Raw genomic sequence first — 108,605 nt, 5'->3', positions numbered from 1 at the left:
CCCCTCGATTCTTTTTCTCTCCTTCACATTATTGTATGTACACATGTGCAAATTGCTTTTATATCCTGTAACATGAATTTTTGTTTTCATTGTAATTTGTATAAAGATTATTTCAATATATTTCTGCTTTCAAAGTTGTGATTTGTGCATTTTTGTCTCGGTTAAGTAGGGTTATGGCCCCCGTTGCACAAAACTTACCATTTATGGTAACTTTGCCAACAATGGTAACTACCATGGAAACCTTGATTCTGATTGGCTGTTGAGCCCTGTTACCATGGTAGTTGCCATTGATGGCAAAGTTACCATCAATGGTAAGTTTTATGCAACGGGGCCCTGAAGTGAGTAGAAAAATCAAATGACTTTTCAGGTCATCAACATTTTTATCATAATTTTAAAAGTGTTTATTCAAATTCCATTTTTGGGACCACCCTGCCTAACGTCCCAACTTTAATTTTTTCATCATATTGAATTGCATAGTCATACAAAAGAAAGAACACTGTACAGCAATGAAATTCATTTTAGGACATTTTAATAGCCGATATCTTCTGTTTGATATTAATGATTATGGAAAGAAGGCTGATGATACATTAGAATACATGTATAATAGGATAAAGCTTTAACTTAATTCAAGAAAATACTTATATCAGCATTATTTAAATAGCAAAAACCAGTTAACCTGGTGCAATATATATATATTTTTCACTTTTAAAAGAGAAAATAGTACTTATTTATATACAAATTCTTACTGACTTACAAATGAGCTGTTACAGCAAATACAAAAAAGTAATCTTATACTGGACAAGACAATTCACATGAATACAAAAACAGATCAAAAGGCATTCCTTATTATTTGCCCCAAAATACATTCTTTCATAAACATACCCTTGGGGAAGAAGGCCAAATTGTTAAATAAAGACCCTGTTAAACCCACTTTTGGTATAATGTTCCTTTTAACAATAAATTAAACATTAACAATAATCATGTACTACCGACTAACACTCGTCAATAACATATCACTGACTATTATCTTCTAAAACCCCACTAATGCCTATTACAATTGCCCCAGAAACCTTTTCATGGGAAGTCGCTTCACAATTCTCTAAGTTCATTACAACAAAAAGTTATCTTGGAATAAACCATGTACAACTTTGGTCAAAATTTGGAGAGGAAAAAAAATACTTGATGACATGCACTAATCCACACAAATTTTTAAAGAACAGAATTCTCCGTCAGAATGAATGGAAACAAAAATATGATGATTCTATGAATTTCTACACCAAATGGCATGCAGTAATTACTATTGGCCTTAATCATGGATATCTATTATATGGAAACACTACATGAAGAATGGAATAATAATAAACTGGGATGTATTTGTGTGAGAATGCCTAAGGTACATAAGAACAGTCACAACACAAAATACCAGTTACTGTTAACAAAACCCCGATACTGACAAAGAAATACCTTAAAACCCAAATGAATTTATAGCTGGTACAGACTGGTAGCTCGTCGTAGCTTCGCAGTATGTCTGTACTTTCAGCCACCACATATATATATAAGTTAAGTAATAGTGCATTGGAAATCTAATATGAATGGAGATCTAATATGAATGGAGAATAATGTATCGTTGAACAGAAGGAACAATTTGACATCTGTTCAATTTCATATTACATTTTGAATACATCCCTGCTGCTGTCCTGTGAAAGAACCGAGAGCTCAAGAATACAGATTTCAAATTTCAATTTATTAATATTTTGATGAAAATTTAACAAGTTCAGATCAAATGCTGTGCGACTTATTTTCTTCTGTACAAAAATGAATACAGAATTATTTTAGGACTGAAAAATTGCAATAAGTATTTTTTACCAAGACATGATTAAAGATTTCAGCTACCATACATTTTGTAAGAGATGCTTCCATGAAACATTAATCACTTTCTACTTTTCTCTTACATTTGTGAAACGGTTTATCAATGCCGACAATAGTTCTTTTTCTTCTGAAAGGATTAACAAAATTTTCTAGAAAATGCAGTACAAAATATTTCATATGATTTACATGTATACACCTCTTTAAAACACAGCAAAATCAAAATGAATACATTCATCTACAGCAGTCGAGTTTGCATGAAATTTACATTTAACTTTGGAAAAATGCAAACTATCATTGTAGTCCAGTTTCAGCTTGTATTTTCACAGAGCATAATTTCCTCAAAGGGAAAGAACAAATACATTGAACATTTCTAATTGCAATGTCATGATTTGGTCAGAGCATTTCTTGTTCCAAATATACAAACTATTTTCTTGTTGCAAAGAGAAGGCATCTAATGGGTGAATATGAAGGGTAGGCTTCCATACTTCTGTATTTCTGAATAAGTAGACATGCACATTAGTTCAAATACATAAAATAGTAATTTTTCAAACTCTTAGCTCCAACTTACAAATATTGCAAGTTAGGAAATACAAAACAACTTAATACATTTGCAATGTATGGCACTTCTTTCTATACAGCAACACTAAATTTAAATAGTGTTCTGTCCAAAAGCCAACAGAGATATGACACAGATATATCAAAGTAGCTAATGACTTTAGTGTATATATGCAGGTATATGAAAGACAGATATAATTTTTGTGTGTGTCAAGATTCAGGTATCTTTCTGGTATCGATGCATTGATCACAAACTATATGGGTCTTTAAGAAGATTTTTATGACTGAAAGACCAAAGTATCTTGCTACTTTAGCAGCCTTAAATCCATCCCTCTTCACACTTGTGCATTTCTCTCTTGACACATTATCAGCCTTTCACGACGTCTCTGTAATAAGTTTATCTGCAGATGAAGGCAGCTTTGGATCTCTACGTATGAGACTAGTCCAGCTAGTTTGAGATCCATCTGCCTCATGCACGTGATGAGAATTTAAGTAGTGACCATACCACACACGAAGAAAAAATAAGAAATACAGTTCGGAATCCAGAGTCTCTTGCTTATTTCAGCATTTCTCTTATTTTTAGACTTGCCTTGAATCCTATTTGCAAGTGTTGCTTTACGTCGGCCTCCAGAAAGTTTGCTCTTCAGCATAGATAATAAACAAAGGTCCACACGTCCATGAAATAATTTTACACTAAAACCATTTCTCAGATAGCCATTCATTTCGTTTCAGTTTTCAAAACTTTTCCAAGCATTAAAGCTTGATGCGCCCTCTCCTTGTATGAACCAAACACATTAACTGCTGTTCCTATATTTTTAAGTACAGTTCTTTATGTTCCAAAGGCTCCAAGGGTTCAACATCTCTCACAGTCGTCAAGGTGTGTTCTTCTGAAACCCATAACAGTCACATAGGATTGCAGCATAAAAGTCAGATCAGCGTGACCCTAGAGGGGTCATCATCAGCAGTACGAACTCGTTGCATTGGAGTTCAGCTGCTCCGGACCACCGATCCCATTGGATGATGACGACGTCGCAGCCTCCTCCTTGAAACCATGGGAAACATTCCCGTTGGTGTCCCTGCTGCTTCCGCTGTCCGAGCTCAAGCTCATTTGCTTGAGGCTCTCACCAAGCGCTTCCAGCTGCTCCTCGCCGAGCTTGACCTTGTCTTCGAGCTCTTGCCCCATGATGAGATGCCTGGGAAGCATCTGGATGTAGTAGGTGAAGTTGTCGTGCTGGTCATTGGAGATTTTGTTGAGGAGCATGGAGCTAATGGTGGAGTGACGGCCGGTGATGCTCTCCTTCAGCATCTTGGCATCCTGGTATTTAGAGTTGACGGTCACCTTCAGCTTCTCAAGGTTCACCTAGAAAACAAAAAGAAGATGAAAAGTTCACCAAATGAAGTCTATGCTTTTTGAAACACTAGACTGTAAAAATTTGAATATAGCCTCACAAGTCGATGTGAGGAGTATTTTGATTGAAATGTGGAAAATGCATACCGGTAACCAAATTTAAAACAATTTAAAGCAAATAACGTGTGACAACTTGTTCTTTATGCTGAAAATTTACAAGAAAAACAGAGTATATTTGAGGATGGATCTTATAGCTGGTCAATCTCCTGCAGAGTTCCAAACAGCACCTGACTTAACATTCTTAAAAGATTTGATTTTGATTTTGATTTTTAAAGGGTTGGTTAAACATCAGTTAGTCTGGTATCTTACCTTTTCCTCTTCCTCGCTATTCTCTATGCTACCCAGCACACTCTCCACCTTATTGAGCCTACGGGACAGAGAGAGGAGTAGCTTAGTGACCCTCTCGATGTCTGCGATGTACATGTTGCACTTGTTGTATTCACTGGCCTTGCAGGTTGCCTTCACGCTATCCATCACTTGCCTATTGAGAAAAGAAAAGAATATGAAAGATGTTAATTGCATAAAAAAAAAGAGCAGAATACAAGCCCTTACTCTTGGCATCCTCACCCGAACTTTAAATGGCACCTTTCAAACAATTCTTGTGAACTTTTAAAGAAAACTGCTTCATTCCATTTTATAAGGAGAATACAGCCAAAAGAATTTTATCAGATATGACCACTAAAATAAACACCCCCTCACCCCCCCCCCCCAAAAAAAAAGTTAATGGTACATAACAATTGTAACAGCCAATAAGAAGAGAAGAGTAAGGACAACTTCCATCTGACTTTAATTTCTACAATAGACCTACAAAGATCTAATAGACTTCTATTTGATTTAGAGGGACGGACGCACTTACCTGCCCATATCTTCAAGATTTGACATCTCCTCTGCTACCTCCTTCTGAAGATCCTTGATGTCTTCCACCTTCTTACCGATGCGATCCACAAGCTCCTCCTGTTAACGCGATGAAAGAGATAAACATTGTTACAGATTCAATACATAATCACAATGCAAACCAAACAACATGTCAGCAAAGTGTAGTGAATATATATTCATTAAAAGTTACTTGATGGTTTGAAGTAATTGTTAAAGGTAAAGACCAGTATTGGAAACGCCCCAATTTCAAAAAATGAAATGGAAGCTCTCATTACCAATCATGTGAAAGAATATGTTTTGACTAATACATGATGATAAAAAATTTGCCGGGAAACCGCCTACTAATTGATATATTTGGTAAATTTGTTTCTCTCATGGTCTGTGAGAGATATAGGGTAGTCCCATATACATCTTTCTGTGTATAGTGCTTGTAACTTTACGAAGAATGGGCCAAATTTCTTATCATTTTGATGATTCCAGAACCTTGCAGATGCTAGATGCGAGATGATCAACCTTTTCTGATCGATTCCACAACGTTTCTTTCACAATGCAATCGCATGACCATAACTGGTCTTTACCTTTAATAAATACAAGAATGATATCCATTAAAAAAATATTGCTGATTTATAAATAGAATTTTAATACATGCAACATAAAATGCAGTCATATTCTAATCAAATGTGAGGCTTCATGTCCTTGGGTTAACAGGTGGTTATCTCATCAAATCAAATAAGAAAAAGGGGACCATGGGGTACCAACGGTCACCAATTAGGCATTGTTTGCTATATAGAGGGCGCAAGTAGCTTTAAGTAGTGAAGTGGGGCTTTAAAAGAAACTTGATTCTAAGAAGTGGCATCCATCTTTACCTGTGTTTTCCTGAGCTCTGTGTTGTTATTGCCCAGATCATCGCTCTTGTTCATGGTCTGAGCTCTCTGGAGGATGATGGCCTTGGCCGGTGAGATCCGGAGATACCTGGAGCTTGACAGGACCAGGTTCACACACTCGCTAGGACTACTCTGCTCCATCACCATCTCACTCTCACTCCTGATCAGGGCAACAAAGAGAACGGATGGTTAGAATAAAAGTGGCAGAGATATAACATTAGATATAACATCTCTATGTGCTTCCAAAGGACTGGATAAAACAGGGCTTCTTTATTTGAAAACATGTATAAAAAACAAGATTTTGTGATGCTATCTTCAAGTAGGTTCTATAATATTTTTCATAAAATATAACTCTCACAAATCATGATGCATATAAAGGCTTTTTAAAAACCAAAAGAAATTAAACTCCTCTTGGGTCAAATGTTTTGGAAACAGATGAAAATTTGTGAGAATTAAAGGCAGGTACTTAAAATTGTTCCATTTTGATTATCAACTGAAACTTTCATAAGAACCTCAACAAAATTTGTAATCATAAACAATTATCAATAAACTTTATATTCTGAAACTCACTTTGTGGGTGTGGTTACATCCATGGTCATCGTGTCTGACCGACTCGTCTTGGACCTGGGTAGAGGAAAGAGGTCAGATAGGACCGTGTCGCTTGGCGTCAGGGCCTGCAGGACCCACTTCAGCACTGGATTGGAGACCTCTCGAAGCTCCTTGTCTGTCTTCTCCTGCTCTCTGGTGAAGATGTTGCTGCCACTGTCGCAGATGTTGCTGCCACCGTCGCAGGCGTCAAAGGCCTCTTCCTCCGCAACGTCCAGAGGCTCTGGTTCTGCTTGGCTGCAACGGGTGGGCGAGTCCAAGAGCGTCGCAGGACGGATGAGGACTGGGGAGTCCTTGCGGTCAGTGAAGGCGATGTTCTCTTGGACGCTTTGCAGTCGGGGGACCTGCTGCGGGGATGTGGCAGGCTCGACGTCGTGATTGTCCGGTGATGATCGCCCTGAGATGATCGAGTTGGGTGATATCGAGGGTGTCGTCTCTTCTCCTTTGGCTGAGGGTACTTGGTCGACCTGGACATGAATTAGTGAAGGAGCTCTGTGGAAGATGAAAGAGAAAAATCAATTAAACTCCAAAGTCTAGTATTCTACTTAAACCATTTACTGTCTCGTTTTTCAACATCAAGTGAACAATATTTCACAATACAGAACATATGGAAATGGACACAGAGATAAAAAGAAAATAAACTTGAAATGCTACATGTACGCAATTCATACTTTGTGAACGCAGTTTGCAAAGCTGAAGTAGGCATCCTGTTTATGCTCTCCTGATGATAATATAATTCTGAATGGCAAGAACATTGATTTTCCCTTCCCTTTATATACACGATGCAGCGATGAACATGATACATGTCTCGCAATGACTGTAGATAAACTGATGCCATCTGCTAATTATATCAGCATAGGAAGTATGACATGGCTCGTTAAGATTGCGAAACACTATAGCGCTACACAATAACACATAGGCCTCGTTGGATCATTAAAAGATACTTGATTAAGTTTGAAGCATCTCCGGAAGCTACGGATGAAGATCGGTTTACAGAGAGGGGCAGTAACCCGAGATGAAGACCGGTGAATGATCTCATCTCTGCCTTCTTAATCACACTAGACACATTGGCACAGACAGGGAGGATGTGGCATGAGTGGTATGTGATTCAGTTGAGAAAACTCTTAGCTATCTGGAGCTTGCTTGCTATCACTTACAGGTAAACACTCATTCTATTGATATAGACTACAGTGATAGTGAAGAGGATGTGAGAGTGATGACTAAGCTTAATTAGTAAGAGATGAAGAGAGATGGAACTTGGAAGAGGGGGAAGGTAGGGGATGCAGACGAAGAGAAAAAGGGGATCATTTGTCCCTCACAAATTACATCAATGATCAATGTAGGTACCGGTATGTACAAAATAAACACTTTGGAAATGTAACATGACTACTTGACTTATATTTCCTTTTCTTGCAATAACGACAATATAAAAAATACGAAGCTTTAATTAAAAATAATGAGTTGGAAGCCTCAGGTATATCCCTCATGGAATTATTTTCAAGATGCATCATCCAATTGACACCTAAAAAAAAGTATCAATTTCCAGTTGCACAGAAATATTGGACTAATAATGACACCAAGAAACTTGCTAAACTAGGACACCAATTCTGAGACCTTTGAACATTTCCACGTTAGGAATGTTGTCATCCTTCTCACAGAAACTCCTTACATGGGGGGGGGGGGGGGGGGGTCAGGATGTTTACTGTGAATATTACACAAAGTTAACTCTCTTTGGCTTTCTTTGGAGACTTTCACAAAATTTCTTTGAAGATGGAGGAATCTTTCAGGTTTTTGAAGACCTCTCCTTGAACCCATTTCTTCTTGCTAACCAGAACTCTGATGACAATCAGATCTGTCACCGTGGTGATGGCCTGATGATGGAATGTTCTAGTTGGCTTTAATGGATGAGGGGCAAAACAGGTCCATTCCATTACTGATGACCTAATTGATCTGAAGCAGGTCCATAGATCGAATCTAGGGGTTCTGGGTACATTCTCCCCCCTAAACAAAGCAAAGAATAAGTGTAATGTACTGGACACCTTTGACCCAAATGCCCAGATAAAAAAGAGAAGAAATATGCCTGTTTAGCCCATCACAACCCCCTTCATCGTAGTCCCATATATTCAACTCGAGAGCTTCTTGCTCTGTAACTGCTTGATCTAACAGAGATGGAATGTGGCCAAAGGGGGGCGTTAAGAGATTGGTGTTGCGAGCAGCAGGAAATATACCAGGGAGAAGTGACACCAGGCATGTCGGCCTCGGGTCACGATCCCTTTGAACTAGACCGTGAGGGGTAGTGGCCATTTCCCTAATGGTGAAAGACGAGTTGAAAGAATTCTTGCTTTATTTTCTCTTTGCCTCTTTCGAGGATGTGGCAGCAAGTTGCTTAGAATTGTTAATCAGCTCACACTATTTATGGAAATGCTGATTAGTGTTTTTACCTTCAAGAAACACCACTTTCTCAGAAGAGGTTAGTGTTTTCACCTCTTTTACACCTTAACATCAACATTCTATAAGTCACAAAACTGAAAATAAAAGAGGCCTCCAAAATTTAGAGGGTAAGCTACTGTAATTGCTGGAAGTACTAGTTAGTTCAAATTTTGAAAATTTAGACTCTTCAACAGCACAATGATCATGACTTTATTCTAACAATAAAAGTACAGACCCTTACTGTTCCTTACAATAAATTCACCCTCAGTAATATAATAAACCAGCCCACACACATGACCAGATGTGGTCTTTCTAGCACCCTAAATCCTTCAGTATTTCCCCTACAAATTACCCCAGACCATCAAACACAGATGCCCCTTGTGAAAATAGTTCCTCTAGTGACCCCTTCCGAATCATCCCCAAGGAGTGCCATAAATCTCCTGATGAATAACTTCTTCAGTCATCCATCTCACCCAGCACTGGTACTTCCTAAACTGGAGTGATCCCACAGAGCTACCAGGTTCCTTGTTCCATCCCGCTACAAAAACATCCCCTCCACCTAAATAAGCCCAAAGTGACCTCCCTTCTCTACACTTTCAAGATTTTTCCTTGGGGGGGGGGGGGGGGGGGGGGGTTATGACAATGAAACTGCCAAATAAATGTTCAGCTGTTCAAACAGGAAGAGAACTTGTTTCATATCACATTTACTGCCCTAAAAATGATGTGGGCGGATATGTGATTCTTGTTATCGCCATGGGAGTGAAAGAGTGGTGCTGCCCACTCTGCATATCGCACTATAGCATCTTTTTTTTTTTTACTTTCTATAATCCGCTAGGGCACTATGAACAATATCAAACCAAATACTGTTGTTTGAGAATGTCAAATTGTATGCCTTGTTGTAAACTAGCATAATGTCATACATAGTCTGGGAGTGTCCTGAAAGTTGAAACAGTCATCCACCTGTTTGTTCAATAGGCTGAATGCAAGTAGCACATGATAGCTGTTGCTTTGTTAGGCAAACTTCAGTAGAGGGATCACTATTCACTAGACACCATTGTACTAGGGCCCTGACTTGAATTTGAATAAATTCCTGGACTGATCAGGTGAATTTGAATACATCCCTGAACTGTTCTATTGAATTAGAGATAAGGTGTATTGTGTTTTAGGGTTCACAGGTTCAACTGAAGATTGATATTCGAATATGGGTATTCAGCTGATGAATGTTTATGCATGAATTCAACCAGACAAACCTCTGGGGTGGTGACTTGAGCTTGATTTACCAACTGTGCAAAATTGAACATATTTTCTGGTAGGTATATAACTGGGAGCATTGATGAGTGTTCAACTAGAGGCAGTGAGCGCAACAAGGCCAGTGTACAGTAACGCATGTAACCATCTTGTTTACAAGTGATGATGTCATCATCATTTGTATAACACAAGTGATGATGTCATCATCACATACATCACACACTACTCTACAACATAATACTTTTCCAACACACCCTAACCCTAAAGCTGTATGCTGGCCTCGTTTATTTTCATATTTATGTCAGCACTTTTCTGCTGGCATAAATCTGGTAATGCTATTTGGGCTGCGTTTTCGTCTCGAAAGCAATTTATGTTAATTAATGTCAACACACATTTATACCCATCACAGGTAGGGGAGAAATGTGCAGAGGAAAAATCCTACAGGGAATTTATTTAAAAAAAAATTAACACTATGGATATATTACCAATTCAGCCAATTGGACGAGCTGATTAACAACTTTGTCTGATTTTTGTGTATCATGAGTTGAGGGGACATGGGATATTAGTAGACACATCAATAAAACCTTTTTGCCTGAATACACACCTCAGAAAGGGTGAAGTTTGTGCTCAACAATTCTAAAAATAGTGTCTGATAAGAACAAAATATTGATAAACAAATGCTATAAATTATCTCTTGAATCCCATTTTTCTTTTCTTGATGGTTGTTACTTATGAGATTTTATTTTAGACACAAAGTTACATCTTAATAAAGTCTGAATACTAAGACTGCCAAGGGAGGATTCAGATACCACAGACTACCTTGTGACCTCAGGTGACCTTACCCTCAGGCTATGATGACCTCATCTTACAAACAGAAATGGGGAGACACCAATGCAGTATAGATAATAGATAATTTAGTACAAATCCATGTAACAGAGCTACATTACTGTTTCAGCTAGGTTACAAAGAGAAAATTCTATACATCATGCTATAATTCAACTCAACAGATGGAATGAAACATATGGCCCTCTTTTCTTGACAAGACCATATTTCATATTCTTGAGTCTGAAGCATTTCAGGCTCACTTCAAACATTTGTCTATAACAAATTTCTATGTGTGCTTTCCAAAATTGAATGCCATTTCATTTTTATCAATGTCTACATGGCTCCTTATTGTAAAGTTCGATCACCAAAAATGAACCCTTTTTGGAGGGGGGGGGGGGGGGGTTAAATTTATTTAAAGAGTAGCATGTAAATGAACTTGAATGCCCTTTATTTCCCTCCAGAAGGATTCAATTTCACACTTGATTTACTTTTCCCAATTTAGCACTCTCTTACAACAGTAAATTGAGCCCGAAGTTGTTAACAATAGGGCAACTTGGCACAAAACCTCAATAACCAACATAAACTGGGGAAGAAAAAAAAAAGGTGCTATAAATTTAAGTGGAGAGAATCAAAATGCCAAGTTCACAATTTCTGACCTTTTCAAAGTGCAGAGGCTCAATCAAGGATTTGGAGTGCTAGTCCAAGAAATAAGAGCCGTAATCTGTAAAACGACACTAATCACTTGTCGAGACCTATGGGCACACCAAGAATGGGAGAAGCTAAATCATTGAGGGTTTTTATACAAAAGCAGCTCGACTGAACCATTCAAGTAAATGAGACATGGTTGGAAGAAAAACCTCTACAGAAACCTTCAGAATCGAGTCTCAATGTTGCTTTGACCGCAATGGCAGGTACATCATTGGTTTCATAATGATTTGATCATTCACTACGGATAGTTTGTATTGTAATTTTGAGCTATTGTGAAAGGAAATGTTCTTGACTGGATTTTTGTAGTTTAACAAAATAAGGTCATTCCCTCCCTGAATGAACCCTTGCAAGATCTGAATGAATAGGGTATCAATGAAATGTTCATAGTAAACAGAATCCAGCCAAAGTTCCATATATTAAAAGAGAAGGTTGAGACCCAGTAAAGGTGAAAATTTGTGAGCATTCTCATTCTTATTTCACATGATTACTCTTGAAGAGCTCTCACACTCCTCATAATGAAATAAATGAATGGAAATAGCTGTGTGAACTCCCATATACCCATATCTGTGTGCAGAGCACTGCATATGAATCTCAGCAACAGTAAATCAAGTATCATTTTGACGATTCCAAAACCTCACAGTTATCAACATAATCAACCTTTGTCAGTAACTTCTCGACAATTCCTTGCACAAGTCAACTTCATCTTTCAAAAATGGCCTCCCACAATAATAACTATTCCCCAAAATATTTTTATTGAGTGATTGAGGAATTTCAAATAATTTCAATTAAACAATAACCATATTTCACACTAACATAAATAAATCCCTTTCGATTGGTTTGGTTAACGTACTTACCAAAATCTGTCAAAATCACAGACGAGCAATAATATCTAGGCCTGGAGCTTATAACACCTGTAATAACTGACCAAACCACACCACTTTATAAGCTGCTGTCTATCTCTCTCTTCAAACATGTGATCCTCATTAGGGTTAGATCTCGACTAAGGTGCCCGAGATGAAAAGGAACTGGGACAATGCAAATCGCTTGACCATCACTGGCCGCTGCTATCGGTCAGTTATCAATGTGTGCTCATCCTATAATCACACATTAGTTACATCACTGGCTGGAAATGTTGGGGCCAAAAGGGGAAAAATGAGTTGAGACCCAGCGTAAAGAAAGATTGCAGCCACTAACCAGACTTTAAAAAAAGTATCTTATTCCAAGACTTGGTAACAAAAATTGATCTAAAAGTAAATAGCAGATTGGAATGCTTAGAATTCAAACTATTCTACGATAGAGCCGAGTTGTGATAACTGGAAAAAAATGTATAAGAGGGAAATACATGATACATGAAGGAAAGAAAAAAAAAAAGCTATTTATGGCTAAAAGGGACATGGAGTGGGGCATTTTAAACATCAAAACACGGAGAAAGGGAGCAATGGGGGGGGGGGGGGGGGGGGTTGGAGCAAGAGAAAATTGCCAAGAAAAAAAAACTAAATATAAAGAAGTACAATGACGACATATAAATGCAACTGCACAAGCTTTATAATCCTACATTTTAGAAACAGCCTTCACTTGATTTATTCAAATCATAAGCTGCTTTTAATAATTCTCAGCTAAAATCCTCTCCATAATGGGGACTATCAAACAAAAACAACAAAGGTTTTTTTTTGTAAAAAAGTTACCCAAAGTTAGGTGTACAATAAGACTCACAATTTTGTTGGGAGGAATGCCTAAGTTGTAAATGGTATGTTTGTAGCTAGTCAATAAATAGGGTATTAACTGTCCATTTTCTATCCTTTTCAAATACAGTGGACTCACCTTTTGGAGTGGGGGAAATTTAGAGACTTCAACCTGGGAAAGGGGTAAGAAATTCCATTCTAATTGCACAGCAAATTTACTTGGTCTAATTCAGCAGATTAAGACCTGGTGCAACAAGCAATTTTCAGTCAGTTTCAAAGAATGGAAAACGCAGTAATCTATCCCATACAGAAGTAGTTTATTCTAACTGTATACGGAAGTAGTTTATTGCTATGATTCGATGAATATAGTTAAGAGAAAAAGAACATTCTCCCCATACCTCCCTATTGTTACCTTTCCAGATAACTGCTACAGAAGCTAGTATTTAGAAATAGCTACCAAATAAAAATCTTCCTAAAATTTGGGGTGCTTTCCCCGTTACGTGGCAATATTTGGTGGTGAGGAGAGGGGGGGGGGGGGGGGGGGGGGGGGGGGGAGGGGCAACTACCAAATTTGTAACAGCTTTATGCTATTAAAGAGAGCATCACAATACTATATGATCCAAACTCTACTAGAAAATTGGTAACAGATCTTTCTTTTGATGTGATTTGATAATAAAATCAATGATACCCAACAATGCACAATCTAAATAATCACATAAAAAATACACTGCCACCACTTTTTCATGATAATTGGCCTTCCAATGCCAATCATAAACAGAGCAAGAATAAAGAATGATCAATTCTTTTGGCATAGGTATGTAGGCCACCAGCATGTAAGAAAGTTCTGTCCTGTCGTAAATTTCAGCGATGGCCTTTTTTTCCCTCTTGACTTTACACCCCTCTGCCATTACGGAGTTGGGAAGTTCGCGTATTCGAAGGTTATTCAACTTGGCAACTGGAGTTTATTGCCCATTCCTAGGCACACCCACTTGAGATTCAGTGTTCCATGGTTAGAGCAGGGACTTGATAGAGTGGAAAGACAGAACTCTAAGGGGGGAGTTCATGGGAAGGGGTACAGAGCTAGAACTAAAATTTTGGGACCCATGTGTACAGGTTGATTGTTAATATATTAAGCCTTGATTTCGACAAAGGAAATATCTCCACAATATGCAGGCTCAACACCAATACTTTATACACTCCATGTTAAAATGTCAACAAAACAAAGGCCTCATGATGGACACCCCTAATAATTTACTCCAGTCATCTCAGGTTAAGACTGAGTATGGAACAATCTTCATTTTGTTAAGGCTAAAAGTTAGCTCTATGCCCCTCCCCGAAGACAGCCTATTGGCTCTACTCCTTGTATATACTTCATTTTCACATGAATGCTCTTTTTTTAAAATGTTGCAACATAATTATTTTAAGCTTGGATCAGTACCTTGATAGATTTGAAACCACTCCTTGGAAGTCAAAAGAGAGATCATTATTTGTAAGAGGAAGAAGTCTGTAAGTGCCATCCTTAGAGGTAGTAATGAGTGAAAACTACACCATCCCAAGGTTCCTTTAAACATACCACCCTCATTAAAGAGGATTTTTAGGGGAGGGATTAGTTCTGGCTTGTAGTTTGCTACAAAACCCATGGTGATCTGCTCAGTATTTAAAGTGGGGAACCAACAACTTAAAATTAAGCCACTCTTTTGGGTACAGATTTGAAAATGATCTTAGGCCTGTCATAGGGCTTCTCATGCAACTTTCACTCAAGAATCTCTTCTTAACCCCTTGCCTACTGGAACCAGGAGATCCCTGTATTAAGTCTATGGGGATTAAGGAATTCAGTAACCATCTGGTTAAGAATTTGTTAATCTTTTGTAAATCATGTAGAGCTTGTCAAAGGGTTTTGCATGCAACTTTCCCTCAGACTTTGTTGACTTCCATCTTTCTTTTTCGGCATTCTTCAAACAAAGTAGACCTTAAAAATTGCTATTCATTCTTGCGTTCCCATTCCAGGACATTGCAAAATTGCAGGGGACATTTACTGAACAACAAAATGAACCAATCAAGTTGTTTACAAACCCTTTTACGAGTGTCTGGAGATATCAGAAAATGGCAGCAATAAAACATTTAAAATTCTTTACAGAAGGATAATCCACACACCAATTTAGTAGACGGAATGGCATAAGAATGACCAACCTGCCTCAGAAACAAGCCCACAATGAGTTAAATGAAGCATGGTTTCTGTTTTCAGTTCAAAAGAATTCACCATGCTGTCAATCTGGGTTTGTTATAAAACACAATGTTTCAAAACCATTTAAACTTTTCACTGAAAGTTGTTTATTTCAACCGACTACATGTATACAAGGCATCAGAACGAAAGAGGCACATTGGTGGAAATTCCTGAAAATCTCTCAAGCATGGCTGCAGAACACCCAACACAAGTGGCTAAGATCCAATTTTATGCCGAAATTATTGACAATACATGAAAGGGCTGTATGCATAATAGCAAACAAGTGCTTTTGACATGTTGTGGAGCTAAATCATAATTTCTAGCTCCATTACAAATGTTAGTATGTCAGGGAGAAGGAAAACAATGTCAAGAAGAATGTGATATGGGGTGTTTTCGAGATTCAGGGTATATTCCTAAAAGTGGTCTATTTCTTTAAAATCATATCACTGACTAACTACTTGGACAGACCAATTTCAACAATACTGATATATAAAAAAAAAATCCCCTATTAAAAGAAAGACACAACTGGACTGACAAGGGTTTGTGCCTTCACTACCCAAAAGGACAGGAAGATCACCTTTAATCTGGAACCACATCCATGAGTCATCACACCACAAAGACCCTTTACATCCTCCCATGTCTCCCCAAGAAACATTCCAATAGCTTGCACAAGACAAGGAGCTTTGGTAAAGGGAAACTCCTCCATCAAAAGACCAATAAACAAAAAGCTTGGGGTATTCCCACCCAACCACAGGATAAGGAACACTATTATTTATCAATCCACTTCCCTCAAATGTTAACTATGATAAGCAATGCCTAGATGGAATGATAACTTTATGGAATTCATAACTGGAGTTGTCTAAAGAAAGGGGCCACTGGGCCAAGGTGATTTCCGAGACTCCTCCCTAAACAATGGACTCAAAGTATATTTTACAAAGAAGAGCATGTTTGTCTGTCATTGTGTTTTGTTTGTTAAAGCGCTTAGAGACTTTGGTGGAAAGCGCTTTATAGGCACCATTCTATTATTATTATTATTATATTTTGGGAAATGATGGTCTTGGCAAGCATTAATATGATCAAATATGACCCCCAAAATTGTTTAGATTTTTCTGTAGCACTTATTTTCTGTTAGGTTACTATTTTCTAAAAGGTTAGTGCACTTTGCAGGTATCACATATGCAATTCTATAGGCTAGGCTTACAAATTCAGAGAAAAAGTCCAACATTTTTTTGAAAGAACCCTGACTATTCATCTCAACCTGTAAGGTTTCTTTTACAGAAGTTGATGCAAGGCTAGTATATAGGAACATAACAAATATGCTAATTATTATGTATTTGGATAGATTATCGTGGGTGTTACTAAGAAATGAAGCATTTATTTTCGAGATGTGGCTTGGATAAAGATCAAAGAAATGATTGTTAAATGTTAACATGTACGAAGCCTTGATCATGGGTGCTTATCTCTGAATCACCAATGCACGTTACATACAATGGAATAAAATGGATACCATTATTGAAGCTATAGTATCATGAATGACTAAAAAATCGGCATTTCATATTCACTATGACAAGCACATAGGCCTCTGGTAACATCCTAGCTTCCCCCAATCTTCCACTTTGGGAAGGAAAAGCTGTCTTCAAATGCAATATGCATAATGGACCATTTTCATTTAATATTCACACCTATGGCTCAGATTAGTACAAAAAGGCCCCTGATTCCTTTGTTTCACACTTTCACTGATGTCAAACTGCAGAAAATTCAGGCAATAGGTATTCAAGCCCCTAGCGGAAGCAAAATTGGCCGGCTATCAAATTCAGGCAGCTGAGTCCATTAACAGGGAACTGCTAATGAGAGACAAGCATGAACCTGATAGGCAAATCATACGTGATTTGATGGGTTTGCTTAGGGGGTGCTTAGGAGCATCCATTGTTCCAACATCTTACACAATAGCGTGGGACTACTGATGAGTCATAAGTGCAAGACCACAATCTGTCTGTCAAACACGCATTTGCTTAGGACCATCTCCAAACATAAAGAGCCTGAAAAATATTGACTAACCCTGACCGTGGACAGAGTCTTTGATTCAAGTTTACATTCCAAGATGGCCTTTGATCCACAAAGTACACAAAACTAATTCCCATTTGGCCATTTATTGGCCAAATTGAAAATCCCACACAAAAATGAGAAATACATAAAAACTTATGTCTCCTAATATGGATTTAGTGAGTTACTGAATTTGCATCTGCTTGGTAATGTGATCTGAAGATAAGAAACTGAGGTGGTAAGAATAAGTATAAATATTATCTAAATGATAACAAAAGTTTGACAAAACATGGTTGTTACTTCTTCAATCTCTTGAGCCTGAGGTCTAGGTTCACATAGATTTATATGCCATTATTTGAGAATGAAATAAAAAGAAATTGCAATGTTTCTAAAATGCATGCCATCTCTGGTGTGTAAAATGAATAAACTAAACATATTCATTGCACTTCCATTATTGTTTTGATTTATTGGAGAGAAGTACAAAGTATTGGCTACAAAGTAATGGCTAAATAGTTATGGGTACATGATGATGAATGGCATAGATTGATAGAAAAATCTTTAAAAGAAAATAAGAATAACATTTAACAAGAGGGGAAAGTTCAGGCTCAAACTTGTTTTAAAAAATGTTAGAACATGACATTACATGTATGGCAGTTTACAAACAGTTGCAGCTAACTTATTGCCCAACGCCCATCATACTAATAACTGATAATCAAATATAGTAGTACAATAATCAGTATACATGCACAATACCATTGAAAATGAATTGTACATTATTTCAATGAAAAGATGATGGTATCGGAAGTTCGGAACTATATACATGTAAACAAAGAAGGAAAGGGAAAATGAATGCTCATGCAAAATAGATAGTACCTTAATATGGCTGCCAAAGATGGAAACTTCTTGCAGATAAACAGCAAATGATTTCTGGTGCAAAGTAGGTGAAATTGATTATTACAGAACTCCTTCCTTTATAGAAACCACAAAAATCAGTGCAGCATATAGGTAGATGATCTGTCCCGAATGCATTCACTACTACAAGTGGGTGCTCTGCGAAGCTATGAATGGGCCCCCAAGTGGTGGTGGGAGATTCCATTATGTGGTGGAGGGGGATTAGGCTTTCTAACATAGAGGGACAGGGCTGAAGATGGGATCAGATTTGAAATACCGTTATTATGATTGACTCGGGCTGGTCTATGGGAATTGTTTCAGGTCTTGGAATGTTATCAATTTCATGGTAGGATTCGAGAGCTCCATTTCACAATGTTACCTCTTGAAATTGAAACTCTGTATGCCAGAAATGTGATATATTGTTTTTATCAACTTAATAAAATACATAGGATAAAAGAATGGCTCTTGGAAAGAGTCAGAACTGCGTATGAATATAAGAAAACTTCTTGGTCTAAAGCTATAAAATCTAAGAGAGGGGTATAGAGAGAACAAAAAATGGGATGAGGTTATTACAGAGAGAGAGAAAGAGAAAGAGAGGTGGAGAGAGGGGATCAGATACAAAAGGAGAAACAGAAATAAAGATATATATTGAGAGAAAGAGAGAGAGAGAGAGAGAGAGAGAGAGAGAGAGCACCTCTGAGAATGAAAGAAAGATGGGAGAAATAGAGAGAGATATATAGATACAGATGCAGGAAAAGGGACAGATAAACACATGTAGAAAGAAGGATAGCAACAAGAGAACAAGAATAAAAAGAGAGATAGATAGAAAGAGAAAAATATTCTAGAAAACAGAGGGGAAAGAAAGAAATAGAGAGAAGGTACTAGAAGAGCTTGTTGAACATGTAGAAGTCGATAGAAATTACCCACAAATAAACTCTAAGCACTCCCCTATGATTTCCACCCTAAATGAAGCATCCGTTTCATTTCCTGCCATTCAAGTATTTTTCCAATTACGTTTCATGATTTGCGGCCTGATCAAAACCCAGAGGCATTCCAGAAATGATATATTTCAACTACAACTCTGAATAAGTGGGGTATAACAACGACCCTCTTCATATCAGATTGGTACTATTGTAGCTTTACAGAATAAGCAGACAGACTACATAAAGGAGAAGGGGAACTTATGATTATAACCTGTCTAGCAATAAAACAAATATTTAGAAAAAACTTAATTGGTAAAAGGAGGTAACATTCAGAAAAGTATACAAGCCAAAGTACAAGTGGTAAGCGCTTTATAAGCATCGTTTTTATTATTATTAAGCCAGAGGGGAAAAGAGGAAGCATTTGTAAAAAAAAAAAAAATTATAATGGTGGAGCAAAGAACAAACTGGGCTCCATATCAAAATGAAAATGGCATATTTTGAGGCTGAGATTTTAGGAGACTTTGGAATGAATAGTATTGCTTAGGATATTGGATTATTTCATTTTCAAATAAAAAAAATCTGGTTCCTCTTTGTATGGAATACAGGGCAATAATTCTGGGCAATTTTCTGGATGAGCTGCATTCAGAGCACGACAATGAGATTCATTAGACAGCGGATCAAAGATCAATTTTTGGACTCAAGAAGTCTGTCTGTTCTTGATTGTTATTTTACAATTACATGTAAATGAGAGGCAAACAGGCAGAAAATTTGCTGTTTATTTCATCACAAGTTTTTCACAGAGGTAGAACCACATTGTTACGATATGGCGCTGGTAAAAACAAGTACTATACCTTGCAGCCCAGATTTGTAGCTTAATTATAAATAAAATTCCATTCAGATATATGCCAAATAAGTACCAACATCACAAATTTTTTACGCCTTTTGAATTCTGGACCCGTCGTCGTTTCATGACACCAGATTTCACAGTCTAAGCTTCCTTAATTTGACTTGTATTATTCATGACAGCCTAGTGTCCACAGGCCAGCGATAGAACCACACCAGCCTCGTTCTGATCTGATAATAGTAGCAAGTTAGCAACCTAACCTTGCATCCATCTTTCAATCAAACTGAACAGACACTCACTAATCCCACCAAAAATGTCAGATACTTATCTGCCATTATCCTGCACGATAACCCTCTTTTATTTCTTGGATAATGCGATAATATGATTATGAAACAACGAGGTGTTTTGGATTGGTAAGAGCTTGTTGACTGCATAGGTAAAAACAAGAGTGGTTTTTGTTCGAGGGTGTATACAAGGGGGGCGTTTCACAAAACTTGTCATCAGTGACAAATGACAGTTTTTGTTATAAGCTACTGAAATCCTTGCTTCTGATTGGTTATCAGCAGATCTGTCACTGATTTTTGTCATTTGTCATTGAAAAAAAGCTTTGTGAAACAGGTCCCAGGTTGTAAAAATGATCCCCAGACTAGAGCAGAAAAAGACAGTGGCTATGTTCACATGACATGGGGTTGTCATAGTTTTAAACTTTAAGTTTTTGAAACGTGGAGGTTATTATAAACAACCATCCACTTTAAAGTTTAAACCACAACAAGCAGGACTGAAACAAGCATTCAAAGTTTAAAACTACAACAAAGTACAAGCCGGTTAAGCAGTCATTTTAAGACCCTCTACTGCTTAAAAGTTATAGAGCTAACCTTAAAAGGACTTGGTAACATTATTCAGATGTGGCTTATAAATTAAGGTTTAGTAACCTCGAGTGCATCAGCATAGTCCCTACTATAACATAACTTTGTAGTTTCAACCACAACTTAAATCTAAGGTGAACCGACTGTCGTGTAAACCTCACTGATGCATCAACCACCGGCCTACTTCTTTGTACATCTTTGTCCTTGACAATGATAATTTCTCCTAACAGACACAAAACAATATGGTTCAAAAGCATACTTTCATACACTTTTCATCATAACTCTCTTTTTTTATATTCCAAAGTCCTCGCTATAGAAACTGGCAATGTTTGGGAGTGTCCCACTCAAAAAGTACAAATAGAAACTGAAGAGCTGTTCGAGGATTTTGAACCATACATGAACTATTTAAAAAGCAATTTCCTCTCCTCAGGAATAGCCTCGGAGGAGCCATATGCCATATGAAGTACATGAAGATGACAAGCAATAAAAGTTTCGGTTCCCCATAATGAATAACAACATAGAAATGAGTTTGTTTTAGTAATAAATCATAAAAGGTTTTATGACACTCCCATATTTCTATTTTCCCCTTCTGGGGGATGTGTAGAAACTAGGGCTAGGTTCATACCATTTTTGTGACCTATTATTATAGACCTATTGCATCATCAAAAGGAATTTACAAATTCCCTAAATCTTGCATCGGGACTAATTAACAAGGTAGCAGCACCGAATAAAACTCCCTGGAACTATTCGGCCAAAATGATAACTATAGCATCCTTTGTGGAATTACAAGCTGATAGCTGGAGAGGCAAGCGGATTTGGTTGTCTCAGCGCAAAAGATATCGCAATCATTCCTTTATTCAGAGAAGTCTATCATTTTTTATCTTAATCCATTTGACCCTTAGCAGGGAGCAGAAACTTGAAAGGTTTCAATTCCATTAAGAGCTATTCCTGTACTTTGTTGATATTGAAACTATGATAAAATAAGATATTGGGTGATTATTTGGGGCTATTTTTAAGATACCTGGATGTACATGTAAACAGTACACACTGACGGGTGTGATTGTAAATATCTGTTTAGATTAACCCATCGGCTATGGGAACCGGGTGGCCCCTGTATTAAGCCTATGGTAATTAGAGAATTCAGGATTTAATGGGTTAAATTAGAGCTCAACTCATGTTAAGCTAAGAATGATGCTAAACTTAGCTAAAGCCGACCCAAGGAAGTATTTTAATATGTATGTTGTGATAACACGAGTGCAGAAAATAAACCCCTCCTCCCTGGATGTTTTGTAAAGAACACACATTCCATTTGCTGATAGCTAGAAGGATGTTAATTCATAATCATTGACATAACGTCTTTCTTGATCTAAGTAGACAATGTTGTGTATGGAACGACCAGTAAGTAAAGGTATTACGAAATAGATTGCTTGAATCAGGATTCAGAAGAGGCAACCTCAAGTTAGGGAGGAAAGAAAATTGAAGACACAGAATTAAAAGATATTGATATGAGCGACATTACATTCATAGACTAAAGAGAAAAGGGAAACCCCTTGTAATACATCCACAAACAAAACCTCTCGAAACAACCACAGACATTGTATGCCCTTCATGCAGACAGATAATGAAAGTATGAACTCACTGTTGAAGCTGCTCTGCAAAGCTGGGTGTGATTCTTTCTGGGCTGGTTAGTGGCATGCTGCCCCCTTGTGTTGCCTGCCTTACAGTCTGTTCACTGGGTTCTTGCTTAGGGCTGCTCCTCTTCGTGTTGGATGCAGGCGCCAGCTCCGGAGGGGGAGGGGGGAACTCCATGTTACCCCTGCCATCAAGAGGGGATAGGGGCGTGGGTGGTGGAGGGGGGCTGAGTTCCAGTTCTTGGTATGAGGGGTCCATGGACAAGCTTTTGACCGGAGGGTGAACTGTTGATGATTTGGGCGATGTTCTCTGACCACCAGAGCTGCTGATTGATAAAATAATGTACCAACACATATTCAATTAGCAGGTGACAATAATAATTGACAGACTTTTCAGAATATTCTTAAACCACAGATAATATACATTATTAAGGTATAAAGCTTATGCTGTATGGACTTCAGAATTAAGCAAAGCTTTTTCTCATAAATCCTCTCGTTTTGCTGAAGTTTTGCTTCAGAGCAAAAATATTTGGGAAACAAATGAGGTAATTAAAAATCACCATGTAGACTCTCATCAATGGACTTCACATCAAAACACAAATACCTTAGACCTTATTCCATCTGCTTTGAGTAATGTCTAAATCAGATCACTACTAAGGCAAGCATCGTATAGCATTGATTTTGTTGTTTTAAAAGAAGACAGGAACACAATCGCACAAACTTTCATAAAACAACCCAACGGCAATTTCAACAGCATCTTGCATAACCTACTGAAACATGCCAACGTTACAATGTCATAATCTAGACATGGTTTCTATAGGCTATACTACACAAAATTGAAATTTCCCTTGAGTGGAATTCTTGAAAGTCGTTGTGATTGTATATGAGGTACTTCAGTCTCTCACCTGGTTTGGTCTGACCTGGGAGGGTACCTAAAGACTCGGTGGTTCACCTCCGTCTCTGTTCGCTCGGATTGAAGCGATTCGTAGAAAACGGTGCCCTCTTTGTTGCTCTCTTCCTCTTTAAGGCTAGATATCGATACTCGTTCTGCCACATGTACCTATAGAGGTGAATTGCAAAAATATACCTTTACTCCTCTTAAAATCTTACAGAATTTTCGATAAATCAAGAATTTAATTCATAAACCCCCCCCCCCAATGCTTATTTCCTTAAAATTTAAGATCTAAAAGGTCCTTCTGAATAATTCTTCATACATTGGCAACAAAACTTCCACATCTTCTGCTAAGAACCAGAAGGGGGAAGTTAATACCATTTGACATAGAGTTGATTTCTATCCCTCACCAGACAATATGTGACAGGAAAATTTGTAGACAAATTCACCATTATCCATTTCTGGTCTTTTTAAAAGTAATACATGGTTTTAATGAGATATTTGGAATACTCCTTCATTGGAACAATGGCATCTAAAATATCAAATTTTATCAAACACATTTCTCGAAATTAACTGTTACACAACAAGAACAAATTCCTGCTCTGTCATCAAGTATCGCAATCTACCGCTCGATTTTTTTAAATTCTTAAATAAGGAACTACATCTTCAATTACTTACATTGTACGATGGTGAAGGTGATATCTGTCGAGTTGGTGAGAATTCAAATTTGTCTTGGGGTGACCGGTTCGGCCTCATCTTCTCCTGTTGGTTCCGAGAATTGGGAAGGTTTATAGAGTCTAGAGACATCCTGGAGGTAAGGTGCTTGGTCTGGTGTGGTGGTCTTTGAACCTGGTGACTTCTCCTTCGCTCATTGGTAGTCTGCTGGTACTGCGGACCTGAAGATGACATGGAGGAAGAATGAGCGATGGAGGCAGCAATGCGGACATCCTTTGGAGAGACCACGCCCGTTTGGGATGGGGAGTGCGGGCCACGGACTTGCGATATGTCGCTGTTTGACCCGAAGCCTGAATCCTGTGGCTGATGCAGAGGGTGGGAAAAGGAGGAGCCAATGCTTGACAAAGAATCTTGAGGATAATGCCTGCTGCTGGAGTAGCCACTGGCAAGAGAACTGGTGGAGTGATACATGTCACTGCGATACAGGGACTGCTCGGAGCCAGACATGCTTGGTGGACGAGAGCTGGCGGGACTAGTGCCTGGTGGAGAACGTCTGTTATGCACGAACCCCTTGAGGGCATCCCAGATCTGTTGCCTGTTCTCGGGATCCGATGTCTTCCTGACATTTTGGGGTTTGTTGATAGGATCGGACATCTTCTTCTTTTGCTGATCTGCTTTAGGATGTTGATCAGAATCCGATTTCGACTTCTTGTGTTCAGAAAAGGAGCTTTCACGGGAGACTGGATTTCCCCTCCGCTCAAAACTTTCATGCCTCCTTGGAGGGTTGCGGTTATATGTGTCTATGGAATGTGTGCGTTGATGTGATGATGGTACTGGTGCTGTTCTCATAAGGCGTGGATCTCCCGCATTCCCCCTTGAATCATGTGTGAAAGACCCAGATTTGTAGTGATTACTCTTTGGTCTGTGATCCTGCTTGAAGGCATCCTCTGAGAGACCTAGATTTCGAAGGTCTCTCTTCGTATCTGGCATAGTCTTCCTTGCAGATGTCTCATTGCCCTCTGACCTTTGTGGGTCAAGGTTCACATTGTTCTTGAAAGAGCCTTCCCTTTCTAATCTCCTAAGAATTGAGTTTTCAGAGAGATTACCATCCGGTTGGAGTTTCTCAAGCTGGCAATCATCATTCTGATCAAATATGCCGGATTTGCGACTATCCCTGCTCTCCTGGCGATTCACAGTCCTCTCCACCTTCTCAGTGAAAGTCTTCTGCTCTGGCTCCTGCTCCATTCTGAAGGTTTCTTCCATCAGAGAAGGGCTAATTGGTGTGCGCTTCCTTGGGGCATTAGGATTGTCCAAATCACTGGATTGCCGTGAATGACTGGAAATCCTGGGCTCCACAGGTTGTTGCTGCTGGGGCTGTTGAGGATGCCCTGTCAGTTGCGGATGCAAGTCAGATGTTGTTGACTCACGACTTTCACTTGGGTTGCGCCAGGTTCTTGCAGGGTTCTGTCCCAGATTTTTCTTGTTTAGATCAAACTCAGAAAAATTCAATGAATCCTCTGAAGACAGCGACGAGCGCTTCCTCTGTTTCTTCTTCTCCTGGTACCACGAGTTCCGTGTAGAAGACTCCCTTGCTGGCTGCGTTTGTGCCATCGGTGAACTTTCTTCTTGTTGAGTTGCTTTACTAAAATCATGAGTTCTCGTAAAAAGCTCCCTTTTGTTCTTGCTTTCCGGCACACTATTAACAGGCTGAATAGACTTCAGGTTCTCCTGCTGCTGTTCTGTCTTTTCCAAGAAAGAGCGATAGTCCAGGATCAAGTGATCAGATGTGTTAAACCTGTCGTCAGAACTCCTAGTCGTTTTGCTTTGTTTTGGTTTGTAATTTCCATTTTCATTGTCTCGCACTGGAGGGGATGGAGGCCTCGTGTTTGTATTTAATGTATTGTCGCTACTAAGCATTTTACTGTCCTCAAAGTTAAATTCATGTTCACTGGCATCATCAATCCATATTCGTTTGGCCTGGACGATATGTTGGTCTGTACTATTTGAATTCTGATTTGGATTGGATTGTGTTACAGAGTGTGTGGGTGACTTCTGCAATTTCTCTGTCTTTGTCAGTTTTACAGGAGGCAAGTCACTTGGGAGTATTGTTGGACACACTGTCAAGGTACAAGTGGTCTCTGAACTGATTGTGGACACTGGCCATGATGATGACTTCACGTGATCGCTATACGCCTGGGTCTTGGTCTTAGAGTCTTCTCTCTTTGGTATAGCTGGTGGCACCTTCCTTATTTCTCCATGATGAGTGGCAAAACTACTTGAATGTGGGTTGGAACCGAAAGTTGACTGAACGTAACTTGTCTGAGGATTCCCCGACAGATTGCTGTGCGCCTGCGCATAATTCCTTGTGACAGATGAATCTGCCGAACTGGCAATCTGCCTCTCCGGCATCTGGACAGCGTAGATGTTGACATCCTGTGCACCACCGTACTTCTGACCTGTCTGGTCACTGCTGTCCGGTACTCTTCCCAGGACAGCCTTTGACTGGACACTGTGTATGTGCGTAGCCACAACGACCTTAGGATAAGTCTCTGCAGGTTCAAGATCGTGGCGGATATTCCGTAACTTGGGATTCACACCTTGCGTTATTGCCTCCTTTCCTTTGGAATACCTCTTACTATACACATCCCCATATTGGTCTTCAGTGTTAATCTTATCCGTGCTCTGCGACATAATTGTCCTTTCAAATGCTTCCCTTTTCTTCTGCACGTGCCCTGGTAAGGGTTCTATCGTGTCCTCAGCACTGTTATTATTAATGTTCCCTGTGGACCTGCCATGCTGGTGGTAGCCAGTCTTCTCCTCGTAGCTGGACATCATGAAGGACGAATCCGAAGAGCTGTGGAACTTGTTGTACTGCGTTGGCGGAGGGTTCCTGTATCGTGGCTGGGTCTGCTCCCCGTGTCGTTGCCGGCTGTGTTGGGGCATCCTGGACAGGTCTGGTTGGCTCAGGGTTCTAACGTCGGTGTGCCAAGATTTGGGCCTCGGTGAACCGGGCTGGGATCTGCAGAGAGGGATGAAAAAGTAACGTTGCAGTCATGAATCAACAGAAGATCAATTAATTACAGTAAGAAATATAGATCTCAATATAACTTGAATCATACAGAATCATACTGAAACCTATTTTGACAAGATTATATAAAGGAAAATTTTGTAAGGTACCTTTTAAATTATGTTTTGCTATTAATTCTTTTCATCATGTTATATCACCCTCATATCCGTAGCAACCGAGTACAATCAGGGATTTATTTTGCATGACAAATAAATTTTATATACAGTTAATTTCCTGCATGAATGTCAGGTAGCTTTAAACGGCAAAGTTGTAGCATCAATTTATCAAAAGAATTGACTGGAATAACAAGATGAGTATTTTTTTTCTTCTTCTTTTAACGCTACTTACTCTCGTTTCCTGACCCTCTTGGTATTGACTGGTTTCTGCTCTGCCACTTCCTTGGGCAAGGGGTTCACTGACGATGATGTTGTACTTGTTGTTGTTGGGTACATTGCATCTTTCATCATGGCTGCATTCTCTTGGGCTTGCTTTCTCAGGTCTGGGCTCTTGGGGCCTCGGAAATCAGACGCTGACGAACCCCTGGTACATGGAAAGGAAAGGAAAGAGAAGGCTTGCATTTAATCAAGAGTGCAGGTATTGCGTATCTTTTGAATTAAATACATAATGAGAAATAGTAAATGATAGCGAGATTTGTGACAAAGTTTGTGCTAACAAATACATGAAAAGAAAATATTCTTTCTTCGTCACCTCTTTCTTCTCATTCCACTCTTCTCCCATTCTTCAATTATTTGTTAATTTGAGGGGAAAAAAACACCTTTATTCTCAATGTCTCCCTCTACTGCTCAAAATATCCTGTTTCAGCTGGCATTCACCTTGGAGCAATAACTGCCTGTGAGACTACAAAACCATGACCATGTATGAGCCAAAGGACATTCCTCACAAGAAAGCCTGCATGTGGGGCTACACAATCGTGACTGCAGACATACCAAAGGCCATCTATTCCTCACAGGAATACCTGCATGTGGGACTATTGCAATCATGACCGTGGATGTATCGAGGGCTATTCCTATCCCTGATCATGGAGGGAGATTAGGGTGAAAATTGCCGTCTATTTTTAAATCCTTCCCGATCATGAACCTACAACCAAACGATCTGTCATGACAGAGATGTCAATCACGTACATCTATGGTATATGAAGAGAGAATAAGGATCCAAATATTTGACCGTATGACCGGCAAGAGTCCAAGTGCAAAAGCCCAAGTACAATTGCTACAAACTGAAGAGCCAGGAAATTCTGGCTGACAGAAAGGAACAATGAAATAAAATCTGACCCAAACCCTGGTAGACAAATTTTAATTATTTCAATGTGGTTTACCTTGAAAAATTGTGAATTCTAGGCATATCTGTAAGGTATGAGATTCGGAGGATAAATGTTTCTCAATTGCACGATACCAAAAGCAGCACACTAGAACCCCTCTCTATTAAAAGAGCATGATCATTTAATTGACATAGAATTGCAACATATCAATATTTGTACAGGCAATGGATAAGCACGAAAGGGTCTCTTTACACCCTCTAGACCACAACAACACTCGTCTATGCATTCATATATGACACAGCCATTTTGAATGACCTTGTCTAATATTGCTTTCTGTGGCTTTGTTTCTTAACCAGACAGAAAAACATTTGCATAATATCGGTCGGAATGCCAAATATGCAGTGATGCAAGCATGGTCCTTCAAACTTGTGGCACTGTTCTATCTCTCCTTTTTTTTTGGTCATCATTTTCCTTTGTACTTTCCTAGCACAAAAGGCCTATGTAAATACACGACACTGGCATGGTATAAGTATCATCTGGACAAACAGAACCATGTTGGTTCACGATTGTCCGATTCCGGGCCTTTTGTCTACAACTTTTATTTTACCTGATACGAGATGGCATCCAAATTTATGAATGACGTTTCACTTTGATGGCATCTGTTCCGGAAAAACACGTTGGTCAAAATCATAACCATTTGATGAAACCGAAAGAGACTACAGCTGAATAAAATGACAAGCAGTTTTTCCTTTTCATCTTAAAACCCATATGTTCAGGCCTTCATATCTCAAGAGTTTTTTTTTTTCACTTTTGAAACAAATACTATGTTTTATATACTTTCGAACAATGATTTTCAAGTGAATGAAATAAGAAACCTGTCTACAAGTTTATATATTGATGCATTTGCGAGATGAAAGCACTGATATTCAAATTTTCAAATTTCCTTCACAATCTGCATCCACAAGGTATTATTTCACTCTACTTTAACTTTTGATTCTCAAAACATCTGTAAGAAATATTTCACATTTTCCTAAACCGCCGACTCATGCCATAGAAACTTAGATGCATCCCGCGATCTTACTGAGGAAAATGAAAGCAGGTGAATAATCCAACTGTGCAGCCTACCATGGGTTTCATATCCTTCTCAAGAAATCAATAGGAGACCATTTGTAAAGTAAGAAGATGATCTAGTCTACAAACAGGCTAACTTTATTTCTATTTTCACTAGAATGATCATAGGAATAAGTTTCATGAACTACTTTATATTTTTTGAAATTATTTGTATTATCTTGGAAGGTGGGGCTCGTTTTTCCTGGTTTCTTGTGTTTGTAACTAGGAGACTACATCCTGGAGTCCTTAAAAAATAGTCTTCCTACTCTATAGATGTCCAGACTCCAGTTGGTGACTAATATGAAATAAAAAACTTTCATATCAGCTAATCATTATATGCAGTCCAAAACTCCAAGATATTGGGTACACATTGATAGTCTATCAAATCTATCATGGGCCGAAGCAATATGAATATCTCTTTAACATGTCAATATATTTCTTGGTCACAATCTTGTGTTACAAACTGACACAAAAGGTATGGTTATTGAGACTAGTTTACTGTAATACATGTATTACAATAAAGATTTAGGATGAATGGATACTGGATGAGTAAGCAAGAGAGGGGGCAGACTTGGCAAACAGACCAGTAAACAAAATCTAGTTCATTCAAATCAACTCGCCCTAACCATTCAAATTCTTAGGTACATGTACATGTCTATGTACACTTTGTCTGTACTGCTGAACTCTCTCATTTTAAAGGTAAAAATAATTAATTTAGATCACAGAAGTATACTCTCATCAACATTTTGGTAATCCATTGCTAACTAATGCAAACATAAATAATTATTAAAAAAAACAACTAATGACTCTAATTTCATTCTACACCAATTAATTAGATTTCTCTTAAAAATAATGTTTAAACAAAAAGCCATGAAACCCAAATATTACTGTTAATACTGACACATTTTTATTTAAACAGAATAAAGAGATAAAATAAAGTTAATAAATGCACTCCAATTCATGAATGCTTCAACCCTAAAACCCTAGTGCTGAACTACATGTATTGTATTTGAGTTTTGACATGTTGCGAGTTGTGAAAATGCAGGGTGAATTCATGAGTTATTGATATGTTGGAGAAACCTCTAACCAGGGACATATGCTATACTCCTGAGATGTCACTGGTAACCAATCTACTAGATGTATGCACAATATTTGAAAGCACTTTAGAACTGGTCAACTATTCACACTTTATAAAACACAAGTTATTCACTATTCCAAATCACAAAACTTGAGAAAAAAACCCACTAAAAAATGAATATCAGATTTTAATTAATCATTGTTGGTATTGTTAAATGTATTCTAAATAGTTACTTCTTACCAATAATTCCGTGGTACATGTATTCCAGCCCCAGAGCGGGCTCGCCGACACGATACACTCCTTTCTAGATAAACCATCGTGGGAAAATGACAAAAAGCAACCTAAATTCCCCAAATATAAAGTCGGCTGTGGTTTCTGAATAGACAAGACTGGGAGGAGCATATCCCAATAAAAAAAACGAAAGGGGAATTACAAGCCATCAAATACGGACCTGCCATGAGTAATACCTGTTCTGTCCAATTCAACAGACAACAATAGAGGGCTGACAATGCAACTCGCGGCTTGATACGACAAACACCATGTGACCCAAGTTGGGAACCATGGTTGTACCACAGCTTTGGGCAAACACCATTGACAAAGAGGGCCAGGACCACAAATAAATTATTTCTCCTTGGAATTCTAAAAGCGGAATCGCACATTGTGCAAACGGAGGAGTGACAAGTTCGCCCACGTAGGGTGTAGGGTTGGACGTCATCGACCTAACCGCCAAATCTTAAAAGAACACAACTACACCCAAAATGAATAATTATAGCATTGTGACAATATAAACATGTTTCTTATCACTTGTTACAAAGTTTCCACCAATGGCATTTCTCAAATACTAATGAATTTAATTATCTTACTCACATAAATATCTTGTTTATTAGATGCAATGCTATCTCCCTGATCATGATCGGGGGAAATCAATCCAAAATGGTGATCTATATTTTCCACTCCTCAAAACAAAAACAAAAATCATTTTCAGGCTTCATATCGCAAGCCTATTTGCATGTAAGTATCATAATGAATACCTTGGTTAGATACAATGATAATTGCGCAACGATTCGGATTCCATTGCGTTCTATCACTAACATTAAAACAGATGCAGAAAAGTCATATACCAGGTAGGTCAGTAATAGTATCTCTGCCCCTTTTCTGAAAATGCACTTTCGGTACTGATCAATACAGTGTATGACGCCAAACTCAAGCATGGGTGTGAAAAACACAGTGTATATCACAACAGAGAAAGAGAATGGCATACCATAGAAGATAGAGAAAAATAGCTGATCGTGCCGTCCAGGCGACGGAATATTTGATCGTGGGGGCAGTTTACAAGAGAAATTATAGAGAGAAAAGTTGAGAAATATCAAATATCACATTCCAAACCTTATGCTATGATCCTATTTACATTTTCTCTGTTCCAATAGATTAAATAATACTAAATACCAACTTTATATTCCCTAGATAGAGAGCAGTGGTGTAATCTACTATTATGGAATTTGCTTGGACTTTTCACGATTCTTTTGTAATAACTCTTGTCAATCACCATGGGCTGAAGCAATAATGTTGGTTTACGTGGCAGGGACAAAACGTCTCGCTTTCTATTTACGCAGAGAGCTGCGTGAAGTGAGACACCTTGTGGCCACTATGGGCACACTTGCTAACAACTAGAGCATGGCTGCTTTCAAACAATATTCCACCCCACAATCCACAAAATTTCATAAAATGTAAAAGTTGTTATTTGATCAGGCACGCCATAATAGAAATGCCTCAAAATAAAGGCCGTTAGGCGGTTTGGTTTTAGAATTATATCCTTTGTCAGAAATGTGTCCAATTACCTCAAGTTTGTTTAAAAATTGTTACCCCTTTGTGAGAAAATGTGGCCAATTATCTCAAGGTGCCTAAGGTAGCCTCATGGAATAGAAATAGGTGGTACCTTGGTTACATTCATTTATGAAAACAAACTGCAATTTCCACATGACCTTAATTATACCTTCACATCTAACATCAAAAATGAAAAATGTTCACCGTGTTCTTTTCTCTGGTAAACCTAGCTATAGCCCAAGGTGTATACATATTCTACGCAGAAAAACAAATCATGATAGCAAAACATTTCAAGAAAAACAAACCGATCATGATTCCTAAAAGGGGGCAATGGCCTTCTAAACTGCAGAACGTAACGTCCTAAGTTAATATACAATACAACCATAATTTCTGTTGACTATACGCTTCCCATCTTGTATTGATATTAATTGATTCCTAGTTGATTTCTTAAAAGTGTTTAGAACTGTGGTAAACTCTGATTGCATAGTCCCAGATACAGGTATTCCTGTGGAGAATTACCTTTGTTATATCCACAGTCATGGTTGCTGCTCAGTGTGTTAATCAGACCTTCAATATGATTCAATTTCTAGAACTACACTAGAAAATTATCTTTAAACTTACTAATGAAGTTATGAGGGGTGGTATTACTCGCCATATTGTTGTCAGGGACAATTAGCACTCTCTTGGGATGGGGTACACAGAAATAGCTCCCTCTATCAACCCCCTGCAACGAGGGGGTGAGGGATGAAGACGTTTGGTAATTAGGAGGAGGGAAGTTCTCTGAATATCTACCACTCGGATCGCATCCCTCCTCTGGAGTCTCGCAGACTGGTCAGTCATACATTCCTAGGCGAGATGGTTCACATGGATGACGAAGTAGATGATTTTCAATCATCATGCAATTGGGCATGTGTGTATCGGTAGGAAGCGCTTGTTGACGTGAAAGGTAATGCACATTATATCTCTGGCAAAGAGACTTGAAGAGAAGAAAAATCCACTTATGAGCCTTATTCAATGCTTACTGCAAGGATCATGACCTGCTCGGTAATGAAACTGCTCAGATAAAGGCTACATTGAATGCACCTACATGTAAATTTAAATACAGTATTCATCACTATATAATAATAACTAACTAATGCACAACTATATCATCTGTTTAGAGCCAGTAGGACATTATAAGTCTGTGTCAGTATTTGATTTAATGTCCTTCTGGTCCACAGCAGACACTAGATATACATGTAGTATACCAGGAAAAAGTTAAAAATGAAGAAGGCAATTTTTTTTTTACTAATACACCAACAAACAGACATCCCCAGATAATCACAAGGGAAAGTTTGGACAAGACGTTGAGAGCCTATCTAAGAACTTGGGCAGTGTGGATGGACCATGGTGGTCTTGTGAATCATGTGACTTCCCACCAGCACTCAGCTGTGTGACCCGTCGTCAGCTGTTCCGAGATCCAATTTGGTAGACATCCCAGCAATGGGGTCTGAACGAGGGCCGGCAGCCATCACCTCTCGTCACCTGAGTCATTATCGTTAACTCATGATTCTTTTTATCTATGTATTAACCGATGATGCAACCTTAATAGAATGCCCCTATTGGTGTTTCTAGGTCTGGATAGATACTGATGGGCACCACGTTCACCATCTCCAAACCCCCAATTTCACAACTTTAAAAGGGGGCTCCAGAACAGATATTTAACCATTTCAATCCTGATCCTGACTACATTAAAAATAAGTGTGAAATCCTGGTATTTCATACATGTAATACATTGCTATATTACAAACTTTAGATCTATTTGTATTGAAAGATCTTCCCTAGGTTTACGCATTCTGCTACTGAAACTGACAAACAAATGAACAAGAGAGGGAAACTAATGCTACTAATGTCATGAGCAAATATTAACGCCCACAAACCGAATGTCTATAAGTGTGCTTGAGCAAATTAATGACAATCCACCGTGTGCGCACGTATCTTCTTTCTATCTGAGAAGACGATGACAAACATATTTGGTCAGGTACACCTGGGCAAAAGAATGCGGTTGCTATGAGAAACAAAACAAAAGAAATAGTTGGATGGTAGACATCACATCAACATAGTTGTGGCACATTAATAACAATCTGATTGAACGAGCTATCCATATTGGTCCGATCGCTCCCGTCGACGATGGGCCCTACCTAGACTTTGTTCAGCGGCTATTTATAGCCCTAGACGTGCCTTCTCCACCATTCTTTCATGTATGCGCAACAAGGTGAAGACACAGAAAGGAATGTTGTGATCTGACTTACACTTTGCATTCAAACAAAGGGAAATAAAAAATAGAAACCTACCAAGAATTTGGTCACCAATAAAAAATGGAGGACTTTTCCCGACGTCACTTGCCGAATAGCTAGAAGGGCGTTAACTGATGTAAATTTGCCTACCAGCAGACAAGAGTTCAAGCCTTTCTTGCTCTTCACATACCATTTATACTTTTCAGAATGACAACGCGATACTAGATGAGGTGATCAATGCTTCATTTTGAACACCCCCCTCTTGCTTCCGGAAATCATGACATGTTCTTCAAATCTAGATGTCTATAAACTCAATCATCATCACAGACCTACAACAAATGCTCGCCTCAAAATGGCAGTGCCTTTTCCATTCAAAATTTCGTGGGGTTACAAATAAGCAATTATGCAACCTCTAAACTTTAGACCATGAAGGAACCAAGTGGTCAACCATGAAGGATCCAGTGGTCAGCCATGAAGAACCTGAGTGGTCAAAATGATTAAAATGATGTCACTGGAGTTAATCCCCATGACCAAAGGTGAATGGATTATTGCTAGATTATTACTAGATCACAGGGATTACAGGATACAGCTTAGGGTTGTTACATCTTGTAAGGAAATAGTTTGACTACCGGTAGTCTTCTCCAACAGACTCCATGTTATTGATCTAGTTCTACGCAGTCTAGTATTCATTTTACTTGATCAAAACCCAAGGCGCAACAAATTAAACAGAGCTCTAAAGTGACCATGCTGTGATATGTCAGAGATTCCTTCAGCAAATGTCACTGGACATTAGAAGAGGTTGTGCAACATTGACACAAATTTCACAGCCGAGTGACTAAGGGGTCTTTGCTTCCGAGACTAGTCCACAAAACTTTTGGCCTATGCATTTCAAACACATACATTGTAGCACTACTGTGTAAAAACCAAGGAGCTCAAACCACTGAGCAGTGATTTTACATGACTCACTCCAATGGGTCAGTGAAAAACAAGTGGTCACAACAAAATGGTCAACAAGATTCCAGTATTCACCACAAATAAAGAAAGAAAGAAAACCCACAATGCATATAGCATAGAGCAACAAAACAAAACCTCTGAACTGTTCAGACCTAGACTAGGACATTCCGACAATTTCCTCAACAATATCAATTTCATTTCTACAATTATGAATGAGAAGAGCTTAATATTTTGGAAACCTATATCAATACAAGGAGACCTTGGATAGAAGCACAAACAATCAAAGACAGATTGAGATAATGAAGCAATCACTGGCCTGTAACATCTTTCAGATATGAAATAAAGAGTATCAAACAAGATGGGCTCTTGTAAAATCAATCTCTACCTAATTTTTCAATCAAGTCTTCATTACAGTGGTTATGACTTACAGTATCCCATATCTTTGTCTCTGGTACACTTTCAGCATAGGTAGCTCACAGGAGATATGAGCATAAACCTCACAGCCTTCTCGAGAATCAAGAAAACAACGTGCTAGGTCCTTCAACCCCATCTCGCTTTGGAAGGTCGAGTTTAATGCAACAACTTCTGGAGCCTCGCTTGATCCCAATATAAATGAACTTCACTCTGTGGTGTCTAGGATGTTTCTGAAACCTTCCTGAAGCTGGGCAACTTCTTAACTGTGATGAAAGACCACTTCTGGTGGGGTTTCTCCCATGCCAATCAAGGCAAATTAATCCCTGATAATGAATCAACAAAAGTAAAGACCTGATACTCTGAATGGTACTCATTATCAGTCCTTGAATTGTAGATGGTGATATGGCCTTTATCTGAAGGTGTCAATCGTCCAAAAGACAAATAGAAGATCCCCCAAGCTGTAGTTTCCTGGTCAAAGGCTACGCTATAAACCTTTGTGAAGGTAGAGTAGATCCAGATTAAATCTGATTCTTAGGAAAAAGGGCCTTTATGTTTGAATGTAAACACTTTGATGACGTAAAGACAGTGTAGGTTGTGGGGAGTAATCAAGGAATTGAACCTCTTTCATGGAATTCTGAGCGCAGGAATGGCAGAAGGGAAAATAATTGTCAACAAAAACAGGTTTGTGGTAATCAACCTAATTTAGATAATCACACTTTAAACTACTGGTTATTTGAATATTTCTGAACTGTTGATTGGTGGTTTGTTTTGGTTCAAGTATGTAAAGATACATAGTTGTATGACTTATCAAGGATGAATTCTCAGATGTTTCATAACCACAGTATGTATACTGATATTGTTAAAGAACCTGAAGGGTGCTAACTCTTTGTAAAAGCTATGGCATGTTCTGTGCTAGAAGGGTGTTAACTCATATACTCTTACACAGTAAATGCCCTTCTAGCATCAACAGATCTTTAATAGCGTTAACAGATGATATGGCCTCCCAACAGCTTTCTGGCTCTCAGCATATGATATTCTTGTACCCTTCTGACTAACAAATAGTTCTGTAGCATACACAAATTTCCGCACCCTCTGCTTTCCCACATCTGTTGCCAATTGTTCAAATAGGAAGTGCCAAAAAGCAATCAAAGGAAAGAAAGTATACAAACTACTGGCATATTGATTATTTTTCATATCCGGTTGGTCGGTATGCCTTTATTCCTAACAATATTCAACCATTGACATGAAAAAAACATGGAAGCCCGAGTTAAATTTACAATAGGCAAGAGAAGGAGATTATTAATATGAACCAGAGAAACAATTTAGGAACAGATAACAGAGGACTATCGGAGAAATATATACATGTACAGTGGCGGAAAGCCATTTATTTAAAAGAGGGCTCTTGATCCCCTTAAACAATAAACAATAAATACAACTTTAAAAATATAAATCCAGAGAAATTGTTTATCTATTTCTTAAGAAAATTAGAACATGAAGCTTCTGAGCAAAGAAAAGATATTTTCACGTTTACCAATTACCAATGATTTTTGTCATTTCATATACCTTGATGATAATTGAGTACTTGAGTAGAATGAAAAAACAATAAAAAAGGCCATAAAAACTAAATCAACTACATTGAATGACAGACAGGAAATACAAGAATAACAAGATGATCTAGGAATGACAAAATGCTTAGATAAAGCACATCTTATCAAACTGAGCAGCATATATAATACCACGAGGTTGATGCATGCATAATGATATGTCACTATGGATATGGGATCGTCTCCTTTCATCAAACATTCCTCCATGAAGGGTACATCACCATAGCGATAATAAGCTTGGCTTATGGCTGTGGTAAGCTTTGCTGCATTCTTTATGAATTGTTTTCCATAAGTTTCATTGGGTGTAGATTACAGTGTCTACGATCACTGGGCTTTTTAATACTGCAAAGCCTACAGGAAGTCTTACATTACATCATTTACAGAATATTTCAAGGTGATTCAATGTCTACCTATAACGCATTGGGGTGGGAGAGTAGACATAGGCATATTTCAATTATATATAAATCTACATGTCTCATTTACTCATTCATTTGTTTATTTATGTACTTTATTTATTCATTTATTCTTTCATATTTTTCTACCTACCTCATTTAGTATTTGGGGGGATGTAGTTATATATAAAAAACAATGGTCTCCCACGAAAATGAAAATGAAACTCAAATCAAAATCAATCATGGCAGAGTAGGCCTGTCTAATTGACTTTGAAACTATTTTTTTTACCCAACACATTTTACAAAACAAAAAGTTGATCCTGCCTCAAACTTTAAACTGATTTTGGGTCAGCCAGCAACATTCAAGACAACAGGAATGTGACTAAACCTCAATCTAATAAGAAAAATGTGCCCCAAACCCCTAAATGATTACATACCACCCTAATCCATCTATGTTAATCATATTTACAACTTTACCAATTACTCGCTGAAAAATGCCAGGAATGTCCAACAAAGAAGTACCAAGGCTGTGGGGGTTGGTTGCAAACTGCGAAGAATTCACAAATTCCATATTCCTATTATAAAATGCTTTTTATATATTTTGCAAGCCAGGTAAACATCTGTTTCCTGTTTATTTTTAGGTCATTTGGGGACACTAGCACAAGTAGGTGGTGTGTTTACGTCTGGCAGTTTAATTGAATTACAGACTTCACACAATTGAGTTCCGCAATCCCCTGTAAGAAATTAAAGTTTACATCAAATGGGGAATTTATTAACCGACAAAAGATTTATTTGTCTTTTATTTTAGGCCAACTCGATCTAGAAACAAAAAACAGATTTACAAAAAATGTAATTTTGATTACCTGCTGCAGCTTTACATACACACAATCTGCAAATTACATTCAAACATCAACTCCTGAATCTTGAACTATCTACGACACCAGCTGACCTCTGTGTCAATTGAACGACAGTAGTACTAATTCGAGGGCGTTACAATCAATTTGGTAAGATCGTTACCTGTCGTTTTGACTCGCTCTACCTCAAAAGTGACGAAATGATGAGAATTGCAGACAGAGGAATGATCTTTGATGGGATCCTAGAAGGCTAAGAGTTCAATGCTGCCATCTTGTGTATTTACTAGGCCATTTAAAAAGAATAGAAAGGCAGAACTTCTACCAAAACTGTTGAACAGTTTACTTCACTGATTTAAAAAGGTGTATTCTGACACACTGATATTTCATACATACCAAAGAGTCTTTTTAAACCATATCTGGCGATTTCAGCATCTAAACTAGAATAATTTACGGCTCATAGTTACACATTTATGACAGGTAGAATACATACAAAGAAACTACTCTTAGTCAAATTCAAGTGTTAATTTATTAAGTGAAACTATATCTTTAGGATGAGAGCCGAATGAAATGATCATGAACTCATGATGGAAGCAACAATCACACAACTATGGCAAGATAATATCTCTGTCATGTCTTGCCTAGCTAACTCCATTAAAAAATTCAAAGAGTTGTCAGTTGTCCATATAAGCCAGTCACTAACTGATCGCCATGCAGTGTTGCATTGTACCAGGCATTATTATACTCTTAAGAGCACTCAGTTCGCACCAACGTCAGTAAAAAGCAAATATCATTGCATAACACTATTAGCACCCCACCTCAAGTGACTTGTAGTTTTCATAAATTTTTCATCAAAGACATTTCTTATTAGGAGCATACTGCACACAGGTAGTAGAAGAATCTACCAATACATATATTTACGGGGGCAAAAAACCTTTTGTTGTAAATGAATGCAATTTCCGTGCAATAATACTTTGGTCATAGATCATAAATTTTGATTACTATGTTATGTGGGAATTTCAGGAAAAAATCATTATGGCAAAATAACTACCGTAGTGAACAAATGAAGAAGTAAAAAAAAATTGATTTCTGGAGTTTTTGTCCGTAATTATTGAAAATTAGAAAGGGCAGGTTTCCCACACATACTAATAATCTTAGCAGTCTTTTGAGGTTATTCTAATGTAGTTACTGGTACAGGTCTTTACGCATGGTTTTCATAATTCCAATTATTCCCCATTTTATAAATGAATAAGGAATAGGCTAGTGGATAATCTATAATGAATTATCAAACAGTATGACTTCAACGTTGTACCTCCCATATAAAATCTATACATAGAGTCGTAGAAGCAGTATTGGCAATGACATGGCCTGCACTTCAATTAATTAAATGCTGCATATAATTGGCAGGGTTGGTTTGGAAGCTTCAAGCTCAATCAAAACTGAAGGGCATGAATTGGGCTCCTAATGGAATTCAACAGGTCTGCTTAATATTGCATAAATTGCTACTCTGCATAATGGACTATTGTCTAGCATGCGTATGTGCTTTGTATACAGCTTCAATGGATTTGAGCAAATGAAGGGGTTGTTGAAAGTGGATGGGAGACTGGGGAGACTGGAGAGACAGGGGAAAGATAGAAAGTGAGAGATAGATAGAAAGAGATATAAATACTAAAATAGTGAAAGAATGATAGATTAAGGGAGACAAAAATAGAAAGGAAAGACAGAACAAGAGAGACAGACAAGGAAAGGGGGTGAGGGATAGAGAGGGATAGAGAGCGAGAAAGAATGAGGTAGAGAGCAAGAAAAAAAATGAAGTGAGACAAATTTAGCTGAAATAATTTAGAAAATAAAAAAGATCAGTGATATCAAACATGTGCATGGATTTAGCGAATATTTACAGATGACAATTATGATAATGAACAGTCTTCATCATTATCCAACATCTATCTTATCACCTACACACATCTACATACGACTCCCCAGTATTTACCTGTATCGCTGCCGGTGGTCATGTGTAGTGGTAATACAAAGTTCCTATAAATCCATATACGGCTTCAAGGCATGCATCCCCCATAAATCAACCTCATCACAGGCAGACAAATTATCATTCCAATCCAGTGAGTGACACGGAGCAAAAATCTTCAAGTGAATCATAAATCCAGTCGGTTTATTTCTCTATTCTCTCGATCCTCAGCGCCACCACAAAAATATATATCCACCTTCAGCAACGGTTGATGACTAAATGCGAGTGCAGTGAGTATTGAAGAAAAGGTGGGTTTTCTTTGTGTAAGGAGCTATTGGATTCAAGTGAGTGAGTACACACAGTGAGGCAGTGATGATGAATAACATAGAGCGAGCGTAGCTGCTGAGCTGACAAGGGTTCTCCATGAGCCAGCACTGTAACAATTACACCACCTTCTCCTCCAGTGGCCGGGGATTGAATGGCTTGACTGAGCGAGCAAGCCTCCCTGTCTGCTGAGCATGGGCAGTGGGCTCGATCCACTCACTTGGGGGGAGGAACGTAGGGAGACAACATGCCTGGCGATTCCTTACATAGTTTTTCACAGCATCTGTCGCACTCACAGAGCCGCTTTCATGCTTCGCTAACCAAACAAAATGGCTGCTCTAGTCACTTGTGTCAACCTGCCTTGGTACGCAGGGTTAGAGCATCAAGTACATGAATAGACTCTTGAAAAAAAATAACACTTTACAGTTTTTGTCATCTCTGTGTAAGGAATACCCATAACTGCTCAGTCCCATATACAGACAAGTTTGAATTATTAAAAAGGTGTGCACACATACCTCTTTCAACATACACTATCGATGCTTATCTTACGAGCTAGGAAAATCCATAACTATTTAATCTTCTTCATGGTCCAGAGCCTATCTTTCTTTTTGCATCAAGATTACAAAAGGCAAAGCCCCCCTGGATACAAATTCCATTTCTTGACTAACAATGGAGAAACATTCGGTCTGACTAGTCTTGAAGAGGGGAAAGACGGGAATGTTCATGTATTGATATGCAAATCTGACTGCTGGAGATCGAGCTTCAAGCCGGCTAGCGATCAATACGCACATCTGTGTGTGGGGACAGACTTTTCTCTTTCCAATGCAACGCACAATTGTGGCCGCTGCCTGATAGTATCGACCCCTGTCCGCCCGACAAAGGGGGCGATGTTTGGTCTGACCATAACACAGACTGACTTTCTTCTGTTCTTTTGTACGAGGGAAGGGGGTGGACAGGAGTGACATGAGAATTGTTTTGCAATACGGAGATCGAATCGCTTTTATCTTTCCAGGCATTCTACCCCCTAAACAGATGACAGTTTTCTCATCAAAACCCTCTGAATCGACTTTTGACATCAGTCTTTTCAATATAATCCCACAAGTAAAAGACATATCAATATCGGTCCATTAATGGCATTATGTTTGACATTCTACGGGTATAAAGTTTACAGTGTTTACATTCTTACATTCATTCTTGTTCTAAAATAAGGAAATATTAAACCTCAAAACAAACGGAATCTTGAACATTCACAAAGGCAAGGTGGGGGCTATCCCTTGCAACGAGATTTGCATTGTGTTTTAGATGCATTCAACTGATATCAGACTTGTTGGGTTTGCTCAATGCAGGAGGTCCACTGAATGTAAGCGGAACGCTTGAATAAAGGCATGCATACATGCATGTCTACAAAACCATGAATCATGTCGGCATTTCATTACAAAAGCTCAATAATAACATTACTGATGCTGTGATCAATTTGAAAGAAGAGAATATATCTCCCACAAGGCAATTCTGAACTAATTTTAATCACCTTTTTGGCAGCTACTTGTAAAAAAGTGAATAGTACATTCAAAAGTTTTTTTTAAACGCAAATGTTTTTTGAGGGGGAGGATAAGGGTGTGCCTAACACATACAAAACGTAATTCTACCATCAACATGGGCTTAATCATTCACACCTGCAGAGCAATACAGAATTATGGTTCCAAATCAAAATAATATTCCTTCTCCCCTCCCCCTCATTATTCTGGTGGTACCTACAAAGAATCTTTATACTCAGTAATACAAACTTGTAATAGGGTCTGTTAGGGGGTGGGGGGGGGGGGGGGTTACCTTTTATTGTGAGCTGTAAGATACACATTAAGAAGTCCCCCCCCCCCAAAAAAAAAAAAAAAAAACGGGGGGGGGGGGGGGGGGGGGAGAGAAAAAAAGCTGGATATCTACTTTTCCAACCAGAATACCAGATGTAGTACAATTAACTAACCCTTATACAGAAAAATTAGGATTCCCCCCCCCCTTTTTTTTTAATGTGGGGGGGGGGGGGGGTTGCTCTCTTTAAAGATTTGGGGGCCAAGTGCCTTATTAGTCCCAATCTATATTTTCATTGAAATATTGAGACCTACCTTACTTAGGATCCTCCTTTTCAAATGTTCATTCCTTCCACACCATCCTGCCTATTCTCTTCTATCCCTATTCCCTAGCAATCTTTATTTTGCAGATGTCTCATGTTTGATTTTCCCACATACCTGGCCCAGTGCACAAACAAATAGGAGTCCATGGCTGTTTGGAGTGGGGTCGAAGGTTAAGTGGTTACATTTTTCATCCCCTGAGTCATAAGGGTGATGGAGGAGGGGTGTGTATTTGAGCTTCATGTTCAATGGTGGAGCATGGGGGCCAGATATTAAGGGGCACCAGCATCATGAGGGGGGGGGGGGGGGGGGTAGGGCGTGTTGGTATTGCTTGAAATGACATGCACATAAAGAAGTGAAGAAGATTTTTTTTTGGGGGGGGGGGGGGGGTGGGAGCATCTTATTTCTATGTTGCCATTCCACTCCTCACCTCTTCCGTTTTCCTTATTCCCGTCCCTTTTCCTTTACTTCGCTTTTTGATAGGAAGCACATGCACCCCCCCCCCCCCCCCCCAGTAGCTATGCCAATGTATGTTGGTGTATGTCTTTCAGGGCGGCAACTCCTCCACAAATTTGCCAAATACTCTAGTCCAAGGCAATCAGAGTCCCCAGATATTAAATGTAAAGCCCAATCATGAGAATCATATGTAATGAGGGACGTTGATTGATGAGAGTTCCCAGACGAGTGACTAATATTATCCTTCACATGAAGGAAAGCATTTCACCAACAAAACAAAAAAATCTAAAGGAGGGGGGGGGGGGGGACACACCCTTCATGATATGATTTTTCTCAAGGGGCTCATATTTTCAATGACATAAAGATGGGCTCTTGGAAGTAAAATTCAGGAGCAAATTGGGAGCTATAGTACTCAGTAGCTCTAGAGTTAAAGTTGTTCCAAGCCTCTGCACATGAGCCGACATCCATTGAGCCCCTTTTAACATGACAGGGGGCCTCCTGTGAACTGATATCCCCTGCAAAAGTTTACTTAAACTACATGCCAGCATGTATCAAGTATGTTATTAATACAGATATGCAAACACGATCGACACCTTCAGAAGGCGTGTGATGCTGTTCTAATCTTTCGGGATCCATGTTTTCAGAAGCCATATCGGTTTGCAAATTCCTGCCACTGTCTTCAAGCAAGTAGAATGACGTGGGTAAACCTGTTAATGTTCAATGACGCCATTGTTTAAATAGAAACCGAGATAATAATGTATGATATTTGGGGCATGTTTAAACTTCCCAGTTGTGAGAATCGCAATTCAATTCCTTCTGCAAACACACTAAAGGTAGTAATAAATTTGGGCTAATGATACATTTCTAAGAGTCATAAGGTAGAAATTCCCTCAACAACCAACTTTGCAATAACATACTAATATTTATTACATCTATAAAAAAAACCCTGCTTGGGATTTTAAATCTTCTTTCTTCTTCAGTGTATTTGCTTCACAATAAAATCCCATTTGTAAGACCAAAAGACAAAGAAAATGAGGGAGAGAGAGAGAGAGAGGAAGCGGGAAAAAAAATGGTACTGCAAAATATTATATTGGGGAGAGGAAAAGAAATGATAAAAAGAAAGGAGGCTTCAGATGTAGATATAAATAAGATATAGATGGCACAAGAAAGAGAAGATAAAGAAAAAAAATACAAGAAAGAAAAAGAACCGAGATTGATAGAGAAAGAGAGAGAGAGAGAGAGAGAGAGAGAGAGAGAGAGAGAGAGCCGAGAGCAAACTCCAAAACTGGGTACACACGGCATATCATAGCAATGTTCAATATTGATAGATCATTGTAGACATACTTGTTGAAAGAGGGCTGGCACTTTTGAATGCAAAACAACTTTTATGATTGACAACTCTCATAAATGTCTGATGTAATAGCTTGATGGATCAGCCCAGAGACCTTTCGCTTTGGCAAAGAATCGCTACCCTCCTCGGTATGTTTGCCAATTTTTCCATCTTTTTTCCCTCTTTTTCAGATTTTCTTTGACTGCTTGACATTAAACCCGACTGGAGGCTGTATTCTTTCTATCACATAAAAAAGCAAGCTATGCTCTTACATGAGTTTGCTATTGTGTGCATTTGTTACACTGCGTAAATTATTTGAAAGCTATAAGAAAATAGACCTACTGGTAAAACAAATCAGCCCAATTTATGAAAAGGGCCAAAGAGTAAAACAAAAAAGATTTTTTAAGCGAATACTGTCTCATTCAAAGTTCCAATTTTTTCAGACAAAGAATTGTTTTCCAAAAAAGAGAAACCATTAAGATAAATTCACCTTCTGAGTCTCCACAAAACAAAAGAGCAATTGTCATTCTACTTCAATCATGATACGCCTCTTCGCTAATTAATACGAAGGTTTATATAATAACATATAAACTTTATTGAATAAAGTCTATGGGGCATCCAAGGCCAACATATTTTATAATCATCTGGGTATTATCATAAAGTGCTTGCAAAACTAATAACTTTATGAGAAGCTAAAGTGAAACATGATTTGAAGGTCTTATTTTGACACCCTCCAACGATCAATACAATACCAATGTTAGCAAAGCACCACCATAGTTTTTAAAGTTATCAAATCCTTGAAGTTTAAAACAATGACCCACTAAAAACGATGAGGCTTCGCATGGCACTGAAACTGCTCAGAGTTTCAAACTATGATGTGAACCGAACTTATATCATTTGCAGTTGGCACGTTCAAAAGACACGGTCCCTGGGAACCTATATGCCCTTGGGTAAACTCCATAGACACTAAGCAAACAGCCCCCATACTGAGACAAATAAAGTAATTAGTGAAATATTAAATGATGACGGTGATATTCTTCAATGGTAAACACATTCCTTCACACACCGGCAAGATAAAGATTGTAGCAACACGTGACGCTTTTGGAACACTACTGAGCTTTACCACTTTATGCTAACGTAACAGCCATAAAGTCTATTGAATGTAGATATTTTTTAATGTGAAGATTTATGGAAACAATAAACAGGAATTTGAAATGTAGCTGAGTGGGTAAAATCTTTATACAAAAAAGAAACTTAATACACCCATATTTAAAGCATCTGATGGAAGACATGGAATCAGAGATGTGGTCTACTACAAGAACATGAATTGTTTTTAAAGATATTTGTTTGTTATGTAATAGTCACAAATACCGAAAGACCTTTAAAAAATATTTGGAATAAAAAGACCTTTGCAGAATATTCAGAAATAGAGATTGATCTGTAGTGAATATTCAATGATGCCAATATATGTTAGGGACTATTTCAAGATATTTAAACTTTCCTACAATAAAGCAATTCCTTTACAACTTGATCCTAATGCCCTCTGTTAAAATTGAAACTAGTAAATTCAAACTTCTTAGAACATTTTAGAGTTACTCACCTGTATGATCAAATACATAGAAGGTTCCAGCAAAGATGATGAAGAAGAAGAGATAATCATCCACACACAAGGAAGGTTGGGAAGAGAAAGGGAGAGAAATAGAGAAACATCATTAATGATATATTAATTTAGAAGTTTCATAGATATATGTATTAACTTTTGATAGTTCAAAATACTGCTTACTTAAAAAAGAAACAACTATATTCACTTTGATATGAGCTATACAAAATATGGCAGCAGTATTCTTGGGACATGACTGACAATAACCATATAATACCCTTTTATTGAGTCATGTCACATATATTCTGACTTTCAGCATATTGGACAATAAAAATCAAAGGCTTTTCACACATTTTCTTTAAAAAGGACCCACACAAATAATGCAACATTGATATTGATATCAGAGTTTACACAAAATATTTACATAGTGACCTGTTTCAATGGATATTATGATGCTCTGCAAAATAGATCGTGAAATTGCCTCTATGCAGGTGAAAACATTGTGATATGGTGAATATATTTCTTTGTAATGATGACAATTCAAAGGTCGCCTCAAAATGAAAAAGATTTCATTTAAATTGAAAGAATTTTCAGCTCTGAAATATGACACACCTCTCCAATATTCAAAGTGCGTGGGGGAATTGAAAGAGAACAGTGCAAAGAAGGTTAACATGACATATTTGTTGACATCCAGTAAAATAGAATATGATTGATACATCCCAGGCCTTTTACCATGTAATTGTAAAGGTTGATAATCGGTGGCAAAGTATGCCCAGTAATAACTATACTTTTGTGACTGTCAAAATTATTTTTTGTGACTGAATAAAACTGATTCAAGTCGGAATCAGTGGGCAGACGCTGTGTTTTTTTAGTCATTATGTAAGTGGGTGCTCCAGCCGCAGGGCCCTTTACTTTAATATAATTGGAGAGAAAAAAAATTGTGAAAATGTAATCCAACAAAAATGCTGAAATATGACAGTCAATTATTGCAGGTATGCAGTTTTAAAGAAATTTGTTTCTCCTAAAGGAACAATTTGAGGAAAAAGAGAAGATTTGTAAAAGAAACAATTTATTTAGATATATTCCATTTTGTTTTTGTCAAAAAAGGCTAGTCAGAATGTGTCACACCAAAATATAAGGCATATGAACCATTTATTCATTTAAACATTTCTATTTATAAATAAAAGGTGAATTAATCCACTTTAAAGAAATGGGCCTCACCCAAATCCAACAATTTGAGATGTAAAAGTTACAGTCCATCCCAAACTAAAGACTCTACAATGGCTTGCCATGATGTGTAACCAAAAATAAATGATGTATAAACTATTTATTGATTAAAAGAATCCTATTTATAATCAGAGGGGGCCATTATACCAATGTCCTTCCCACCTGTCTATAGCATTGCAATACAAAAGAGAGCCATATGATGTAAGAAATCTGATCAATAATTTATCAACAGGAGATTATAGTATCATGATATGTGTTCCTGTTTTCTAGGCATCAGCTGCATAACACATTATAAAATAGGCCCATCGTCTGTATGAAAAGCAGAAGCCATTTCTCTGTTTAAATGTTTTGAATTTTGATTGTAATAAAGGAAATCGCAATGAGAATAATGTTTGAGGGCTTCCCAGAGGAATATAGGAGTGATTAGGAATAGATATCAAATATAATATGTTGATTGATCAGATGTAATAGTATCCAAGATATTTATTGATAACCTTGCCAAAAAATAGCAAAAAACAACATTACTGAACATCTCATGGCAGAGAAAATTTGATGAACAGAAAAAAAAAGTTTGATGAAGAACAAGGCCACTTGAAATACAGCTACAAATGATGCAAACAAAAATAAAAAGATGCAGAGGTATCTGACAAAATTCTGAATTACCTTTGTCATTTCACATCTACCTCATTGTAAAATAAAATCAAATATCCATGATGCATTGTCCAATGAAATGGGCTCAGGCAAGTATTGATCGATCTTAAAACCAAGCTTGAAGTAATGAGATAGCTGTTCTCCCTTTCTAGGTCCATGCACACTCCTTGTATAACGATACCCGAATCAAAGATCTTCAAATGATCTCCAGCCAGCTCGTCTTTAGAATCAAAGACTGTGGAATGCATTTCGCAAACACAGTGGAGATAAGTCCATCTTGTTTGTTTGTACACTTCATCAGTATTACTAACATCATAATGGATAGCCATAGAGGGGGCAATTTACAGCCATATGGCAAATATGGCTGTCTTCTCCCCGCATTCAAATCAGCCTTACATCACTGATCAGTAACTCTATACACGTCTCATCTTTTGAGATGGGTGTCTTCGAGCAGTGTTTTTTAATCAAATACAAATATTGTTTGTAAGCCTGGCTGCTGGTAAGCCGGCTGACAAATAGTGTTAGAACCCTCCTCCTCTTAAATGAAAAATATCGGAATATGCCTCGCATCAGTACACGGCTTCATATAGTCGAGAGAATGGTAGTCCTAAGAAAAAGCTCTTATCTCATGCTGCATCGATTGACACCACAATCAAATCAAACATTTCAAAGAACTTTCAAGTGTTATTTTCACCCACCTGACTTTGTGGACAATCCACCGCCAATTTCAAGAATTGTTTTTGCGTCTCCATCTAAATCCTGGGACATACATTAGCGCTTGCTGACTAATGATGAATCCTTGAGCAAATGTTATTCTCTTCGTTTGCTATGTTCTACCAATAGAGATACCGGTAGCCATAACAAAGAAACAAGTTGGTGTGCATAATCTTAAACTAAACTAGGAATTGGGTTATCAGCAGAACTTCTTCAGCCATAAATAACAGTGATAACATCCGCACTCAAAATGATAACTTTGATACTCAATTTTATTCAAAAGACAAATTCTTGTTTCTTCTCTTCTAGGGACAAAATCCTGAACGAAATCTCGTTCACGAATGTGAAGTTTCACAAGGAACCCAACTAGGACCTCTACTATTCCTTGGTATGCCATTTAGCTACAGACGTAATAAAACACAGTAATGAATTAGATTTAATAAGTAATAAGAAGGCTATTAGAAACTTCCAATACTCATTAACGATAATGAGACGCTCAGTAGGATGCTCTGCAGGGACCTTTCAGATTTCTCCTCTCTCTGTCTTTCTCTCCTCTCTCCCACTCTTATATTTGATCCTCCTTTCTCTCTCTACTTCTGTAACTTGCTTTTCTCATTCCACTGATTTGTCTCACTTTTTCACCTCACTCAATCGACCCCCCCCCCCTCTCTCTCTCCCATTTCCCTTCTCTGAACACCTCCTTCTTTGTTTCCATCATTCTTTCTTTCTCTCTCTCTCTCTCTCTCTCTGTTTGAGGAGGTGGCAAGCAGTCTTAATGAATCAATTAAGCTACCTAACTGGTAAAACTATAAGATCATCACATTCTTATTGATACAATATCCCTTATACTGAGAGCTAGACATCTTATGAATCAATTTTCATACATTCTACGCAGTTATGATAAATATCTGAGGGAACATGCAATGAAAGTGTGAAAATCAGACTAAAAGGATATATAGGGCATTAGAAGAGTGGCATCAAAGCACTAATGGACAAAGCGTGACCTCACGGCTCACGCTTACATAAGAAATCAGATCTTGCGCCCGACTCCATCCATTAATTAATTAAGTTAATTAAACACAGCACCATTAAACAAAAGATGCAAGTAAAATATAAAGCATAGGCAAAGACAATACAATTAATCCTTGAATACAGAGTATTCAAAAGGGGCTGTCTGATTACACTCTGATTATAATTCTGTAATTAATTCTGCAACCTTATGATAGTCACTCTGAGGTTGCATACTTTACCACTGAATTATGACTCTGGTGCTTTGCAATTTCACTTTGTAAAATGCTATATGAATCAAACTTACAGTCTACAAGTAACGGATGTTGTTTTTACCTGGGTGCTCTCTGCATATTTCTATAAGGTATGGGTAGTCCAGGTATGATAAAGTGTCCTGTATTTAATGACTTGTCCTTGTATGATTAACAACACAAAATATCTCTTGAAGAACAAACACCTTCCCCCTCCACCCCCTCCTTGCAAAAAGCTCTGGTCTGGTGTCTAGAGGGGTGGTAAGCTGTAAGGCTAATATTGAGCAGGATTTGATCTTTGCAGAGGGGTAAAGAGATGGTGGTGGTAGGGGTGATGGTAGGTGGTGGAGGGGTAATGAAAGAGGTGCACAAAGCTATGCAAATCTTGGGGACATGGTCACTTTAGAGGGGTGATAAAAATTACCCTTAGAACTTCATTAGCTGGCCAAACAGACAAATAAGATTATACACAGGTAGGGCTCAGCAGTGGATACTACATGTACATGTGGGAACAGAGGTGTCTAATAATCTTTGTACGGTGTCAACTAGCTATGCGCTTGATTTAGGAAAATGTTAAAATCAAAGGAGAAATTGATGTACAAAACTTTGAATAATATTCTCAAGAATCTTCTTGTAATAAAGAAAAACAAGTTCAAATGAACTTTGTTTACAAAGTTACAGGTTAGCCATGCATTTTCAAATTCCTCTCGAAGATACTTTGTGTTATTTTTTTCACAGCTTCGTAACAATAAGAAACGATGCCCATCTGCCATTCCAAGGAGGTAAATTACACTAAAGAATGTCCTCAAATAAAAGAGAAACAAATCGCTGAAATTGGGCAACACAAATCCTTCTCCATTCACTGTATACATCTAGTAATTCCTTCATATACAATAGGCATGTAGACTTACTGATGCACCAACAACAGTCTGGCTTTGGAAGAAATGTGATCGGTGACTTATGTAAAAGAACGACAATAGATGTTTATTCCGGTAAGCAGACCAGAATAACAATGTGGATTTTAACGACCATTTGATTGCTCAGTATAATTACCTGAAAAAAGCTTGGAAAATTCCACAAGCTTTGTAGAAATTGTGTCTTTCTGTGTTAAACAGATACCTGGTATGCAAGTTTTACACACTCAAAATCCATCACTCCTTTTTTCCTAGTAAAATAGAGAACTCAGAAAGAAGTTTGAATAAAATCCATTTTTGTTTCAGTTTCCAATTAAAACATTTTACTACAGAAAAATTATATCATTTAAATTTAGTTTCAGGACATAATTGATTCAAACACAGCAGGACATCATCATGTTTGCAGGGAGTAACAAATTATGCCATGGCAATAAATGATCAAATGAGGATTGAGTGGCTGCTGTTGTAAAAGATGATGCATAAACTATGCAGCTGTATGATGCAATTGCAAGTACATGAACAAATTTCATCAAGAAACCAAATATAATATGCAAACTTACCAACTGAAAAGCACCAGATTACAATATAATTTCCACTGTCTGAATAACACGTGAAGACACCTAACTGGCAATGTAGAATGATCCTTTAATACTCGTGTATAAAAACCCACAGAATATAAATTCCTTGGCTGCAATGTCTGGTTTAATAACTATTCCAAGTTCCCAAGAAACAAATGCATAAGAAATGGGTGAATCAATTCAACAAATCAAGATAATCTGCCAAAATGAGAGAAAAGTGGCAGAAAATGGCACAAAAACGCTTCGTCTCGACATTACAGGCTTTACAGCTCTCCCGTAGACCATAATGCATGATAAACTGTCAAGAAGGTATGCTGGTTTGAGAATGAATGGATATTTGATGCACAGCAGCTTTAGCCGGCTTCGTTGTCGGGGGCAAAGTTCACTTTCAAAGGCAAAGCAACTCTATATGGTGACGGCACGGTGACGGAGCTCAAATATTGGTCTTCACCTACACACCGAGTATAAGATGTCGCTGAGCAAAGAAAAACAGGTCCAGAAACAAAGCCCACCATGACTGGACGTTAAAGAAATGTCACATGACGGTGAAAAATGAAAGTAAAAAGAAATATAACATTCAATGCTCTAATAACTCCCAAGTCATCTAGATAGCAAAAGAAATTGTAAAAAGAAACAGAAATATCTATGTCAATATACAGGTTGAAAGAAACAGATTTTCTTTGCTTTTCTAATACAATTCTGTTGCTCTTTTGTGAGATAGTCAGAGGCCGGAGGAGGCTGTAAAAAGGACAGTTGATTTTTATCTCCACACATATATGTAGAACTAGGAGGACATTGGACAAAATGTTCTTTTCTTAACTGACTTTAAAAAGAAATCCTATTGCTATTTCACGTAAATTAATCCTTTCCACACTGATAATGACAGTATCATTAATCTATCTCTAATGCTCTACTATTAAAAGCTTCTGGGATGTCACCAAGTCCACATTCTGGCATTATCGTAATAACTATTACATCCACAAATAAATATTGTGAAGTCATCAGGGCATATCATACAAATTCATTTCACATTCCAGGCACTGCTGGAAATAAGATTACTCCATAAGAACTATCAAGCCGACCGAAAAATGATGCCTTTCTCTCCAAATCCTTCCACCTTTCAGCACTCTTGTCCTGCCGATGCCCGACAAAAGAACGTCATTTCAGTTGTGAAAACATCAACTAAAAATAGCCCCCAGCCGATATCAGATGGACAATAAATGGCCAAATATGGCATTCATTGCATATTTGAACACATGCAACAATACCGCAGCAAAATAAACCTTGCCAGGCATATTTTTCTAATAAGCACGCTTTGGGTCGATAATATGGGTTGGGGTAATACGGTGAAAAGATACTCGTTGACACTTACTAACCCTCAACTCTAATCCACTTGTTGATATTTCGTAGAGCACTCATCAAAACGAAATGCTGGAATTAGTTTTGACAGTATGTCCACTGTTCACTTTTGAAGTCTTTACTTGTCCACTCAGGAGTTGAACCATAAAAAAATGTTATGAAAATATTTAAAACCAACCATACTAATTCATAGCTCTCATTTTCTTCTAAATATTTTGATGGTCAATAGTTATAATAAATTAAAATAATATATCCTTACCAATGTGAATAATTATTACCTTTTTACAAACACAAAGGTTCACTCCAAATTCTATCTCCTTTAATCTTATGATGTGTAAAATAAAAATAGAACTACAGTGAAACCTGTATACAAAGACTACTGAAGGGAGACAAGAAGAGAGATTTTTATGCACAGGTTCATATATACACATTCCAATGAAAAACACAGAAAGTGTAACCTTTATAGGCAGGTAGTCCTTCTATACAGGTGGTTGCTAAAGCATATTTCACTGTACCTGCCTATCTCGCAGAAGTTCATTAAACATTATAATACTACCTATTGTTCAAGGTGAGAAAATGGAAAATTGCATAATATTATTTTCAATTTTTATCTCACTACATGTATGTACAGTGCAACCTCCATTTTAAAACAGAAAACCTTTAGTTTTGTGATTTGTGTGAGAAAATGATTTTCCCACCGTGGGAAATCCCCATCATTAACTTTATCCTTTATCTATATCCGCTCATACAATATTATTGATAACTGAGTAAATATATGCATACCTTTAGAATTGCCAGAATAAAACAATATGTTTTTCGTCACACGGCTCCCGCGCAAATTCCTAACAAATATGATAAACAGAGCCCAAAGTGCAGAGTCTTCCAACAGCATATCATTTTCAAATTGCCAAATAAATAAATGCATTTTATGATAATCGAGACATGATCTAGGGGTACTTATGTAAAAGAATGACTACTTAAGTCATCAATTTTCTTTGGTCAAGTGGGAATAGGCAAATAACTTTAAGGGTGTTGTTTATTGGCACTAGTCTTTTTATTATCTTGTTATCTTACTAGACAATGTACTTTTACGAGAATGATACATTAGACATATTTTCACGAATGGAAAATAGCTAACATATGAATCATAATTCGATAAAGAGTTTTCTGTTCAAATAAAATAGCTTTAATGTGCTTTATATTTTGTTTCTTATTTTCTACTGAATTACTGAGAAATAATCAGCAACGAGGGGTAAAACTAAAACTATTTTTAAAAGGGGAGAATGATACATTAGACATATTTTCACGAATAGAAAATAGCTAACATATGAATCATAATTCAATAAAGAGTTTTCTGTTCAAATAAAATAGCTTTAATGTGCTTTATATTCTGTTTCTTATTTTCTGATGAATTACTGAGAAATAATCAGCAACGAGGGGTAACACTAAAACTATTTCTAAAAGGGGGGAAAACCTCATGAGAATAAAATAATAAGTAAGGATGATAGATTAAGCGCCATAAAAACACATGGTTGCAATTGTGACAAATAATTACGATGATCATGCGAGGATGTTTATTCAATTGGAGTATTAGCAGGTTTCTAAATACATTTTAGGGGATTTCTAAAACACACATGGCTACAATTGTGAAAAAGGATGACGTTATTCATGTATCGGAGCAGTCGGGAATCTAAAGAATTACATTATTATAGGAGATACCATGACAAAGTATGACAACGTTTGCAATCAGTTTTGCCCACACAGAAGTCGAATGGAGAACGACAGATCAAAATTCATACAATCTTAGGACAATACAAGACTTGGAACAATGGAAACACGTTGGTACAAGTATGCTGGATGAATGCAGACTCAAACTTGTAGTCTACTGAAAGACTTTAGTGATCTAAAAGGTCCAGATGAATACCCAAGGATTGTCCCTTTACACTATCGAAATCAATATTGAACATTTCTTACTGGCTTATGCCATTCATCTGAAGTTGGGGGATAGAGAATCATTGTAACTGCCTGGTAAAACAGAGATGGTCACTGGCTAGCTCAAAAGGGGTGAGGGATTAAAGGAGGGGGCAAGAGAGTCAGTTGGTGGAGGGGTAGGAGGGGGGGGATTAGACAATGAAGTATAACTGTCATTGATGCAACAGAGGGATTATTCTGGACAATGGGGAGAGGATGAGGTTAATGTGATAGAGAGGACACCATGTGGAGAAGGTAATATACACTTTAGGGTTGGGGAGAGTGATGAAGAGAGTGAAGATGTGCAACTTTAAGATCAACAGAATTGATCAGTCAAAACTACAGGAACATCTTCAAAGTGGAAAATAAAAGTGGCTGCATTGAGCATTGTGCATAATTTAGTATTAAAATACTAGGAAAAACTATTGTCTGAAGCTAATTAGTTCTCTACAATATACTGATAGATAGAAAGATTTAAAAAAAAAAAAAAGCATACTGTATTGTAAAATGTCAATTATCCTTTTCAATTGAAATGATTTTAAAATTTCTAGTAAATAGTATGAATAGGAAGGTAAGTAAAACGTGATATTTCTTGAAACTAATATGATTACTGTGAGATTCTTGCCTCATGCCATGTAACATAATGTTCTCATGCCAAACAATGGAAGACAAGGGAATCCATTATTTGAAGTGGACATGGAAAATATCGTATTTATAAAGATAAATGCGATTGCATTGTGAAAAAACGGTCTGGAATCGATCAGAAAAGGTTGATAATCTAGCATCTAAGTATTGGTGTGTACTACAAGGTTCTGGAATCATCAAAATGATAAGAAATTTGGCCCAGTCTTGGTAAAGTTACAAGCACTGTACACAGAAAGATGTATATGGGGCTACACAAACATGTGGCATAAAAATCTGTCCCAATTTGTATGTTGTTACATGCTAAATTAAAGATATGAAAGCATTTAAAGAGTCATCTTTTTGAGGGAACATTTTTCATCTGATGTTCTTCCACGCTTGCATTATAACAATGGTAACGCTCACAAATTACTTGCCACCTCTTCCCAGAATTCAAGAGATTAAATGATAGCTAGACAAGACAAAAATAGAGCACAGGGAGGAGGAATCACACCAAATCTCACTGAAGGTTGCAAACAGTCAATATCGTCTTCATTTCTCCTTGTAAAAAAGAAAGACAGTCTTTAAATCAATACAGCTCTGATCATGCAGCACATTTATTCACATACGAACTGCAAGAGACAATGACCAAAATTACTCCATTGAAGCAAGTCTGTCTACAAGGTCCAGAACTACAATAGGATGATATGGCCTTCGTCTGGTGATGGGTATTTACTCATCGATCTTCATCTCCTATTTTTGTTTTGAAGTAACGTTTTGGGTTTCTCTTTTCAGGGATATCTCAATTAATTCTTGGATTAAGGAATGTCAGATAGAGTCACACCTAACTTTAATAGTGGCCACCTCTCTATAAAAGCCACCTGTACACAATGATCATCTACAGCGCCTCCCTCTAGAACCTGCATAGAAAGGTCGCCTGTCTACAGTGGCCACCTGTAGAATCTTCTGTAAGAATAGGCCTTGTAGAACCTGTCTATAGAGGCCTCCTAAAAGAACCCCCTGTTTATAAGAGTAGCCCTTAGAGTTGCATGCAGAACCTGGCTAGAAAGGCCACCTGTTGACAATGGCCACTGATTTAAATGTATATCTAATTAAATGAGGATAGAAATAATTCATTACATCAGCTTACATCCTCAAAAATGACCATGATCAGAAGAGAGGTTTTCCACCTCACTTCTACTGTTAGACCTGGCCTCAGGTCATCATATGCATGTATGTGCACCCTTTGGCAAAAGACACATCTGACCTTGCTTTACTAATACCTACTGGTAAACATGTCTAGAAGTGCTACTTGATTAAGGTGCGAAAGAAAAAGCCCCCTCTTTCTTGTCATTTTCTTTTTTTGCAATACAATTGATGGCCGGATTTGGAGTGAAAAACGTGACCTTATGAGTGTCTTTTCACAAGATGCCAATGCTTACAGATTACCGGTACACAGTTTTACCTCATATTACATCTTAAGAAGGCTATACACTATCTTGTCAATATCTAGCTGTTTGTAAACAAGATTTTCCCTCCACTGACAAGAACTTTAATGGATGACTGAGTAAGAGAAATGCTCCTGAATTGAACATCCCGTTAAAGGCTAGTTACAATTTTGCCCAAAGATGTTCTTTTACTTGCTATTAAAATGGAATATATGTTTGAAAAAATGTCTACATCTGAAATGAGTTGGCATTTCTTTTTCTCAGGGCTGGTTTAGGAATGTCATATAAGTTTTTAGAAATGTTAAATTTTAGCATCTTTCAGAATCGAGGTACACAGATTAAGCTGTATGGGTTTTTTTTCTTTGTTTTTCAAAAGAACACTTAAAAAAATAATAGCTTTACTTCTACTCAAGAAAGCAGTTATATATATAGGTGAAATTAGAGTCTGACAAACTTTAAAAAATATCTAAAAATGCAAGAAACAAAAACTTTTTCTTACCTGTATGCAAACGGGGACACTTTATAGATTTCCATCATGGTATTTTTAAAAATATATTTAAATTTGTGTTTGTCCTCCAGCTGTTCCAACAAAACTCTTCTGAAAACAGAAATATGAATGAGCAAGTACAATGCCAGTCCTATATTAAGCCAAGTCCTAATGACAAATGATCTTCAATTGCCAAAGTCAGAGAACAACAAAGATGAAGTTGCATGATATACAGTCCATTTATGAAATATCCATATCCAATCATGAAGTATATATCTACAGGAAGATTATCTCTGGAAAAACGATTTACTTGCTCCAAAATTAGATGGAAAATTGTGGAAGTAATCTCTTTTGTGACTGCCCTCCCTGCTCTACTTACTCCGTCTGTCTGGTTCTCTGTTTCCCAAGACCACTTCAAGGCGCAAGTCCTAACTTGAGAGTACAGAAGGTCCTTGGCTCAATAAGCCTCTCATGGTCCGTTGACTCACAGCAGCTCAAGAAATCCCTCCCTCCTAGTCCTATCAACTAGACTACCAGTATACCTTCACTCTGAAGACATTCACCCCCACCCCACCCCCCACACACACAATGAACCCCCCAGCGCTTCCATAAAAGAGATCGACAAAAGACAAAAGACGCTGGCGATAGAGAGCTTCCTGTCTTGGACTTGTTCCTTTGGATTCTTTTGATACCACTTGAATGTATCCAGGAGATTGAACCCTTTAGAGACATCAACAAAGGCTTATTCTCTCTTTGATCACCCGGGTATCAAAAGATATTCAACTTCCATGGGATGTCAACACTTACTGAGAATAAGGGTTGATAACCTCAAATATGGTGATTTACTTTTATTGGAAGTCTTTGTTATTTCTGCTATAGTTTCCCTGACGGTGACATTAATTTTAATAAAACCTAAACTCAGCTTCAACTTTGATAACAAAACATGATACTCTTGATAAAGTTCGACTCTTTATTTTGTTTGTAATAGTATTTTACTTTTATTGATCCTGTCCTTTAATAAATTATGATAAAAACAAAGAAATGTTTATCTTTCAGCCATCAGCCTTATGAAATCTCTCATGAGAGTCCAAGTTCTTATAATAGGCCTACTTAAAAAGCAGGGATTGTATTTACAAAACTGATGAATTTTAAATAATAATCAAATACTTGTTCCCTCTCCATTCTCCTAACAATAAGAAACATCACTTCAGGGTGGATCCCTAATAAATTGTACTTTGTAGGCCAACTAATTGTTAAAGTTTCTATGCAAAAGAGATATGAAAAGTAGGAGTTTTCATACTATATCAAATGCTTCCATAGATTTGATCCCAGCACTACATGCCCCATTCATCTCTCAACTACAGAATAGTACAACAGAACCAATATCATCTCTTTTTCTGTTTTTTCATCTGAATTCTCCTCTAATTGCTCAGGCCCGGCCAGGGAACATGCAGAGAGAGGTCTCGTCTCCCAGAAGCAAAAAGGGAAGAAAAAGAATAACGGTAATGCACTTGAGCAGACTTGGCATTCCTGAGACTTCCCTTCAGTGGCGGGAGGCCTGCGAGAGGTCACGAGAGATCACGGGGGTCACATTAATGGCAGCCAACCAGTGGTTAAAGACTCCTGGATCCAAGTAATAGATTTCTAGCCATTACCCGATGAATGAAGTCGGACGGCAAATATTAACTCATGAATTTATGAATGTTGCCAATTTTAAGATGCCCTATTAAGTTGTTCACATCTCAACCAAATATTATTTTATCAAAATTCAAACAAATGCCTTTTCTTGGTGCGAAAGGATATCAGATTACACAAGAAAATATGTGCAAAGAATAAAACTTATTATCTTCTAACTTGTACCCATAGGGAAGTATGATGAACTTTGATGAGAACATTTCACAAGGTGGGAAAATTAAGAGAGGCATTTCAGAACTTCCTAACCGATAACATTTTAACAATGAATCTGTTGTAAAAGTTTGCCATCACAAATTGGACCAACTTTAAAGTTCGGAATGAATATCATTCAATGACATTTACTCACCATACATAGTCTTTAGTAGACTTTGTAGAGAAAAGGTGGGGGGGGGGGGGGCAAACAAAATAAAATGTGTCAATGATGAAATAATTCTCCATCTTCCTCCGATAAAGTGGCTTCTAAGCCCCACCATGGGGGATTCGTGCATGAATTCTGCAGATATATATCCAGTGACGAGTGACGTAGTAGAACATGTTTCAACAAGCCCTCTTTAGGGTAAGGCGCAATAAATACCATTTCAATTCTTCCATTGCAACATCAAGTTCAAATACCTTTCACAAACTAACTGCCATACCCCCCCCCCCCCCCCCCCCCCCCCTCCAAAGAAAAAAGGAAGAATGGGGAGAAAAACCGTATGTGGCATTTTCTGTGAATTCAAAGTCCTAAAAAAAGACAAACAATAACAACAAGTACAATCTGGGAAATAAATAAATACCGCTTTGCAGTTAAGTTCACAATCATTTACAAAACTTACCTCCCGAATGGTCACCCCCCCCCCCCCCAAAAAAAAAAAAAGATAAATAAATAAATAAATAAAAAATAAATAAATAAAAAATAAATAAATAAAATAAAAGAAGAATAATAATATGTGACATTTGGGAAACAATTTTACCTGAATATTAATCTTACTTCTATATCAGATCAAGAACGATCTGGCAAAAAAAATAAAAGAAAGGAAAGAATGTTAAAGAGAAGGTTGAGTTCTGGGAAGAGGTAAAAAATAATTTGTGAGCATTACTCATTCTTATTATGCAAGTGTGGAAGAACATCGGTTAAGACATGTTCCCTGAAAAGCATGGCTCTTCAAATGCCTTCATATTCTAAATATGCATGTAACATCATAAAAATCGGGGGGCGGCTTTTTACGCCACGTGTTCGTGTAGTCCCATATACATCTTTCTGTGTAAGTGTTTGTAACTTTACCAAGACTTGGCCACATTTCTTATCATTTTGATGATTCCAGAACATTGCAATACACACAAATTCTTATATGCTAGATGATCAACCTTTTCTGGTCGGTTCCACACCGTTTCTTTCACAATACAATCGCATGACCAGAACTCAACTTCATCTTTAAAGATCCTAATAAAAACTAGATGGAACTTCGACTGCGCGCAGTCGAAATGATGCCTCCGTCATAGAGCAATTTTACAAACCAAAACAGAAGAAATTGTTCAAATTCAAGTTCAATTGTAATCCATTAACAGGTTCTCAGAATATCGTGATTACAAGCAATTTCTCATATACATATATGACCCTTTGATCTTTGACCACATGACCCTAACATCTACTCAGTTCATTGGCTCTGCAAGATGTTCCGAGTTAAATAGTAATCCATCTGTCAGTTCTAATGAGAATGCGTTCACAAGCTATTTTTGCATACATAATGAGCCCATGACCTTTGACCTTTGACCTCATGACCCAAGAATCTACTCAGTTCATTGGCTCTGCAAGATATATACATTATCTAAGTTTGGGAGGAATCCATCAATCTGTTCTAATGATAATGCGATCACAAGCTATTTTTGCATGCATAATGAGCCGCATGACCTTTGACCTTGACCTCATGACCCCAAAATTTAATCAGTTCATCGGCTCTGCAAGTAACATACATGACTTAAGTTTGGCAGGAATCCATCAATCGGTTCTTCAGATAACGCGATCACGAGCTGTTTTTGCATACATAATGAGCCCTGTGACCTTTGACCTTTGACCTCGTGACCCCAAAATCTAATCAGTTCATCGGCTCTGCAAGATACATACATGACCAAAGTTTGGCAGGAATCCATCAATCGGTTCTTCAGATAACGCGATCACGAGAACGGGACGTACGGACGGACGTACGTACGGGACGTACGGACAGACGGACGGACGGACAACCCGAAAACATAATGCCTCCGGCTACTTCGTAACGGAGGCATAAAAATGGTCATGATTATTCAATATAATCTTATCACAAGGAATATTTGCCTATTTCTTTACCCATTTGAAGTAAGTGTTTGAGCCTTATCGTTTCGGTAAGAGCTAATACAAAGACATGGTGATAAAATCAATCAAACCAGTAGACCATTATAAACTATCAATATACCAACTTCTGATAATCATATTCAAATAATGAGGTCAAGGAAACAATTGGCATCCTATGAATAGATTGATAAAACCTAAATCCTCCCACACTTGAAAACGGAATAGAATGAGGCGATGGACTACAAATATGAACACACAAGAAAATATTTATTAGGCCTTTATCTGTTCATTATGATATGTGTGATACTAGAGTGAATAGATTTTCATAGGTTACGAATTGCGGACACAAGAGAAATGTAAAATTGTGCAGAGATACAAGCAGGATACACCCAAACTTGAAATATATGATTTACAGAATGCCACAGATACAAGTTTGAGCACAGAAGGATTCATTGCAGGTTTTAGGTTTCGATACGTGTCAAATAAGGTACTGGTATTCAATTCTTGCAAAAACGAAAGAGAGTGATAAAATCAGAATACTTCCCTTATTTGCAAAAGGAATGGTATGGGGTCAGATGATAATGAGTACAAAACAAATAATGAGGGGAATTTGTGTTTCAATATCCATGCAAAAGATGTTTCTCTTTTTATGTTCCTTTTCAAAATCATAACATAGTTATGGAAGGAAATACCCTTTTTGTATTGCATCATCTGTCAAGCATGTCAAGAATTACGAGTGATATCAGTTTCTAAATCATAGTCATGACGAGATAACGACCCGACATGCCCTTAGGGGCAAAATTTTCCCTGCTCTGGGGGCATTCAGGCATCTCCCACGGTAATACGCTTCATTAGGGTATGGCATAATTCAAATAAAAATAACAATGCCCTTGAAATCCGTGTTCAGTCACTGAAGCGGAATGAAATACTGTTCCTTTCTTTTTGTGGGAAGCAAGATGAAATCCGGTTAAGAACCTGAGGGCAGTCATATCATTTATTTCACAGACTTAATACCCTTCTGGTACCAAATAAAAAAAAAAACATATTTAGCGTCCTGTTTTTTTGAAAAATAGGAAGGAGGAGGCCCTTTTTTTCTTTTTTTTTCTTCCAAAATGGCCGCTCGGTACATTTTCCCTGACATTCGGGCTATTTTTCAAGATGGCGGCCAACAATTTTTTTAAAAATCAGAAATAGATCCATTTTATTATATTAGTGTTTTTGATGTTTTTTTTCTTTAAAAAAAAAAAAAAAAAAAAATAGGAGGTGGCCCCCAAAAAGGAAGCGGGCGGGGACGCTAAACATGTTTCATTTTTTTACATGGCCTTAAAGAATATTTGAATTTCAACATCCAATTCTCGACACAGATTCACTATGGTATGCTGACATTGCCCTCTATGTTGACATTTCAAGACAGTACTTTTTTGTCGTAAGCTTCATCAAACTATAATTTTTTTTTAAAGTGATGGTAACATGAGGGATGCCCCATTTTCGTGCTGACAAAAGAGAAAATATGAAATAAAATATCAAAGATCACATTTTCATTTTTTTTCAAGGAATGTTCCCATTGAATCATTCAAAAATAAGTAAGCGCTAATGTAACCTTAGCCCCCCCCCCCCCCACACTTTTTTTGTGAGTTTATTGGTGCTTGCACAATTCTTTGTCTGTCAATTTTGCATTTAAAGAGCCCCTTTCCCCCTTCTTCTAGAAAATCTGGCAACATTTTGGACAGACATTCAACCCATAAGGAAACATTCATGCTATCCATATCAAAACTGTCCCAGTCTATCTCTGTTACCTCTCATGGCCTACATAAAGCCGATATCACAAAGCCGGTCTTTCATAGATCTAGATAAGGTATGATTTATGATATCTTCCTGTCCCCTTTCCATTCACCCTTTTGACCCAATTCTCAATGGTCTACTGAAATATAAACTGGGAAGTTTGGTCTAGTCAGGACCATTGATATGTCCCTCTACAAATAGCAGAGATGGGAAGGAGTAACTTGACATTGGAGAGAACATACTTGATTTTCAGAAAAATGTTACCTAAATAATATTGCTTGATACAAGTCCACTGTTTAGTTTGAGACAGAATAATCAGTATTGTTTTATATCGTGATGCAACAACAGATGATAGGAAGGGGCACAAGTATATTGATAAGCTTGATTAAATTTGTTTAAATACTTTTCTTCGTTGGTGGGGGGGGGGGGGGCAGGCACACCTGTGCATGGAGCATAGACAGATTTGACAGGGGTGATTCACCACTGTGATGGGCTGAATTCATTTGTGTATTACATATAGAGATGTCTTACATAACAACTTGAAACGTCTCAACCCCCACCCCCCCCCCCCTTCTCACTCCCTGCCCCATCTCTCTCTCTCTCTCTTTTATTTGTCTGTCTGTCTGTCTGTCTTTCTGTCTGTCTGTGTGTGTCTGTTTCTCTCTCTCTGTCTCTCTCCTATTTTGCTTTTAGTAAAATTGTAGGGGAATTAATATTTGCTTTGACCTCTCAAAGTGAGATATTAATTCTTCCATTATAACTATTCTTATCAGATATCAGTCTTCCAGGCTTTTGAGGGGCTTAATGGGTGGGACTCCATACTCAAGCCTATAAATCACATTTTTGGTGAAAATAATATTTGATAAGATAATTAGACTGATTTATGAAGATAATTATCAAGATTGATCACCTCAATACTTCTTTCCTTTAAATACATTTTCAACTGAAAAACAATCAACAATCATAACAAAATGCAATTCCTACAGAAAAATCCCCATATCGGAAAATCTGCAAACCGCAATTTTTTTCTCTCCAAGGTACACTATTGACTCAAGACTTGACAAATACATGGTCATGATTACGAGTATTTGCAACAATTTGGGGCAATTATTAAGGGAATGTTAAGGGGCTTCACACACTTAATCATGACCTTGTTTATGGCCCAATTACCTTTAAAAAAGAATCTTGTTCAGCCAAGAGTCAAATGTTTACCAGTATCAAACAATGGCAGATGATAGATGGGGTTAGTTCTCTATCCAGACGTGTCGTGTCTGTGAAAGGTTTCATTTAAATGATCTCCATTCTTTTATGAGTAAGTGAAGTTTTACTTCATCATTACTTCTTATATCACTGTGGGGTGGGTACAGGCGTAGCCAGGGGCCCAACGGAGCCATCCTGTTCATCCCCTTAAAAAGTGCCATCCACAGAAATTAAGGGTCAGGACCAGAACCCCCCCCCCCCTTTAATCTCATACAACAAGTCTTCCCTTGCCAGTCGGTAGGCATCTTTAATCTTTTATATCATTTAGAAAATTCTTAGCTTATTTGATCTTTTCAGTGTTTGCAGGACAATGCCATTTTAATAGTTTCAAGTAAAACTTTACTTGATGACTTCATGACTTTTACATGAACTCTAGGATTAGTTTCACCAGATGGATTTTCTGAATACATCTCTTTTTAATATGCTTTTAAATGCTGAAGAGTGAGTTAACAGAACAAAGGCTTTCATAATCAAGACAACAGAGGATGAACTAAACAGAACTAGAAAAATCACAGCCTTTATCTCTCGGTGTTCAAATTGGCGCTAATAAAGATACACTTACGCAACTAACCCGAACCGAAAGCCAGCGAACCAAGTCTCAAACAAAAGGCGGACAGACACTGTAGAGCTACATCTAAAGGATAGTTGGCACACAGAAAATATGAATCATCGGCTGTTTTGTTCCATCGAGACTGGAGAACAATGGCGAAGGTGAACTCATAAAGACTTGTAGATTGTTGGCACGGCACACCTTGTGTGCTTATCGGGCCATGAGACAATTACCTGGGATACAAGGGGCTCGCTTTAGCTATGTTCCCACTGGCCCAATCATCGTTTAAACTTTAAGTTTGCGAAACCTCAATGTTTTAAAGAACGATCCACTAGCAATGCCAAGGGTTCTAACAGGACAGAGACATAGATTTTAAAAATAAAAGATGAGCAGGCAGTCGTTTTAACAACAAGCTGGCATAACCTCAAAGTTAATTGCGTCCACACAACAAATAATTTCAAGTGAGGAATCCCACAGGGCACAGTTAACCATAAGATTACTTGTTGTTTGAAACTTTAAGTACACTTCTTTTTTTTCATAACCAAGGGTGCATCTGAATGCTCTATAACGACATGATAATTAAATAACCTCAAAATTTATAACCACAACCTAAACTTTGTTTGCAGACTGTCAGGGGAATTTTCAACTTCCACATTCTCATCAGAATCAATTACAGATATTTTTTTCCTTTGTGATCTAATTGCATCAAAATTTTACCCATATTTTCCCACCATTAATCGATAATGCCCAATTGTGAGGTATACCACACGGTAAGCCAACCTGAGGCAGTTGCATTGCCCCAAAAGATACAGTATCGAAATCTTTAGAATAAAAGAGTGACTTGGGGGTGCATGCGGCCTCTAGCTTACAATTAACCCCCTAAATGCTTGATCTCTTTGTAATTGTTGCATTTTGCAACAATTTTACCTTTTTTCTCACCAAACTTGTTCCCTGAAGCGAGGGATTGCAGGGGTATTCTGATGGTATCCCCCAAATGAGGCACTTGATTGCGGTTTCTTTAGATCATACACCTACACCCTTTTTAACAAGATTTTTCATGCCCTGATTGTAGTCCATGTAGAGGGGTTGATGCCTGCATACAAAAGAGTGAAAACTTGCCCCGGGTCAAATCTGTGTTCTGCTCATCTATCATTTGCATTTTAAAAACCAATATCTCATTTATCTTCTTTTTTTTGGGGGGGGGGGGGGGGCGTGTCGCTTGGATTGGAAAAATGGTAAATGATGAAAATTTAGTTAACCCATAGCAATGATTGAAAGGGAGTAAATTGTAAACATTACTTCATTACAGTAAAAGATTATCACTTTTTTTTTTGTAGGGGGGAGGGGGTTGTTTTATAGCGCATTATTCTCAAAATAAAGTTTTGATAAAACTTCACAACAAACCACTTTTCCTCTTACGGTTTCAGCTGTAATTTCTTACACGCTAATCTTCCATTAAATGCCCCTAATCCAACACCCTGTTCGAATACAAACATCCCCTATTCTGACAAACCGATGTAAAGACTCATCTGTGTTCCAAAACTCCAGTGATCTGACAAAACGTGCAACATAATTAAGTGAGTGCAAAAATAACTAAAGTTTTTCACACACATAAAGGCCTAACCTTACACTAATCACAATGTTTCACTTACAGAACCATCTACTCTTTTTCATAATACTGACGTAAATCCCTGATTGAATGAAATTTCTTTGTGGGGGTAAAATGTTGATTTATTTCTGCATTAGAAGATATGTGGATTACAACAGGTACTGAGCATGTACCTTTTCGCAATTTCAAAGACTGTCTTTTAACTAGATTACAAACAGAAGGCGTTATCGCATATTTCATTGAAGATAAAACATTTCAAACTCTTTCAAAAGTTTTGCGTCATTCTTCAGAACTCTCTGACAACTACGGAATATGGTTGGTTATTAATGACCTATATAGGCACCCCTTTCAAAAGTTTTGCGTCATATTCTTAAGAACTCCCAACAAATGCAAGTATGTTACATTTTCATGTTCTTTCGGAAAGCCCTTTAAAAAGTTTTGCGTCATTCTTACGAACTCCCAACAACTGCAAGTACGTACGGCCTAGCATTGGAAAGCCCTTTCACTGAAAGTTTTGCGTCATTCTTTAGAAATTCCAACAAATGGAAGTATGTTACATTTTCATGTTCTTTTGGAAAGCCCTTTCAAAAGTTTTGCGTCATTCGTCAGAACTCCCATACAACTGCAAGTATATTGGATATTAATGTCCGATTAGAAAGCCCTTTCAAATGTTTGGCGTCATTCTTAAGAACGCCCAACAAATGCAAGTATGTTACATTTTCATGTTCTTTTGGAAAGCCCTTTAAAAAGTTTTGCGTCATTCTTACGAACTCCCCAACAAGCAACAACTGCAAGTATGTCAGATATTAATGGCCTGGTATTGGAAAGCCCTTTCAAAGTTTTGTGTCATTCTTTAGAAATTCCAACAACTGCTAGTACGCTGTATATTCATGTCCTATTGGCAAATGCTTTCATAAGTTCGCATCATTCTTAATAACTCCCAACAAGCAACAACTGCAAGTATGTTGTTTATTCATGTTCTTTTGGAAAGCCCTTTCAAAAGTTTTGCGTCATTCTTTAGAACTCCCATACAACTGCAAGTACGTCAGATATTAATGGCATATTGCCGTATTGGAAAGCCCTTTCAAAGTTTTGCGTCATTCAAACACCTGCAAGTATGTTAGATATTAATGTCCTATTGAAAAGCCCTTTTAAAAGTTTTGTGTCATTCTTGAGAACTTCCCAACAATTGCAAGTTCGTCAGATATTCACGGCATATTGGCAAGCTCAATCGTGCCGAGATCTACCTTTCTTGTCCCATCCCCCTGCATACCCCCTACCTGTGTTTGCCCAGGAACCTAAACAATAAGCGTCTCGTTGCCCAGGCCTTGGGCTTCAGTTGGCTAGAAGGACAAAGAAGACTAGCACGTGTTCATGAAGGCTGGATATTGCATGCAAACTACACCACGTAGTACCCTCTAGACTTGTACAAATTTTTAGATCAGTTCATTTTCCCATCGGATAATCGTAACAGTCCTGCATTCAACATAAATGTATTTTAATACATCATTGAAATCATTTTAAAACATAAATAAATAAACAGCAGCAGAGAGCGATGTGGCTCTAGAATTTCCACACCAAGTTCCGATATTATCAATAACAAGACACACAAAAATAGAAAAGAAAAAAGAAACTGGGGTGTTTCCTTTTTAGCGTTTAGCTTATGTACTTTCCCTCCAGTTTGACACAGTTTGGTCATAAAAATAAAAATGGTACATACTTTTGATGATTTTATTTCATTTTCATATCACCTACACCCAAAGATCAAATATATCACTTAAAAGAGAATCTCTTAAATGATAGAAACAAATATAGACTTGAAATGCATTGTATTTACTGCTATTAAAGAAATTTAGATATTGAATAATGAGGCATGGTCATAAAACTGTTACGTGTAATCTTGTATTCTAACGATGTTTTGATCTCATATTCATAATGTTCCTTAGGGACCTGTGTTTTTAGATTCAGTGCAAAGTTAATGTTTGCCATCTCTCTGAAGTAGGCACTTCAAGTTTATGACAAGACATTCCATTGTAAATTTGGAAAATGAAACATGATAAAGATAACTCTGCCCATGGAAAGAGCCAGAAGGGTATTGTATTTGTAGGAAAGTAAGACCCCATTCTCATTTACTTCGTTGGAGCGGTCTAACTAAGACCCGTTCCTCAGGAGCGGTTCTTAGGTGAGTGAGAACGGTCAAACTGGACCGCTCAAGAAGACCACCTCGGGAGGTGGTCTTGAGGAACGGGTCTTATTAAGAGCGGTTTGGACCGCTCTAACGTGCAATGTGAACGGAAGCGTACTTTGACCGGAAGTGAGCTAGTGACGTTCCGTGCGAAACATGTAGTACGGTACATACGGTTTGTATTCCGCGCGCGAAAAAATTGACCCGCTGACCTGAGCTGCCATAGCAACAAGACCACTTTGACTCGTGGAGTGGTTTGAGCCATAAAAAACTGCTTGGAGTGTGAACGCTCGCAAACCGTTCCTCAAGACCCGTTCCTCTGGAGCGGTCTAACTAAGACCACTTTCAAAGTGAGTGAGAACGGGGTCTAAGTCTGAGACGGTTTATGAGATAATGGCCTTCTAGCTCACTGCAAACTTTTTGAAAAATTAAACTTTTCTGATAATAAAAGCACAATCAAGTGTTGACATCCTATTGAAAAGATAAGCCCTTCTTACAGAAGATTTGTGATTTAAACTCTGAGATAATGCACAGCCATGTTCCCCAACATGATCTCATGTGTATTTACTACATGATCACATCAAAAGAGAAACTACTATTTTTATTTGATATGCGATGAACTCAAAAGAGAAACTATGTTATGATAGAAAGATACAAGCACTTGAAATAACATGGGTTTTCCCTGGTTTAAACAGTTATGGGACCTGGTATAATGTTGTGCTGGAATAAACAAGATCAGAAATATACAATAATGTACATTCTGCTCAATGAGTTTTTTAATCTCATGTTTTTATTTCATCCTTTAACAAACCATGCAGAAATTTCTGTTCTCCAAAAAAAAAATACAACTAGCACATTCCTGATGTAAATATAGAAAATAGTACACAACGGTTTCACAACGTGATTTTGTTGAATAGGTTTATTGAGCAAGAATCAAGTCTGAATATCATGTTGATTTTAGACATGAGCTAGGACAAAGATTCTTTGTCCAGCTAAACTAAAATAAACTTCATCTTCACACCACGCCTTTATTTCTTTCTACAAATTTAGAAAAGAGCACCAAAGCAAATATGAAAAATTATATTTTTTCGATTATTTTTCTTTGTCAGGTTGGTATTCAATATTTGAATGGTGCATGAATGACAGGAATTTATTCCTTACAAAATTGGTGAGGGAACGATAAAGTAAATTTGATGGTTTGCGCAAGGCATGGATTTGGTGTGACTTTTGCCAGTATTTTCTTTTCGAATAAAAGAGAAAATTTGACCCTAAATAAAGATAAACTGAGTAGCTACTACAGCATAAGACCACTCTCTGCAAGAAATGTAATTACTTAAATGTGGACATGCCTATCAAAAATAATGTCTAAGACATGGATAAATGCTGCAATTTTTTATTTTTTTTTAGAAAAACATAATATTTTGTTTAGAGTTAAAAGGGCCAAAATTACAAAGACTGTATCACCCCTTTCATCTCTTCAACAATAACCCAGGAATTAAATTGCCTCCAAAATGCAAGTCATCTAGCCGCTCCTATCTATTTTCCCTTTGATAAAAAGCATCTTAGAATAACAAGAAGAGAGCTGAAACTAGGTTAGAACATCATCATAAATATTATATTCCTTCATCCCACCCTCTGAAGAGACAAGGTTTCTTTAGCTCGGTGATCGCAGGATGGCATTTTTCTTCTCCTTGGGGTACGAGACTATCAGTAGGAGCAGAATTAAGGATATACTTATCATAGTGCCCGGCTTGTTCTCGAAAATTAATTTCCTTAAAGAAATGTTCTTGAAAGTTATCTTCCAGCATAAAGTATTTGCAGAAGAAAATATATCATCTGTTTGGAGCCAAAAAAGCATCGACTCACATCATTTTACACAGAGATATTGCTCCGAGCGGAGGATGGTGCATAAACTGACATTAAAGATCTCTATCATAAGTATTTAACATTTTTTGTACATAATTTGTGTTGAATAACATGAATATATCATGCAAAAAAGGTATATATGAATGCAATCGGAATTTGGTTGTAAAGCAATTATTAAGACTATGCTGAAAAACAACAAAGATAGTCTATAAAATTTCAAGTAAAATTGTGGAATATTTAATAGAAATGATTACTTGAGCATGGAATAGGTCCATGCTTGAAGTCTGAAGAGTAATAAACTCAGTAAGGGAGTTTTTTTTTTAACATGAGAATTGCTCTACTGAGATCAATCAAGTGGGATGAATTGAGAAAACACCATTGGGACTTCAGCATTCCATAAAAAGAGATCCTCTTGCGGAAGCAAACAGTTGAGATGCTTGATACCAGACTTTCAGTTTGAGGTTATTTGTCTTGGCATGAACCCATCAACAAACAATTCTATAAGCATGAACATATGATGCTATTAAACAAATGTCTGTCATCAAATTAGACACTTGTTTTTTGGATTGTTGAATATTAGCAGCTAAGTTTGTTACTGTGTACTTCCAAATTATCTTGAAACGATTTCACTTCCAATCTGTTTTTCAACCCTATCACAACAAAGAAGTGGACAGAGGGAAAATAGTTGCCTTCTTTAAAAAAAAAAGAACCTGTGAGATATGAATTAGAAGATACTCCAAAAAACTATATCTTGATCTGACAGTTAAAATATTGTAATGATATGATATAATATTCCCAATCATAATTTTGATAAAAAGCAGCAAAGTACAACTCATTAAAAAAATATATTTAAAAAATATCACATGGCTCTTTTCTTTTTTTAATTGTGTTTTCATATGGCAATTTTCAAGATCAAAGTAAAGTTGGTCCAAGCACTCGGAGTTCCCTGTAAACATGTTCAAGAGAGAGCAGCCAATGCCAAATTGTTCATAACAACAAACTTTTTACAGAGTAGTTTTGAGGGGATATATATACATCCCTGGTGTTGATATACAGAGGTAAAGTTTCAATCTCTGGGAGTGGAACCAGAGGACAACCCAAATTGGTAGTGACCACACAAAAACATGTTTATATCAGGTGGGTTTGAACCTTCAAGGTGGGAAGAGGAGGAGACAAAAGAGATGTTGCCATGCCAACGGAAGTCCTTGGAGGTGGTCTCCATCATGAAAAACATACTCCCAGAGATTGACAAAAGAAATCAGGGCAAACTTTATATTGCATTGTTTTTGTTTTTGTGTTTTCAATTTTTCTCCTTTTTGCTATCCTGATTTTAAAATGTTGGATTTTCCTTGTTTTTTCACAGGTTTTCATGTGTGATGTCTACTATACATCGTATTTCTTAGTTAAACAAAGAAGCAATAGTAAACTGATAACATCTCTTTGGAGCCTGAGAAGGGCGTAAACTCATATATTATAACACTGAGTTAACATCCTTCTGGCTCTGAACAGATATAACATCATATATTACTTTATTTACATATTTTTCAATAAATCCTTTGTTGAGAGCCAGAAGGGCATTAACTTGGTGTAAAAGTGTTTGAGTTACTGCTTTGCTGGCTCTCAGGAGATAACACTCTAGGATTAGGAATAGGTTCCAAATATTTAATTGAGCACTATCAAGCAGTATGTATACAATATTTTAGAGTTCAAGACCACTTTTCTCTTTATGAAAAAATCTAAGATGATGCCTGCATCACTAGACTACAGATATCAGAGGCAGGTGGGAGGATGGGCATGGGGGTAGTTGGAGGAAATCTACCATGGAACAGGACAAACGGGGAGGGAACCACTTAGTCAAAACAACATCAAAATAACACCTTCCAAAGGGATTTTTACATCATCACCTTACTAGTCGATTGGCCCCGCTGGGGTGTACAAAGGAGCTTGTACCGGTCCCAGTCCTTCGGGGGTCAAGTCTTAGGGCTAGCACTGACCTCTTGGCAGGGTAAACATGGGAATGACGGCATGAAAGGCCCTTGCCCCTGGTGGTCAGCTTGGTGGGGGTGCATGGGGACAGACCAGGCCAAACTGACCGCTAGACTGCAAATATTTGGAGGGGCAAAGGAAGCAGAGGATGCAGAATATGACAAATATGGGAGTTGACGGAATAGTTGAAATTTGTGATGGTCAAGGGAGGTAAGGAGCTTGGAAGGTCCACGACGACGGATGAGATGGACAATGGTCTATGGTGCACTGGTCAGTAATTCACAGGGAGTGACAAGGGGGGGGGGATACGTTCTGTTATGCCTTTGATGTCTGGCATTTAATAACTAAAGCAAAGCCAGCAATATTAAGCCAACATGTAATATAAAATGAAGAACTATTTATCATCTGTTCGGGTCCGAACCATGCAGAAGGGTGTTAAGTCTGTGCCAATTAATATGAATTAACGCCAACCTGGCCCTCAACAGAATTATGACACTCGGTCATACTAGTAACATGACAGAACAATTGTTCATAATCAGCCTAGTCAAAAGTAAATAGGCCTATTTCAATGATTTTATTGGATGGCAGCAGGCCCAATTTTGATCAAGTGGAAAGTAATGACTTACATGAAGGTAAATGGAATAAAAATGGAAGAAGAGTTGAATAGCTAAGGACATATGATCAATCAATGCAGCCTTTACAGAAATCTTACAAAACATCCTACAATGATGGAACACGAACACATACCCCTAATACCTACACTGATCTCTATATAAAGGACAAATGATACGTATTAGCACTAGTGGGCCTTCAGCAAATTAGGAGAGCTTTAACGTGAAGGTTAGCGATCCAATACCCCCATTGATAGAGCTAATCGTGTTTACCTTCCGACAGGTCATTACGTCAATCACTACATCATTGCCAATTTCCAAATCAACAAGGACAGGTCTTGATGAAAAATGGAAATAATAGATTTTAAAAGGTTTCTTTTTTTTTTATCAATAACAGAAAAGGATTAGAATGAGATTAGATTAGAATCCTATACGGCAGAAAGTATACTTTATTCAACCACAGAGAGAAAATATCCAGTTCCAATCATCATGCCTTCTGATTATCTTTTTATCCTGAGAGAGTAGCTTGCATTTTGCCCTTTAATTTCTGATCTTTCTCATATCATTCAGATTCTATTTACTACCAACAAAAAGTTCAGTTCAAAAGCTTTTCAAAAAGAGACATCTGGGTAAAATTGCAAAAAGAGAAAGACAGCACATGAAAAAACATTTTCCAAAGGTGGTTGTGTAAATAATTATTCACGAGTCAAGTAAAAATGGTAGGAAGAGGAACAGAAAGAGAAATAAATTCTTGAATTGTTCTCACGTGAAGTAGAACTTGCCAATTTCGGCAGATTATAGTGATTTTCAAGTTTTTTTTCTTCATACCACAAAATTCCTGCTGAGTTGGGTTCACGTGTCTTTGATTTTCTATTTTTGCGGTAGACTCCCAGCGTTAGACCCTACAATAATTGATTCTCTTCCCTCAAAAATGCTGTTTTCTTGAAACAGGTGCATACACATTCATAAATCTACATGTGGGACTACATACTCAAACAACAAAGCAGATTAATGGAATTGTGTAAACAATGAAAGCACCCACCTTACCAAAGTAATTCTGAGAAAAAAAGGTCAAAAAGTGTCCATATCTAGCTTGCCCTTATGGCACTTTGATGCCACAAATGGCACAAGATTTACCCCTCCCTCCCCCTTCCAAATAAATATGGACCATCTATAAATTTCATATTATTTTGAAGAGAGATTGAAATGGATGAATCTATAATTAGAATAATCCTATAATTTGTGGAAATGCGAAGCTAACCACTATGACTAATGGAATGTTCCAAGGAAATCCTTGCTTGTCTATTTTAATAACCAAAGATATTTGACCAACAAAGAAGATCACATACAAAGAAGATCACATGCATACAAGTCACACACTGGCAAGATTAAAAGCTAAGGTCATTTAATTACATGTCTTTGTCCTTCTATTTTGTAACTCTAATAAATGTATTTCTTTTTTTTAGAGCTTCTTAATGCAGAGGCAATTCCCTATGAGAACATTTAACACCCATCTAGAAGATCACAAGATCTCTTCAAAGTTCCAGTAATCATTCTTTGACCTCACAGGAATCAGCAACCAGACTCAGGGGGTCACATGACATGTGCGGACAGGCGTCCATGTTTAGACTGGAAATAGAAGAAGTAATTACGCAAAAACACCAAGGCTCAGACAGCCAAGCTCAAGAATCTCTCAAGGCGCGTCCTCATCATCTCAAGATTGCCAAATAGCCCGCTATTTCTGATTTGGGAAATAATCCCGAAGTTACAAATCGCATCTTCATTAGCTCGAGATTCGACCTCGAAACTTGAAACTCGACCTTGAGAAATTAGCTCAAGATATTTTGCTCAGCGTTAGCGCATAGTGCGAGTCTTCGGTCTAGTGAAGACGCACAGGACACATAGCTGGATATTTTGCCAAATAGTGGGATATTTTGCAAACTATCCCAAGATATCTTGGGATGACAATCCCGACCAAATATCCTTCTAATTGCTACTTCGGTCTGATGAAGACGCAAATTAGCTGGATAGTTTGCGATCGGGATAGGTCAAATAGCTGGATATTTGGCAATCTTGAGATAGTGAGGACAGGCCTTCTCAGACACAAAAAACTAATCATTGCTCTGCAGGTGATTAGCTGCTGAAGGTGACCAACATAGCTTTACTGATGCTGAATGTGGATGACCCACCACTGTTTTCTATATTTGGGACCGAGGTCATTTTATTGGGTGCAGATATAGCCTTATCAAAAGTGGGATATTCATTTGTAAATGATAGTCTTAACCCTAATAAGGCCGGGGGGGGCCATTATGGCCCCCCCCTCCACGATTTTTCCGATTGCTCGGGAACGCATATGGATGGCGCCCCGCCGCTCGCTGACTTTTTTCTTTCGAGTCTTGCGCAACTTTTAAAAGAATTTTTTTGAAAATCGGACCTACGGTTAGAAGGTCACGTGACCTTTTGTCATTGCATGTCAGCCCGAAAATCGCTCATTTTCGTGATTTGTGTACAAAACATATGGAAAAGTCATTTTTCCTAAAAACAGATCAAACATGGGTTATTGGGTCTTGTTTAAAGTTTAGGTGGTTGTTTTGGGAGTCAATATAGTTGAATTGTAGTAAGAAATGAAATAAAACAACAAAAACAATGAAATACATAAGTTAAAAAAACAATGAAATACATAAGAAATTATCAAAACAAGGGATAACATAAGAAATAAGCTGGCTCTTCCAAATTTTTTTGTCATATTATTATTAAGAATGGTCTAATGAATATATGTAGTGAAAAAGAATGTTTAAATATGAATAATATATGATTTATGGGTAAAAATGTGATTTTTATGACTTTATTTGCATAAATTACCATAAATATGCAAATGAGTGAATTTTTCAAAAAATTGAAATTATCATATTATTCTATACACTTCACTTGACATGCGTGCAAATTTTCGCGGCGATCGGCCGCTTCGCGGCCGAGATCTTAAGGGGGGGCCATAATGGCCCCCCCCCGGCCATACTAAGACCTCCAATAGCCCGGCCTTATTAGGGTTAAGTCCTTTATCCTTTGTTTAGGTATCTGATTAAAAACATCTTCTGTGTTTTGATAACAGTATGAGCTGGTAAGAGAACACCTGAAATTTTGGCCACCATCATATTGGTCATGATCCTTATCAACTGCTAGTTGACACATGATAAGACATAGAAATAACCATTTCTTGTTTTCATTGCAATGACTTCCCTCTCACGAGTATACAAATATTAGAAATTCTTTAAAATATCAAATATAAAGGTCTACTCTGAACTAAGGATGAATAAACAGTTACAACAAAAAGACATTATCTGTCGAGAGCCAGTAGGGCATAACTCATATTAATAAAAGAATCAGCCACCTTTTGGCTCTTTGCAGATGATAATGATTCTTACAAAGCAAACCAACTGCTAAGAGCAAGATCAAAAACATTAATTCTGCATAAATGGTTTTCCGTTGACAAAATGCCCTCTCCAATTCATCCCCATCAGCTAATCCTTCTTTCCCTTCCTTTTTTCATCTCTTTTATATCTTGTACAGTGCCCTTTTTACCAAAATCGCTCCAGTTCCAGCATGGATCTGGTGTGGATGGAGAGAATATCTCCCTGAAAGATCTCTTGATGAATCAGTAACATTTGGTGAGGCAACAAGTGTTTGGGAGTTATATTGTCTTTTAATGACTTGGTGGTGAAGGGGTCAGGCGCCTCTCGAAAGCGAAACCAAAGACGAGAAATGAGCCCAAAATATGTCGAAAATGTGAACATGAAACATCGTTCGATGAGGTTTAAAGATCTGAATCGGGTGATCTTGTACTTTTAGCTGTTAAATCTAGTTAAAAGAAATAGGTCTTACATGAGTGACAAAGCTCAACCTTTCTAAAAGACGGTGAAATTGTTTAAGAATCACGAGTTCACAATCAATGTCATCTGAATCTTATCCCATAAAGGATTTTTGTTGAGGTTCCAGACTAAAAAACTTAAGGGTCTGATACATAGGCCCACCCCTCCTCCCCTACCGATTAAAATTTGGAAATTATGGGGGGGGGGGGGGGTTCAGAGACAGAATAGGGAGCCCATATGCATTAGGTACCTTAGTATTGAGCTTTACCATGAAGTAATTTGAGAAATAAACGTTGGTATCTAGTATCAATTTAGCTCACAAGTGTACAACTTACTACGATATTGATAGACTCTGCTCTATGTTTGAGGCACCAGTCATTTCGATGGCATGGGTTTGAAATCCCACCGCTGCCACCAGTTGTAAGACTCACACAAGACTAAACTAGTCTAACATTATTGTTGACTTGAGCTGCACTGCACTTTATTTAACTACATCTTCAAAATGGCTGCCAAGATGGCTGACATGCAGTCCATAAAACAATAACAACCAACCACAAGATTGTACATGAAGTAAGTGACCATCGAGAGCCTAAGGAAAGATAGAGTGCCATGTTTCTATAGTGAGCTGGGTTGAATAGCCAAGAGAAAGAAAGAGTGTGTGTTTAAGTTTGTGGTGCTATGGCAGGTAATGTTGAATGAGGATGAATGAATAGGGACAGAACAATAGAAGTCAAGAGCTTAACAGACATCAGATAATGAATGTAGGTCAGGAGTGTCCTGAAGCATAACAGAATGGAAAACTAAATGTAAAATACACAAATCCCCATTTGGATCGGTAAAATTAAAACCTTACACTATGAAACAAAATCGCTTCAAAATATCCTAGCTCTTTGAGCAATCTATGCAACCAGATGGCCGACACTGTATAGCAACCGGACTGTCCATAGTGTTTTCAGTCGGTGAGCACTTCAGCTCCTATTTCTACCCCCTAGATTCTAATCAGGATCACTTTCGGTTATGAGTCAACAAGAATGTCTTGATGATTTTGTTCCATCATCATCGAAAAAAGTACTATAAGCATAACAATCATATCCCATTGACCTATTGTATTTACAAGTAATCTCGAGTAACGAGGCCCTGTCGATGGTTTGCATTATTCCTCTTTTATTTGTACTTAACAGATATCTCGTGTTGAAAGTCGTGTAAAGATATAAAAGTTTAAATGCTTCGAACTTGGAATTAAAAGAGATTGAAAGAGATTTTGGTGGATGGCAGACTGTAATGAGTTTAACCTTGAGATGCAGGCTTTTCAGCTTCTGCTGCGCCAATCATTTCCATATGTAATGGCTTTAAGAAGTACCATTTTGGGAAGCTAGCAGCCAAAAAAAGGTTTTTCCTTCGTCTCTTGGCCTCAAATGGATAATTTTCTAGGTGATGGCACAAGGCACGAAGTCAGAGATTTATGTTGCGTGACGCTGTTATCCCTCGACTCGACTATTCTTTCGTGATCATGTTTATTCGGGGGAACAATACTGATTCAAATTGTTGCTGCCCTAGTTTGGCTACCTGGGGGAGCAAGCGCTGGATTAAGCCAACTGCATGCCATTGTTGTCTGCACACATCGATACATAATGCAACCCCCCGACAACAAAATGATTTGATGCCTCGATTTTACTCCTATTTATGATACAACCGCTCAATTCACACCTTATGTGTCTTTCTCACCCTGCGCCAATCATGGGCCAATCACGTTTCTAATTCGAGTCCTATTTTCACGTAATTGTTAATGGCAGAACCAGCAAGGACCTTCATATTTCCCCTGACTTGTCTTCAAGGTCGACTGCCATCTTAACGTGATCAGAAATTTTCTTTAGTCCCATATAGTGTACTTGGTGGGGGAGATGTACATAACCCTTGCAGGACCCCAATATTTCCAAGCCTTTAATCTTTCACACGGTGAATATCAAAAAGTGAAGTGCTCAGGAATTTTAGTTTACTTCCAAATGTATCACGTCTAAAACTAAAACTGATACCCTTCATACTCTGGTGACAGAAACTTTCAAGGTGCGCTCAGGTGTGCTCACAGAACTATTCCATAGTCCCATGTGATCAATTTGATGAGGTGTGATCCAAGACACGACTTATAACGAAACAAACCTTGAAATGTATCTGCTTGACTCAAGGTCACTCCAAGACTCTGCCCGACCCTGAACCATAACCCAATAACCACCCCCCCCCCCCCCAAAAAAAAAAAAGAAGAAAGAAAAAGAAAAAGAAAAAGAAAAAGAAGTAGAAAAGAAAAAATTCTCCTTTCCAAACATGAGGTGGGTGGAGAGCCATCTGCCATGTATTTTTTTTCTCTCAAGTTCAAAGCCAGGTCTGGATAAGTTTTCAAGGTCCTGCAAATTTCTTGTTACATTTTCCCCTACCATTTTGGTGATATGGTAACAAAAACTAAGCTAGAACACCAGTAATGTTGTAGTAGTCCTTTTAATTGTTTGGTCATTTTTCTGTATTGAATGTTTGTTTTATAGTTAGTTTGTATGCTTATTTTGCAGGGAATGCTTAAAGCTAAACTTTAGTACTGGTAATGCGATTCCATTGTGAAAGAAAAGGTGTGGAAAGGATCAGAAAAAGTTGATCATGTAGAATGTAAGTATTGGTGTGCACTGCAAGGTTCTAGAGTCATCAAAATCATAATAAATTTGACCGAGTTTTGGTAAAGTAACATGCACCGTACACAGAAAGCTATATATGGGACAACACGCATGTTGTCGGGGCTGGTACTACCTTGATTTCCTTGTTTTTCTATGCTCATTACTCAGCCAGTATACATTTTCTTCCAAAATTGTTTGGCACATGACATTTATTTGTAATCTTAAACATTCGGTGTAAGTTTCGTTTGATTCTGTGAGAATTCATTTTCTTTTTTTTACCAGTACTGGAGTTTATCTTTAACAGTTTGGAGGAAGTCTGGGCAACAAAAAGCACTTACCTGCATTTTCATATGAGTAGAAAAGATGTTGAAAACCACAGGAGATGGAAGCAGAGCAGGATCATTCATCAGGAAGAAAACAAAGAAGAAAAGAACAAGAAAAAACGAATGGTTAATTATCTTAATTAAACAAGTCATCAGGTAAAATCACAACTCAACATGATATAATTGCATCGAGCCAGAAAGGCATTAACTCATCATTTTAAAAGAGAGTAAACACCCTTTGGATCCAAACAGACAATATAATACATACAAATAACCCTTCTAAAAATATTTTATTTAGGCGACTTAAGAAGAATGTTTGGGGCATTTTCTATGACGATGTGAAAGATAAAAGCAATCACTTCGCTATCATATTAATATTAATATTTTTGGGGGATACATACACCCTGTACGTGTGTACCCTGTCAAATCACCATGTAGAGTATAAATCAGAGGATGTCCTATTCTTGCTGGCGCCTGTGGTAGCCCTAAAATTTATTGACACATAATTTTAAACAAATGGAGGCAGACTGATAGGTGATAACTTCTTGGATTGTTAAATCAGTTATGACAGTTACAAACACAAACAACACTCAAAGACAAGTCTTGATGACTCTCTTTCGTGATGCAGGGGAAGATTCGGGGGGGGGGGGGGGGGGGGGGGCAACATTCTGAAAAATCATTATCAAGCGAAATAAATAAATTTTTCACATTTTCAGATGCTTCTTCAGGATTAAACATTGAGATGGGTTACAGAAACACGTTTAGAAGGCACTGTTATTGCATACAAGAGATATGCCAGACTTATTTTTAGCTAACATGAAAATGGGGGGGGGGGGGGGTGGGGGGGGGGGGGGCTTAGGACGGTTGTGCTCCCGCTTCAATCCACCAGTGTTTGAAATATAAAGAAAAACAAATTTTGATTAAACCAAGAATTTGCTCTCTGTGGTACATGGCCTTGACCAAAACTGTATATCATCTTTAATGTTATCATTAAACATACACATACTCTTTGAAGATCTCATTACATTGAAAATGTTTTCTTGGCATTCCGATCAGTGTTTATTTATCTTATCCAAGAGATAGCATTGGCATTGGTTGGAGACACTAAGTCTATGGTTATTGAAAAGCCATTAAAAGATAATAAACTATTTGAAATGTTTCTTAAAATCTATGATATTGACAGATCCTTTCTGTAAATCAAACCATCATGAACTCATACTTGACCTCTACATTATCTAATACAGTAAGCACGTACCAATATCAAGCCCCCTTTCGGACGATTTTTTTTTTTTTAAATGCGGCAGAAAAATAAAATTAGATGAGAATAGTCGATTTTGTATTTGCACAACACATCAGTGATTATGCATAGTGGTCTTTGTTGTGGGCAGTTGTTTTTTTTTTCCGACAAAATACTGTTTAATTACATGTGCAAGGTTTTCTGTTTTGCATCTGCATTACAAAAAACGGGTTTTGAGATGGTACACTGTATCAGGTCTGAATGGGGTTTAAAGAAGCAAGCAAACAAGGTATGAGTGATGAAGGAAAACATAGGACCGTACATTTGAAAAAGGTTTTTGGTTGAATATTTTCCATGAACGTAATTGTTAAACCCCAGACATATTGTTCCTTCTATCTTTGAAATCTAAGCAGCAGTGAGACAAAAAATGAATATGAAAGCTATTATCACTGCCAAAGAAAATATGAGTTTGAAATGACAAACACACTATTTTTCTGTCAACAAAGCTATTATGAATTTGAATGAACAGGAAATGCTCCAGCACAAAACAGAATGGAATGTATTCTTGCACTGTGCTTTTAGAAAATGTATTATTTGTTATTTTTTCATTCTTCAGCATGGTTTCATAAATCTGTCAAACTCTTTTGTGGTACACAGCATATTTGCGACATCATGAAATTCCTTATCCTGTAACTACTGCACATTCAACATAAAATGCTCAGCCGATAAATCTTTTATCTACCCTAACACATAGAAGTGCTTTGTTATTGGGGTCATGTTTCATGTAGCTCCTATTTAGCCATTATTTTGCCAGTTAGAGCCAGGAGGGCTTCATATGATTTTATAATAATAATAGTATTCCACTTTTATATAGTCTAAGTGCTTTAAAGCTATATTATTAGCCCGATCATTGGATTCAATCTCGCCAGCACACAATGTGTCCCATTCTCCACTCCCTGGGGAATGTTCCAGCCAGTCGCATTTTTACAGACAATGCTGAGCATACTACATCAACGTTTGCATCCTACCAGGTACCCATTAAGTACCTGGGTGGAGAGTGGCAAATGTTGACATAGGACGTTGTGTCAGGCTGGGATTTGAACCCCCGTACCTTGTGATCTACAGTCTGGCGCCTTGTCCACTAGACCAAAACCGCAATACAGCAATCAAACAAACACAGTACCTTTTTATATTAAAGAGAAAAAGCTCAGTCCAATGGTCTCAAAGATTGTCCAAAACAAAGTTAACACATCTCTGTTTGGAGCCAGAAGGGTGTTAACTCATATACTTTCACACAAAGTTAACACCCTTCTGAAAAGACAAATTGATGTCATGAAAATTAATCATGGCAGAATTGCAAGAATGGTCATAAATATGAACATCAACAACAAAATGATAACTGAAACATTTCCCTATTCTTTCTTTCGATTCCTGTTGGAATGTCTAGAAATTCATCTGTTCATATGCAATACATTTACCACTGATTTACCGGGGTATTTTTTCCCCACTACAAAAGGAAATACCTGCATCAAATCTATAATTTCTATACTAGCACATGCACATCAGCCGTGTGCACAATCTGTTGAATGAAATTTTAATTGGAATCTCAATGGGTGATTAAAGCTAAAAGAAAGCAGAAATTTTCTATTGACTTCTTAATGCTCTGTGACAATTGCAAAATAGGTGCTACCCTCTCTAATGCACAGGTCTAGTCTAACCGCTATACATCAGATCGTATTCAATTTCATACCAGCTATTCACAGACTATTAAGAAACAATTATTTAATATCAGAAGTACAAATTGACATGGTCACCCTTCCTTAGCCAAGCAATCAGTTGTAAACAAGAGTCACTTCAACAAAGAACAAAGAGCAAAAAAAGAAAGAAATGAACTGCGACAAAAGGTTGTGGTTAGACTTTAGGAAGTGAAGGCTTTTCCATTAATATACATTAAAATAAAACCTGGTATGAGATCATCTGAAGGTCATATTGTTGGGCTCATATGAATTCTTTTTCATAATTCATCTTTTGTTAAAGGGATAAAGTTGGGCAAATTATCTGGAGGTTCTTTTCGACCGGAAGATTAAAACTGGAAGTCATACATCATATTCAAGCTATTGTATCTGATTTACAGGGTCAGGCCCGTTCAAAAGAAAGGTCCAATCCCCGAAGCATTCACTTGGAATTGTAACTATTTCACTGGCTCCCTCTCCTCTATCAATGTCTGCCCATTCATAAAAATGTTTTTAAACTTTTTAAAGATATGAATTTCACATGGTCTCACAGAAATATAACTTCCACATATCTGTAATCATTTCAAAACACAATACACTGAATGAACTCCAGCTTTACACTCATATTCACTTACTTCATTTAATATTTTTGCATTATGCTTCAAGATCATTGCATGTTGAAATGGTTGTTTGTTCTCCATTTTAACAAGTACAGTTCATGTGGAATCCACCATTCTATATTGTCCACGTTTTCACTTCATTCTCGATTTTCCTCAATTCATAAATCAACAAGATTTATGGATATGGTTTGTTCTCTCAGATTACAATGACTTTACCAGTAAATCAGTGTGTTATTTAAAAAAAAAATGCATCAAACATTGACTGCCTGCATGCTAAGAGCCGAAGAGGCATTGGCTCTATATATCAACGAATATGAGCTTAAAGATAAACTTAAGTTCTGGTAATGCGATTGCATTGTGAAAGAAAAGGTGTGGAATGGATCAGAAAAGTTGATCATATAGCATGTAAGTAATGGTGTGTAATGCAAGGTTCTGGAGTCATCAAAATCATCATAAATTTGGCAGAGTTTTGGTAAAGTAACAATCCCTTACACGAAAAGATGTATATGGGACAACACACATGGTGTCGGGGCTAGTACTACCCTGATTTCCTTATCTTTCTATGCTCATTACTCAGCCAGTATATATTTTCTTCCAAAATTGTTTGGCACATGACATTTATTTGTAATCTTGAACATTCAGTGTAAGCTTCGTTAGATTCTGTGAGAATTCATTTTCTTTTTTTTTACCAGAACTCAAGTTTATCTTTAAGGCCCTTTTCCCTCTCAGCAGACAGTATCACCTGCACGCACTCACAACTTCATGCTTTTCTTACGTCTTTTCACATGGTTCATAAATAAATCATTCACAGCATACCTTCCTAATGAGTTTTTGATACACTCACTCACTGTAATACCTAATCATGTTTTTGCAGAGGGAAAAGCAACCTATTTCATTACCACCACCAGTTCCGATAAATCATTCTCCACATGCACTTGGATATATGGAGCGATCTGATGAAATATTGAATGCAAGGTCAGGGGCAGGGCAAAACTGGGGTTAAATGAGGCAGAACTAAAATATTTATACAAAAACAAAAAAACAACAACAACAACAGTGGCTAGGGAGCCCCCATTTGGCATCGTGGGAACAGAGGTGATGCCATAAAGGAGCCAAGGTGCTGATTACTGCTTGGAATTTTGCAACATAATTGCCAAAACTATAAATACCATTTCTAATTACATTAGTTTTGGCATGCTCGATGAAGTATTGATCACAACCATACAATAGATGGTAAATATCTCTTTTAGGGGATGTTTTTAACAGCCTGTTTGACATTAATTGTTTCAGATTTAAAGATTTATAGAGTGTGAAAGGGTATCAACAAGTGTTACTTCTTAGGAGGCATAATCGCAAGCTCATTTGTTACATTTCCACCTAGAAATTCTTTTCTGCTTTTCTTTAATGTCCATTAGGAAGGGAGAGACAAGACAATGCAATAATAGAAACAAAATTAATTAGCTAATTTAGAAGATGAATTTCCCCAGGTCAATATATCAGGCCTGATTAGACAACACAAAATATGAGGAAAAGTTAATTTCGTGAGTTTCTCTCTTGTCCTGCATTCTTTCCCCTCCCTTTTATCTCACTCTCTCTCTCTCTCTCTTTGTATGTCTGTCTGTCTGTCTCTGTCTCTCTCTGTCTGTCTGTCACCCTACTACTACTACTCTACATATACATCTCTCTCTCTCTCTCTCTCTCTCTCTCTCTCTGTGATCTCTGAGAATTCCAACAACCTATATGAAGCTGGGTAAATATACAAGTCATATATGTTAAGTACTTGGACAAAAAACAACATCAACATCTCATTAGGAAACAATTGTTCACCAATTACACAGCTGCTGTTTTCCACTTGTGGCAAGAACATGTACATACACTGTTTAAAACCTGCCTAACCAAGAAAATGGGGAACAAAAATACCTTTCAGGGAAAGTATAACGTTCTTTGTTTGAGAGTAGAGGCATTCATCAGCCAAACAGTTACAGTATAGATTCAGCGTTGAACTTGTTTTTGTTCATAGTTCCCCCCCCCCCTCCCCCACTCCCTGTGCAAAGGCTATTGATCGATTAGTAATTACATCAAGAATGAATGGGGGCTCGATCCTTCAAGTGTATTTGTTGGGACACTTTCACAAAATCCCACCAAGTTAAGAGGGTCTACATTTTAAGTCGATTTTAAGTCCAAGTCAATATTGATCTGCTGAGAGGAGATGAGGACTTGCAGTTGATGGTACTTTTCATAAAGGATCTTAATGAAGAAAGAAAGGAATGCGACTTATTTCTTTCCATTTTTCTCAAGGAATGGGGAAACAAAGAAAGCTGCAGTATAAAATACCCAACAAGAAAAACAATCAATATTTCTTTTACTGTATAGTTTCTATTGTATTATCTATAAACTTGTTTCTTGAGCATTACAATATTAACTGGATTGTACTCTACCCCTTCCAAGGCAAGGGATAGGGGGGGGGGGTGTCTGGTCATGGCCTTGAATGGTAAGGTATTTGTACTTTTGGGCAGATCATGCGGCCCTATTTCTTTTAATACTGCTCCTGTCAAACGTTCTTCCTGTACAGTATTACAAGACTCATAAGAACTGGCTAAATTCTACCTGACATGATAGAAAAGAGACCTAAAAACATATATATTACCGAATATACCAAATATCTTTAGGCAATCTACATTCCAGACGTACCTCACCAGTAACCCACTTTTTGACCTGTGTTGGGTTTCTTTCTACGGCCGGTTCTATTTGGTACGACTTCTCAATAAATAGAATTCCCTCTAATATTTCTTTGGATTGAAGCATAATTGGGAAGAGAATTCCTTTGTCAGGTCCCTTTATCCTGCTTCCTATCAAATTTGTATCATATCCGGTGAAATAATAGAATATTTCATCAAAGTTCCCCTGGATATAAAACCACAATTTAAGAGAAAAAAGAGACCGTAACAACAAGCATTTGTTCAGTAATCCAAGGGGTCTGCTGACGGGGGCAAACGTAATTGAATTATGAATTCATAAATCCAAGCCCCTGGTTTTAGGTCCCAATGCATGTAATACTCATCAGTTGGAGCTGGCTAGCACAACAACAATCATGGCACAAATTTCCCCATTGTCATGGCTAATAGATGCATTCATGATACAGCTAGTGGCTGGGAGCTGTCAGGGACCATCAGACTTTCCATACCTCAAACGTCACCAAATTGCCCCAACCTGGGCTGTGGTTTTCAAACAGGTCACAAGTGGTCTTTCGAAGGAATTCCTGCACACTCGCTGCTGAAATCAACTACGGTATCGTGTAAAACGCTAAAAAATGATACAAGTTTTCTGACAAGACATTTTTCTTCTGTGGTGCGTGGGACGGTTTCGTGAATGATTTCAAACAATGTAACCCGCTTCCTGTTTACGTCCTATGAACATGATGGCTGGTATCGTTTCATTAGAGCGATCGACCACAGAAGGTGGGACGTGATGGCTCATTTACATCAAGATTAATTAGATTGCAAACCTCATAATTACAAGAACAAGGAACCACATACATACATATAATGAAAGAAAGTGTTTTCTATTATATTCAAATTTGGGGACAAAGCTATGGTTGTTCCCACGAACTGCGTGCTTAAAAATTCGCAGAAAAAACATGTTATATTCCTCGTATAGGGTTGTTTACAATGCAATTCAAGACACAGGAATACAATCAATCGAACTGCGTGCTTAAAAATTCGCAGAAAAAACATGTTATATTCCTCGTATAGGGTTGTTTACAATGCAATTCAAGACACAGGAATACAATCAATCCTAAATGTGTCATATGTGCTTCCACGCACATGAACCTTCATGAAGTCATCCTAAGAGGTTTCATCACGCAAGCATTTATAATTTCACAGTAATGTCTCTGAATAAAATTCAAATAAAAATTCAAGTCATTCAAAGTCTACAGTGACTAAAAATGTAGAGGGAATGAAAACCTACTCAGGTGTTCTCCTGAATGGAAGAAAGGTGTTAGAATGCCACTCACGTATCATTAACGTCACATCTTCCCTTTGGACATAAATCTGAAGATTCACTGAAGACGCGCTCCTCAACTGCTACATTATCTTCCATAACAGAAGTACATTTCACTGGAGGGTGTAACCTTGGGATTACAGTAATCCCTTCGAAGGCTTCCTGTTTACAATAGTTGACACCTTTCGCTTCTAATCTGCCCCCTAGGGTCAAGGGTCACAGGACAAAAAGATCTGCGCACCTATCATCTCTTTACCAGGGGGCCCCTAAGCCAGACTGGTCCAGGATTAAGGGTAGGTCTGACCCTAGAAACCATGGTAATTAGCCAGTAATAGGCAAATGGATGGCCAAAACAAGGCGTTGATTGAGTCACTCATCGTGATTTATGGAACAGACCTCACAAAATCATTCCCATTAAAGCTTTGATTGGTTGATAATATTTTGTCTAATTGCAATAAATATTTCAAAGAATGAATGAATATTCCTTCCTATATCCAGTTCATAACATTATGACTACTTTACAGTTGACCAATGATAACTTGACAAATGTTGTTCTTGATGTAATTGTACAAAATATGGTCCAACTCAATGGCTCTGGGGCCAGTTTCTTACACTCATTACAGTCCCACCTCCAACTCTGGACCCAACATGAGACTAAACCTCAACCCTGACTCTAAACCTAACCTAAGAACCGACCCTAAACCTACCTAAAACCAACCCCAACCCTAAACATAACCTAAAAGACAAATCCCATATTCTTCATGAACAAAGGAAGTACAAATGTTGCTGAAGCATATCTTTAATCATCTTTGACAGAGGCCTACTTGTGCTACATTTCCTAAACTGTGAATCTTTGTTTCCTCTAGTCTGTACTACTATCATTGACACTACATGCTGCAAGCAAGGAGATTGAACTCTTTGCTCGATCTGAAATGACCCTCCATTAAGTCCTTATCAGATATTGATTATCAATTTTAACTGAATACCATTAGACCATGCACAAAGGGCTAAATGGTCCATGATCTCTTGGTGATTCCAAGAATCAGCCAATCATTTTATTTCCAATTCTCGTAAAACCATAGGGTAAAAACAATATATATATATACATATAAGAAAATATATAAACAATACAAAGATATAGAGAGGGGCCAGCAGAGGCCGTTGGCCTTTCAAAGGTTTGGATCAAGCATGAATCATCCATTTTAGACGTAACAAAAGTATATTACGGTACCCTTGTCATAATTCACACTTGATTTCATGGCATTTAGATATTTCAGTTTCCCATTTTTCAAGGTAACAATGAATCCAATCAATTTATATACCAAATCACAAGCAAAATAACATGTACAACATCTATTAAAGGCATCATGACATACAATTCAGAACAACTTAAGATATGCATATCCATCATCAGAACTCAATATCTGTTTTACGATAAATGTGATGACTTAATGTCATCACTTAACTAACGGTCACATCCTTTCCAGAGAGCCAGATACCAAGTCTATTAGTTCCTTTGACAATCTTTTACCCCCTAGGTCAACTTAAAAGATCAAAGACAAAATAAGCCTTTGTCCTGTATCCATGCCCAATTGTTCTGGCCCTTTTGTCGTTTGAAAATGGCCAATGGCAAAGAAACAAATCGACTATTACTTAATCAATAGGAGATGGGCAGGGATCAGGGCATTGCCCCAGTGTATGAGCTGACAGATACCAATTGATTGGACAATTATCGGATGTCCTAGGTCACCGGGTTTAAGACTATGGATCACGTAATTCCATTCTTCTGGGCTTGTCAAGGTGAAATTCTGCATTCCTCCGATATTTGAATATTGAGCTTCAGATTATCTCCTTAATTCTTGGTGTACAAAGCTACAGGTATATTTCCCAATATCTCTTTACATGTACATCTGCATTATCAGTCTGAGAGTACAACTGATGGTGGCCTCAACTTATAGCAAAGAAGATCAAAATTAGAAGATTAACATTCTTGTGCTATGAGTATACATGTAAATGCAGCTCATCTTCCCACGGATGATTAAAGAACCGTATACCGGTAATGTAAAAGCTAGACTTACTTTAAGAGAAAACTCATGTCACTTTCTACGAGAATCTTTGGTATGAAAGACCCCGTTCTCACTCACTTTGAAAGTGGTCTTAGTTAGACCGCTCCAGAGGAACGGGTCTTGAGGAACGGTTTGCGAGAGTTCACACTCCGAGCAGATTTTTATGGCTCAAACCGCTCCACGAGTCAAAGTGGTCTTGTTGCTATGGCAGCTCAGGTCAACAGGTCAATTTTTTCGCGCGCGGAATACAAACCGTATGTACCGTACTACATGTTTCGCACCGAAGGTCACTAGCTCACTTCCGTTCAAAGTACGCTTCCGTTCTCATTGCACCTTAGAGCGCTCCAAACTGCTCTTAATAAGACCCGCTCCTCAAGACCACCTCGGAAGGTGGTCTTCTGGAGCGGTCCAGAAGTCCACTTCCTGGACCACTGTGACCGTTCTCACTCACCTAAGAACCACTCCTGAGGAACGGGTCTTAGTTAGAGCGCTCCAGAGCGCTCCAACGAAGTGAGTGAGAACGGGGTCTAAGATACCATTATGGTAGGCCTATCATAAAGCCAGAAAACTTTCATGACATGAACATTTAAATGTCAGTCATTTTTTAATTCAAATGTCAGTCATTTCTGTATTAAATAAAAGTCGTTAAATTCAACAAATCAGTGTTGTGTTAATTGTTATTCAATTTTGCGAATCTAGGCTATTGTTAAAATTTGTAAAGGCTGCATGCACATAAAAATTTCTTCTTCTTCTACGCCATCCCTTCGACAATCTCCAACTCTGTCTGGTGCAGCATTAAGAATTGTCCAGGGGCTGCTTCTAATGGCTCTTTGTAAATTTAGTCTACACGCTGAGGAACGAGTTCAAGGTGTTTCCGTTTTTGAAATGGGTAAGACAACATCCCATCTGAAATTCAGACTATATAAAAGTGCAAGTGTGGGTAGAAATGAAGAAAGGTCTCTGGACTGAAAGGCTTATCGAGTGGCTTTACTCATGGGCTCAGAATCAAATCCTCGGGTCTGACAGGAATTCAGATTATCCTCTCATTGCCATGGTTATATTTATAAAAACAAAGTACAGAGCATCAATATTTGACAGAAAGGAGGGTGTTGACATGCCTACAAACTTAGTATCATAACAAGACTGTATTTCCTTTTCTTTTGTCCTTGTTCAATATTTCCTTTCCTTCACCCTTCACCTCCCATCCTTTCCTTCCTTTCTTTTTCCCTACCTTTGAAAAGGATAGCATTCTACAAGATTTACAATACAAACCTATATCTTCTTCCTCTTCCCCTCTCTTTCTCTCTCTCTTTCTCTCTCTCTCTCTCTCCTTCCCTCTCTCTCCCAATCTCCTTCAATCTGTTTCTGACTTTCTCTTCCTCTTGTCAACTTTCCAGCAATTATATCAGAAGCCTACATGCTTTACAGTACCTTCTCATTCATTCAATTAATTAAATGCAAAGTTGAGTACCCCACTGGACACTCACCCTCCCTTCCCACCCACCCACACACTCACACACACATCCTAGCTAACTGGTCGAGTACAGTAGCCATCAGGTGAGTGATCTGTTTAGACTTTTGCTCTGTCAGTCAACAGACTGACAAATCACAGGTCTTCTCTTCCTTTCTCTCCCTTTCAGGAAATTACAAACTGATTAAGAGATCATTGGTTCCATGAAACTACTGACAGATTTGTAAGCAAGGGTTAACCACCTCTTCTATACAATGTCTACAGTGTTGACAAATATACAGAGTGGACTATGTTGTCTAGAATCTTTTGATTTATTCTTGTTTCTTAGTTGGTTTTTTTTGGTCTGTTTTGTTTGTTTTGCTTTTGTGTATGCTTTTGTACTTTTCAAAAACTTTTTTTTAAAGGTATGAAGTATGCCTACTTCTAAATATCATTTTTAATTTCCCAAAGAGCAAGCTGACCTAGCCTCCCATCCCCACCCCCTTTCCCTTTTTTTCTGAGGAAGAAGAAAACAAAGTAAAAACAGGAAACGAACACTAATTTTATTTTTTTAATTTCCTCAGGGAAATATGTTTCTTGATTAGCAACCAAAGGACCTACAAAGATTCAATCTATCTGGAGGACTTATTGAGTAATTGAGGATTAATTACAAGTCCCAAAGGAGATGTGAGGGCACTGACTTGGGTTCAGACCCTGGACCTTCTCAGAATTGAGACCACAGCCTTAGTACTGGATCATGATGTCACCTTGGAGAACAGATAGTGCCCGAGATGTGCAGAATTAATTACAAATCTTACAAAATCAACCTCTTTTTGGAGTGGGTCTAAATTCTTGTTTTTCTTCCCTTTTTTTCCTGACACATTGTATCAAAATTTCAACTTGTTATGGAAGCGATGACAGTATTACCTGATGACATAATAGTTTATCTTGATAAATTGACCATTACCCTTGGGAACACTTTAAGGTGTGGAAAAATTTATCACTGCTTTACCTTCCTTTATTGCTCTGAACAGTAGAATTAAGGATTTAATAATCTACCACAATTTTAAGATACCATTACTTGTCTCTGTGAATATCATCATTCCTAACCAAAAACACACCACATATCGTCCATGGGGGTGGAAACATATCAGATTGGTAGCAAGATCCTGGGAAATGGGCAAAGCTCCAATGACACCAGAAAAAAGGAATAACAAAATCAATAATGTGTCTCTGTCATGTAATACGTACTGTGCGTTACATTCAACAGGTCATCAACCTGGAGTATCACGTACTCCACGAAATGTTAGAAGAAAACCTTCGTTCTGCTTGGTCCGTTTTAATGATTAATCTTCAATCCAGCGTGGTATGTTGATAGGGGGGAACAAAGGGGGGGTGCGGGAGCGGAATAAAATTATGAATGAAGAACACTGGATGATCCTATAGCGAGCATGCCAGGTTGATCGGAGTAACAAAGAGTCTGTGATGGGTCCTATGCACACATGCAACGCAACAAGGGTCTTTGAGGAAGGGGAAGGGAGGGGTGGTGTTGAGAGGGGTTAGCGAACGGTTGAAGGAGACTCCTCATGAATGAACACACTTTTCGAGATTCTACGAAGACCCCCATAGTCAGGGAATTGATTATGCACATTATCAGAAGAAAACGTGGATTGTTATCAATGATACGAGGAGAAAGGAACCGTTACCCCCTTGTCAGGTCACTGTAAAGGACCAGTTAATGAACAACAGAATGAAGGGCTCTAACAGTAAATGAAGATTGGCGGGCTTGGGTCATTAGCCTTTAAATCTATTTGTAGTGGGGGCTTTGAGGATAAAGTTGGAACCACTTGATAGAGAAAGAGGCGTCATAATTATCCTTGTAATTTCTAAGAAGTTCAGCTTAGGTACAAGACTTGAAGCACATTCTGCAGGAAAAACATGCTCTACTTTTTCCAGAAAACATTAAACAAGAGGGGTCTATTCCTTGACACTGTCAAAACAAGTTTGATATAAGAGAAACCCTTTCATAGTAGCTTGGTGTGATGTAAGAAACTTTGCCAAAACATCTCATACATTTTCATTCATCAAAATGTAGATCACAATACCTGCAGTGCAGCCTCTATATTGTCCGCTGAGTTCGAGAGACAGAAGGGCATTAACCTTATGCAAATTTAAATGAGTTGATGCCCTTTCTGCTCTCAGCAGATGACGCTATACATATCTGCTTTTTTAAATTTTCCTTTCGAATGTTTCTACTGAGAAATCTCAAACTTTCCAAATCATGAATATTTCTCTGCCTCATTATAACACATATTCGTCCACCATCGATGTCAACAGTCTTTAAAAAAAGTTTGAAGTGGAGCCAATTACTGCCTTTACGTAGAGAAATACCAATTATTGTTATCTGAATTCTATGTTTGCCGAGTTTAGAGTCTCCATTTTCTAGACATTGGGTTGTTTTTGTTTGTTGTTAAGATAACTGCCCTCTGGAATGTTGTTTACATCAGATGAAATGGAAAATAGAGGGGAGAAAGAAGAAAGGAGAAGTTTATTGCAACTGTTCCTTCAGGAGCCTAATACTATAGCAAGAATGGCTTTTGCAAATTGGAGTCACTGGATACGGAGTCATTAAGACTACTTAAATTGTTGTGCCAATTTGTGATTATACTCGTTAGTTCAAATTTATTTAAACAAAATCTCTCTGAGTTCATTCCTTTCCCAACTTTCATGCAAATCCAGATTAACGAGTTCAAGTAGCTCCTAAATTTATAATATTGATAGGGGATTAAACATGAAAAGCTGCTCGTTCTGTCAATCAACAAAATTATATGATTATACAGCTCCCAGTTTGGTGAGCTCATCCATGCTGCTTATACACGCGTTTCAAATGATGAGTGACAAGTACAAAAATCTACTAGCTGTGCATGGCAACGAGCTTCTATCTACTATCTTCCAAAAATGAATCTCTCATATTTTCATTTCTCGGCAGCAACCCTAGCTGCAATCATAGGCCTGTCGAGGGCGACATAGAGCACGAGCTCCGACACCCTAATCTGATTATTCAGCGAGGGATTCCAACGTCACCAGGAGCCTGTTCGCACCAGGCAAATTCACACAAAACATTTTTACGCAGAAACATATTATAAAGAATCACTCTTTATAGTTTAAGGGGCATTCACACATGCAAAAAGGTATATACAGAAGCATTGGAGAACAAACTAGTTTTTAAGAGTTTTCACAATATTTGTTTGATACAATATTTGTTTGATACAATATCTACATGAGAAGTACACCCTGATTATATCCTAAGTTTTAATTCAAACCTTGAAACCTTTCTTTCAATACCAGAACAACGCTTCCTTATATGACAGAATTGACAGCTTGTTATACCAGTATGATGATCAGACTAAAAAAATTATAATAACTTACTGTACAGGTATACCATTTTGACATTGCTATACAATAAATCCTGCTAATCTGAATGGGGTAGCAGCAATGGGGCTTTCCTACCAACGCCTAGCCGGCCTGCATGTGTTATGAGATTTGATATTACATGACTGCACTTCCTATCTAATAAAGCCCAAGCCCGATGGAATTAATAGGATTGGTGCCCAATTTAGCCTGCTCATGGCAATGACTTTTATTTCTTGCTACTTTAACTTGACCAAAATGGCTGCCGGATTCATGTCAAGCAGGCCGCAATGAATGCTAACAATCCTATTGTCACATGCACATGCTGCTTTAAAGCCCTAACGTCTTTGTATCTTCCCTTTGCTCATGTCAATAACGCTTCTTTTAAAAAAATAATTTGAAAATGTTTGTATTCTAGTACTCCTTCGAATGACAGTAAAAGTGAAATAAAACAAATCAAAATCTACTGGAATACGAGTATGATTGATTCTGTCTTCGTGCATTGTTTTTCCTCAAAAGCCATTATTTACCATGACAGGTCAAAGCAGGGCATGACCCTTGACACATGTGACGTCCGTTTTTGAAGATGTCAGAAGATTTGGGTGTGGGCAGAAGATATTGTATTTCCTACAGCTTTCGAAACTATCACAACACAGGAGAGGATAGGACTTTGCTCACTGTGAGCTCACTTTCTTATCGGTGCAGATATAGCAAAATAAACAGATGCTTGTCATTTCACAAACTACACATGTAGGAAGTGTGAAATATAGGGGGAAGAATAAAACTTCCCCAAGTAAAAAAAAAAAAAGTAAAGGGGGCAGATAGCAAATTTGCTTCAGAAAGCACAAGAAGACCTCTGAATTAAAAAACTTAACTCTCACAAAATTGTAAAGGTTTAAAAACACACAACAAATCCATATAGAGCTCAAATGAACATAAAAATAATGTCTACAGATTTTTCTTCACTTAGATCCTTAAAAATCAAAGTATTAAGTATAAGGAGATATATCTCTCACGCAAGTAATATATTCATACTCATAGATGTACAGAAATATTACATCGCATAAATCAAATTACAATTGGCACACAGTAGTGCTAAGTTTTGTTTACCCTTTTATTATTTTTGAATGCGTTATAAGCTTTGCCTATAAATTGCAGATGAGAGGAAGGTTTACCGGCATACTCTGCTTTTGTATATATTTTGTATAACTATAAATGTTGATGAAATAGTAACAGTTGTTTTATTTCAAAGTAACATGACATCAGAGCTTAATTTTGAAGGTATGATGTAGTGCTGTAACATCACGGATATCTCCAATTCCGTTTAACCGCCAGTCAAAACCGGACGGTTTTCGGTTAAACGATTTAAAAATTAAAAAAAAAAAAAAAAAAAAAAAAAAAAAAAATTTTTTTTTTTTTTTTTTTTTTTTTTTTTACCGACTCTGTCGGCAACTTTCATTTAACTGTGAGGTGCATTTAAAGGGGCCGATTTGTGCTTGTGAACTTGTCACAAATAATAGTAACAATGTTGTTTTTAGAAGAATGTGTAAGATCATTAATGTAAATTAAAAACAGTAGAGGACCTAGGACAGAACCTTGTGTAAAAGTTGGATGAATTATTATTATAAACTACATATTGAGATGATGAGATCTATTACAAAGATTACTTTCAAACCAAGATGACAGACAAATTGGAGTGTTGTTCTAGTTTTGGAGTGGTGAGTCAACACACAGATTACTGAGCTGGGAGACATTGCCAGGCATAGTGCCAGGTGGAGGGGCATATATCGAAACTTAAAAAAAAAAAAAAAAAAAAAAAAAAAAAAAAAAAAAAATATTAAAAAAAAAAAAAAAAAAAAAAAAAAATCGGGAAAACGAAAACGTCCAATTGAAAACGGAATCCGCCATGGGCGGTCGGATACCGGACGGTTAAACGTTTGATTACAGCACTAGTATGATGCATGCAGAGTTGTCATCAATGATTGTATTTATGGCATGGTATATTCGGAATCCAGGGCCTGATATGGAGACATGATTCAATAAAGTGGCAATATAGTGCATCTGCGATGGGGCATCTTGGGACAATAATAACAACACATTCCTTAGCCCTACAATGTAACTAGTCTACATACAAAACTCAATAACTCACACTTCAGATCATTTGTTTTATAAAGATGCGCCATTTTGCATCAAACAGACATGATGAATGAGAAACTTTAGGCAAGATATTGCTCATTGGTTTTGTACAGTTGTACAAAAAAGGAAGGAAAAGAACTGACATTACGCATGCAGTCACTAAATTGACTTGCATACACCAAAGACTACATATGGGACTGCGTGACTATACAGGGGGCTCTCATAAACATTGACATTATCACCTTTATCTTGTTTTCGATATCCCGACCCTATAAATAAACTTCTTCCAAGACAGACATTCAGCTGCCTGGCGATGAAATCACATCCTATCTCATGGAAGAAATGATAACACAGCGACATCAGAGCTGTCAGAAAAAATATGGGAGGATGTTAAATATTACTTTTCCATTTTATGATTTCTCCCCTTGGCAAAGGAACTTTTTACGGCTTCCGTTTGCGACTGTCTCTAGTTGGATTTCCGGGGTGGTAATTCAGGAGATCATATTTCCTCAAGATTTCCTCACTGAAATGATTTGATATGTGTTTTGATAAAATCATAAAGGTAGATTTCTAGATTTTATTACTTGTTAACCTTTTCTTCTTGTATAAAATTATTTTGTAAAAGGGAGTCACACGAAATTGAATAGTCTTGAATTACACATTTTACTTGTTAGCTCTTTTCTATATCAGTCAGGAGTACAATCTGTGTACATCTCACAATATTAGATAGTCTTGAATTATTTTGTTCACATTGAAAATTTGAAGAGGAAAGAATTTTTTTTTTTTTAACAGGGTGAAAATTTCATCAATTTTATAATTCCTTAAATTGCCTCATTTTTCACAAGATTAGCTTCCAGAATGTTACCCTGTAAAAAATCTGGCTAATGTGAATAGAACACTACTGTTATTGATGTTCATCACATCTACACTTGAATGGCACTATTATTGAGAATCTGTCATAAGGGTAATCATTCATTCAAACATTTTACAAGAAAAATATTATAAAAGCTATATATTTTCAGCAACGTGACACATGTTTCTATTCAGTTCACAGGACCTCCCAAAATCTCCTTTCATCTCATAAATACGATCACACAAATCACCACCTTATGGTCATGTCCAAAAGAAGTGTATAACACTTCTTTAAATATTAGTCATTCAATAATATTACCATTGTTCAATATAGAGTCAGAAATTCTCATGATGTATAAGCGTCTGAGTATTAACATTAGTTCCGAATGACTGCCTTCAATGTAAAACTAATGGCATTGCCTTTTCTCCATTTTTCCTCTTTTGTTGTGTGTGTACCTTTTGTGTGCGTTTCTCACGCCTACATAATTCCAGCCAAACACGGAAAATCCACCAAATGATTCAAAACGGCCTGAATAGCGGAGTACAAATAGCCTTTGTTAGACTGTCTGCACAAGAATGCACAGGTTTCGGTTTCTGAGCGGGATTGTAGCACATTTCCAAGGTCATGTGATCACGAAAGATCAGCGTTTCCCAAAATATGGGCACCAGGTATACATATCATATTGACTGCAACATGCATGCATGATCAAAGTAAACATTGTACAAGGCCAAGGTCGACATGCACATTGCATCTGGAATGGTTTAATGTTAAAAAAATACCGAAATACTGCTTATCGTCCAATTTTCTCCTCGGCATGATATCTATAATCAAAAGCTACAGTTTTCAGAGATTTAAATGAAATACAGGGGCAAATACACACACATTGCATTTTTTCCCTGTAATAACCAGCAAAGTTCTATACATAATGTCAAATGCACTGATATATATTTGCAACGAAAAGTATGTTCTGTATGATAAGGAACAACTAAAAGGTATTGCTTTTAGTGACACTGAATAAACAGTTAATACTTGAATGAGAAATAGTTGACATGTCAATGATGATGGTGTGTCATTGGTGATGAGGAGGATGAGGAGGAAAGGAAGGAGATGGAGGATCAGATGAAGGAGGAAAAGGAGGAGGAGGAGGAAAAGGAGGAGGAAAAGGAGGAGGAGGAAAAGGAGGAGGAGGAGGAGGGAGAGGGAGAGGACGATGAAAGCTCACCTGATATCATTAAGTTTGCGATTTGTATCCTCTATCATACGTTTGACCCGGCCTTTCTGGATGCCATCCATCTCTGAGCAAGTGCCATTATTATTTGAAGTATTCCCCTCCTCTATTATGTCTTCAATCATTTTGATCAACTGGATATCGACAGAATCAGAATCCCTGCACCGTTAATTGTGATATCCCAGAATCAAAATTGCCACGTCTTTTTAGCAAGAGGGTATAAAGCTTTAGCAATCTCACACATCTGTGCTTGCAGTCATAAAATCATGGTATAGTATCCTGAGCTGGAATATGGGGATAAATCCGTCAAGAACTGGGTCAAAATCGTCCAAATTAACGAACTTTGGTGATTGAAGAACTTAATCTGAACAGGAAGTGGGTTAATATTCAAGAAAATCTGCAAATACTATCACGGTTCGAGATGAAAAAGAAAATCTGAAGTGTAAACCCATATCAAGGATGAACGAGGGCAGGTCTGATCCCATTAGTATTAGTGCCTTAGAGTACAAACGTAGAAATGGTCGAGGTTAGATGTTGTGCGACTTGAAGGAAAAATCGAAAGCATGAATCAAAGAAAAGAATTCTTTGAATGGCATGCTTGCTGACTGCATGGGCCCCCAAGTTCAAGCTGGGTCGAGGGTCGTCCGGTTGGGAGACACGCTTTCCAAAAACAGACCTCGTAAATTACAGGCTCAAAAACATATCTCGGTGTTTACTCCGTGCCGATTGAATTACGACCACTGCGGTCCAGGCTCTTGTAGGGGCCGACCTGCTAGACACAGCTGACTGAAACGTTCACCGTCCTTTTCATGGCAAGCCAGTTATTGAGGGAGTGAGCGGACGGGGAAATAATCCAAGTAGCTTTGCCGCAGGATGCTAATAGGAGGGCCTGAGCAACGAGAGGGAAGGAGGCAACAAATGGAGCTTGTTCCAGTGATGACTGTGCCAATTTGCTGCACAGGGTAACATCCACATTATAGGGCAGTATCCCCTTTGTGATTCAACAGTCCTAGAAAAGCCACATGAGTAATGGTGTCAATGATCCATGTATTAGCTGCTTGGAGAGGTGTAGCAATCGCTGTATCCCAAACCTGAGCTATTGTTTGGATGCATAGGCGAAACCGGGAAGAACTCAAGTTGAGAGTTTTCAAAGTCCAGAAGAAATATATATCCCCTCAATGATGATTCACCAGTCATAGAAAAGCTACATGAGAAATTATGTCAATAATCCAAGTATCAGCTGAGGGAGAGATGTTGCAATCGCTTTATTCAAAACCTGAGGTTCAAGAGAAAGAACGCAAGTCAAGAGACCTCTAACTCTGGTAGAAAGAAACCCAATGACATCTGTTCAGCTTTTATTCAGCTATTGCTTGACATTTCACTCTATTCAGAAGGTATTTTTCTTTTATTCGCGATTGGAGCCTAGATATCACGGTCCAGAAGGCAAGGGGTCGGAGGTCAACGTGCCAGTAATGACACTCGGGAGAAACATGAACTGAACATTAGACAACGGCAGAATGATGATCCTCAGATAGTTGCTCATTTATCCTGAAATCAGAGTACTTTGATGAAAGCTTGCGGTGGATATCCAATCTTCTCCAGAAACATGAAACATCACGTTACGCAAACCTCAGCCTCTTTTCTTCCAATTCTCTTTCTGACTATAGGGTCGTGTGATGAAAGCTATCTGGATCATCGATACCTAGGAGGGCACCTGATTTTATACACACGATGAGATGCCGCCAGAAAGGCCTTGTAAACTCCCCACTCAAACTCCAATGAACTTGAAATGAAAACGAGAAGCTATATCATGGCGATGCTCCTTAAATATGCTGCTGGTCTGAACTGAATTGAATTGGGTTTCTGCGACTGTCTGACTGTTTGAATGGATAGTCGTCTGCCCGCCCTAGACTAAACACAAGTGAGGGAGCTTTGTTTCGCTGGAGGAAATATCTCATAGAATTATTAAGTCTCTCTATAGCTCTCCCAGCTACAGGATACCAACCTTGGCGCTGGCAGTCACAAAGCACTGCCCTCCGCAAGCTACGACAATGGCACAAAAGTTTAATATAAACATATCTGTATTTCCCCATCTCGCTCCCTTTCATCTGTTTTCTTTCATACTTACCAATTCCCTCTCCCTCTGTCTCTCTCTCCCTCTTTCTCTCTTCCTTTTCCTCTTTTTTTGCTCCTAAGATAACAAAGCACTATAATGAAAACATGTTCTCTTCCCTCCTCTCTTTCTCTCTCTCTCTCTCTCTTTCTCTCTCTCTCTCTCTCTCTCTCTCTCTCTCTCTCTCTCTCTCTCTCTCTCTCTCTCTCTCCCCTTTCTCAATTGTCTCCTCTGTATTTCTTGTTTCAACTCTTCTTCAATGAGAATTTCCTTTTTAAAATCCCTCCAAGACCATTGTCAAAGTTGATTTCAATGCTTTCTGACAGTTATAGCCGAGAGTAGAAGGCCACATTCTTCTGACCGGATAGCAAAGAGTAAGCATGAAATTGTAGGATATTGTTCGCCAATTTATTTATAGCACCATCTAAGGGCAGCCAGTTCTAGTAGTCTTGTGTGTACAATTATTTTCTTACTTTTTGTTTGGAGGGGGGGGGGGGGAGGGTTGCTTTCATAAGCAATTATGTAATGATAATTATATTAGCACCACATTTTCGTCATTGCTTCAACAAAAGCTCCTGTGTCACTTGTTCCATGTTTAGGGTTCTCGACAATTACTATGTTCATTTTTTTGGTAGAACAGAACGTAGAGCATGGAGAACGATGATACTGCAGAACAGCATCGAGGGCAAACCACCATATTGAATTCAATTATCCTTAGAGGAAATTAACAAATTTTCACAGATTTTCAAATTTCCACCGACCTGCTGCTGAGGCTAATTTGACCTGGCAAATTGGCAACAGGTCGGTCGAGCCTAATAGTCCCACTGATTGGGGCTAATAAGTTCATTACCCGACGTAGACAAGAAAGATTGAAAGATGCTAATCAGAGTATGACAGGTCAGGCTCATCAGGTGTTGCGTCACTGTCAAAACGAGGGATCACATTGGATCAAAAGTTGCCCCCTTTTTTTCTTCATCCCTCCCCTCCTAAAATGAGCCGATGAAATATTCAATAACTACAGAACAGGCCATGACTAAGATTTCAAAACTTTAGTATAAAAAGTATAACATGTGTGTGCTTTCATACTCCTTATCTAGCATTACATGATGTGCGTGTAAAAACAAGACATTTTCAGATGACTTTATTTTAAAGCCAAATGATTGAATATTGACAAAAAGCGATAAAGACTAAATTGGATTATAAAACAATTTTATACATCTTTTTAGGAAAGGTATGATAAATTTGAATTATTCTCCAATTCTATATTTGTCCTCGTTATTTGTCAATGATTTTCCCTTTTCTCTGCAATCTCTTTCTTCTATGATTGATAAAAAAACAAGCTTGATATATAATTTATTTTCATGAGCCCCCATCCCCTCATTTTAACATTTGTTTGGAAAAGATTGCCTCTTTTACGATGTTTCAAATCAATACCACACAGATACAGTGTTACATAAATAGCTGAATTTCCACATTAATTTCATCTACATATAAAGTTCAGAAACTTGTCAACACCAGAGCCGAGAAACTTCAAGGTGTGTTAAAGAGTGGGCCAAGGGGTGTGAAAAGAAATAAAAGAGACTTTAAATATCGGCAAGGAAAGAGATAGGGTGGGGCTAGATCAAATGGTTAGGTGAGAACAAACTGAAAAGCTAAGGGGAGTAGAATAATATTATGGCGCAACCAAATTCACGTCATAGATTTTGCAGTTATGGTATAAAGAAGCTGTAAGGTTGGATAGTTCATAAACTGCACACTTTTAAATCCATATGATTAACAGACTAATTTGCTGCATTTCTAAAGATTTTGTTGTTTTTGTTATAGAATGCTACCATTCTCTGAAACCGTAGCAAGTAAACAGGTTTCCTTGCATAATTTGAATATTAGGACACTGCTAACATTTAAATTTCACAGATGCATGACATACATGACATATTCATAATTCCTGCAAAGTTCTACAGAATTTGAGGTTAGCTGCAAAAGGGACATAGTACCTTTAATATTCATTCCTTTGCAACCATGGGGAAAGCTGTTGTGACAATTTGAAAGATCAGTGACAATTCAAAAGCATCATCTTGTTCCTGAAATAGCAGATTTATTAGGAATGACTTTCCGAAACTAGTACTGCCATTGGCTGCTGTCTGCGGATATCGGACCCATTTACACAAGAGAAAACATCATCTACAGAAACACATAGAGGAACATACAATGATCCTACATCATCCTATGGCAAATGGAGCATAAGATCTTAAAGAGAAACTTGTTTGGTAGAGAGGTATTCATGTAGCTTAGACAGGATTTCATAATATATGACATTATGGCATTCTTTGAGTACCTAAAATTGCCCAAAGAAACGTTTTGCTTTGAGTACTTATTTTGCAATAACATCATTCACTGTTTCACACAAGTACATCTAGTAACTCATCTTATATATAGGCCTACCTATAGAGTAAATAATCAAAACATAAAGTTTTCCTTATGTGAACATGGGGAGTTATGGGTTGTCTTCATTGTTCTTGTGTTGATCCATATGCAAGCACAACAGGAAGGAAGTTCAAATATGTGAAGACGTCAAATCAATCGTGTCATACGATTCAGGATATAAGAGACAGAGCATAAGAACATTACAGGAATTAGGTGTCTGCTCATGATGATGCACTTCTACTTTTTGTTTAGGTTCAAAGTTATTCGGACTTCAGATTCTATTTCCAGTCAGGGTGACTTCATAATTCAATCACTTCATCAACACAGTCACTGTTATGAATTAAGGTTGTTTTTGAGAAGTTAATATCAAATACGATGTCATAGCGACAGGATATCTAATTTTCATGAATCTATTCCATTGCTTTTGGGGAATAACACAATGGGATTATCAAAGTGTTTCCATGAGCTACCAACTATTGACAAAAAGGCCGTTTATTTCTTTTTAAAATTCCAAATATAATAGAGATTGCCTATACCGTATTTAAAAATTAAAATATGCAGGAGCAAAGAGTGGTTTTTACACGTACATGTGTAGCTAGCCGGTAAGCTCTACAAGAGCCCTAGAAAATATCAAATATACAGTAACAAACCCCTGATTAACTCCTATTCTTTCTATTGTAGAATATCTAAAAAGAGCTGCGATTAACAAAAAAAGGTGATGTTTACCGATATCTAATAAAGCTTTACTTTGGGGGAGAATATGGAAGACATAACTTTCGAATAGGAGACATTTGAACCAACCGAGATTCGTTCCCGTGAAACATTCTCCTCATCAGCTGGGCTATACCTTTACTGTGAAAGTTCACTCATACAAAGCTCTCCTCTACAAATAGATGATTTTCAAAGGAAATTGAGCATTTCCTTGAATTTCCTCCAGACTTGAAAAGATTCAATCTCACACATGCATGTTCAGTGTTCACATCACAGCATATCTTTCTGGGATAATACACTGCATGTTCTTGTCATAGTTGTCAACATAGTTATTTGGATGTGAGAAATAGATGTTATTTGTACGATAACTTGGTAATAAGTTCATCAACTCAAACAATGTTTCTGGATGTCTGATTACCTTACGTATGAAATAGAAGTCAATGAATGGAATGATTATTAACCCTTTAGAAACAGTTTCATTACAGTGTGAGATCAAGGAAAATACCTTTCAGCTTTTCAGTGTAGTGTAGCTCCAATCCACAGCTGAACCTGTCTATAAAGGACACCCAAGAGAGACAAGAAAATGCGACCACTGTAGACTCACTGGACTGGTTACCTTAAAGCGTCACTGTCCTACTTGTAGCTACTTGCTCCCTCTATATAGAAAACTTCCCCAATCGGTGCCTATTGGTCCCCCATGATCCCCTTTTTCGTATGTTAGTTGAGAGCTGAGTTAATGAGATAGCCACCTGTCAGTGACCTCGCTGTGTGGTCTAATCCCTTCTGGCCCAGTAGTATTGACGGTCTTTAAAACAAAGATTCTGCAACATTTCTTGTTCAAGGGAGACAATACTTGAGACCACTTTAAAGAGAAAATCAAACTTTCTCAAGTTCAAAGCAGGAGTGTTCCAAAAACAAACTGCAAAGATTCTTTTTTTTAGAAATCAACTCAACAGCAATTTTGATACCCTATATTATATATCACATAAAAATAATTTTAGAGTTACATAACGTTCAAACATTTCAATAGGTGATGAAGCAACTGAAACTGCCTTTAGATGATTTTTTTTGTAAGTCTTTGTGATCTTACTCAAAGAACAGGTGCAGCTTGGCAAAGAACACATCTCTGTAGAATGGCTGAAATTGTCCTTGGCTTAATAATATTGTAAATTTAAACATGAAACTAAAAGGGGAATAATGACTGTACCATTTTGCACGCACTTGGCAACATTTTGTTCCCTTTTTCATGAACTTTACCATGACTCATCTCTTTACACGCTACACGATTAACTTCTATTGTCTCTCAGCACTTTTCGTATCAAGGGAGAGATGAAGTAGCGGGAGACAATGTCACATGTAGTTAGTGATGTACTACAATTAGATCACTCTACCAAAATCTGTTTCCACAGATGTTAACATCTGGCTTGATTGCGTTAGTCCTGTAATCATTGTGAACAGGTTTTAAACGAGAAGCCCGAAAGAGGGGGCAACATCACTTTGAACAACTTGTTCCACAAGATGATAACCCAGATGATGACAAGAAAACTACTTTTAGGACTTAACAGGTGCTTGTCTGATCTGTTGAACAAGAAATGAAATTCAATTCTGATTTCTACATAGAAAAAGAGAAAGAGATGAGTAAAGGGGAAAGTTATGAATGAGGGAGCGAGAGAGCGAGAGAGCGAGAGAGAAAGAGAGAGAAAGAGAGAGTAGAGAAAGAGAGACTGGAGGAAGGGGGAGATGGGAGGAGGAAGGAGAAGATGGGAGGAGGGAGGGAGGGAGGGAGGGAGGGAGGGAGGGAGGGAGGGAGGGAGGGAGGGAGGGAGAGGGAGAGAGAGAGAGAGAGAGAGAGAGAGGGGAGAAAACATTGAGAGAGAGAGGGAGAGAGAGAGAGAGGGAGAGGGAGAGAGAAAGGAAGAGAAGGGATTGGAGAAAGATAAAGATAGAGGCCCTATTCATATATAGGATAATGTGTAGTGTTATCTGGTAGGCCACTTTCACTTCCAACCAGTTGCATTATACAATGCTGCACTATTACCAAATTGTGAATGAAACCCAGAGACTGGGTCAAGAGAAAAGGGGGAGGGGCTGGTTGAGCCCCCATGACTAATCTTATCAGCTGATTAATGAGGTGTCACTGTCTACCAATCTCCCCCTAATCATGCCCTAATCAAGAACTTTCATCCCTCAGGCTAGAGATATACACTGTAAACCAGACTGGAAGTAATGCCCTGTGACCTTAGCTGACCTTAAATGACCCAGGAAGTCTCCACATGTAAACATCACTCAACCAGCAATACAAGCCTTATCCATTTTTCACTCAGTCAGACCACATGAAGATAAATGTCCAAGAGAAAAGCTTTCAAAAAAAAATTTGTATGAAAAGTCAAGGAAAATTTCTATTTCTATCTATGCTTGGGAGTACCAAGATGCGCAATTAATAATAGCATTTAACATAAACTTTGCTCCCTCTTGCACTCAGAAGACGATAGGGAAGAGAAGAGGAGAATGTGTAATGGACTCATCCATTTTAAAAGATCCATTTTTCTGTGCAACATGTTTTTACAAAACTAACTTGATAATAAGGTTCCAACATGTTTCAATACTTGTCTCTGTATTATGATCTATTGGAAAATTATTCCTTTTTGGGTGGTACTAGGTGCATTCCCCTTTATCATGGACAATATACCTGCATTGATTTCTTCCTACCTCCCTGGTAGTACATGGAATAACCTTGACCCAACTTCATGCTATCTATTCTCAATCTATACCAGCGAGACAGACCTCTTGGGAGATGATTCATTTGAACATGATTACTCTTTTACAATGTATTCAAGTTCAGAAAACTAATGACTCCCATGCACATTAAACCCGCCATTGTTAGGAGCTCACCCAAAAGGAGTCAGGGAAGCTACCTTTCATTGCGTTGTCAAGTCCATTGTACACAGTCTTTACCTGGAATTCAAAAGGTTCTCTTCAAAAGGGTATCTTAGGCCACGAATTCCCCTGCGATACAATGGGGTGCACGTTCCTCCTTGTTTAGAAATAAAAGTTTCCTCTATTTTACTCCCTTTTAAATATTCCTGGGAATTGTGTCTACTGCCACCAAAACCTCACTTATCAGCTCCATAAACCTGGAAAGAATTAACTATAAAGCTATGCTTACAAATCTCAGTACCTTCAGAAACAAAAAAGGGGGTGTACAAAACATTTAACAACAAAAAACCCAATTTTATTTCATTTTTCTCTTCATGATGAATGTAAATATTTCTATACCTTGATAAAAGTGCTACGAATTTGAATTACTTTTGGGGAATTTGGCAAAAAATGAAGAGATTACCTACATCCGTGTACGGTTTCATAACTACTATGTATAATTTATGTCAATATAATGTCAGCATAACAATGACGATGACCTTCGATAAGAAGTAAACACTTTTGAAAATGGCAAACAAATCATACAACTTTATTAAGTCCTCAAATAGTGAATGAGGAAATTAAGAGCGACGATTAACACACAAGTTTACGTGCACTCTAGGGATTGCGTAGTTTGGTAGCTTAGGGGAACCCCCTTGTTCTCTTCCAGAGGAGCAGGGGTGCAGTGGCGCACCCCTATTCTTCTGCAGGTACAATCACAACAGGACCTAACCTTGCCACAGGTGTGATCGGAATCGTGCAATTCCAATTATTCCCAAAGATTCACAAGGCCAACACATTAGCAGGTATTAAAAATATGGATATATATTTCTTCATGACTATCAATTTTGTTCATTATTTAGTTTTTACTCTTTAGTTTTTCATATTTTTTATGATTGCCTTGATATATCATATACTAATTTTATTTAGAACAATGTTCTGCATCAAGGAGAAAATGTTGATGATATCAAAGTCCTGTATGTATTTGGGGATCGATATACATGTAAAAGCACCCTGAAGAGAATACACAAGTTATTATTGGAAAACAACCTG

The 108,605-nt window shown here is 37.7% G+C and overlaps 1 protein-coding gene across 7 annotated transcripts; it reads right to left on the bottom strand.

Annotated features, from left to right (window-relative positions):
- Positions 1 to 1,729: 1,729 nt before the first annotated feature.
- Positions 1,730 to 58,471, bottom strand: LOC578304 (protein Shroom3). Of its 7 annotated transcripts, none has more exons than XM_003725092.3 (10): positions 57,967 to 58,471; positions 27,496 to 27,687; positions 24,084 to 27,099; positions 23,419 to 23,573; positions 22,522 to 22,839; positions 6,163 to 6,690; positions 5,575 to 5,752; positions 4,689 to 4,786; positions 4,142 to 4,313; positions 1,730 to 3,784 (listed from the first exon to the last, which is right to left on the bottom strand). In XM_003725092.3, exons 1-10 carry the CDS (start codon positions 58,002 to 58,004, stop codon positions 3,383 to 3,385), a joined length of 5,097 nt encoding a protein of 1,698 aa, XP_003725140.2. In that variant the 5' UTR covers positions 58,005 to 58,471; the 3' UTR covers positions 1,730 to 3,382. The 7 variants fall into 7 exon arrangements, with proteins under 7 accessions (XP_003725140.2, XP_030836559.1, XP_783573.4 ...); XM_030980699.1 differs by lacking the exon at positions 57,967 to 58,471 and adding an exon at positions 49,302 to 49,984; XM_778480.5 differs by lacking the exon at positions 57,967 to 58,471 and adding an exon at positions 40,920 to 43,041.
- Between the last annotated feature and the right edge of the window lie 50,134 nt (positions 58,472 to 108,605).

Source organism: Strongylocentrotus purpuratus, unplaced genomic scaffold, assembly GCF_000002235.5.
Source record: "Strongylocentrotus purpuratus isolate Spur 01 unplaced genomic scaffold, Spur_5.0 spur5_scaffold_11, whole genome shotgun sequence".
Lineage (NCBI taxonomy): Eukaryota > Metazoa > Echinodermata > Echinoidea > Camarodonta > Strongylocentrotidae > Strongylocentrotus > Strongylocentrotus purpuratus.
The sequence above is the reverse complement of the archived record's forward strand: the minus strand, read 5'-3'. Positions and strand labels throughout refer to the sequence as shown.

Coding starts and splice junctions, on each gene's coding strand:
- LOC578304 (XM_011669786.2), bottom strand. CDS start 36,218: ATGGGGTTGAAGGACCTAGCACGTTGTTTTCTTGATTCTCGAGAAGGC. Junction 23,574..24,083: donor CACCTTCACCATCGTACAAT/GTAAGTAATTGA, acceptor TCACCTCTATAG/GTACATGTGGCAGAACGAGT. Junction 6,691..22,521: donor TTTGCAGAGCAGCTTCAACA/GTGAGTTCATAC, acceptor CATCTTCCACAG/AGCTCCTTCACTAATTCATG.